Source organism: Miscanthus floridulus, chromosome 7 (assembly GCF_019320115.1).
Source record: "Miscanthus floridulus cultivar M001 chromosome 7, ASM1932011v1, whole genome shotgun sequence".
NCBI lineage: Eukaryota > Viridiplantae > Streptophyta > Magnoliopsida > Poales > Poaceae > Miscanthus > Miscanthus floridulus.
Window position 1 is genome coordinate 13,607,330 of NC_089586.1, and position 143,360 is coordinate 13,750,689.

Consider the following 143,360-nt stretch of genomic DNA (forward strand, 5'->3'; position numbering starts at 1 on the left):
TGTCTTGAACAGACTTAGGGATCATCAACTGTATGCTAAGTTTAGCAAATGCGAATTCTGGTTGAAGTTCCTTTCCTTGGTCACATTCTGTCAGAGAATGGAGTTTCAGTCGATCCAAGTAAGGTGCAAGAAGTTATGAATTGGAAAGCACCGACCACAGTTCCTGAGATTAGAAGTTTCTTAGGACTAGCGGGTTATTACCGTCGCTTTATACCAGATTTCTCAAAAATTGCCAAACCGATGACGAGTCTCCTATAGAAGGATCACAAGTTTGTGTGGACAGAGGAGTGTGAAGCAGCTTTCCACACTTTGCGGAAACTGTTGACCACTGCCCCTGTTCTAGCACAACCAGATATCGAGAAACCATTTGATGTGTTTTGCGACGCATTGAAGACTAGATTGGGCTGTGTTCTTATGCAAGAAAGGAGAGTCATTGCTTATGCATCACGTCAATTGAGAAAGCACGAGGTCAACTATCCAACACATGATCTTGAACTTGCTGCAGTTGTGCATGCCCTAAAAATTTGGAGACATTATCTACTTGGTAATGTGTGCAACATCTTCACAGATCACAAGAGTCTTAAGTATATCTTTACCCAACCAGAGTTAAACATGAGACAGCGTAGATGGTTGGAATTGATCAAGGATTACAACTTGAATGTGCAATATCATCCTGGAAAAGCCAATGTAGTGACAGATGCTTTGAGCAGAAAGTCACATTACTTGAATGTGCAACCATTACTTGAAGATGGGTTCGATCTAATGTATCCTGCTGTGTTACATAGTATTCAGATTAGTTGCTCTTTGGAGAGTAAGATAATAGAAGGCCAGAAAACCAACAAGGGGATATTCCACATCAAAGAGAAAATAAAAGAAAAGCCGCCTCAACACTTTAAAGTGGATGAACAGGGCGTGTTGTGGTTTGACGACCGTCTTGTGGTTCCCAAGGATCGAGAGCTTAGGAATAAACTCATGGATGAAGCTCACCTTTCTAAGCTATCTATCCATCCCGAAAGTAGTAAGATGTATCAAGAACTAAGATTTCGCTATTGGTGGACCAAAATGAAGAAAGAAATTACAGCATATGTTGTCAGATGTGACACATGTTGTCAAGTGAAAGCAATTCACATGAAACCTGCCGGTATGTTGCAACCATTATCAGTCCCTAGTTGGAAGTGGGACGATATCAGCATGGATTTTATCACGGGTTTGCCCACTACTCAAAAAGGACATGATTCAATTTGGGTAATTGTGGACCGTCTTACCAAGACCGCTCATTTCCTGCCTGTCAAGACAACTTATCGACCACCTCAATATGCCGAGAAGTATACCGCGGAAATTGTGAGGTTGCATGGTATACCAAAGACCATAGTATCTGATAGAGGCTCACAGTTCATGGCTCACTTTTGGGAACATTTACACAAGGGCTTAGGAACTAGTTTGATTCGCAGTACCGCTTATCATCCTCAGACAGATGGTCAGACTGAACGAGTGAATGCTGTTTTGGAGGATATGTTAAGAGCATGTGTATTGTCTTCTAAGGGATCATGGGAGTCATGGTTACCGTTAGCTGAGTTTTCTTATAATAATAGTTATCAAGAAAGCATCAAGATGGCCCCATTCGAAGCTTTATATGGCAGAAAATATAGAACACCATTAAATTGGATCGAACCTGGAGATAGAAGGTATTATAGCATTGACTTTGTAGAAGAAGCCGAGAAGAAAGTTCATATTATTCAGCAGAATATGAAAGCTGCCCAATCACGTCAGAAAAGCTATGCAGACAAAAGAAGGAGACCCCTTGCATTTGAAGTTGGTGACTATGTTTATCTGAAAGTCACGCCAATGAAGAAGAAAAGGTTTGGAATCCGAAGAAAGCTTGCCGCGAGATTCGTAGGACCATACAAGATCTTGGAACAAAGAGGTCCGGTAGCCTACAAGTTAGAGTTACCTAAGACAATGAGTACCGTTTTCCTAGTTTTCCATGTATCACATCTCAAGAAATGTTTGCGTGTTCCAGAGGAAAGAATAGAACCTCGAGGTATTCAACTCAAATCAGATTTGGTGTATCGTGAACAGCCAGTCCGGGTGTTAGACATGAAGGAACGTGCTACTCGGAATAGTGTGGTGAAAACATACAGGATATAGTGGGATCATCATGATGAGGGAGATGCAACTTGAGAAACAGGAGAGTATCTACAAAAAGCTTATGAAGAATTTTATAACAAATGGTTCGTAACCCAAATCTCGGGACGAGATTTTTATAAGGGGGGAGGGCTGTAACACCCCGGTGTTATGCCTACATTTAGGCACTACAAATCACGCATATCATGCATCATCAAGCATCCAAATCATACATGCTTAATCATGTGAATAACAATTGAAACATTGCTTTGAAACATCTGAAACATGCGTGAAACCTGAATGTTGCATACACCTGTTTAAGAATTGTTTTGCCCTGAATTTTTCTTGCTAGGTTAGTAAAACATGTTTGGCTACTATTGTAAATCATCTAGCAATGTTTAGTTCAATTTTTGGAGCAATGTTTGTATTCAAATTAATTCAAAATTTGGCTTCAAAAATAAATTCCCAAAATTAGGGTTTTGCGCTAAACGTGGACTTTGATCTTACAATTCAAAATCTAGAAAGAATTTGGCTGTGGTCCTAAAAGCAAAGTTGTAGAGAATTAAATTCTAAGTAACTTTCATTTTTGGTATATTTTCAAAAGAGGTCATTTTCTTGCTCAAAATAATATTTGAAAGATGGCATTTAAAAATTCCTTGAAAATATATTTGGAAAAAGGAATTTTCTCCTTCGCGGGCCGCCGCCTCGCTTCTGGCCCGCCTGCCGAAGCCGGCCCAGCGCGCCAGCGAAGCCCCCGCGCCGCTCCAGCCCACCTCACCTCAGCCCAGCCCAGCGCGCTGGCTCCTTCTCCCGCGCGCCGCGCCCGTCGCCGCGCCACGCCCCGACCACGTCAGGACGCTCTCGCCGCGTGGCGACCATGCGTCGGCGTCGCCCGCCGCGCGGCAGCCACGACCTACGCCCCGCACCCACACGCCCGCCTTCAACTATCGTAGCCAGTGTGCTCGCTCACTCCTGCCCGCGCTGCCTTTCCTCTCCTCTAGAGCCGAGAGCCCCAAGCTCTGCCCCTCGCCGCGCCCACGCACCCGCCGGCGCAATTCGCCGCGGCTCCTCCACCTCGGCCGGAAATCGCACGCCCGCAGCTCCGCCTCGCCCTCCTTCAAGTCGCACTTGCGCTTGCGCCGCCTCCCGAGCTCAGGTTGAGCCTCCCTGAGCCTCGCCACCGACGGCCATGGCGCCGCCGTGCTCGGCCGCCATGGAAGTCGACTTCCGTCTCTTCTCCAGCCCCGCCTAGCTACTCTACCGCACTCGTCGTCTTCTAGCGCATCACGTGCGCTCGCCAGCTCGCCCTGCCGTGGCCGGAGATGGCCGCCGGCCTCGTGGCCGAGCCGCGCCAGCGTAAGCACCGGCGAGGCACTCTGCCTCAGCCAGCCAGGCCGGCCAGGCCGAGCGGCAGTGGGCTGACGCCCTGCTGGGCCGTCTTCCCCTCCCTTGCGCTCGGGCCACGCAGGCTGAAAACGGCCGTGGGCCAGCTGATTTCCAGCGGGCTGGCCTAGTATCATTTAAATGAATTGTTTTTCATTTATTCTTTATTATTTGAAATTTGAAATGGTTTGAAAAATGTTTGGGTACTCAAAGTTGCTCCAAATCTGTTGAAATAAATTTGTCTAGGTTCCTTATCATCAGATCTACTAGGGAAAATTATTGTGTGTCATTTTTGAAATACTTTTCTGTAGAACTTTATTTAATCATGAATATTGCTGATAACTTAAAAAAATATGTAGAAAAATCTATAGGCTTTAGAAAAATATGATTCCAAGTTTGTTAATCTTCTTATGTCATGTACTTCCTAGGAAAAATATGTTACATGCATGTGCTGTGGGAAAATTTTTAGGTGTAGTACAAGCACCTTTAATAGCTAATTTTTGTTATTTTTGCTAGAGAGCAAACTTTGTATAAAACATGCATGTGATAATTTTTGTACAGTCATTGTATGCTATGAAGAACATAGAAAAAATACTAACTCTGTTGTTTGACACTTTTCACAGTACAAAGTATTTTCATGTACAAAATCATGCCATAGCTTGTTATTTTTGTGTAGGCTAATCCACTCACTCAAATATCATGAAAATCTGTTAGTAAACTACTTAGGGTAGTACTATGCTGTAGTAATTTTCTAAGAATTTTTCTAAACAATAAAAATAGAGGTTGCTATTCAAACCTGTTATTAATTAGGGTTTAATTCAGCACTGCTTTATGTGTTTAAGAAATTAGCAAAGCTTTGGTGTATCTTTGAAGCAGTTAATAAAATATGTTGACTTAACATATTAGTAGTAGAAGAGAATGCAGTAGATGACATGTGCTTGTAGTATATTTTCTTGGATGATGTTGACTACCTTGCATTTAAACATATCCATTGCATTCATCTCATTCGATGCACCGTTTGTATAAGCACTTACGTACATTGCATCATACAGGATCGCAAACCGAGAACCCAGTCATCATACCCGAGGAGCCCGAGGAGCAGCTCGAGGTGCAGCCGCAGGAAGTGTCCGAAGCCGACGAGGAGGACGTTGAGGAACTTCCGGAGTGCCCCGATCACCGTCCGAGCTCCTTCGAGAGAGGCAAGCCCCGGAGCATTTTCTCCCGGTTTGCAATTATGAATTAAATGTTTTCCTTTAATTGATGCATTACGTTCAGGAGTTGTTTGCAACCGTTGCTGCATTATACCTTGTTTACCTTTGTTATACTATATCCTTGTTACCCTGGTATCCGCAGTCGAGTCAATGCTTAGCTGGCTTAGACCGATAGAAGTCGGGTGATTTTCTGTCACCTGCGAGCTATAGGTGGTTACCTGGATCTGCTTGGATGACTATGAAGTCATGGTATAACTAAGTGTTAAATGAAGTTGAGACCGGACGGAGACTTGCAGAGTTTTGGACTGTAGTGCTTTCCGTCTGTGTCGATTAAGGACCGACCGTTGTTGGGCCTCGAGTCATGTTGAACGCATGCCTTACATTTAGCTGGCCGGATAAAGTACCTTCCGACCGCGAAGCTGGGAGATTATTCGGGCCGAGTAGATTGCCCGCAACGCACTGTGCCGGAGCAGGTGTGGTAGGACACGGGGGCGGGATGATAAGACCAAAGTGCAGTCGGTCGGCCCCCGGGTACATGTGGTTCCTGGCAAACTTGAGATTCCTGGAAAGTTGACTCGGTGATCAATATCTCACTTTAGCGGGTGAGTGAGGTTTGTGTAAGGAATAAATCACCAGCTGGTTAGGAATCGATTCGAATCGCCATCGCTCCTGGATAGTGAGCACTTGACTTGAGTGACTTCATCGTAGTAAATGTTTATGGAACACTTGGACAGTTATAATGAATATGACAGTATGGAAGTTGTTTAATGATCATTGGTTATCATTATCTGCTTAATCACATGTTTACTCTAGTATAGGTGCAAATCTAGTCGACAGGTTCATAATAATTAACTTGGCAATAATGCTTTTAAAAAGGGTCTTGAAATGCTAAAAATGTTTCTTTTCGCAAATGAGTCAGCTAACCTAGTATAAAGCCCTTCATAATCCTTGGTGTCATTTATTTTTGGTTATGTCGGGTAAGTCTAGCTGAGTACCTTCTCGTACTCAGGGTTTTATTCCCACTTGTTGCAGATGGGCAGATATATTACGGCTACTGTATCAACTGCCTGTATCCTGCGATGGGTGATGCTTAGGACCATGGGCATGGTCATTCCTTACGTCTCGTCTGATGCTTTTGTTGGAGATGATCATTCGCTGGCACTATATTTGAACTCCGCGTGTGTGTCTGTGGTTTGAACAAATGACTTCCGCTACTTTTATTCGAACTGGTTTTTGTAATAACTATGTTGAAACTCTGATGTATCCGTGATGCAAACTTTTATGTAATATGTGATGGTGACCGCTAAACTTATTACGATCTTGGCTGGAATGGAAGTTGGTTTGAAATCCTTCGCGATTTCACGGACTACCAGGTTATACGGGCTTAAGTTTGCTAAATCGTCTGCTCTGGCGGATGATTTTCTTACTTAATTTCGTATAATTGGTCGGTTCTGTTACAGCAGGGACGTGAGGACGGAGAGGGAGGGGTTGAGTCGATGACACGTGGGCCCCACCTGTCACTAAGATGGAGGTTGCGTGTCAAAACCGCTCCACGTTGGACAAAACAGTCTCACCCACGCTCAGATGCTAAAAGTGAACGGTTTTAACAGTTAGGGTACTAGACGGTTTTGTAGTTGAGGGTTAAAATTAGACCAACACAATAGTTGAGGGGCAAAAAAAAGTGGACTTAATTCTTTAGAAAATAGCTTGCGTGCACTGAAGTTGTTTAGATTCACTTCTTGAATTATTCCAAGATCAGGATAGGATATTCTTCTGCTAACCCTAGCAGATTCTTGTATCCAGTACTTGAGTCGTTCCAGGATTAGGACATTCTTATGCTATCCCTAGCACTCTTGTACCAAATAAGCTCTTAGGTGCATGATCATTGCTGGTGTGATTGTTGTATCAAATAAACGAACTTTTAATTGCTCCAAATGTTCATCGACCTCATGAAGCCGGCAGCCACCCATATGTGCGACCTCTTCACAGGCGGATCCGGGGCATCAATGCCACGGCGCCACACTTCAACACCAGTGATCTGGCTGTGGGGTGGTCACCACCTATGCGCCCGCCCGGTCACAGGTGCGAAAACTTCCTGTGGATCTAGCTCGTGTGATTTACAGTTCTGGGGTACCATCTTGGCCAGTTCACTCTGCACATCAGTTGTATGTTAAATTGTTAATCATGCTTTGTTATAGTTATGAGTTTTCCCAATTCGATGCCTCAAATTGTACTCTTGTCGCATGAGAATGGCTTTGGTAGGTACCCTAATATTTTTTGGATGCCTCAAACTGTACTCTTGTCTGTAATGCTACTAGGCCAGACGTCCCCTGAAGGCACTGGATTTGTTGAAATGTTACGGTGCTGTTAGTTTTTTCTTTTGACAAGTTCTGCTGTTAGTTGTGTTTTGTATGTGATGTAAGCTTGGCCATCTTTTTCATTAGTTTTTGTTTGTTTCTATATATAAAATGACTGAATAGGAATAAACCCGTGAACGCTTTTGGTTTGTGGCTGATATAGTTTCTGACATTCTTGTGCATTCTGGAATATATGGCGAGATGTACAGTTTCTGTGTTGCACTTATGTTGCTACTTCATCCACTCATTCGGGAAACCTGCAGCTGATGAATGAGGACCTGCTCAAAAAGTCTAATGAGAAAGCTGTTTCCATTGCTGCTCGTTCACTAATCACTTTGTTCAGAGAGGTCAGGTCTTTCCTTGCAAGTTTTCTAATGTTTTTCAACATGTTGGAATTCCTTATCGCTAAACCTCTGTTAATTGAAGTTCAGATCTGCGCTTCATTGTTAGTGAAAGATCATGGCCGTCCTGTTGATCCAGGGCAAAAGCTCGGCCCAAAGCATTTGGAGAATTCACTGTTGCTAGCAATGTGCAAGGCGCTGAGTTGCTAGATGAAATATTTCATCGGAAGGGGAAGACTTGGACGATGGCTCTGATGCTTTTGGTTCCGATGATGAGACATTTGCCATCTGCCCCTCTTGGAACAGAGGAAAATATGGAGAGTTTATCTGATGCAAACAAACATGATGCTAATAATGAAGATGTCAAAGAGGAAGATGAAGCATCTGAAGAAGATGGTACAGGTCAAAACTGATGATGAACTAGACAATGACTCAGACGGTGATACTGATATATCTGGTAAAGATGAAGAACTGAAAGAAAGCATAAATGGTTCATAGGATGGAGGTTCAGACCAGGATGAAGACAGCAATGAGAAAGATAAGTCAAAAGGAAGCAGCTCTAAGGTGAATATGAGAAATTTAAGTGATTATATTGGAGAGCTAAATGCAGCTGATGCAACCTTGGAGCTCTGAAGCGGTTAGCAGGTGCCAAGAAGGCTGAAGTTCCGTCTTATGAAGCTTTTTTTTGGGCGGATTAAGAGATATATATTAATATTTTAAGCAACATTTATATCTCTAAATAAATTTATTAAAAAACTAGATTCAAACATCTTTTAAATTCTTCCTCGACCAGCGCCTCGCCACCCCCAACTAGGCATGCACCTCGACATTCACATTATACCATCCTGGCGCGATGTGCTCCACATCACACAAATGGTGGACTGTGGGGTTCTTGTTCCGAAGAATGAAGTGTGCCAGCCTGCTGGGCACCGTACCTGCTCTGCTTTTTACGTACTACATTTTCCTGCCGGACGACCGGTGGCGGAGCTAGAAAAAAAAATTATGGTGTACGCTTGTCTTGGGGTTATGTAGACTTTTATTTGGAGGGTGCGAATATAGTGAAAATTTAGCTATAATCACTATTTTTCTATTTTTTGCGTGGGTGCGGCTGCACCCACTAATGACAATATAGATCTGCCCATGCGGACGACTGTGCCTGACAATTAACTTACGAAATTAGGACCTGATTGGTTGGTTTTCAATTCTAGCCCCGCCAAAACTATGGTATGCTAAATTTTGTAGTCATCAATTGGTTTATTGCTAAAAAAAATTGACACACCAATGTTTATGACTAAAGTTTTGACAAGTCTCTAGAAAGTTCTTAAACTATGTGAAAGAAAATTTTGGCAAGCCTTGATTTTGGCTATCAACCAAATGCACACCTATGTCTTTTGCCCTAACTTTGGCATCATTGATTTTGGCAAGGCTAAGTTTTAGCTTGCCATAGTTTTGGTTGGGCAAAAATTGGTATCCAACCAATCGCTGTTAGTCGTGTACTCCCTCCATCCTAAATTATGAATCATTATAACTTTCTTGAAAAGTCAAATCATTTCAAATATGATCAAATTTATATAATATAATAAATAATAGCTATGATACCAAATAAGTATAATTAAATTCTTCATTAATTAGAGAATTTTCATGTACCTATTTGATATCATAAACTTTTGTAATTTATATTTTCATAGTATACCTATTTGATATCATAATTTTTTATTACTCTCTCTAATTTTAGTCAAACTCGAGATACTTTGGACTCTCGAACGACTTATAATTTGAGATGGTTCGTCAAGGGGACCCAACAAATTTCGTGTCACAATCTAAACGAAACACCATGCTCGGATATACAGTTTTGGATAACTGCAAGAGCATGCCGCGACGCAATCCAAACGTGTTGGTACGCACGATCTATAACTAGTATTTTCTCAGTCCAAAAAGAATATAAATAACGTTTTCCAAGAAGTCAAATATTTTTTTAATGTAAAAAATATGTATAAATAATATTAATGTTTATGACAGGTAATAAGTATTATTAAATTAATCATTAAATATATTTTTTAATAAATCTAATTGGAGATAATATCTTATTAGATTCTTTTGATTCGCTGCGTCCCATTTGCACTGTCCATGGATGGGATGTGAATTTCGTGTGATTGGTTGCAGGGGCGAAGCCCAATTATTGACCGTGGGTGTAGATGCACCACCCTGATTTTTCTTTTCAAGTTATATACTCAAATTTTTGACCCTTTATGTACCCCTCAAAGTCCAATAGACTGCACCCCCCACGGCCCAGCGGCCCAACCTGCAATTTCGATTAAGGAAGGCTTGGAACTGCAAGATCGATTGTTTCTCGTAACCTCCGGCTGTTATTGTGATACGTCGTTCCATCTTCCGTCGTTCTGTTTCAGCAAGTCCGCGTCGTTCCGTCCACTCGGCTTCTAGCTTCTGCAGGCCCACGGCGCCCTTGCCTCGCTCTTGTGCATCCAGCGAAGATTGCCGTCACGGCGTCACCCGGAGGCCGGCTACTCTGCAGGCTGCAGCTATCCAGCTACGAGCCTAGGACTAGCTACAGAGGCCAACACCCAACAAGCATCAAGGATTTAAGCCGGTATGAAACTAAATTAGATGCTCCCATGCAGCCATGCCTTTTTTGTCTTTCTTAATTAATCTGATTTTATGTACAAATTAGGTCCCTTTGGAATACGAGATTTTTTTCCCGTTCCTACATTTTTCCTGTGAAAAATAAATTGTTTCTGAAAGTATTATACACTTTCTACGAAATTCCTGCGTTTCAATACGGGCATAAAGCTATAAGTGGTTATTGTTTTACTTTTACAACGGTCTATAGTGTTAGGCTAGTTATTTGTGTTTGAGTACAAATTTATATGTTCTTTTATTAGGCTGATGGAACGGTTTTCCATCCAAAAAACACTAGAGTCTAATAGTGCCAATAATGTCGAGAATTACAAGCAAGCATTCTCAGAGAATGGTGGAGACTAAAAATGTTATAGATAGCTGAGAGGATTTTTTTTTTGAGGCATAATGATTATGAAAACAACTTTACGCAATCGCATTGGTGATAAATTTATGAATAATTGTCTTATTTGCCACGTGGAGAAAGAAGAGATGTCGAAAGTCAAAAATAACACCGGTTCGTCGATTCGACAATGCAAGGATGTAGATTTGTTAATAACTAGTAAAGGGCGCGCGCCCTCGCGCGCGAGGATAAAGGACTATGGTCAGAATAATTAGTGTATCATGCACATGTCGTAGGCACGGTCATTTGCGTAGTAATACAATGGTGCAGGCATATGGCAGTGGCACTGGTAGTTTACAGTGTACCCTAGGAGCCGATCCAGCTGGCTGTAACTAACAAATTGTAGATGGAAGCCTGATAGCCTGGATATTATACGGTAACCAGGCCTGAAGGCGAGCAGATAAGCTTACGACAGCATTGGACAGTTCTAACTAACAATAGATAAGAGTGCAATGCCCTGGCTATTATACAATCAAGGGGCTTCGAAACGGGTTTCATGGTTATTTGTACAGCACTATAAAGTAGCTAAATATGAATACACCCTTCATTGGCAACAATTTCTCGCATGTTGTAATAGCATTTTACGAAAGCTTCAGGTAACCAAAACAGAGTTAAAAAAAACACCTTTATACTGCAAAAGAGCTCTTCTGTATGAACCAGTCAAGGATATCTCAGATGATCCGCACATTGTCCCTCAAATAACTTATAAAATGATCAGCATCAAAGATGTCTCCAAATTTCCTGCTGAGAATATATAAGTTTTCAGAACACGACAGTCTGGCAGGAAGGAAATTACGTATTTAAGTAGGCCCTATCATGCGAAAGTGGAGCATAGAATCATTTCTTAACTGAAAAGTTGCTTGGAAGAGATTGTAAATTAAACCTAGAAACAGCTCTAAGAGACCCTAATTGACAACCGCCTTTTACACGAAGCCAAACACAGCTCTAAGAGTTACCTGAACGAAAGATGGGCAACGATTGCATTCTCACAGTAGCCATAACAACTACAACCTAGAGAAAGGTAGGTTCATGGATGAAAACGGTACAGAAATATTCCGAACCGACCGCTTTCGTTTTCTATACTATGATACCATTTTCTATATTATGATACCGTTTCCGAATTTCGTCAAACATAAAAATTTGTCATTTTCAATTGGTTTCACAACCATTTTCAACCATTTTTTGTACGCTTTAATTGCTAAAACGTAGAAATATCCCGAACCGACCGCTTCCGTTTTCTATATTGTAATACTATTTCCGACTGTTTTCATCCTTAGCTAGGATAGCCCAAATGTGATTCTATAATTACATTTCAGATGGGCAGAACATAGCAGCTACTACAAGCATAAAATTTGAGCAGTGTAGGCAGAGGCAAGGCTAAAGGAAAAATTAAGATGTCCACCTCATGAGCAGCTGCTGCGTTAGAGCAGGCAATATGGCAGCAATGGAGGTATTCAGAACATCGACAATATCATTATTCAGGTGCATGGAATAATATCCACCATTAGTTTGATGAGGGGAAAAAATCCATGCATCATAGAAGCATAGGTATGGTACAGCACGAATAAGAAACAGTGATGGTCGATATAAACGGTCTTGTTGCAACATAAAATTTCATCCAATAGAAAAGCTCAAGTGGTGTCAAGGATTGAATCTGATCATTGTGAAAAGAAGCTCGCAGGTAGACGACAGGAGATACCAAAAAAAATTTGGCAAATGGAATTGTGCACTGTGTATACATGATGCATTAAGCCACATGCTGAGAATGGCCTCACCTGAGAATGCCCTCAGCTCATTATGCTGAAATTGATCTTGCATGGTTGCTGGGGTCCTGCAAGGAAGCATACATACATGGTTTCAGTCTAGACATGACAAGAAGGGAAAAGGAAAAGTGGCCTGTTATGATTATGGAGTGCACAGATAAGAGAGGCCACAATAACAGTTGAAAGGCAGGAAAGTCCAATCTTAAAAATGAACACCAACCTGAGCTGTGTAAAAAAGGCTGCAACGATGCAAAACTTGTCCTGTCTGAGAATCCAAAAGGACCCTGCTAGAGGGAAGGAAAAAAAAGATTAACAGATTAGGAAACCTAAATTAGAACGAGCATATACGTTAGATTTAAGAAAGTAAAATGCATGTATTGGTAGATGCAAAGAACAGTAGGCACTTCCTTTTTTCAGTCCCCTAAAAAAACTAACTCCTATTGGATCCCAGTCCTTAGCCGATGACAGTGTAACTCACTTTTTCTGAAACGAAAGAGTGAACCAGTTGAGAGGCTTTGATGTGCAGGGAAATAAACCAAATGAACTATGTCAATCAAGTTACCACTATTTGGACAGGTAAATAAAATCATTCCCCCATATGTAGGCATATGGTTTGGACGAACTATACACAATTTCAGCAGTTGGTGAGGCCATTGTTCTTGTTAAATAAATTTAATGCATTAACAGTCATGAGCGAAGCATATTATTCATGGCAATAGTACGAAAACCGAAACAAAATAGAATATCATAATTGACTACATTAAGCCAACCTGTACAAACAGCGGAACCTTTATCTGTTGCTGTAGCAGCATGTTCCATACTCCTGACCAAGATAGAAAAATTCCACTATTAACAAATATGAACAATATATAAGAGTTAGGATCTTAGTAACAGTAAGACCATGCTATGAATAGGATACCCATATAAGCATGAATTGCTCTGTTTACCTAAAACACATGGAGATCGTGCAATATGCAGAAAAGAAATTTTAGGCATGTCATGAATGAAGATAGAAACTGAAGATTGTACCCGGAGATCAGTGACTTTCATCTGTGCCCATAGCACCTAAAATTAATCTCACGCATACTAAAGGAAGATATGGCAATAGGATGCTCGAAATTACATATCCAACAAATATACAGCCTACTGGTCTGAAGAAAACATTGCAATTATTAGTGCAACTGCAACATTGGTTGGAAAAAGGTGCATGGGCTTTCTTCTTACGAAGCAGCAGGCAAGCGTCGTCGATGTTCCCAAAAAATATCAACGGAAACATTAACTGGACCAAGATAAAAGCAAGTAGAGCACAAGAAAGCACAAAATTCATACCCAAAAAAACAGAGAAACAGGAGAACCAAAAGCGACCGCCTACAACCAAAGTGTATGTTAATGTAATCTTTGGGAATAGGGCATATGCTCAGAAACGACATTATATAATCTGACATCACAGGCAATGATCACAGGTAACAAACAGGCAAAGGAATAAATCATCACATGCAATGGCAACACAACCTCAGATCTCATACTTAAGAGCAAATTGCAGCCGCATAGTATGTGACTAAATAGGCAATCAGTGGTATCTCTCATTGGTGTGTCCAAACTAAGCAAAACAGATCAGGCAGGAATGATTGCAAGAAAACACAGGCAACCAATTGACCATTGCCTCAGCTATCATGGAACATGCTGAAAGAGACTGCAAAAACTGTACCAACAGTGGCCATGGTCATTGCCTAAGTTGTCAACATAGTAAAAAGATGTAAGAGGAAGAATGATCATAGGTCATGAGCATTGTCTCAGGCATGTAAAAAACAAGAAGATGTAATCTGTGCAAAAGAAAACCATGATCATTACATGGAACACAAATAAACATAATTTACAGTGCAATCATCATAGCAGTAGCCCATTCCCTCAATTCTAAACGTAACAACAGTCCTGACTTCGTACTCATCACTGCACATGGCTGAAATGCAAACAATGAACCCAAAACATCAGCATTGCAGCGCACATGGTGTGAAACAAATATCAGTGACATGCTCATGTGCTCAGATCTCTGTCATAACCGAACCGAACAGATCAGGACTTACAGAACAACAAAAATTCACAGTAACCATGTAGATTGGTGGGAGAAAAGGATGAGAATACCAGATCAGGAGAGAGGGAGAGAAAGAGAGGGGGAGTAAACCAGGACGGATCGAGGGAGAGCAGAGTGGAGTGGCATGGTAAAATTTAGTTGGCAAGCATGGAACAGCAGAGTGGCTTTGGAAAGGAACCCTTTTTTCTAGCAAGAATAGGTAAATATCCCACCGCAGACCAAAGAGGAAAAGAAGAATTAAACAGAAGAACTTGAATCAAAGAATCACATAAAGTGAGAAAAATAATCGAGGAATGAATGCTAAGGGAGGACAACAGCCTGGCGTCTCCTTGCTGATTGCAAGGTAACCAGGTAAGAAAAAAAGAAAGAAAAAGAACAACAGAACCGCGGAAGCATTGCCAAGGAAGAAGGAATTGGAAATTGATCCATCCACCGACAAAGGCGATCAGCAATTATTATTCTGTCAATCCTCCCCCAGCCTACATCTGGTTTGTTGGAGCAAAAAGATGCAGCCATAGGTTCAAAGTGTCAAATCAGGTTAGTACCCTCCCTCCTTCACTGAACCTAGGATATTTACACATGTAGGTACCAATATAAAGCAATGAGAGGTCTATAAAAGGATGTAGATACACCAAGCAGAAGGTATCACAAATGAGATTATTGCCATAATCAATCGTTATCACACAAATAAGATACTACGTACCTCAACAGTTAAGCTTTTTGGCATAGGTAGTTCACACCCAAAATGTTGTTGGTTTCCTGCACAGAAGAAACGAATATTTTTTTACCCTAAAAAGTGAGAACTAAAAAGAGATTGCAATCATGAAGACTAACAAGAGACTGGAATCAATTAAAACCTAAGAACTTTGGAAAAGTTCTATATAACACTATGCTGATTTTAACCAATGCAAGGTTTTAACTGTCATGTTGTATCTCTTTGACTGGAACTATCTATTGTTTGTACGTAAGGAGGTGCATCGAAACTAAAAAAAAAATTCTTGTAGCACGTTATAAATAGTAATTTAGAGGCAATACTTGTCTACATTTGTAACCTAAAACATCCGAGCCAAAAATAGCTAAAATCATTACCTGTCGAGGCCGCATCCCGATTGCAGCTCAGAATACCAGGCGACGACCTAGATCAGTGCCAAACCCAGATCAGTGCCAATCTAAAAAAGATATCAAAAAAAGGAAAATGCCCACAATGTACGCTGGCCAAACACCACGCACACACCTGAACATTACGTGTTCCCCTTGCAACAAAACGAACGAATGTATTGATATGTTCCTCAGTGCATAATAGATAGAGAGATGGGGACGGAGATTAGGAGCAAGCACCTGTCTTCTTGAACGAATGGAATCAATCCCTCAAACTCCAATAGCAGTTCACAGTGCAGCAGCAAAAAGTGAGAACTAAAAAGGGATTGCAATGATAAAGACTAACAAGAGACTGTAATCAATTAAAACCTAGGAACTTTGGAAAAGTTCTATAGAACTATATGCTGATTTTAACCAATGCAAGGTATTAACTGTCGTTTTGCGTAAGGAGGTGCATCAAAACTAAACAAAAAATTTCTTGTAGCACGCTATAAATAGTAATCTAGAGGCAATACTTTTTTACATTTGTAACCTAAAACATCGGAGTCAAAAATAGCTAAAATCATTACCTGTCGAGGTCGCATCTCAGAACACCCGATTGCAGCTCGGAATAACTGGCGAAGACCTAGATCAGTGGCAAACCCAGATCAGCGGCAATCTAAAAAAAAGATATCAAAAAAAGGGGGAAATGGCCACAATGTCCGCTGGCCAAACACCACGCACACACCTGAATAGTACGTGTTCCCCTTGCAACAAAAGGAACGAATATATTAATATGTTCATCAGTGCATAATAGATAGAGAGATGGGGACGGAGATTAGGAGCAAGCACCTGTGTTCTTGAACGAATGGAATCAATCCCTCAAACTCCAAGAGCAGTTCGCAGTGCAGTTAGGGTTTCGTGGAACAGACGCGGACCGGCGACAGCAGCCAGTGCCGTGGGGCAGGCACGCTGGCGGCCACCGGCGGTGTTTGGTAGCACCGCGCCGTTGCGGGGGACCGCCGCCGCCGGGGTTCACGCGCGCCGCCGCGCACCAAACCGGCAGGGCCGTCGCCCAGGCAGCGCACCGCGCGGGGCGGCGCCCGGCCCTGGCAGGCACGCCGCGACGCCGGGAGAGAGGGAGAGGGAGAAGGAGGGAGAGGGAGAAGGAGGTAGGAAGGGGCGGAGGCGGCGGCAGGGGTGGAGGCGCTACGGGGCGGGAGAGCGTCGGGGTCGGGAAGAACAAAGAACTATCGGGAAGGAGAATCTGAAAGAAGAAATAGAAGTTGGAGTATTTATTTGGTTTTCTGATTTCGAACGAGAAGCCGATAAGCAGGGTAGGAGCCAAAAGAAGCCAACAAAGAAGGCGCTTCAAGCGGAATCGGCTTCAAACAATCTGGACCGTCCATCACAAGATCTAACGTGTGCGAAGATTTGGGGCGACGTGGAGGGTGGCTCCGGTCGAGGAGCTGGCCATCTTTTTGGCTTTTAAATTTTCTTCGCTTCGCCACTGATTGGTTGGCCGGGAACGATGTGTCAGACGTGCAGTGCAGTGCACAGTCTACGCCGAGCTACTTTTTCTTCGCCGAGCTGCGGAGTCTCCGTGTCCCTATGTCATATATGGCGACATGGCGTCATTGCGGACCAACGCCCACCTTCGGGTATTTCCGCCGTGCTATATATAAGCCGGTGGCCGGGCTCGAAGCTTTGACAGCACCGCTCGAAGCTACTGCTTCCAGCCTTTCCACTCTGTTACAAGCTACTGGGTACTGCATCGCCGATTCCATGATGATGATGATGATGCGGATCGTCCTCTTCCTCTCCCTCGCCTGCTTGTCTCTTGTCTCTTGATGCGTCGTGTTCACCTCCTGCTGCTTCGTGTGCAGGTAATTAACATAACATGCATCATCTATCATCTTTGCATATCAATCCGATCCGTTTGCTTTCTTATCACGCGTGTACTGCTGCTGAACAATCTTTGTATGTGCTTTAATTAGTTTGTTGTAGGAACAACGACGCCCTTCTGTGGGTCTTGCTGCTGCAGTGCCGAAGACGACCTGAAGCTGCGGGAGGCATTCCTCGCCGAGGTGAAAGCCCACGGTTACGAGGACGCTGCCTGCAGATCCCAGCTGAAGGCCTACATCTGTGCGGTAAGTCCGTCATTGTTCCACCTCTCCTTTCTGGCGGGTACCCGTACACGGGTGTGTTCCTTCTGTCTTGCTGCTGCGCTTCGCCGCTGGGGACTGCCGGGTACCGTTGCCCGGGTGTGGGTAAAAAAAAAAATTATCCAACTAGGATCAAGTTCGTTACAACGGGAAAAAAAAAATCTTGATAATTCAAGTAGGACCATTTGTTTGGCGTTGCAATGGGAAAAAAAATTCCACGATAACTCAAGTTTAAACGTGTTGTAAATTACCAAATACACAAAATTTTAAGCATCAAATGTCAGCAAATATTTTCACCGAACCTGAAAGGCACACATGGCAAACAAATCAATCTTGGTCTATTCCTTCCAAATATTTTCAATTTCTCACAGATCAACAAACACTACTAAAAAACGATTTGTGGCAACGCCTCCCTTTCTTTGTAAGGACGGCTCTATATTGAGCCGCCCCTACAAATGGTTGCCAAATGAGCCGCCCTTACAAATGGATTTGTAGGGGCGGCCGGTGTTATCAGCCGCCCCTACAAATAGACCCATTTGTAGGGGCGGCTCTATATCCAACCGCCCCGGCTCAATATTAAACCGCCCCTACAAATAGACGCCGAGTATTAAAAATTAAGCACTAAAATTTAAATTTTGTAAACGACCTTGGATAGAGAAACAACCAAAATGAAAGTTGTAGATCTCGAAAAGTTATGAAACTTTGTAGTTGACAACTTTTTAATTTGAAATCATCTTGTCAAGGAAAACTACGTTTGAATTTCTAAAAATTTGAAATTTGAATTTTTTAAACGACCTCGGATGGACAAACAGTAAAAATGAAAATTGTAGATCTTGAAAAGTTATGAAACTTTATAGTTGATAACTTTCTCATTTGAAATCATCTTATCATGGAAAACTACGTTCGAATTTCTCAAATTTGAAATTCAAATATTATAAGTGACCTCAGATGGAAAAACTACCAAAATTAAAGTTGTAGATCTCGCAAAGTTATAAAACTTTGTAGTTGACAACTTTTTCATTTGAATTAGTTTAGGGCCTCAAACAATAAATTTATGCTCAATTTTATATAATATGTGGGGAACCGAAATGGACTGTAGACTCAAGTGAACGTAAGGTGCAGTGGTAGAGGAGTTTGCGTGCGAGAGAGAGGTTGCGGGTTTGAATTCCGCCCGACTCAAAGTGTGGAAAAATCGTGAAAAAATGCTACAACGATAGAGCGGGTGGGTGTGGCTACCGGTGGGACCTCCTCGGATTTAAAAAAATTGCTATTTTTTGCCTCTTTTTTCATGATTTCTAGAAATTGATTTGTAGGAACGTTTCAATATCCAGTAGAGACCCTTGGATAAAAACGGCTGAGCAAACCGCCTCTACAGAGCCTCTGGAGCCGTCCCTACAAATCATATTCTACGTAGTGAAAAACAAAGCCTGAGAAGATACACATGCCTCGTTGCCACAACTCAAGAGACACTATCTGCGAGATACCCAGCCACCTTAGCGTGTGCCGGAGTGGTGGCCACAATCTAGGGTGTTATTTTGGGTTCGGATCAATCTAGAAATTGATTTATTTACAGACAAAGGTAGTAGTAGAGGCAGACCCATGCCATTTACATTTTTACAACTAATAACGAATGGGCCCCATCTACCTCAGGGAATGAAAAAAAAATCTTCGAATTAACTGGACCAAACACATAGGTGTTGGCACAGTAAAAAGCTACAGCCACAGCACCTCCTCTAGTGCTACCGAACACCCCCTCCTTGTGAGTGCACAAAGTGCACCCAACTGCAGATAATGACAGGGTGCTGAAATGAAACATTTTTTGTGTGAAAAACATGCCTTTAACAATGTACTATAAAAAGGATACTCTTCCAAAAAAAAAAACTCCTACTCCTACACAAGCAGAATTTTACATGGAACTGATCTTTGAGCTGATCTGAAATCAAATGGTCCATATACCTACTCCTACACAAGCTGAGTTCAGTAGCATTTTTTATTTTGATTTCAAACAAAATTTACACAACCATAGATTAAAGTATCTATGTTCTATATATGAAGGGAACAAACTTGTAATCAGACTAAAAAATTCACTTCAAGCTCACGACTAAAAAATAGATCCTGGCCACTCTAATGTTCGTATGCGCAGATGTGCGTGGCCGCCACTGCTCCGGCCGACGACGACACGTCCTCCACGCTTCCTCTCCGTTGCGCCGGCGCTGCGGCCCCGCCGTCCATCTCCACTACCCGTCACGACGACGACCTAGGCAGCACTGACGGCGGCGGCAGCAGCAGCACGCTGTGCGTGCACAAGGCTTCGACGCAGGCGTACGATGGTGTGGTGCCGCTTCATGACGGATCTGGCCGACTTCTCTGCTGGCGAAGAAACGGGCAGATATGGTTGGCTACGGTGGACGTGGTGGACCCCACCGGCGGCTCCGTCCTCCGCGTGGGCGACAAGCCGGTGGTCGACCTCGGCACCTTCCTCGTCAGCCAGGACGCCGCCGCGCGGGGCCGGGGCCTCGCTGGGGTCGCTGTCCATCCCAGCGGTCGATTGTTCGTCTCCTACTACACGACCGTTGCCACAGACGACGGCGGCGCCTTCCTCGTCGTCGACCAACTGCCGACAGCATCCTGGAGCGGGCACGAGGTCAACATCGTCTGTTTTCACTTTTTCAGCAGCTCGTACGTGTACATCCTCTGATTTCTACCCTTCGTTATTATAGGCCAACAGGAACCCGGCCCAGGCTAGGACTACGAGGGTGTTCTCGATGGCCTTGCCCTCGGAGCCCCGCTCCTCATCAGTAGGCTTTCTCCTCGACTACTACGGTGGCCAGATCCTATTTCGGCCCACCAACGCTGACTCTTTCCTTTACCTCGTCACTGGCCCGGCCCAGAGCGATGGACAGCTGCAAGCAAAAATCTTGCGCTTTCGCGTTGGAGGCATGCCGTCGGGTATGTATGTACGATTTTACTTGTTTGTTTTTTCATTTCTCATCATCTCATCGCAAAAAACCAATCACCTTCAAATCTTAACATAATTTGCATCAGGAATCGGTTCCATGGAGGTGCAAGTATACGCATCGCTCTTAGGCGTCCCGAGGCGATGCGCGTTCGATGCCCACAAGCCTCACGACCTCTACTGCGCAATCGTTAAGGTTATTCTGGCTTTTTCTTCGCTGCTGCTGCAAGTGATGTTTTCCTGTGTTGTGGGCCTTGTAGTGAGTCCAATGCATTTACCAACGAAACTCATAACGTGCAGGAAGAGCAAGAGGTTGTATACCTCACCTCAGACGACCCATCCCCGTCTGCCATGCCGCCAAGTGCCTCGCTCATCGTGGCCCACCAACGACCCACGCCAGGAACGCCGCCATCCCTAGTAGGCGGCCTGCTTTACCAAGGTTACGCGGACAACACCCTCGCCGGAAGGTATTGTCCCTGACGGCTTATCAACTAGAATCTACAGTATTTTTCTCTCACAACAAAATAGCTTCAGCCGGCTTATGTATCAGCCGAACAGAGCACCGGTTCATTCATCATGCATCCTCGGTCTTTTCTTACCTGTGTGCGGTATCGGCATGTTTGTACTCTCTCTATATACAGCTATATCTACATGGAAGGCTCAGAATTCTGGTGGACGGTGGCGTCGCCGGTGAGCAACTACACCACCACTCGGAACCTCCGGGTCACGTGCGCCGCACCTGCTACCGCTACATCTCGCTGCCACGGCGGCGACTTTGCTGGCGGCAGCGTTACCTCCTTTGCGGAAGATGCAGACAAGAATGCCCTCCTGCTCGCAACAGACGGTGTCTACATGGTTGTGCGGCCCAGCCTCTGCGACGCCGACGGCACCCACAGCGGAGCCCCCACATCCACATCTACTAAGAGCCTTCTCAAGTGGATCTTTGGTGTGATAGGAAGCCTGATAGCGATTCTTGGTGGTGGTTACGGGGCGTACAGGACATGCAGCTGCTTCAACAGACCGGCTGACATCACGGTCAACGCCACCAACGTGAACATCCACAACGGCGAAAATAAAATCGAACTCACCGTTATTAGTACAGAAGGATAGATCCCCAAAGAAGGTTTCTTTTTTTGGTTTTTCTTTATTATTAGACGTTATCTTCTTTTCAGTTGTTGTGGTTGTGTTGGTGATACGTGTTGTTTGCTGTTGGCAGAGTTATTCAAAGAGTAAAATGCATCCTGGGTCCTTAAACTTTTAGGGCATTCCTATCTGGGTCCTCAAACTAAAAAAGCGACTATCTAGGTCCCTCATCTATTGCCGCCGTGCACCAGAGGTCCAAAACCAGCCACGCAAGCACCAACATCCGACGTGGCATGTTCTCTGGCATGCCACGTCGCCCAGTTGTGGCACGGGCCCAGTGTTCAGCTACCACCGTGGCTGGCTGAGAACGTGCCACGTCGGATGTTGGTGCTTGCGTGGCTGGTTTTGGACCTCTGGTGCACGGCGGCAATAGATGAGGGACCTAGATAGTCCCTTTTTTAGTTTGAGGACCCAGATGGGAATGCCCTAAAAGTTTAAGAACCCAGGGTGCATTTTACTCTTGTTCAAACTATTGTAGTCAGTGTTGTTTTATTTTGTAACCTCCTTTGTGGATCGTTGTTTGTCCGATTTGAGTCTCTTTCTTTATTAATAAAATACAATATAATCGGCAACTCTTCTGTCCAGTCCGTTTAAAAAAATAGACCCAAAAGACAAACATCGTCTTATAATTTGGAATGCAGGAAGTACTGCTTACTGCTGCTATTGGTACTAGTTTTTGTTATGGTGGCGTACCATGTATGTACCTCTTTTTGTTTCATAAATATATATATATATATATATATATAATATATATATATATACACACACACCTGTCTATGGTGTGCTTTTGATGATATATATAATGTACTAGGCTACCAGATATTTGAGAACGAAACATATATTGTTTTGTGGTCCGCATGCATGATAACTCAGCGTAAACTAAAAATGTGCATATAACCTGCGCTTTCTACATTATATTCCAATTCCTGGTGCATTTGGAAGCAACGATTGTTCGGCACTGGCAGCTAGAGATTAGCAACGGGACTTGATCCCCACAGAAAAATTAGTTATGGGTGCGTTTAATTTGGACGCTGCCCTGCCAAAGCTTGGCCCACGTCAAAAATCGTGGGTGCCTGTGAGTTGTTCCAGGCCCCAGCTATGCCCTACCAAAGCTTTTAGCGGGCCAAATCTTGGTGCTCGATTCGACGGCCCAGGAATCAGCCATATCCTTTTTTTTTGGTACACCAAAAACATAAAAGATGCAAGGGAATGATGGTTCAGATCAACTCTAATAGCAGCCAACTTTCATTATATCATGATATATGTAATGAACAAAAGAGATTTCTCAGAGGAATTTACAATTGCAAAGACGAAGCACCTCGTTTTGCTGTGACATCTTACTCATCATCTCACAATCCAAGAAAAAGCACAGGGCTAACGCGCTAAAGGCGCGCTCTTTTTTCTAGTGGTCAATCGATTTCCACAAATCAATCTCACGCACGCGGCACGGGGCTACTGAACGACCCGACGACGGCGTGATGCGAGCGGCCGACGGCCGAGGCACAGTCACACAGAGGCTATCAGGTTGTAATTGTCGCGGCGCTGCTGAATCATCTATTTTTTTCTAAAAAAAGCTTGGTTGCATAATTACTTATCAATAATTATCTATGTATCAGAGACATTATTCAGATGATATTTAGGTTAGATATTGTTTTTCATGGTTCACCAAAACAAGTCGTATGAGTATTACTGTAAGTCTCTTTTATATCTATATTTTAAACTACCAGTATTGGATTTAAACTATTTATAGTGTAATTTGGTAAGTTCAAGACATATTATATTATCTAGCGCCTGCATAGTGAATTAAATTGTAGCTTTTACAATCAGTTACCAAATTCATAAATAAATGTTTTTTTATAGGATTCCATATGAATAATTTTATACGGTAGCCGTATAATAAAATCCTAGGCCAAATTGGCTCTCCGGGCCTGACACGTGGCTTGTGCCAGGTGAGACCAGAACAAGTTTGCCCAAAACCATGCATGCCCTAACTCACTACCATCACCTGCAACTACCTCGTGGAATGACCACACACACAAAAATGCAACACACAAAACAAAACAAAACAAAAAAACGACCACCAATAGCTCCCCTGTTAAATACTATAAGAGCCTTAGTTGACCACAGCAAGTGACCTCAAGAGCAACTCTTGGAACACTAAAGCACCAGTAGAATACCCAAGGCACAATGAAGTTATCGACGGCGGTGTACTTGGCTACCTAGGTGGCGGCGTGGAGGATTTGGATGCCCTTCCAGTTGACACAGTGGGTGGTGTCTGTGCCGGGCCGTCTGTTGTTGAACTCCATATACTTGACGTTGTCCACGGTCTCCTTGACAACGTGCTCCCTGTTCCACGCCACCTAGCTGACGGCGCTGACCGCGGAGCTCGTTGCGGATGGTCAAGTTTTGGGCGAGAAAGTGCTGCGTGGGTGGGTGGGTGGGGGGACATACAGGCAGCATGATTGGCTGGAAGGCGGTCTAGCATCCATCGCAATTCTGATGTTAGTCTGCTTCCTATGGTGCTGTGGGTGACCATAAATGTGAGCATCTCCCGACGCCCTGAGCTAAGCAAGCCCTTCTGCGGCAACTGTGTGGCTACATTTGGTCGTGGGGCACCCATCGCTGCTTGGGCAACACCGGATCAAAGTGCGTCATAGATCGTCATCTAGAACTGCATGCACCATATCTTCTGTCATCGAACTATAGCCCTCGCTGTTAGGATTTGTGATTTGCTTGTATTGTTGTATTGTTTCAGTTTTTTTTTGAAGAAAAAAAAGCCATTCACACATACTTTTTTATTCCATAGTAATATAGTACTCCCTCCAATCATAAAAGAATGCAACTATGGTATCAAGTAGTTTAAGTTTGATCAAGTTTACAGTAAATAGTATTCATATTTATGTCTCCAAATCTTTTTATTGTGAAAGTATATTTCATAATTAATCTATAATATTTATTTTGTTTCACAAATGTTAGTATTTTTCATATAAATTTGATAGAAACATTTGGTTTCTCAAAATACGAGAATTGTATTTTTTCTAGATGGAGGGAGTAGATAACTTTAGAATGACACACTACACACCTTCTTCTTCCTTCCCTCGTTCGGTGAAAACAATAAAATGCATTTGCTGCTAGTCTTGTCTATCGTCAGTCTAGCGAAGATGCAAATTGCATCTTCTCTGCACTATTGTTAATTAGGGATGAACACCACATCATACACCTTATGAGTGCCGCTTCTTTTGCTTGTCAACGGCTATATCGGTAGATAGGAGGATGGGGGGCATCGCCTGTACTGAAGAGGTATGTGGCGACGGCAGCCGTCCCAGACTCGCCGCCGCCGTCAAAGTGAATAGCTTGGCCCTCATCTCAATTCCTGGGACGGTTCACTTGTGGTGTCATTTAGAGGGTCGATCGGTAAGATGCGCATATAATGGTCAAGTAGGGCAATTGTCGCACGATTTGTTTATGCACTGTGTTATGTACTGTTTAAACACTTTTCACTGTAGCATGTTTTTTCACATATCCTAGTCTGTTAGTGGCAGCGTCAGTGCACCCAACCGTTGTGTGTGTGTTGTGCCACTGTTCGTTGTAGATTCCGCGACCGCTACAAAGAAGACGGATTACAAAAGTACGTTTTATTAGTATATAAAAGTCACCGGTCATAAACAATTGAGTCGTCGCCGCTAACCTCACTCCTGAGCAGCAAGCTGGCAGCCGGACGCTCTCTCCTCATATGCCCTCATGTGCATCCAATTTAGGTGCATATGGGGGCATATGTCCCCGAGGACATTTTTTTTTTGTTCGTGATAAAAACATAGCTTTGGTAATTTGAAATCTTTCTTGTATAACTCTTTTGATTCCTTATTGATAATTCCTTCACAAATGTAGGCCACAAAGCGTGGAACTGAGAGGCAATGTTTGTTAATCCGTGTAGTCTAGTTTAGGGGTCATTTGGCGTAGCTTCGAGCCGCTCTTGATCCGCTACTGTTACAGTGGAGACAGAGGTGGTAGAGTGTCTACGACGGCTTCTCTTCTTCCTTAGGTTATTTTTCACCCAGGCACCAAAAATAGCTTCTTGTTGGAGTAACAAATTGACATATACTCTAGTATTTATATTTGCACCAAGCTCCGTGATTCTATGAATGATCACACTGTCAGTAATAAATATTTATGTTTACTGTATGGCGAATGAATGATCATACAGTAACAATTTCTTTCAACCAAAGGACCGGAGACGCAGAATATGTTCTGATTTGTTACAGTGTCAGCAGTTACTCTGTGTATGTATGATTATATATACGGTTAATTGATCAATGTACTACTCCAAAACTTTAGTTTTACAAGTGCACATCTCCAATTTTCATTTTACATTTTCCATTCATCTCCAGTTACAACTATTCACGACGTGCTCTGTGTCAGTCGTCCGCGGCACCGGCGAGGCAGAGGCGGCGATGGCGTCGAGCCACTCCACCACCTGCTGCGCCGTGGGCCGCGATTTGGGGTTGTCGCTGACGCAGGCGCACGCCACGTCCAGCACCCTCGCCGCCTCCTCCCGGTGCCTCCTCTCGCCGACGCCGACGCTGGCGTCGATCACCTCGTCGCCCCTGGCCTCGCGCCGCATCCTTACCGCCCACGACGTCACGTCCCGGCCTCCGCCCACGGGCCGCGCCATGTCCACCGGCCGCCGCCCCGTGACAAGCTCCAGCAGCACCACGCCGAGGCTGTACACGTCCCCGCGGTAGGTGGCCACCGACGAGCTCCCGTACTCCGGCGGGATGTACCCCAGCGTGCCCACCAGGTCCGTCGTCACGTGCGTATCCGTCGGGAGCACCAGCCTGGCCAGCCCGAAGTCCGCCAGCCGGGGCTCCAGCCGCGCGTCCAGGAGGATGTTGCTCGACTTGATGTCCCGGTGCAGGACGCGCGGCTCCGACGAGGCGTGCAGGTGCGCCAGCCCGCGCGCCGCGCCGCGTGCGATGCCCAGCCGCGCCGGCCACGCCAGCGCGCCGCCCCGCTCGTGGAGCCAGTGGTCCAGGCTGCCGTTCTCCATGTACGGGTAGATGAGCAGCCGGTCCTTGCCGGCGCGGCAGTAGCCCTGCAGCGGCACCAGGTTCCGGTGCCGGACGCGCGACAGCGTCTCCACCTCCGCGCGGAACTCGCGCTCCATCTGCCAGAAGTCGCCCGACAGCCGCTTCACCGCCACCTCGCTCCCGTCGGCCAGCGTCGCGCGGTACACCATCCCGAAGCCGCCGCACCCGACGATGCGGGACGCGTCGAAGTTGCGCGTCGCCTTCATCACGTCCTCCAGCGTCATCGTGCGCTCGCCGCTGTCCCCGTCCCCGCTGCCGCTGCCTTCCTCTTCGCCGGCGGGGAAGAGCAGCACCAGCGTGGACTTGGCCGCCGACTCGAGGCTGCCGCTGTCGTCGTCGTCCGCCGCCACCCTGGCGTTGTCCTCCTGCCGCTTCGACCACACGCGCCACGTGACGGCCGCGGCCACGGCGACGAGCAGGGCCGTGGCGACGCTGATCGCCGCCACGACACCGGCGCTGGCGCTCCGCTCCTGCTTGCCGCCCCCGCCGCCGTCCGCCGCGCGCGGCGGCTCGTCGTTCCGCGCGCACCGCGCGACGTGGATGCCGCACAGCAGTGGGTTCCCCTGAAAGTCCCCGCGCGAGAACGTGGAGAACTGCCCTCCCACGGGGACCTCGCCAGAGAGGTTGTTGTACGAGACGTCGAAGTGGGAGAGGAAGCTGAGCTGCGTTAGCGACGCCGGGATCGCGCCGGAGAGCACGTTGTTGGACAGGTCCAGCGACTCGAGGCCCGTCATCCCCGACAGGTCCGGCGGGATGGGCCCCGACAGCCTGTTCCAGCTCAGGTCAACGATATGCACCTTGGTCAACGCCCCCAGCGCGCCCGGCACGCCGCCGGTGAGGTTATTGTGTCCAAGAACCAGCGAAGGCGGGAAGCTGTCCACCTGGTTGTACTGCCGCCCCTGCACTGACGTGTTCCGGCGTATGAAGAACGGGAAGTCATGCACCTGCGCCTCGTCGTCGTCGCCGCTGCCATGAGCGCCGCCGGCGATCAGCCCCGGCATCCGCGTCAAGCTACCCGGTATCTCTCCCTGCAGGGAGTTGTTCGAGATGTCGAGGTAGAAGAGGCGGTCGAACTGCCCAAGCCACGGCGGGATCGGGCCGGCGAGTCGGTTCCACGACAGGTCCAGCACTCTCAACTTCCGGAGGCCGGCGATCCACGACGGTATTGCCCCGTGCAGCTCGCAGTTAGCGATGACCAGCACCTGGATGCTGGGGAAACCCGCGATGCCGGCGTCGTCCGACGGCATCTCCTCGACGCCGTGGAAGTTCCTGGTGAGCACCAGGCTGGTCAGGTTGGGGAGGCTCTGCAGCGTCCGCAGCGCCGACGAGACGTTGGAGAAGCTGTTGCCGGTGAGCGAGAGGAAGGACAGCGAGGAGAAGTTGGCGAACGACAGCGGAATCTCGCCGGTGAGCTTGTTCCGGCCGAGGTTGAGCGCGGCCATGTCCCTGCACTCGGGAAGGCTCGCCGGGATGGGCCCCGTGAAGCCGTTGGCGCCGAGGTCAAGGTACACCAGGTTGTTGAGCGCGCGGAAGTCGAGGCCGATGTTCCCGACGAACGAGTTGTTCCGGAGGTTGAGCACTCGGAGCCGGCGGCACCGCGAGAGCGTGGCGGGGAGCTCGCCGGAGAGCCGGTTGCTGGGCACCGAGAGCTCCTGGAGGCCGGTGAGCGCGTCGAACACGTCGGGTAGCGGCCCGGACAAGGCGTTGAAGGAGAAGTCGAGCCGGACGAGGTCGCTGAGGTTGCGCACGCGAGGCGACAGGCCGCCGGAAATAGAGTTGGTGTGGAGGCTAAGGAACTGCAGCGACGTGACGCCGAAGAGATCGTCAGGGAGAACGCCGTCGATGCCGTTCCCGTCGAGGGAGAGCTCGACGAGCGACCGGCATTGCCCGAACCCAGCGGGGAACGCGCCGGATAGCCTGTTCATGGAGAGCCGCAGGACGCGCACCACCGGAGACGCGGCGCACAGCGCGGCGGCGTCGACGGGGCCCACGAAGCCGTTGCCCGACACGTCGTACGCCGTCAGGTTGCGCGCGCCGAGGAGCACGGGGTGGGTGCCATTGAACGCGTTGTACGAGATGTTGAACACGCGTGCCGCCGGGAGGTCGATCGGACCGGCCGCCGCCAGGGCGCCGGCGAGCGCGTTGGCGCTGACGTCGAGCACCTCGAGGCTCCAGAGCCGGAGCAGCCCTGCGGGCAGAGCGCCGCGGAGCGCATTGCCGGAGAGGTTGAGCACCCGGAGCTCGGTGAGGCCGGTGAGCGACGCGGACACCTGCCCACGCAGCGTCCGGTTGGGCAGCGCCAACCCGACGACGGCCACGACCGCCGTGCCGTCCACCGCTGACTCGCCGCACGTCACTCCGGGCCAGTCGCAGCACGCGGTGTCGGACGCGTTGGCGGCGGTCGGCCAGACGTCGACCCCGGCGTCGAGGCCCGCCGAGAACCCGCGCAGCGCGGCAAGGTCGGCCGCGGCGCACGGCTGCGTCTGCGCGGCGGCGCCGCTCAGCACGGCCGCGCACAGCGCCACTAGCAGCATCGCCGCTGCTCTGCTCCCCATGTCGATCGCCGGAAAAGAGAGAGAAGGCACTCTGGGTTTGACGTTGCAGCTCAAGTTTAATACTGCTGCTTAGCTTACATCCCTGACCTGACCTGTCCTAATTCTTCAGGTGAGTGATTTATAAAGTAGGTAGTAGCTGTCATGATTTGAGACCCATCTCTATAGTTTCTTAGTATTTCTTGTTAGTGTGCCGTATATATATTTGTTGTTGAATGCAGAGTGCTTGCTTTGGTTTGGCTCAATCTGTTGGATGCGTCTGGACGCCGCAGCTACAAAAAAATGCCACCTTCAGATTGATCTTTCAGAGTGTGCGTGTGCCATCATCGTCATCTTCTCCAGCTGACTGACTGAGCTGATCGTTCCATGTAACTGTATCTCTTGGTTCTGGGCATTGACTACCTTAACCCTGCCAGTGATTAATGGAGGTCAACGGCTGTTCGAGCAGGACACGTGGCGGTGTGACCTGCAGCAGGCGCGTGCATCCCGGCTGGCGCCTAACGAGATTGTTGTTACTAGCCATGGTTACTTCTGTCCACTAGTAGTTGTAGTAGGTTTCCATTTTTTTTTTGTCTTCCTCTGACTTAAACCAGGGACAATGCTGCAGTAGTCAGAGCTACGACACTCTCACTTAGAATTATACGACCAGCTTGGCTTGCCAAAGCTAACCCAGCTTGCTATAGCCTACAGGATAAATGGACCTTTGGAATTGGAGGCTACAAAATAGCATTTGGTTGGTAGTCACACTTGGTTACACTTCACGTTAGGCAGTGTTTGGTTGACAGCTAAACTTAAACAATATTCTTTTAGGTTACACATGTCATAGAGTAAAAAACTATGGCAAGATTCTTTTAGCCATGGTAAGGTGTTGACTCCAAATTTTCTAGCCATATTTTTTTTTTTGGCTTGCCACACTTGCCTAATATTATTTGTGGCAAATTGTGGCCGGAACCAAACAGCCCCTACAATTTCTCTCTCATTAAATTAATTGGAGAAAAAAATGAAAAAATGATTGGTAAAATCTTGGATCGTACTAATTAATTCTCTATACTCATATATAGTTCAGTCATAATTATTGGCCAATGAGATGGATGCTAGATGTTTGCATGTTGTAGTAGTGCGTCTAGCAATGCAAACCAGTTTCACCTCTGATCTAGTCTGTAGATTAGTAGATGTGTACACGCCAGCTGTCTCAGCTAGTCACCAGCCCAGACATCCTTTGACAGTGGAGTTTGTTGTAGCCACGAGCGAGAAAATAATGATGGAGCACAGGACACATGCAACGAAAAGTAATAACAGGAAAGAAACTGACGGCTGTGCTAGGAGACTGTCGGCAAATTTCATCAATGTTCGAAAGGTTGAGATTTGAGACGACCAGACCAACCAATTACAGGATGCTTTGCGTTTTTGTCTTAGCATTTTTGTCTGATTGCCAAAGTCAACTTGGATTTTTTTTTCAATTCACTCTTTTTTGTGTGTGCAATTTTGGAGAGCTTGCCGGCGCAACTGGCAAAACCTTTTGCAGAGAACAAGTGGCAGAGATGAGTAGACGACACTGACATGCATGCATCCTCACATTGCACAAGGTTAGTTAGCAGCCTTTGTCTTTTTTTTTTTACCATCGGGCCATTCACCCGTTTTTCATTAAGAGGAAGTAGAGTTTAAGGTTATACAGGATTCGCCAGTAATCCTAGGATTACCAGCAAAATCCATCAGATATAACAAGAAAAAACGAGGGGGACCCTCCACCTCAACACCTGACTGTCTGAGCCTAAAACATGAAGATAACAACACATTGGTAGTCTTCCGTGTAGTGAAACCGCAATGGTGATGAAACGAGATCGGCGGCAAAGCATCCGCCCGAGACAACCTGAAGCGGCAAAGCATCCGCCAGAAAGGGAGTCATCATGCACCCAGCAGCAAAGCTTCTGCCTAAGTGAGGAGACCCAAGCGACAACAGCGGCAAAGTATCCACCAAAGCAGCAACGACGGCAAAGCATCTATCAAAGAAAGCGCAAGTGGCCAAGCATCCGCTGCGAACCACCAAACGACCGCGGCAACGCCAAACATGGGGTTGAACAGACCAATGTGGAGAGCAAGATGAAGCATACGTAGGCACATTACAAGACACTCCGGCGAGAGGAGCGGGGCGGCAGCAGATGTGCTCCAACAAGGCCTTCAAGAAGGGAATGATATCCACAGACGTCATCAATGTTGGAAGAAGCGCATGAGGACTTTCGCCCTATAACCTGCCCCAAAGGCTCGCGATGAGTAGAAACTTCGACGACGCCTCCATGAAGTAACATGGCACAGACCGCACCATCAAAGATGGTGATCGGCCCGTTAGGTGGCCTGTCGCTGGTCCCAGGTGGCCGGCGCAGCCGCGCTGTGTCACCGGCAGCCGTGCCGCCATGCACTGGGTCACCGGGGGTGTGCGTAGGGGAATTCTAGGAAAGCCAGGGGGTTTAAGTGAGAAGGTTTGAGAGAGGGGGAAATAGTGTTAGCACTTAGTTGTAATTCGAGAGAAGTGCGAGGTCTATTTTGCAAAAAGGCCAGCGCGCGGGGGATTTCCCCCGCCGTGGGCCATCACGCGCTGTAGGCCGGCCTCGCGTGGGCCGCATCGCAGCTGCTGCGTGTGTGGGCCACGCAAGCGAATTCGTTTTTCTTTTTCATAAGGAATTAGAAATAGTTTTCTAATTTAATTTTTAAGCTGATCTTTGGTAAATCATATAAAATCATGTAGGTGTCCAAAAATTATGAAATAAATTTTGTTAGGTTCCTAAAAGTGTGCTCTATCTGTTAGTGTATTTAGTTCATATATATACATGTTGATACTAGAAGCTATTAAATCATTTAAGAGTGCTCAATATTATTAGGTTAAATATTGTAGGAAAATTTTGTGGTAAATTGGTGATAGCTCTAGTCCTAACATTTTTATGGTAGCTTCATTATATTATTATGTGCTCACTGTAATTTTTGTAGCCTTAGATTAGACTAAACATTAGGGTAGTTAAATGCTCTTTGTTTCAAATATACATTAAATCATTAGTAGAAATAAAGATATATCCTTCATTTGTAAAGCTAGGTGTTTGTTAGTTGAACCCAACACTTTGCTTGGTAAAGATGATAGTTAGCTTAGTACCTTAGTCATTAGAGCTAGCTTAGTAGCTTAGTATGCATATTCTTATTTTAAGAGTTATTGTTGCATAAATGCTAAGTGTTGCATCATCATCGCATGCATGTAGAGAATGAGTTGACGGAGATCATGACCACCGGTGATCGTGAGTTCGAGGAGATCGTCGAGGAGTACGAGGAGGAGATTCTCGTGTAGAAGGAGGTCCCGAAGCCACCACTGACTGACTCAGTTGACACCGCGCCTGCCCAAGGCAAGCCCCGATGCATAACCCTTATTTTTTATAATCACTTAATATATATATGTGATGTGCATTTATATTACAGGATTTTATGAAAACCACATGCATAGATATAACTGTCCTATGAGTCCTGCTAGTACAGGTTCGAATAGCTGCTATGCTTAGGTTTTTGGTTGCGTGAGTAACCTACCGTTACTCACAATAGGTGATTATTATTACTCCCATAATGAAATGATGAAAGGAAAAATGGAGACCGGGAAGGGCTATGGTATGGATATTGGTGGATGTAATAGGTTGTGTCCCGTGGCCAATGGGGCTTAGCTTGGTTACACTGTTTTCCCTGTTCATGTCGATTAAGGACCGCCCATTGCTGTGGATGGTAGTCAGATCACAGACTTATTATCCTGAGCACATACATGCTTATGAGAGCGGGAATGCTCGTTACGCTCTTGTCATGGGTTCCAGCTCTTTTCGTACCGACTAATTAGAGGCGGGTAAAGGTGGAGGTCTAAGGACCATACTAAGACCAGATCTCAAGTGTGGGGGTTTAGAGTCTAAGTTTAGATGGGGACCTAGACCCTATGACAGGAGTAGAATGGGTTGGTCTTGTTTATGCCTAGGGTTTGGTCTTGTTTATGCCTAGGGTACAAACGGGGCGTGTGTTTCGGGGTACCCAGCTAGGATACATTGGTTCACGAATCGTTGTTTCCATGAGACGGTATGACTTAGCTATGGTCTAGCACCGTAGTAAGAACTAGAAGATGAAAGATGGTAAAATGGTTCTGATTGCTCAACCCTTGATTGAAAGTAGAACAGGTGCTTACTTAGAATGGTTAGCTAATGAAGTAATCATGACTGCTAATAAAATTTTATCATAAGGACATACTCCTAGTAATGCTTTTCACAAACAAAAAGAAAACGGCAAACCCATATTGTGTGTAGGATTCTTCTGGTGGACACAGACAGATGCTTGTATCGTTTCTGCTAGATGTTTATTTTCATTCTGCTGTTTAATTATCGCACTCTGAACTCTGGTATTGTAATAAATAATTTCTAAGAACTCTTGTTGTATGAAATGGACTAAGTATTGTAAGCTTGTACTCATTATTGGATTCTAGATGTAAAACTTGGATTGTTTTGAGTTCTCCCTTGGGGTGGGCTCGATGAAGCTGTCAGATGTAGCTAACTTTCGAGGTGCTTAGTGTCTAGTGGAAGATGAGTGCCTCCAAAACCATGTTATTTTGGATGGTTCTGTCATAGGTGGTATCAGAGCCAATAATGAGTCTATGAGTTTAAAAAACTCTTTTTAAAACCTAAAATTTGACCAACAAAAGCTTTGTGAAAAGTAGGATACGATAAATTACGTAAATAAGTATAACCCCTAGTAGTAGGGTCTATCTAGGATAGTGACATTGGTTTTATCTAATCAATCTTCTATAGGTACACTAACTTACGCTACGTAAGAATCGTTTAGCGTACGGGAAGTGAGTGTGCATTGTGCCAAAAATTATATGCGAATACCGCTATATTCTGGCTTGACTGAACGAATAGGTCGATCCATGTATCATGAAAAGAGAATCTTGCCTAAACTAAACTCCCCCACACGTATAATTTTGGGTAGTAAATTGATAGGATAATAAATAAAGAGAAATGCTTTAACTCTTAAGGAAAAGTCTCGCTAGTAACCATTTATTGGGCCTTATCATCTCTTTAGCCTTTTGTTTCTAAATATGGAGGCCTTGTCCCTAATGGTGGGTTCCTATATATTTACAGATGAACCTGAGGTTTGGTCGTGAAAGCACCAATGCTAGGATGGGCCATGGTCTTGGTGAAGACCAGGGCGATAATGGTCGTGGCGATGATCATGGCAATGCCAACGGGGAGAGCCACGAGGCCCCATTCCTTGGTCCTCCTCCTCCGCCGCCACCACCACGTCCGATGACCCATGTCGAGATGATGGCTGAGATGTTGGCTGCTCATCGCGAGTCGGCCCGTGCCTTGGAGATGCTGGCATAGGCTATTGGTGGCTTTGCCCGTGGAGGCCCTGGTGGTAATGGCGGGAACGGGGGTGGTGCCCACAGTCCTGAGAGGCCCATTTCCTATCAGGGCTTCTTAGGGACACACTCACCCACGTTCACACTGACTGCTGAGCCTCTGGACGTGGAGCATTGGCTTCATATTCTAGAGCAGAAGTTTTAGCTGCTCAATGTGACTGATGAGCAAAAGGTACGCTTTGCCACACAACAGCTTCTAGGATCTACCAGTGCTTGGTGGGACACTTTTAATGCCATACAGCCTATAGACCACCATGTGACTTGGTAGGAGTACCACTGCCTTCTGTCAGTACTATATTCCTACTGGTTTGCTGAACAGGAAGCTATCTGAGTTTCTGGAGCTGAAGTAAGGAAACATGACTATGATAGAGTATGTGAACAAGTTCAACCATCTTGCACAGTATGTTGGGACTCATGTGGATACTGATGGGAAGAAGATGGACTATTTCAATCGTGGTCTCTCTTGCATCTTGCAAGAGAAGCTATATATAGGGGGCTATCAGACCTTTGGTGCTTTGATGAATGTTGCTATTGCTATGGAGGGACTTCAGCGTGACTCTTAGGTTAAGTGGAAGCACAAGAGGGTGATCACTGGGTCTTCTAGTCACCCATAGTATCAGAAGGTATAGGTTGTGAGGAGGGTGTCCTATCACTTTTCGAGTGGACAGTCGCCTCACCAGACTCAGCAGACTCACCAGGCACCTCCCACTTAGTACCGTGCACCTACTCAGCAGGTGTAGTAGCCTTAGAGACAGCAAGTTCTACCTCATCAGGGTTAGGAGAACAAGTCGAGTGCTTGTTTCAAGTGTGGCAAGGAAGGCCACTATGCTCGTGAGTGCCCCTAGAACTAGCTTACTTAGTCTTCTTAGCCTTCAACCAACTCTCGTATGGTCAAGAGGACTATCATCAGGAAGAAGGTGCCCATGAGCCGCTCAAGATAGGTTAACTTCACTAAGGCTGAGGAGATTCCACAGGGAGAGCCCGTGATGGATGGTATGTTCACCATTGATTCCCACCTAGCATATGTATTATTTAATTCTGGTGCATCACATTCATTCATGAGCATGGGGTTTGCACAAAGGCATAATATATCTACTATGGCTATCTCTATTGCCTATAGAATCAGAACTCTGGGTGCATAGTTCTGCGTTAACACTCGAACGGACATAGTGAGACTAGTACTAGCAACTCACTCTTATCGTCTCTAGTTCATGTTATTGCCTAGGTAAGGCATAGATGCAATTCTGGGAATGAACTGGTTGAAAAATTATGGGGTAGTCCTAAACCTTAGACAGAGAATTGTTGAGTTGAATCTTCCTTCTTATAAGGATAGAATATCTCTCCTTATGCCTTCAGTCCCCACCTTTCCGGTTGTTGCTCATACTGAAGCCTCTCCTGACCTTGCCTCTATTCCTATGGTCTGTGAGTTTCCAGATGTCTTTCCCGAAGACCTACCTAGGTTACCACCGGTCCAGGATGTGGAGTTTGCCATTGAGTTAGAACCTAGTACTGCTCCTATTTCACGGCATCCCTACCGCATGGCTCCAAAGGAACTGACAGAAATGAAGAAGTAGCTAGAGGAATTGTTGGAGAAGGGATTCATCCGTCCTAGTTCTTCACCATGAGGTTGTCTAGCTATTTTTGTGAAGAAGAAGGATGTAACTCTTTGGATGTGTGTGGATTATCGCCCTCTCAATGTGGTAACCATTAAGAACAAGTATCCTTTACCTCATATTGATACTTTGTTTGATCAGTTGGCTGGTGCAAAAGTGTTTTCAAAGATTGATCTTCGCTCTGGGTATCACTAAATTAAGATCCGGCCACAAGATATACCAAAGGCAGCTTTCTCTACTACGTATGAGCTTTATAAATACCTAGTCATGTCTTTTGGCCTCACCAATGCTCCTCTATTCTTCATGTACCTCATGAACTTAGTCTTTATGCCAGAGTTGGATAAGTTTGTAGTGGTGTTCATCGATGATATTTTGATATACTCCAAGGACAATGAAGAGCATGCGTAGCATCTTCGGATAGTATTGACTCTGTTAACGAAACATAAGTTGTATGCCAAATTCAGCAAGTGTGAGTTTTGGTTGGATCGACTGTAGTTCTTAGGATATGTCCAAACACCTGAAGGCATCTCTGTGGATCCTAGCAAGGTGCAGGATGTGTTAAATTAGAAATCTTCAAAGTCAGTGCATTAGATTCATCAGTTCCTTAGTCTTGATGGGTATTATCGGTGCTTCATCCCTGATTTTTCTAAAATAACTCAACTAATGACCAAGTTGCTCTAGAAGGATGTCAAATTTGTATGGAGTCTAGCTTGTGAAGAAGCTTTCCAAGCCCTGAAGAAGTTTCTTACCTCTGCTCCTGTTCTTGCCCAACCAGATATTGATAGACTGTTTGATGTGTATTGTGATGCCTCTAGGACTAGACTAGGATGTGTGCTCATGCAAGATGGACGTGTGATCACTTATGCTTCACGTTATTTGAAAAAGCATGAGTTGAATTATCCCACCCATGATTTAGAGCTGGCTGTAGTTGTTCATGCTCTAAAAATTTGGAGGCATTACCTGTTGGGAAATAAAGTGCATATCTACATGGATCATAGGAGCCTTAAATATATTTTCACTCAATCTGAGTTGAATATGAGGCAACGGAGGTGGCTTGAATTAATCAAGGATTACAATTTAGAAGTTCATTATCATCCTAGAAAAGCTAATGTGGTAGCTGATGCCTTAAGTTGGAAGTCACATCAAGTTGAAGAAGAATCTTTGTCTCTCAACCATTCTGAGGTGTTAGCCCATATTGCTCTAGTCTTGGATCTACTTGAGCAAATTATTATAGGGCAAAGGCAAGATGTTTCAGAAATTCCACATATCAAGAAGTTAATTGCCGAAGGTGTGGTCCTTATTTTAGTGTTGATGATCAAAGTGTGGTGAAGTTTAAGAACCGATTGGTGGTTCCCTCAAGTGATGAGCTTAGGAGAAAAATTTTGGATGAAGCTCACAACTCCAAATTATCCATTCATCCGAGAAGTAACAAGATGTATCATGATTTGCGTCACTTGTATTGGTGGCCATATGAAACAGGATATTACCAAATACATCTCATAATGTGATATTTGTGGAAGGGTTAAGGCGGACCATATGCGTACGCCTAGATTTCTACAGCCCTTGCCTATCCCTATTTGAAAATGGGAGGATATTTTCATGGACTTTGTTATGGGTTTGCCTTGCACAGCAAAGGGGTATGATTCTATTTGAGTCATTGTGGATCACCTCACCAAGTCTGCTCATTTCCTCCCGGTGGATACAAGGTATTCAGCCAAAAAGTATGCTAAGCTGTATTTTGATCGGATTGTAACCTTGCATGGGGTTTCTCTTACCATTGTTTCAGATAGAGGATCAATTTTTGTCTCTCGTTTCTAGGAGCAACTCTAGAAATGTCTTGGTACTCGTCTCCTCAGAAGTTTAGCTTATCATCCACAAACTAACGGTCAGACAGAAAGAGTCAATCAGGTACTTGAAGACATGTTGAGAGCTTGTGCCATTTCTTATCCAGAAAATGGGATGAATGCTTGACTTTAGCTGAGTTTCCTATAACATTAGCTATCAAGAGAGCATTCGAATGGCACCGTTCGAGGCCCTATATGGTAAGAAATGTAGGACACCTCTTAACTGGGTTGAAATGGGTGACCGTGGTTACTTTGGACCTGATTTTATCAAAGAAGTAAGAGAATAGGTCAATGTTATTCAGAGTCATTTGAAAGTGGCTCAAAACCATCAGAAAGCTTATGCGGACAAGAGGAGAAGGTCCTTGCCATTTAAAGTTGGTGACAATGTGTACCTAAAGGTATCCCCGATGAGAGGTGTGCATCGGTTTGGAGTCCGTGGAAAGTTAGCTCCTTGTTATGTCGGACCTTATAAAGTTTTGGAATGATGTGGTTTGGTTGCTTATTGTCTCTAACTTCTGGGTATTCTGTCAGTAGTACATAATGTCTTTCATTGTAACACCTCGGGTGTTTTAAATACTAAAACATGTCATGTCATCATATGCATTGCACATCATTTTGGTGTTAGTAAAAACTTTGATATGCATCCACTAAAACAAGTTTACCTTTATGTTATATGTGTTGACTTGTATGGATTGAATCAATTTCAAAACATTTGTGTTGAATTGGTTTTCCGAAAACCCTAATTTCCAGCGTTTAATTCTACACTGGAAAACCTAATTCAAAATCTAAGCACATTTTGGGGTTGAGCCTAAAATAAAAAGTGTAGAGTTTGTCAAGGAGTACAAAGTTGGTATTTGGAGTTTTCAAAGTTGTTATATAAAATTTGAAATAATTTAAAAAAACGATAAGTTCTTAAAGTGTCCCCTTTTGATTTTAAACTTGCATTTCAAAATGTAGACATAATTTGGATATAGTTGTTAAAGCAAAGTTGTAGTACTTTGAATTTGGAACAACTTTTATTTTTGGAGATTTTTGAGTTGCCATACAAATTTGGGAGTAATTTGTGATTTAAATCAAGTGGCAATTCGGTAATTACGTGGAACAGTACCCGCGGCGACACCTCACCGCGGTGAGCTTCCGACGGCTTCTAGTCGCGCCCGTGGCCATCTTCGGCTTTGCGCTAGCATGGAGAAGCTGCTACGCGTTGTCTCCGTGTCCTTGGCCACGCTATAAAGCTGATACGACATCATCGTTCTCCTTTGTTCTTTTCCTCTGTTTTTCCCGTCGTCACCGCCAGCTCCGATGAGCTCGCGCCGTCGCCGTAGCGTCCACCCAGTCGCAGCAAAGCCAGTCATAGCTCCGCCTGCTCCTTGCGAACCTAGCCAACTAGTCCTTGAAGCCTGACTCCACCGAGAAACGCCGCGTGTTGCCTTTCTTCCTCGTGGCTGGCAGCATCGCCGTCGAGTGCGCGTCACCATGGCCAGCATTCTACGGTGCGTCTTTGCTCTTGCTCAGCATAGTTCTAGTTTCGCCATGTTGCTGTGATGCTTTGTGCCTTGTTGATTGATCCTTTCGTCTATCGCAGTCACCGGAACACCGCCGTCGACACCAGTTGAGCCGCCGTGACTGCCTCGATCGTCGACCAGCTCCTCTGTTGCTCCTCCGGCTCCTCTTTCAGCTTGGGCGTGTTTGGGGTGAGCTACTGAGTCCTCCCAAGGGCTTTATTTAACCGCTACTGGCCTCACTTCATCGGCGTAGCGTAGCCGCACCGCCGTGTCCGCCATGGCTGGTGTCAAGCTCGGCTTGTGCAGTAATTGGTGCAATTAATGTCACCAATAGGTGCGCCTTGATGTGGTGATCACGTTGATATCCTGGCCATCGTCGAAGACCTCGCCATCGGCGAGAAATCACCGGTCAGCAAGCCTCGCCGCCGTAGTCAACGCGAGAACACTGTGCCGACCTGTGGGGTCACTCTGTCAGTGACACTTAGTTTGAAAATGAATTTTCTATTTTTAGAATTGTTTAAAATGTGCTGTGTTTTGTTTATTTTGTGTAGAATTAAATAGAGCTCCAAAAATTATGAAAATTTTTGTGTGACCTCTCTGAGATGTAAAATATTTAGGAAAAACATTAAATCTTATTTTTCAGTACATTTTGAATGTGATAAAAATTGCTCAAATTAATTAATAAATGGGTTTCCATGATTTTTTAGGCTTGAATAATTATCCAAAAATTATGAAAATTGTTTTGCCACTTATTTATCATATGATGAGTCTTCACAAAAATTTTGAGCTCACTTGGAAGAAGTTGATTTATTTCATAATTTTGAATTAAATAATTAATTCATAAAAGCAAATAGTGAACCTTAATGACTTAGGTTTTGTTTGAATTTTGGATTGAGTGATGACCTTGGGTCATTAGTATAAAATAATTCTTGGTACGTAAAGTAAGTGTTTGAGTTTATGAAAATGTTTAGTTAGTTGTTGGTTTGCAACTGTACCGCGAAGGAAAGTTGTATTTAAGTTATGAATTTTTGCATCCATTGTCAAGCATCATGTCTTATATCTCATATCATATTAAACATAGCATTGTTACCTCGTGTAGTGAACGAAAGCGAGAACATGGTAGTCAATCAGGTTGTTGAGGAAGTTAATCCGTCTATTGAGGTCAGGTTTGATATCTGTGGAACATCCGCGGAACCTGACTTTTTCGGCAATCAAGGCAAGCCTCGGATGCATTTAAACCTACCTTGTGTTTTACAAGTTTTTATCGCTTTTGCTTTCAAATACTGCATTAAGTGATTAGGAGTTGAGTGGAAACCTAATTGGTGCATTACCAACCTTGTTCTTTTCATATTAACCTTGTTACCCGTTTCAATCCGAGAATGTCTAATTATGCTTAGCCATGCTTAGACTGATAAAAGTCGGATGATTACCTATCACCTGTGAGGTATAAATGAATTTTTAGATACGACTGGTTATTTATGTTATCATGAGATATGAGTATGTGGAGTAATAAATCTAGACCAGACGGACTCGGTGTATGTGAGCCACAAGACATGGAGGTCTTGTGAGCGGGTTCTTTCTGCCTGTGTCGATTAAGAACCGTCCGTTGTTGAATTGCATGAGGTGAGACTTTGTAGTACTAGCCACATACTTCGGTAAGCCTTATCTTGGCTATTCTATTACGAGAACGGCTACTCACGCACTAGGAGTGGAGAGATGGCGAGAGTAGCGTGTACCCATGTGACAATGGGCTGGATTGGTGGAGTACTGTATTCTCGGGTGGCGCGGACCCGTTCTTGTTTTAGAGGATCTGAGGGTGGGTTGGTATATGTAGGTCAGGGACCTGCATATGTCGTATGGTTAGGAATCCCCAGCTGGGTTTTAATCGGTTTGAATCATCGTTGCTCCTCGGTTATGGAGACTCAACTCACCGTTCATCATCGTAGTTAATAAATGAAACTTGAGGAGGTTGTGAGAAAACGTTTGATATGAAGTTCATGATCTCATTACGGATCATGGCAGATTCATATATGGTCTTTATGAAAGGCTTCAATGTTGAAAGAATCTTTTTAAAGAGCTTTTACGCAAAAGAACTTTGTTTATTGCTAAAGCCTTACCTTGAATCCTTGAGCCTGCATTCCTAAGTCTTATCAGTTTTTATTCCGGTTAAGTCTTGTTGAGTACTTTTATACTCAGGGTTCGTTAACCCTTGTTGCAGGTGAGCCTCATGAGCAGGTCTGTCTTGGATCGTGCTGCATGACTGTTGTTCAAATCGATGATGATAAGTAAATGTGTGACCCTTGGGCAGGGTACTTTCTTTGTGTGTTATGTTTATGTTACTAATGTCACTCCACTACTATGGTTTGTAATAATAATCGTACTTAGTTTGTGAAACAACTGTTTTGTAACTAAGCTATTGTAAGACTTCTGCTATTTCACTCTGATGTATATTAATGAATAAACTGTTGTAATACTATAATGACTCTGTAATGGGATCCTGCTCAGAAAATCGTGGATGATTCAGAGTTCCTCAAGGACACCCGATAGTCTTCTTAAGTTATCGGGAACATATGCATAGTCGTCAGAGGTCATTAGACAGTGATAGATGCATATGGGCCCTATAATTTAGGAGGTTCTGCCACAGTTTCCCAATTAAAGAAGTGTTTACGAGTTCCTGAGGAAGTGGTGGAAATTGAAGGACTCCCTCTCGAACCCGATCTTTCTTATATTGAGCATCCTGTCAAAATTTTAGATGAAAAAGAGAGTTACTAGAAGAAAAGTGGTGAAATTTTATAAAGTCCAGCGGCAAAACCATTCGAAAGACGAAACAACTTGGGAGCAGGAGAGTTATATTCTAAAGCATTATCCCCATCTTCTCCCTGGTGTGCTGAGGTAATAGTCTATGTTGAAACCTCACTCTAACCCTTTTTCCTACACTAGGCACTCACATGAAATCTCGGGATGAGATTTTGTTTAAGGGGGGAGAGTTGTAACACCCTCGGTGTTACGTCCTAAATCATTTACTAAAACATGTCATGAGCATCATGTTTATGTGTTAATGCATATGATAGAATATGTAGATAAATTTCTTGTAACTTAAAATGATCAATAAAAATGCTAAATGAAAGTTAATTCAATAGCTCATGTATATCAAGTAGGGTTGAAAACCAATTTTTATTAAGCAAAAAATACTATAGAACATGTGTGTGTTACTTAAATAAAGTTTGAAGTATAAACTTTGTAGATAACAGTGAAATACTTGCTGTTGAAAAATGATATTACTAGCTAATATTTCTACTAGCCTAGAAATTGCAAATTAAAATCAAGTTCAACACAAAAACTTAGAAAATTTCCAAGTTTGTCAACAGCTAGACATTGCTATGTTTAGCAAATTATTTTGAGAGATTGGGTTAAGGGGTGGCGTAGAGTTATAGCTCAATTTGGTAGTCTCATACGCCATCTTGAGCATGGTGAAGATGGTTTAGCTCCTGAAGCAACCGTTTACTTGTTTTGGGCGCCTTAAAATTTGTGCACGACTCGGTCTTGGGCTGGTTGGCCGCGTGGGCGCAGTCAACACGCTTGGGAGCTTAGCGTAGTCACACTGGCTGTCCCACGTGCTGCCCCGTGTGGCCGGCCATGGCTGCTCTGGCCTAGCTGTGGCCTGGTCACCGCTGGTTCCTGGCACGTGGAGCCACTACTGCTGCTTGCGCAGCCAGGCTATGCTGCCGCCCGCCCCGCCGCGTTGCCGCATTGCCGATCGCCCCATGATGCAGCCGCTGTCGGTGCCGTCACCTCGCCATCATGTTAGTGCCTCCCTCTACATCTCTACACCGCTGTCGGCCTAGTGCGATGCCGCCTCTGTAGCACGCATGTGGTCGGGCTTGCCGTCGCCTTGTCATTGATGGCACTGCGACGTGCAGGCCACGCCGGCCACAAATGCGTGGCCTGTCTGCTAGCGCCTACGCGTGGGCCTCCACGGTCACGCCGACCGTATCCCGCCAAGGCGAGGACGAGCCGAGCCCACCTACCGTGCTCTGCCTCTCTTTCTCTCTTTCTCCCTCTGCTACAGCCACGAGCCACGCCATCAAATTACTCAGCGAACGATCACCTCCATTCAATTTAGTGCATCCACGGTTTCAACATCACATCCTCATGCTGCCCGACCCTACCCAATCTTTAACCGTGCAAGGCCAAGCTCCAATTTGGAGTTTCTCCCGCCGCCGTGCTGATAAGGCCGTGTCCGGCCATGGATGTGGGCAGCCCTCCTACCGTCCCTCTTGAGCTAATTCACTTGCACCACCAGCTTCGCCTTGCCTCCCTCTCCACCTTGCGCACGTTAGCGGAACCACTACCGCCTCCCCATCATCGCTAACATGACCGTACCGCTGTGGTGCGCCGCGCGCATAGCTCGACCGCACGTGGTCAGCCTTCCTCTGTCATCCTCTGCCCCAACAATCACCTTGGCCTAGTCCATGGTAGCCTCCTGATGCTCACGCGCTAACCAATTAGGCCTATAGCTACCCTAGCTCATCGAAACAGTGGCATCGCCTGTCGTGGATGGCCGCACATCGCTACAGCCTTCCTCAACCAATCGTGTCACCCCGCACCGCTGCTTAGCATAGCCGCTCGGATCAAAGATGATGATCAGCCTATTAAGTGGTCTATCACAGGCCCCAGGTGGCCGACGCAGCCGTGCTGTGTCACTGGCAGCCACACCGCCATGCACTGGGTCGCTGGGGGTGTGCATGGGGGAATTCCAGGAAAGCTAGGGAGTAAGTGAGAAGGTTTGAGAGAGGAGGAAATAGTGTTAGCACTTAGTTGTAATTCAAGAGAAGTGTGAGGTCTATTTTGCAAAAATGCCAGCGCGCGTGGGATTTCCCCCGTCGCGGGCCATCTCGCGCTGCAGGCCGGCCTCACGTGGGCCGCATCATGGGCTACCGTGCGCCGCGTCGCGTGGGCCACGCGTGTGGACCGCGTGGGCGAATTCATTTTTCTTTTTCATAAGGAATTAGAAATAGTTTTCTAATTTAATTTTTGAGCTGATCTTTGGTAAATCATATAAAATCATGTAGGTGTCCAAAATTTGTGAAGTTAGATTCCTAAAAGTGTGCTCTATCTGTTAGTGTATTTAGTTCATATATATACATGTTGATACCAGGAGCTATTAAATCATTTTAGAGTGCTCAATATTATTAGGTTAAATTTTGTAGGAAAATTTTATGGTAAATTGGTGATAGCTCTAGTCCTGACATTTTTATGGTAGCTTCATTGTATTATTATATGCTCACTGTAATTTTGTAGCCTTAAAACATTAGGGTAGTTAAATGCTCTTTGTTTCAAATATACATTAAATCTTTTATAGAAATAAAATATATCCTTAATTTGTAAAGGTAGGTGTTTGTTAGTTGAATCCAACACCTTACTTGATAAAAATGATAGTTAGCTTAGTATATTAGTCATTAGAGCTAGCTTAGTGGCTTAGTATGCGTATTCTTATTTTAAGAGTCGTTGTTGCATAAATACTAAGTGTTGCATCATCATCGCATGCATGTAGAGAACGAGTTGGTGGAGATAGTGACCACCGGCAATCATAAGTTCGAGGAGATCGTCGAGGAGTATGAGGAGAAGATTCTCATGCAGGAGGAGATCCCAAAGCCGCCACTGACTGACTCAACTGACACCGCGCCTACCCAAGTCAAGCCCTGGTGCATAACCTCTCATTTTTTATAATCACTGTTTATATATGTTATGTGCATTTACGTTACAGGCATTTAATGGAAACCACATGCATAAATATATCTATCCTAAGAATCCTTCTAGTGCAGGTTCGGGTAGCTGCTCTGCTTAGGTTTTTGGTAGCGCGAGTAATCTATCATTACTCACAATAAGTGATTATTATATTTACTCTCATGATGAAATGATGAAAGGAAAAATAGAGACCGAGCAGGGATATGGTATGGGTATTGGTGGGTGTAATAGGTTATGTCCCGCGGCCAACGGGGCTTAGCTTGGTTACACTATTTTCCCTGTTCGTGTCTATTAAGGATCGTCCATTGTTGTGGATGATAGTCAGGTCACAGACTTATTATCCTGAGCACATACTTGCTTATGGCAGTGGAAAGGTTCGTTACGCTCTTGTCGTGGGTTCCGGCTCTTTCCGCACAGACTAATTGGAGGCAGGAAAAGGTGGAGGTCTAAGCACCATACTAAGATCAGGTCTCAAGTATGGGGCTTGGAGTCTAAGTTTGGACGAAGACCTGTACCCCGTGACAGGAGTAGAATAGGGTGGTCTTGTTTGTGCCTGGGGTACAAATGGGGTGTGTGTTTCGGGGTACCCAGCTGGAATACATTGGTTCGCGAATCACCATTTCCGTGAGACGGTACGACTTGGCTATAGTCTAGCATCGTAGTAAGAACTAGAAGATGAAAGATGGTAAAATAGTTCTAATTGCTCAACCCTTGCTTAAAAGTAGAATAGGTGCTTACTTAGAATGGTTTGCTAATGAAGTAATCATGACTGCTAATAAAATTTGATCTTAAGGACGTACTCCTAGTAATGCTTTTCGCAAACAAAAAGAAAACAACAAACCCATATTGCCTATCATACTTCTTGGAGTTGGGAAACTATTCCCACTAGTCGGGTAAGTCTTGCGAGTGCATTGTGTACTCAGGGTTTATTTTACCCCTGTTGCAGGTGCAGCTTGAGGAGTAGCTCTTGTGTAGAGGATTCTTCTGGTGGGCATAGATAGATCCTTGTATCGTTTCCGCTAGTTGTTTATTTTCATTCTGTTGTTTAATTATCACACTCTGAACTCTGGTATTGTAATAAATAATTTCTAAGAACTCTTGTTGTATGAAATGGACTAAGTATTGTAAGCTCGTACTCATTATTGGATTCTGGATGTAAAACGTGGATTATTTCGAGTTCTCCCTTGGGGTGGGCTCGACGAAACTGTCTAATGTAGCTAACGTTCGGGGTGCCTCTGAAAGCGTGTTATTTTGGGCGGTTCTGCCACAGGGCCCAAGCCGCCAGCGCCATGGAGGCCATGTCGCCACCAACCTGTAGAGGCACGGATCTGGTAGGTCAGCCACCACAGCAGCAGGGGCGTAGGCCAGCCCCTCCGGTCACCGTTAGGCCAGCTACGGCGTGTCCGTGGATTTGGCCAACCTCCGTCGGGCATGGCCAACGAACGCCAGATCCGACCCCAAGGGGCCCGGATTCGGCCAACCCGCCACCATAGCGACCTCCGACCACCCAGGTGAAGCTGCCGTTGGTCACCCTCGAGAGAAGACAAACCCTAGCTGCGCCGGCCACCATCAAATCCACGACGTTAGGGGCCTTAGACGACAGATCCGCCCTTGGGATGCTAAGATCAGCCCCACCGGAGTCCCTGCTCACCGGAGAAGACGGGTAGGAGGTGGGGTGGTTCAGGGGAGATGGGGAGGGAGAGGGGGATGCGACGGCTCCCTTTTTTCGGGGCCGCCACCGCACGCCGGAGGGCGGCGACGGCGGTCGGAGTGGAGGCAAGGAGGGGGGGGCTCTAGGCAGCGCCGGTGGGTCCCCCCCCCCCCCCCCCCCCCCCCCGCCCGAGTCGCCCGTGGAGGAGCGCTTGGGGGAGACGGAGCCTGGTTCACAGCCTTTGTCTCTGCTGCGTGCATATGATTTTCCTCACATATCTGCAAGAAAAGTCAGATGGCATGATCTTGGTGCAAGTTTATCTGCAATCTTTCCCCCAAAAAAAGTTTATCTACAATCTAGCGCGTTTCCATGTCGTCCAAATTGTTTGTGATTCAAGCAAAGAGTTTCTGGTCCAGGCGAAACCTAAGAATAGTTTAGGGTATGGTTGACCTCTGAATAAGCAGGGAGCATGCATGCAGGCGTAGTAGGTGCAATGAACTGTACGGAGTTGGTAATAAATTTTTAGTTTATATTTTTGCATTGGGCGATTCATAAGTAATCATGTTCCAATCTTTTTAAGAAAAGCAGCAATGTCAACTACAACAACTACTTTCATTTTATCTGTTTCCAAAATTTCATATTTTCTAGTTCACAGATAGAGTAGAAACCTCTTCGGCATGACATGACATTATTAACAATAATCTGGAATGGTTAATGGTCAGAATTCGAAAGTCCAAACCACATGCTTTGGAAAAAACAAGGCCAAGGTTGCTTGCTGAAGCAAGCAAGAGGGTTTGCTTGCAGTTCAAACTTCAAACACTATCGCAATGGACTTTTTTGTTGCTACTAGAAGTTGCTCCAGTACGATTCAAATGATAAACAAAACATGGTTAAAACTTCAAAGTCATGAGTCGGGAATCCGTACACGTTACTTGCGCTGCATGATTCATGATTGACCAGCATTAGTTTACTTTTTAATGGGAGGAATGAAATGTCCCATTCCAGCAATGTGAAATCGCAGTGCAAACTCTTATCCATGAATGCTTCCCATGTTTTATGTTTATACCAAAAAAAGGTCAGGTAAAAACGTCACGATGGGATGGACTGTCAACTCAAAAACATATGAATAAAGAATACGACAATATGCAAATCTAGTAGTTTAAGGCCAAATTTTATTGGTAGACTAACAAAATCCATGAGCTGAGCAGCATTTCAACTACACTTCAATAGTTACTATTTTACCAGCAACAAAATGTTAAATGTATGAGCAACCACCTACTTTGTTCCATTGCTGCATACAAGTCAGTTTCAGGACAGCTGTTTCAGTGTTCTTGGATCACAAGACCAAAAGGCATGCTTCACGGCTACTCTGATTTTCCTTTTGTTTTTAAAAAGGCAAGCTTTGCAGCTGACAAACTCACAGCAGCGAAATGGCGGTTACTTATCACCATTTAGCCCCAAGATGGCTGCACTAATTGTTAACCTTAAGGCACATCTGCGCCTTTATTTTCCACTGGACAAATGATTTCCAGCCACCTTTCTAATAATTTTATGAATGACCATCCATGAATCTGCAAAAGTTGTCATCACCATACCAGACGGTAGTGCAAGGCACCAAAAAGTTGTTTTTTTGCTAGGATATGGTTAAAAAACAGCATGATTTTCAGGGTCAGCCACATCACTGTTGCCATGTAGGGATGAGGTACATATGGAGTTCTTTTGTGTGTTTAAAAATATCGAGTCCATCTCTGTGGTGGTGTTTTCTTTTTGGGCTCATTAGGAGGTGACATTGGTGTGGTGTCTTTTGCTTTGCACCCAGGGATTAGCTTTCTTTAATCTCATGATGAGCACTGGATCAGAAGCAACGGCTCACAGCATGTCAACCATTTTGTGCAGGCATAAAATATGTTGGCAGTGGAGGTGGTGGAAACCACTTGTTGTTAGGGCTTGAGAAGCAGGAGATATCAGAGGATGTTGCAGATCTTCTTGGTCACTTCACAATCTCCTGTCCAAGCCTAGTTTTTTTATTATCTCATTTGCCGAAAGGTAAAATCCCTGGATTTTGTCCAAATATTCTCAGTTGCTTCTCTGAAATATATGCATCTAAGCTAGAATTATTCTCATGTATGTTTTTTAATAAAAAAACTTGTCTATTTTTTTCGACAACATATCAGGTGCAAACCAGGGAACCTGTGCAAACTTGGAAACTACGAATCAGATCCACAGGATGCCAATCCAATGGATGGGGTAAGAGGTGTGACTATTTGGCGCTTAAACCCTCCCACCTGCCAGCCAGTTTTCCAAAAAACCTCCTGGCCCCTCCTGTGCAAACCTGCCCCCAGGGATTCCGCTGCACCGATCGTCCATTCCCATCGCGACCGGTTCGTTTTCGCATGACGGCTTTCCGCGAACGAGCAGGGACTGCGCCGCCAGGAATTCATCGCCCGGTGCCAGGGAATTCATCGGCCAAGGAATTCACAAGCTAGTGAGTTCGTATCCGTCCGGCGCCAACGAGTCGCCCCAGCCCCCAGGCCGTCGCCACGCATGTGCGCCCCTGGTTCTCCCGGCGCCAGCGATCCCTGCCGCTGAACTCGAGGAGACGAGGAGGCCCTGCCGCTGAACTCTAGGAGACGAGGAGGCCCTGCCGGTCTGCGTGCATCACGATCACCATCGCGAGCGAGTCGCGAGCTGAGTGCCGCCGCCCGTGCGCCCGGCCTGGTGTGCTTGGCGAGTTCATTTTTGCGTGTGCCCAGCCATCTGCGAGGTCCTGCATGGCTCCGGCGTGTGTGAGTTCCTTATTGTGACCTTTCTTTTCGTTTTCGTTTTCATGGCCCGGTTTCCTTTTCGTTTGATTGCAAGTTATGTCAATATGATTGCCAGAGAACGTACCCGGACAGCGCGATGATGTGGAACGATGGCGACAGCCAACAGTAGCAAGAGCTACAGCAGCCATGGATAGGGAACGACGCCCTCTCTGAAGCCGTCGCCATTGATCCCACCGTCGTGGGACTTACAGGAACAAGTTTTGAGGCCACCGCCTTGGATCATTTGAAGCCTGTGGTTGGAATGATGTTTGATACACTTACAGATGTGGAGAAATTTTACAAATCGTATGCACATGAAGTTGGTTTCTCTGTTCGTGTTGGTCAGCACAAGAAGCAAAATGATGAAATATTATTCAAGCGGTATTATTGTTCAAGGAAAGGGTACAGAAAGGAGAACGTAAACAATGTTATTGACGAATCTAGAAAAAGGAGAAAGACACATAATGTGATGGAAACCAAATGTGGTTGTGAGGCACATATTGTTGTGAAGCTTGGCAGTGACAATAAGTATAGGATAGCTTCAATGGTTGAGGAGCACAGTCATGGTTTTGTGTCACCAGATAAGAGGCAATTGCTAAGATCCAACCATAATGTTAGTGAGAGGGCAAAGAGTACTTTGTTCAGTTGTCATAAGTCTAGCATTGGCACCTCATAGGCATATAGACTTCTCCATGTCAGTGAGGGTGGGTTTCAGATTGTTGGGTGCACGCTGAGGGATTTGCAAAACTATTACTGTGACCTCAGGAGCAAAATCAAGGATGCACATGCACAAATGTTTGTGGCACAACTTGAGCGAAAGAAGGAAGTAAATCCTGCCTTCTTTTATGACTTTATGGTGGATGAACATGGATGACTTGTTCGTGTGTTTTGGGCAGATGCCTTATACAGGAAAAACTATAGTGTTTTTGGTGATGTGGTTTCTGTAGATTCAACATACACCACTAACCAGTATAACATGATTTTTGTGCCATTTACTGGAGTCAATCATCACTTGCAAAGTGTTTTCCAAGGGGAAGCATTCTTGGCAAATGAAAAGATCGAGTCATATGAATGGTTGTTTAACACCTTTCTGAAGGCTATGCATGGAGTAGCACCTCATCTAATCATAACAGATGAAGATGCGAGCATGAAGGCTGCTATTACTCAGATTCTACCGGATACAACTCATAGACTTTGCATGTGGCATATTATGGAAAAGGTACCTAAGAAGGTCGGGCCCTCTATAAGAGAGAATGAACAGTTCTAGGATAGAGTACACACGTGTGTTTGGGGCTCCGAGACTTCAGATGATTTTGAGTCACAGTGGAATTCTATCATAACAGATTTTGCACTCATGGGAAATGATTGGTTTTCCACAAAGTTTGCCATGTGTCAATCATGGATTCCGGCATACTTTATGGCATACCTCTAGCAGGAATCCTTAGGACTACGTCACGATCGGAGAGTGCAAATTCTTTTTTTAATCGTTTCATTCATCGAAAATTGACCTTTGTTGAGTTTTGGCTGAGATCTGACACAGCTTTGGACTGCCAGCGCTAAGAGGAGTTAAAGGCCGACAATGCAAGTCTTCACACCACTCCTAAATTGATGACACTATGGGCCATGGAGAAGCAATGTAGTGTGATCTATACACATGAAGTTTTTAGAAAATTTCAGGAACAAATCATAGCTGCAAGAGATCATTGCATTATTCAAGGCATTACAGAGTGTGAAGATATAAAAATTGTCACCATCAGCAGTCCATCTGGAAAAGAGCGAGTGGTTCAGTTGAACAAGTCAGAAATGTTTGGTAGGTGCTCCTGTAAATTATATGAGTCCTATGGCATCCCGTGCCATCATATCATACACATGCTTAGAGCCGAGAAGCAAAATGAGGTACCATCGATTTATATTATGAAGAGATGGGAGAAAAGATGTAAAAGGTTTGTATTGTATGATTTTTTTTCTATGGCTGTTTTGTATAATAGTCTTGATCAGATATTCAATTTTACAGGGAACTATTCTTTGATGAAGAAGGTAACCTGCTAGATGAAAAGCCTGAAGATCCTATGGAGGTGGCAATGCGGAAAAAGATTTTAGATTCACGGAACCAGTTTGAAGATCTTATCCAGATGGCCAAGAACTCTGAACAAGGGATGGACTTTTTATTTTCTAGTTTATCCAACCTAGTAGAACCTCTCCAAAAGATCACGCCTGCTACGAGAGTTAATAAACAGGATGAGTATGAATCTTTCCTTGGTAGTAAAATTCCAAATCAAGTCGATATACATCCACCAAATGATATCAAGTCGAAAGGGAGATGCAAAAGAATTAAGAAGAGCAAGGAGATGAATTGAAGGATGCAAGCAAGGGTAAAAGTAGACAGACGTGTGGAAAATGTAAGCAAGTAGGGGATCACGATGCACGCACTTGCCCAAACAATGTTGTTGGCTGATATTTCAAGTTCGTGTAACCTTTTAATACCTTTTGGAATGCTGCTTGTAAACACTTATTGATCAGTGCATTTGTATAAGAACCTTTTCCAGTAGATGCGTTAGTTGTAGAAAAGATTGGATGCTAAAAATCTTTTCCAAATGCTTTCAGTGGAGTTAAAACAAATAATGAACTGAACCAACAGCAACATCTTCCCATGTGTGGAGAACAAAACATCAGAGATAAGATAGTTTGTGGCAAAGGCTTGTTCAATTGAACTTATTCCATCACAGATGGCTTATGCAACACCAGGCACAAGCAGTGTGTGAAGTACAGGTACATGACCAAAAGAATACTAATTTATACACATCTATTTTGTGATCTTCTTTATGCCTTTTGAAATAAAAAATAACACAAGACAACAAATTGCTCTTGTTACATGTTGACAAACTGTCATCGGTTCATCACTTCTTTAGCACTTGTCAGCCTCCTTGAACACTTTCAGGCATTTCTCAACCACATTGCTACTGAACTTCTGCATGGACAAGTGGATGTATGATCTTCGCCTTGTCAGCCTCCTTGAACACTTTCAGGCATTTCTCAACCACATTGCTACTGAACTTCTGCATGGACAAGTGACTACACACCTAACATTGAAAAAAGGGTAGACGGTGAATTCACAAGAATTCCAGTGCTTGCAAACTGCTCGAAAGCGAGGGACGTCGATTGGGCGGAGTCCATGGCATATCATGGAGAGCAGTTCTGGTAACAATTCTGACCAGGGACGCTGTTATTCTTCCCTTCATCATGGCTCGCCATATCCTTGTTGCCTGCTTCTTTCACAACGAGTTTAGCAAGCCTGCATGGTGGAACATAGAGTAAGTTATGACTCATTATAGGACATTAATCCTCAACTGATGCCACAGGCTAATTAAATTTCAGAATTGTAAGCAGAGGTTCTACATTATTAACACTACTCCGAGTAACAACGGAAGTAGAGAACAGAGGCTTTGTGAACTAAAACTACTCCATCAACAAGTTTTTGTACTAGATCGATATTATAAAAAAACAAGTTACGTAGGAGCAGCATCAATATTGTAACCGGCCAGCATCAATCAGTAAAGGAAAGAAAAAACTGGCCACAATCTTCATCTAAGTGACTACACACTGAGCATATTCACCTCTTTTCTTGGCAAATTTCATCTGACCAGGAGGCCGCCGAGGGTGGAGGCGGGTAGGAGGCGGGCGATGGCAGGGGCGACGGTGGGCGGCCAGAAAGTGGGCGGGGGCGACGGGAACCAGGCCGGTGAGGGCAGGGACGACGGGGACCTGGCGCCGGAATCGCTTGGCGGCGCTTGCTCGCGGAACGGCCTAGTCGCGGAAACAAACCGCCTGGCGGCGCTCGCTCGCGGAAAAGCGCCTGGCGCATGGGGCTGAGAGGGGCCAGGGTTTTTTTTGGAAAACTGGCTGGCAGGTGGGAGGGTTTAAGTGCAAAATAGTCCCACCTCTCACCCCATCCATTGGATTGGCATCCTGTGGATCTGATTCGTAGTTTCCAAGTTTGCACAGTTCCCTGGTTTGCACCTGATATGTTGCCATTTTTTTCTGTATCCATTTGGTCTTTTCCCCACGAAAGGCTTCTACTGTACGGTACAACAAGAACTTCAGAAGCTTAGTACAGTCAAGGAAAAATGTTTGAGGAAAAAACCACTAGTCTAGAAGATTAGACAATTATCTCTTCATTAGTCCTGAATTAGGCCCCTTTTTTAATTAATTCAGATAAAAAAGCAGTAACTTTTTTTTGATGAGTTGATGAGCCGCAATTAGGTGACGGGTAGTGGATCATGCATCTAGCTTAGTGATGAGTAATAATACCCAGCAATTGGCAGATTACCCGGCACATTTCCAGGTGTTTGCAACCCCTCGTTGCACTCTTGTAGTTGGATGATAAAAAGGAGGGGAATCCATCCATCCATGGAACATTGCTTTGTGTGTGTGGGGGGGGAGGGGTATAAAGCAGAGGCATGCAGAAGAAGGGAATCTGCAGGCAGCACTTGGACCGATTGCAATTTTCTTCAGGGTGAGTGGAGCTGGAGCAGCATGCTGCATCCATCTGTCTGTCTCTGTGTGTGTTGACAGGCATCAAGATCAAGTGGAGCTGCAAAAACATATATGGAATTTTGGACCGAAAGTCCAAAGCCAGGAAGTTGCCCTCCTTTTTATAGCCGAATAATCATAGCTCTACGCAGTGTTGGCCCCACTGCTGCTGCTGAACTGAGGATGGCATAGGATATGTAAGCTAAAGGTCTTTTTCTCGAACACGCGGGAGAACTGCGTATCTTGTAAGCTGAAGGTCTAAGAAGCACTTGTAGTGCAAACTAAAACCATAAATCACTCAAATTTGTTAAACTTTTTTATAAGGAAATTTGGTTAATGTTCACCAATGTTTTGTGCTTGTGCTCTTTGTGGGCCCGGAAAAAAATAATGGAATCTAGAGGAAAATTCAATGGAAATGTCTGATCAGTGTGAGAAATGTCAGCTCCTGCTTCCTCCCTGCTAGTCTCGGTCTCATCTAGTCGCAAGGCATTTGTTCTCTCTTGTAAAGGTTAAAAAAGGAGGGAGAGTAGAATAAAGGCATCAGGTGGTTTGCATGTCACGGTCACACCTGATTTGGCCCACTGCAAAACAACTGAAGATAGTGGGCTCCGGAAAACAGCCCAACCAAGTTGGTGAAGGGAATCCGATCCGTCAGGTAGGAGTAAGCCCACCACCAAATATATACTTCATCCACTACGGCCCATCACTGTCAAGTCCAGTGTTGACTCCACCTCCACGCCCACGCGCTCGCCGTTTGGTCGGGCACACGGAGGGGCCAGTCTTTGTGCATCCTCTATGCCTCTCATATCTGCGGTCCACCCTACCATCTTCACTCAAAATCCACGTTTCTCCCACACGAAGAGCATGGAGTCTTGCCTATGATATAAACTTCCTTATTCTCAATATTCACGATGTCTTATATCGTGTCTTATGTATTCTCTCCGTTTTAAATTATAAGACGTGTTAGCTTTTTTAAATACATTACTTTTACTATATATCCAAACACAGCGTATATGTAAGTGTATAGTAGAAACTATGTATATAGAAAAGCCAAAATATCTTATAATTTAGAACAAAATAAGTACAACATAAGACATAAAAGAGGTACATTTGCTAATACCCATATCAGTCTTTACCTTTCTTTCACATAATTTTGCGATGGGATAAGACACCAGATACCTGTTCAATACCGATAGGTCATCGCTGAAACAAACATGTCCTCAATACACGAATCACATTAAGGGGCTGTTTGGATTGGCTAGGACTAGTTACTATGTGGGCTACAATTAGCTCAAATTAACTAAGGTTAGCTAGTTAGTTGGCTAACAACTGGTTAATAGCTTGACTCAAAAGTACTCCATTTATTAGCCCTTCTATCTGGATATACCAAAGCTAATTTAGTTTATTTTAATTACCTAGCAATTAACTCTCGTATCCGAACAGACCTTAAATTACACACGGTGACGGCATATAATACACGAAGCACACAAAACGACGAGCAGGACCACATGGCGGCGAAACACAGACCATCCATCCATCTTGTTCTTCACATGGCCATCATATCCCTTTTCCCCCTCCATTCCAAACTCTTGCCAAGCCACCACCAACCAGCCCTCCACCAACTTCACCGCATCAAGGCCCCTCGCGTCTCCCGAAATTCCAAACGGGCCCCTCTCCCGCGCCTCCGCGAGGACCTTGTTAACAACTGGGGTCGCATCCAGGGTGCATTCTGCAAAAGCGCTCTCCCGGTCCCGGCTCGTTCTCGACCTCTCGTCTCGCTCTCGCCCGCCCGCCTGACCCCGCGGAACCCTAGCCTAGCCTAGCCTCGCCCCGACCGCGGAATCCCCCGGCCGCCGCGACCGCGACCGCGACGATGGACTGCGCCGTAGGCGGAGACCCCGTGGAGGACTTCCTCCTCGGCGGCGCCGGCGACGACGGGGATCTCGCCATATTCTGCGACGGAGGGTAAGGCGATGCCAACCGGAACAGCCCTTTCTCGTAGTGTATATGTAGATCGCGTTTCGGTTTATGGCGCGGTGCATGGATTTTATACTCCCGAGGTCGTTGTCGCTGCTGATTGCTATATTTTTTTTGGTTAAAAAATTGTGGGAGGTGGTAGACAAATTACTTGATTTGGCTGATGTATAACTTCTAAAAACTATGTGCTATTTGAAACAGCATGCGCATATTATCTTTTGTTTTTTTTTTTTCGAAAGGAAAGGAGGAAGGCTTATGCATCTGGCAGTTTTCAGTTTGCAATTCTGTTACCTAATCTACGTTCTCGGTTTATGGAGTTAGGGAAATTTCACTTTTCCCTGTTCCCGAGTAGATTGGATTTGATATGTGCATCTGAGGTTCAGAGCTTTGTAGCGCTAGTTGGTTCATAGGTGGCAACTGATACCTGTGAATGGTGGTATGCAACATTACTGGTTAACAAACACTTGTTATATACGACTACTGCTGCTGTTATCATGTACAAGTATCTCCAAGCAATTGAAGTTTGTGTGCTAGCTGGAATAGCCTTTTTTGCAGCTCATCATGCGTTATATAAGATATTGTAGTGATTTGCATTATCATGATCCTAGACGTTACCCTTGCTTCTTATGTTTGACTGAAATAAAAGCAGCGCGATGGTTTATCAGATACTTGAGCAGCTACTCTGCACGTGCATTTCCTCTCTGTGTATTTCCTGTTGACGTATTTGGTACTTACTTCGCAACTGTAGCAGACGTGGGATTGAGGATGTCGATGGAGACGCTTGTGGATTTGAGCAATCTAATTTGGGGAAAAGGTATTGCTTATTGTCTTTACTCTTTATTCTGATTGTGAAGTATGTGCATGTAGATGAACTCTGTTAGTCTGTCAAGTTCCTATCCATTATGTGTGTCTATTTGGGCATCTTGTCCTTCCTTTTCATGGGTTTCAAGCACCAAACAGGAAACCTTAGGCTTTAAAGGTTCTGAGATGCCAACAAGATTGTAATACATTTAGTGTGCAAATGCAATCCAATAATAGTGACTGTGTAGCATATTGCTGTGAATTATCTTCCATCAAATTTTAATTCCCATGTGATCTTTTGTGTTTCATTTTCTTATGCTTGCCAATGGAATCACTAACACTGAACATAGCATTCAACTTGTACTGTTGTACATGATATTTCCTTATGTTTTGCTCTATAATATAAATACTTCGGTCTCTGCAGGGGTAGAGATGAGCCATCTTCATCTGGTCCAAAATCCAAAGCTTGTCGTGAGAAAATGAGGAGGGATAAGCTGAATGACAGGTACTGCAAATATACTATACCTCTCAAACCATTGCTCAATATGGTGAATGCACTTGCACATATCTTAGTTCTCATATGTTATTTTGAATTGTAGGTTCCTGGAATTAAGTTCAGTTATGAATCCTGGTAAACAAGCAAAGTTGGATAAAGCAAACATCTTGAGTGATGCAGCCCGTATGGTGGCACAACTTAGAGGTGAGGCAGAAAAGCTTAAAGAATCAAATGAGAAGCTGCAGGAGAATATCAAGGACCTGAAGGTATCTTCCTCATACAGCCTATCCTTCTTAGAAATCTTTCTACTGGATTTCAGAATCTTTGATGCCCTCCACATGCTTCTCAATGTCTTCTAAGGTTTTGTTGTTTCTTGAAAATGCATGGTATTTTTGGTCTTCTGCTTCTGCACCAGGGTCCAAGCAGGGAAACCTAGTTGTACTGAACTCAGAATCATGCCCAATGTGTCTGCAGCCATTGCTTGGTCCAATTTAGTTTCTAGACTAGATTTGCCATTTTTAAATATGCAAGTTTAGAGATGGCCAGTGTGACCTCCCACCGTCCCACGCATCTGTAAGAAGCCTACTGTCTGACCAAATCTGTATGTTTTATTTAAGGAAATGCTCTATTATTGTTTCAGGAGGAGAAGAATGAGCTCCGTGAAGAGAAAGTGAGACTGAAGGTAGAAAAGGATAGGCTGGAGCAGCAAGTCAAAGCTATGAGTGTAGCTCCTACAGGATATGTTCCCCATCTCCCGCATCCAGCTTCATACCATCCTGCTGCTTTTACTCCATTTGTGCCGCCACAGCAAGCTCTAGCAAACAAAAGTGCTCCAATCCCTGCACCGTTCCCTGGGATGGCAATGTGGCAGTGGTTGCCTCCAACCATCGTCGACACAACTCAAGATCCAAAGCTCTGGCCGCCAAATGCTTAGGGGCAGCTATCTTGGAATGCTGGCGCATCGTGCCATTTCATGCATTGGGCGGAAAATCAGTGTGTCAGTTAGGTCCCTGGAGAGGAATCAAGTTCGCAACTCGCGTCATGTTTATGCTGTAACAGTTGTTTCCAGCAGTCGTTATCAACTTACTTTGTTCTATTGAAGGGTGATGCCTGTAATTAATATATGGATCTTAACCCTCTAGTTGGCAAATATCCTTTTGCTGCCTTGTGCCCTTGTCCCATTTGTGAGCGTGACCTGTGGAGGCCGATCCTGTTCTTGGTGTCCAATATTTCGCCTTAGCTTGTGAGCACATGCATAGCAGGAAATGAATTTGATGACTAAATCTTTTAAATCATCTCTATACCGCCAGCTTATGCACTTGCGGTGTTCCATGAATTTTGTCAGCAGTACTTAAGTCCGTCAACCAATGAAAATATGTTTGCACTTGGAGTGGGCACACCAGAAAAAAGCTTCGTAGAAGGAAAAAAGACCCAGGGTAGGTATCTCAAAATTCTGTCTCAAGTATATCATTGATATGTAATAATCAAATAGTAGGGGAGATTTGTTTCTACAACTCTTTTACAACATCAATTTGCACACACACACACACACACACACACACACACCAAAAAAAAAAAACGAGCAAAGATTGGTAGCTGTTAAATTCTTTTTCTTCCTTCCTCTGTGTTTCCCCCCGCAAATTCAGGATCAAAATGATATAACATAGGTGCTCTAACCAAAGGCTGGAACAAACCACCTCTAAACCGTTTACTAAAAAGTGGTATGTTTTGGATCTGTGCGATATCCTATTCTGCCTCCTGTTGTCCATAACGACACTGAACTGTTTCTCCGGCGATGAGCTTCTCCAGGGCATCTGGCCGAAGGCCAATCATCTCGAGCGTCTTCTCCCAGATCAGCTGTGAGGTTTCAAGATTGTGCGCTTCTTCAGATGCATTCATCGGATTACAGTCATAGTTAATGCAAGCACAAACTGGCCAGTCTTCCGACTTCAGCATCTCACAGTATTCTGGAACTTGGGGATCAGATGCTGCAAACAATGCACTCCTACAACCTGAATGGGATCCAAAACAGAATGTTTGTGTATATCAGAAGATGTGCAAGCTGTTGATTGACAGGAGGCGACAGCAGAAGTTCAGTAACTTCACCTTCTTGAGCATCAAATATGAAGTAGGGAACCAAATGATATGCAGCTACAACAATCTTAGGAAGGTCTCTTGCCTGCGTCATGTAATAAGTGTTGAGCTAACATTTATATATAGTGAATAAAGACAGAAAGAAGAATAGGTTGCTAAATTGTGGTCATCAGGATGAGTGATAAATATTACTTTGTTAGGGAGTGGTAGAACTTACGATACATGTGAATCAATCATCTAACAATATATGCACCTTTTAATTTGAGCTTTCTTTTCTATCATTGCATTCAACTAATCATAAGTGATGACTATCCAAACCTCTATGTTTCTCAAAATGTGAATGTTAGGTAGGCATACATGTTATGTTATATATAATAATCCACCTCTTGAAACAGCACAAATGATCGTGCCACAAATGAAATGGAAATGGAACTCACAACATTCGTGTCGACAATTCCAGGAGAAGCGCAAACTACACTGATCCCAGCTTCTGCAGGAATTTTCTTATGAAGCATGCTACTGAATTTTACCTGAGAGTGAAACAAGAAGAATTCAGATCTACTAGATTAAAGGTACACACTTCTATTCTGATGGACAGAAAAATAAGCAGTTCATTCAAAGGTACAAAAAGGGAACTAGCATTTTAAAGGGAGCAACTTTTGTCAGCAGTCTTTAACAAAAAGTTACCTGTGCCAACTTGCTATTTGAATATCCCAACCAACTTTTATATTTATGTTTTATCAAGTTCATATCTTCAGCATCAACAAAACCTATAGTGTGCATCTGCAATTGGAAACACACACAGGTCAGATAATGGTAATGTAGCCACAAAAGAATTGTAGAGTTGCAACTTCATTGATTCTAAATTTAAATTAGAATTCAAAGTATTTGCATTCATGGTACAAAACTGTGCCTCCAATACCACTAATGGTGGGACAAGAAAACTCACAATCGAATTAATGTTAACAATTCTGCTGGGAGAACCTCGGAGAAGGGAAGGTATAAGCAGCATCGCCAGTAACGCAGGTGCAAGATGGTTCACTTGCATGTGTTCTTCATGTCCATCCTTTGAAAAACGCTGGGGTTCTACATAGAATGGAAAAGGTTGATATCTCTGCTACAATTTAAAATACATGCTTAATTGAAACCTGAGATTTAGTATGTCAAAACCCAAATGATTGTGTCAATAAATAATCTTGCAGACCTCCTATAGCGAAGATGCCAGCATTATTGATCAACACGTGTAGGGGTGCCATACGAGCATTCCAAGCATCAGCAAATTTTACAACTGAGTCGAGGGAGAGCAGGTCAAGTTCCATCACCTTAAAGAGCAAGGTGTAAATAATGTAAAATAGCAGACAACTAAACCAAATTTATGATTCTGAAGTTATGACTTGTAAGTTGTAACTGGGCCTTTCATCTCTACCAATCATGATATGTGTCTCTGGTGACTGATTATAGGTGGCAAGTGTGGTGAACATACACATAGGTAATATATGTAGTAAGTTAAGTACATAAATATTGCTTAATATTCATAAGAAAGTCATTCTAAACAAATAGCAGAAGCTCATACTTATGTTTAATTGCATCAGATCGGAAAAGAACAGTAATATGTCTGCAGACAACAACCAGGTCACGCCATACAAAATTTCATCAAGTCAAACAGCCTCATTCATCATCCAGGACCTCACAGCAAGTATCTTCAGAATTACCTCGGCCTTTAGTGGTCTTCCTGTTTCTGAATTTTCATTCTGCCACTTGTGAATCAACTCTTGCGCCACCTTGGGTCTCCTAACAGCCATCACAACATGTGCCCCAGCAAGAGCGAGTTGCCTGTTTTGTACATTAAGGTAAAAGGATCCAGTTAGTACCACCAATTCCAATTTGAGAACAAGATGCAAGCTTCTTATTTGGAGCCTGCTTGCTGATTTGTAATTTTGTACCATGTTTCGTGCAAGCATGAATTCCAATAAAAATATCCCCAGAGGTTGAAGTAAAATGGAAGACAACAAGAAGGCCTTTTACTTTTATTTTACATACACTGATGATGACACGAAGACTTAGGTGCTCCGATATAAAATGGAGCAATTAGGCATGTTTATTTTGTAGAGCAGTTTGGCATGTTTTTTTTTTTAATAGTGATGGGGTACACAAAATCAAGCTTTCAGATCAGCAGCGCAGGGCATGTTAAGGTGCTACTCGGGGGGATGAAGATTTGAGTGTCCAGCAGTCAGTTGGTGAAGCATTCGCTTTATCATAAAAGATTAACAACACCAAATACTTAAACCATACTAGTTCACAAAACAACCAAATACATGATTGGTTAAGTAGTAGTTCCATATACATGAATGAACAAGATAACAACCTTTTGCACTCTCTTTCTCTACAAACTACAAGGGAGAAAACTGAAAACTCTGGTTAACCAAACAGCACACAAAAGTCAGCAACACTAATCACAGTGCCCAGACACTAAACCGATCTGCTCGGGATTAAATTATCATCAACCGTTCGAATCAAATACAGGAAAAAGCTGCAACTAACTACTAACTATCGTGGAGCAGGCGAATCGCAACGGCCGGCTAAAAGATCCATCCATGACATGTTGTGGTGTGGGCAGAAGAAAACAAGGGGAGGAAGGAGGGGGGGAAAGCAGGCACCTTGCGATCTCGAGCCCGATGCCGCTGGTGGCGCCGGTGACGACGATGGAGACGCCGTCGAGCGGGGGCAGCTCGAGCGGGTTGGCGAGGTGGCTGGCGGCGATGCGCTGGAAGAGGAACTCCCCCACGACTGCCATCCAGCCGCGGCCCCACTCCAGCCACCCCAGCGCGTCCCGTTTCTCCCTCCGCGGCTCCGCCCCCTCGCCCCCGGCGCCGCCGGACGAAGAAGTGCCGGCCTTGCCGTTGCCATCGGCGGAATCGAATCTTTGAGAGGAGGCGACGACGCCCTCGTCCCCGTCATCCGACGGCACGCGGCGGTGGCGCAGTTCGCCGGCCATGTGAGACAGTGGGAGGGAGGAGGGAATCGAATCTTTGAGAGGCGTGGCGGGTTGTGGACTGGACGGCAGGAGGACTGGTGGTTACTGCTCAGTGCAGCGGCCAGCGGGGCGGCGGGGTTTGGGTCGAGATGAGAGAGATGGCGATCTGCGCTGCGTGGGGATGCGACAGGTCTCTCCAGCTGTGCCTTTGTGTCGGACCTTCGTCGTGTCGTCCATGGAGGATCCATAAATAAAATTCTTTTATATGATCTGGCATTTGTTTCTCCCCTCCGTGATTTTACCGATAACCACGAATGAAATCATATATTGTATATTACCAAAAAAAAAAGCCATGACATTTGGTTCAACGGTTAGCAAGGACGGCGTCAGTGCTCCTGCCGCCTGATAGTACATGATATGTTCCGAGCCTCCAACTAACCATTTAATGCATAGTGATACTCCCTTCGTTCCTCCTGAGAAACTAAATATATAAAAGGAATAATAATATTTATGGTATAAAATTAATATCATTAGCTAGATCGCTGAATTTATATTTTATAATAAATTTATTTGAAAATACAAGTGTTGCATGTATTTTTTATAAATCTATTGAAACTTACATCGCGAACAAAATGACAGTTATTTAACAACGACGGGAGCAGGAGGTCCCATAATTCCAAGGTTCCAACAATCCAACTAAAGCATATAATTTTTTCTGTGAGACTGTGACCGTAATAGGGATGTCAACGGGTTAGGTTCCCATCCCAGTCCTCCCTCGCGGATGGGTTTTCCTCGTGCTCCTCTTCGCGAATGTAATTGGAGATCATTTTTCCCATCCCCGTGGAGAAGGTGATTCCTACAGGAATTTCCCGTCTTTGCAAATCAACAAGACCATCAACTCATCATTATCAGAAGACATCAGATTACCAATAAATCTACATATATATTGTACACTACTTATACTGAAACATGTCATTTATAAAATATAATATACCAACCATACTGCGTAGAGCGCTTCGTGGGATATAGATACGGGAAGAACAAAGTCGGAGGACATACAGCCTCTTCGTTTTGTTGTGGCTTATCGTAAACGATCGTAAATTTTCAGCCGGAATAGTATTTTTCTCTCATATAAACCAGTCAGTAGTATCTTTTTACGAACCAGCAACGATATGAACCAGCCAACTGAACAGGCTGATAGTTCACCATACTCAACCTTCTTTCCATTTCAATTCCCATATGAATTAAACCGGCTCCGTTCATGTTCTGAAATTCCCCACGTTGCCATCTCTAGACTGTATGCTGAAGTGAAATCCATCGACGAGGGCAACTAAAATTTGAGCTGAACCGTATGCTGAAAATCCAGTTGCTGCCTTGCTGGAACTCCAGCAGAATAACGAAGCAAGAACATGTGGATTTGTGAAAGGAAAAGGCGAGACAAAAAAAATTACTTAGAAGAATTAGAACCCGACGTTAGTCTTTGATACTGCAATCGCAGGGGAAACTTCGTTTCAAAAAAAAATCGCAGGGGAAACAAAAGGCGAAAAAAGAAAAAAATATATAATTTGGCTACGACATGCAAAATTATTGATACAAAGAACCCCTGCCAAACTTAGATACCCTCGTTGCTACGACATGCAAAATTAAGATCGCCATGCAAGTTAGTTTTAAAAGGTCGCCATATGCAAAAGACTCCTAGATGACATTTGCGATGGTGCCGCAGCATGGTTTTTCAAAAAAAAAAAAAAAAAAGGTGCCGCAGCATGAATGAATGCATGCTCTCTCTCCTCTTTCTCTCTTTGATTGAGGGTCTTGTCTTCTCCTGTGCGGTGCACGCACTAGCGTATGAGGACAGCACGTGTCGTATATTACTACAGTTCACAAGGTGGGCACGGGCAGAGCAAGTCTCCCAGCGCACAAACTCGGTCAGGCCCCGTTTAGATCCAAAAATTTTTGGATTTTGGCTCACTGTAGCATTTCGTTTGTATTTGGTAATTAGTGTCTAATTATGGACTAATTATATTCAAAAGTTTCGTCTCGCGATTTCTCGACCAATTGTGTAATTAGTTTTTTTTTCGTCTACATTTAGTACTCCATGCATGTGCCGCAAGATTCGATGTGACGGGTACTGCGTAAAATTTTTTGGATTCTAAACATGCCCTCAGTTCCCATGGACGCCTGATGCAAATCGTCTACTTTTTGACAATACTAGTTGATCCTTCAGTTGTTTGTGAAAAAAATCTAGATGCTTATTTGACTTATTAGTACTGGTCTTTGTTGCTGCAGAATTTTACTATTTTTCACCTTTCTTGCGGTCTGAAATTGATTTAGTCCTTCTAATCTATTCTCCAAAAGAGCTTGTAAAACCAAATATATGTGAATGATGATATCAGAAGTTCAGAACTTAGTAAATGGCTATTTTCATATTAGTTGACTATCGTAAATTTGATTTTAGTCATACATGAAAAGGCATGGTTATTCTTGTAAAGTATAGTAATTTACTATAATGCATATACATATTATAGTGAAAGTTCATGCTGCAATTTACTATAATGAATATACAGATTATAGTAAAAGCATGGTCTCAAGCTATTTGAATATTGTAACTGTATATCATGGTAAATTGGCCATGTCTTTATAGTGATCGATTGACGCCACATTATGGTAATTCCCCTTCTCACTTACCGTGTTCAAGGCCAGCTTAATTTATCCATGAGTATTAAACCATATTCTTCATCTGCTAATTCCCAATTTTTGTTGGTAAGTAATTATTTTCTCAGCTTGATTTTTTCTATTACTTACCCTTCACGACACTATCATTCTCTTGGATGATGGAGCTATGGCGAGCGAGGTACTGATGGTGTTGGACAAAACTTTTTGCTTGTGCTGCGAGCACCTGAAAAAGACTGGTTGTGTTGCAGTGCCAAATGGAATGTGCAAGTGAAGCAAATATCATTTTTCAATATTGTGTTCGTGCCATATTATTGGTTGAATCACTTGCATGGATGGCATATATGTAGGATTTAGTATTGCCATGATATATTGCAGCTACCAAAATGATACTGTCAATTGTAACCGAGCCAATTTGGCAAAGTGAAATTGTCTCAAATATGATACCTTCTCAGCCTGATTACATTTTGAGACAATTTAAATATATATCATAACTATCTTATGATAATTCCGCCTCGAGTTGTAGTAACTAGTTATTCGAAATTGATTGACATCAAATTGTGGTAACTTCCTATTTAATTATGGTCATACGATATTTGAAATGTCGTAACTTAGTATGACATTATAGCAACTTACTCAAAAGTACAAGTCATCTTGAACCAATTGAAATATTATAACTATTTTATGATAAATCTAGTAATATATTATGTAAAAGTCTAGTACAGATTACTGCAAAAATCTAGTAATCATTACTGTAACTAGTAAGGGTAGAAAAACATAGATTCTAGTAAACAATTTGCAAGTATAGTAAATAGATTATCGTAACTAATAAAACGAGGCAGCATAGATTCTAGTAAACAATGTACCTCCTGGACGAATCCACTTTCCACGTGCTTTAATAAAAAGTAATTTGGAGGAAGAATTACCATAAACGAGGAAGCTTGCCATATCCGTGCAAACGGTGCATCCTCGAAACATGCATGCGTTGACTTGTGAATTCAGTAAGGAGCGACCGTGAAAACATGCATGGCAGGCTTTGAAACCGTCCATTGTTGTGCATAGGCTTTGAATGGCCAACTGCACACCAATCACTATTGTCATACTTATAGATATTGCCAAAATTTGGTCAAGCATGGTGTTCGGAATTCGGATTGCTTCTCCAGCTTTGACAGACCCAAGCAGGAAATGACTGGTCCAATCCAACACTTTCAATCGATGCCAGAAACAAGGTCCTATGTCGACGAACAATATTACGACTCACAGATCATAACAGGGTGTGCAGTGCTAGGCAGCCTGGTGTTTTGGAGCGGTCGGGTTGCGTTTTCTTTTCGGGGGCGACCGGATCGCTTTACGAAGCCAGAGTATTGCTAGACTGTCTGTCTGCTGATGCTTACTTAGCCGAGCAGCATTCTATGCATGCTAATTTCCAGAAACAGAACAATGGTGCTTACTGCAGTGTACACAGGCAGCAAAAAAAGAATTCAAGCCGCTTGCACTATACGGAAGCACGGTGCCAAATAATAGAGATGAGACGGAATATGTACTCCCTCCGTCCCAAATACTAATATTCATTCACACTTCCTGAGAAATCTTATAGTGCCAAGTCAAAATGAAGCCGTGATAAAAAAAAAATGTGGCATAAAAATTGATATTTGTTTTTTGAAGGAGCCAAATATGGCTAGTGCCAAAATATGGAGTAGCAAAAAACGTTGCCTGCTACCAGTAGAGCATCACCAATAGTGCCCCATATTTTCCTCCTAAAAACTCCATGCTCGTCAACTCCTAAAAGGGTATTGCGAGAAAAAAAAGAAAGCTATCTCCAAAAGTACCCCATATTTAACTTCAAAAAATCAAATTTTAGTCCCACAATAAATTTTTTTTGGCGGCTTCTTTTTTTTTTGGGTGACCTCTTCCGCCGCACCGGAAAACCCTTTGCACCGCCCCCGATTTGCACGTATAGTGCCAGCCTTTGGCTTGATATTGGCTGTAGATGTGTTTATGTCTTGACGATCAATTGTGAACTACGGTGTGCGAACTACGGTAGCTAGCTAGCTAGCTCGGGGCCAAGCCGGCAACTATGGTGGCGGCGGCCATCGAGAACGAGAGCGGCATGATCCTGGCAAAGCAACAAGCCAAACAAATCCGGTGCGTACATACACAGCGCTGCTGGCCGAAAGGGCGCGCGCGCGATCGAGTGCATGCATGCCATGAATCCGGCGGCGCGCCGAACAAGATGTTGACGCCGCCGCCGTCGTGGCAGCAGGCCCAGCGTGAGGGACACGCCGCCACCGAAGCCCCCGCCGGCGTGGTGCCCGCCGCCACCGTACGCGTCGAAGTCGAGGTGGTCCATGATGCCAAAGTTCTTGAGCGGCGCGCGCGGCGGCGCCAGCACGCGATCTGCCGCTGGCGCCGATGTTGATGACCGAGGCGAGTGAGCCCGCGTCGTGCAGGAGCTGCGCCCGCGTCTACGGAACCTGGGCTATGGCGCGAAGGAGACGACGCGCGGGAAGGAGTCGTGGTTGAGCGCGGGAAGAAGGAGGCGGCACGGGGAAGGGCCGATACGCACAATTTCTCTCCACGTATTTTTGCGCACGGAGGAGACCGGTTTGCTAAGTGCGGAAAGATGGGAAAGGGATACGGAGAACTCTTGGAGATGAGTTTTTCTCCTCCCCCCCCCCCCCCCCCACCCCACCCAAAAAAAACATGGATAGCGAAGGGACATGGAGCACTCTTGAAGATGCTCCCAAAATGCTTGCGTGCAAGGAGTTTGAAACTTTTAGATAATGCTTCAAATGCTTTTATTTATTTAAGAGGTATATGCATCGTAGGCCCTTGAACTTGTCTCGTGGTGCCACTTAGGTCCACAAACTCTCTAATCATACTTCTGGCACCCTAATATTGTTTAAGTATGCCACTTAGGTCCATAACTCATCGGATCAAGGTTTTTGCCGATGTGGCAGGGACAGAGCGCACGTGAGCCGCGCGTGAGTGGTCATGGTGCCTGCTGCATGCGGCGGCGGACGTGGACATGGACGTGGACGTGGTCGCTCTGCTATGTCACCTCTACTAGGCTGCCTCCTCGTCTTCTCGCTGTTCTGCCTCTGCGCCGTCATCTACCGCGCTCAGGAGCCAGGGCACGGGCAGCTGCAGCCGCTGCCGGCGCTGGAGGTGGAGACCTACAACTACACGTCGTTCCAGGAGGGCAACTCGCGGGAGCAAAAGAGCTGGCGTTCAGCAGGGAGGCCCGCATCTACCAGGGCGCGATCCAGGTCTCCCCGGACACCAGCAACGTTGACATCTACCAGGACATCATGGTCAACAAGTCCGGCTCCGTGCTCCTCCATCGCGGCTTCACCATGTGGCGCCGCGTCGACAATGGCAGTGGCAGTGCCACGGCCCCACGCGTCCAGGTCGTGTCGTTCAACAACACCTTCTCCATCAACATGTTCCACCTCTCGGACTCGTCGCCGCGGCCCGGCGAGGGGCTCACCTTCATCGTCGCGCCGTCCCGCGACGAGCCTCCCCCCGGCAGCTACGGCGGCTACCTCGGCCTCACCAACGCCACGCTCGAGGCCAACCCAACCCTGGTGAGGAACCGCTTGTGGCCGTCGAGTTCGACACCATGAAGTAGGACTACGATCCCAGTGACAACCACGTCGGCCTCAACGTCGGCTCTGTCGTGTCTGTCAAGACGGCGAACCTGACGACGTTCCGCATCGCCACGAATAGCAGCAACCCCACCAACTACACGACATGGGTCGAGTATGACGGCGCGACACGTGTCCGTGTACATGGGCGTCCGGGGCGAGCCGAAGCCGGCGTCCCCGGTGCTGGACTCGCCGCTGGACCTCAGCGAGCACGTCCCGGAGAAGGCGTACATCGGCTTCACCGCGTCCACCGGCACCGACTTCGAGCTCAACTGCATCCTCGACTGGACGCTGTCGATCAAGGTCATCCCGGAGAAGAAGAGCACGACGTGGGTCGTCATCGTCACCGTCGTCGTGCCGGTGATTGTCGTCGTGGTCGGCGTCGCCGCCTTCTTCCTCGCCAGGAAGCTGCGCGCGAGGTGGTCCATGGAGAGGAGGCAGGAGCGGCTAGAGGAGCAGTCCAGCAACCTCCTCGGGATGCCCAGGGGGTTCGCGTACGATAGAGTAGGTTATAGTTGTTAGAGTGAACGTGCAGTGATGTCCACTGGACGATGAGATGCGTCTTGTTCTTTTTCCAATCTGATCTGGTGAGCACTGCATCGCTTGCATTTCTGTCAGGTTGGTGCTACAAGAAAGGGCAACTGCTGCTAGTGTATGAGTACATGCCCAACGGCAACCTGGACCAGCACTTGTTCGCGCGCGGCGTCCACGAGCAGCGGTGGCCCGTGCTGAGCTGGGTGAGGCGGTACGCCATCGTGGGCGACGTCGCGGCGGGGCTTCACTACGTGCACCACGAGTACACCCGCATGGTGCTGCACCGCGACGTCAAGGCCAACAACGTGCTGCTGGACGCGTCCTTCCGCGCGCAGCTGGGCGACTTCAGCCTGGCGCAAGTGCTCGACGACGACCGCGAGGCCTTCACCGACCTGCACGTCGCCGGCACGTGCGGCTTCATCGCGCCCGAGTACTCCGTCGGCCACAAGGCGTCGCGGGAGACGGACGTGTTCGCATTCGGTGCGCTCGTGCTGGAGGTGGTCACAGGGCAGCTTACGCTCCGCGCCGGCGACCCTCGGTGCCCGCTGCTATCGGACGTGTTCACATTCGGTGCTGCTCGGCGCCGTGGACCAGAGCCTCGGTGCCGATGAGTTTGACCACGATGAGGCCAGACGTCTGCTGCTGCTCGTGCTGGCGTGTAGCAGTCCCAACCCGGGTGACCGGCCCACCATGCCGCAGGTGCTGCAGGTCCTAACCAAGGCCACGTCGCCGTCCGAGGTGCCACTGTTCAAGCCCCGGTTCGTGTGACCACCCAAACCAGGCTCACGCGCGGCTCACGTGCGCTCTGTCCTCGCCACGTTGGCAAAAACCTTGATCCGATGAGTTATGGACCTAAGTGGCATACTTAAACAACATTAGGGTGCCAGAAGTACGATTAGAGAGTTTGTGGACCTAAGTGGCACCATGAGACAAGTTCAAAGGCCTACGATGCATATACTTCTTTATTTAACCATATATCCGATTTGTAATATGTTTTTACTATAATATTTTTTTTATGATTTTATCTAAAAACAAGATCCCACATGACTGTATTTCTTTTGAAGAAAAAAACAATGGCATATGGACCCTACATGTCATGCTTACAATATTACCAAAATTTAGTCGAGCAATAAGCATGGTGTTTAGGTTGTTTCTCCACGCTTTTTAGGAATATTTTTTTTGATAGAAGCTTTTTAGGAATACCTTGTAGCTGGCTACAAAATAATTTATTCTGTAGTCACTTTGAGTTACGATAATTACTATGTTAATTTACGAGATTATAGTAACTCCTTGCTAAGTGGTTTACTATAACGTTATGGTAAATATCCCCATGTGTTATAGTAACCCAACTATCATAAATATGTATTAACATTATCGTAGTATATAAAATTATCGTAAATAGAGGTGGCTACAGAATAACTTATTTTATAGCTGACCACTGAATATAAAAGTTGATCCCAATTTGGATTTTGTAGGCGATCTGAGATTTTCTGCATGTGGGCGTAGGGGCGGCGGGGGCGAGTAGAGTGATTAAGGCTTTGTTTAGTTCCTCTCCTAAAGTTTACTCACTATTACATCGAATATTTGATACATGCATAGAGTATTAAATATAGACTAAAAAATAACTAATTGCACAGTTTACGACTAATTTGCGAGACGAATCTTTTAAGCCTAATTTGTCCATGATTTGACAATATGGTGCTACAGTGCACATATGCTAATGACGGATTAATTAGGCTTAATAAATTCGTCTCGCGGATTACTGACGGATTCTGTAATTTGTTTTTTATTAGTATCCGAACACACCATACGACACCCCCATGTGACACCCCCAAACTTTACACCTTGAATTTAAACAAACCCTAATCGCTACAGTACATGGCATATAAACGACGGCCGGAAAGATCATAAGTACCTGGCAAACAAACGGTTATCTGTTTTTCTGTTTTTCTTGTCGGATTGAGAAAGATTGTTTGTTCAAGTAGAATAACAACAGTTGTCCATACTACTGGTATGAGGAACCCTATCTGGAATACTTGCGTTGCAATCACCCTAAGCTGCTAAATCCGGGTCCTACAAAAGAAGAGAAATCAGTTGCAGAAACCATTGCAGAAGAGGTCAATGGCGACCTGAAACTCCAGATGTGTCAGTTGAAGCTCCAGGTGTCTGAGATGAAGGGCCAACTTGGTGAAGTGATGTTGAAGCTCATGGAAGCCAAGGAAGAAATCAAAGAAGACATTGCTAAGGGAAAATCTCGAGCAGTGTTTACTTGTCACATTAGTTAGGTGTAGGTTAGTTGTCAGTTTAGTTGGCAGTGTGTTAAACTGAATGTATTTCGGTTGACCTTGAATGTAGTTGGCTATTATCTGAACCGAAGCACTTGTGTTTGCCATGCTTTTGTTTAGTTTGTTTATGAATCTGCCTCAAATCCATCAATTTCAATACCCAGATAGTTTGAAATCTTTTCACTTTGCTAAGGGCTTCAAAGCATCTGAAGTTTGTGAGCTCTAGTATGGATCGAGCATATGAATAAAATTTTGACCACCTGAGAAGTGACTCGGTGAGGGAAATGAGCTGCAAGTTCTGAGTTATGAAAACCACTACAGGCTGCAACAGATGATGGCCTTGTACCTCCTATGTGCACGGCGACCACAAATTCAGTGCTCGTGCATGCAGAACAGAAAGCAAAACATGCAGTCCTATCTAATTACAAGCGCAATACTAACTAACAGAAACATGGCAACATGTCAAGCAGAGATAAAATATTAGTTCCTAGAACATGCATTTATCTGACCTGAATATTTTCATCTTCACATCCATTACAGATGCAACATTCCAGAAGTAAACATGGCAACATTCGACCATTACAGATGCATAGTTCTGAAACATCCTACTTAACATCCATACAGAGGACACCATTCCAGGTGCATAGTTCCCAAACTCATCTATGAGCAGCCAATCCTACTTAAGAGTAACAAAAGCACACATCAGGTGTCTTAGACCAGCAAAAACACATAAAACACATCTTCTACTCCACGCTGAGCCAACTCTTGAGGCTTCTCACCACTCTTGCTTCAGGAGCACTTGTAGCCTTCTTTAGCTTCTTCTTTACAGGAGTCTTCTTCTTCTTTGATTCCTGCTTGTTTGCACTTGTCTTCTGCTTCTTCTTTTTTGGTGTCTTGCTCGACCCTTCATCTTCTTCTCTCACCCTGTAACAGATGCCTATCAGTTAAACATTCCTTGCCTATGTATATTCACAAGCAAATCAGGACTAAGAGATGTACCTTTTAAGTGTTGCCTCTGTAGATGCCTCATCAACACCATCATCATCTTCTATTGGTTTAGCAAATTTGTAGGTCTTCTCAAAGTGCCCAAAGCCTTTACACCTTCTGCATTTCACTTTCTTTCTATTTGCCCTTTGTTCCATACTCTGATCCTGACCACTCTAGGTCTGCTTGCTGCTCTCCTCTGTCGAGGTGGGTACAGTATGTATCCTAGTTCCACCTTAGGCCAGTCAGCCCTATCAGGCATGGGTGGAACGCTGTCTGCATATGCTACTCTGAACCTGTCAATAGAGTAGTATTCTTGCACAAAATCCTTTATTTGCAAGCCTTTGTTGGACAAGATCCAAGCCAGTGCATGCCTACAAGGTTTTCCTATGATCTGCCATACCCTGCAGCTGCACTTATGGTTGACAAGGTCCACAATGTGCCTTTTGGTGTTGTTCCATTCATCAATCAGGGTTACCTCAGCAAAATCATCATCACTTACTGCAACTTTGACTATCTTCAAGTGCTTGCTAATTAGGTTCAGCTCCTTTATAACACTTGGCAAAATGCCTTCAGTCATTTCCCTACCAACCTTTCTCCTAAGAAACCTCTTCTCCATCACCATCTCCCTGAGCCCATCAACTAACTCATGTATGAGCAGCCCTTTCATGTCCTTCACCTGACTGTTGAAGCTCTCTGATACATTGTTTGTTAGGTAGTCACATTTACTGTCCTCTGAGCAGCAGCATATTCATTGGCATCATTAGTAGGCACAGATGAATCAGCAGTAGCATTCATAGATGGCTGTGCAGGTGCAATTGAAATGTACATATGCTCGTCATTGACACCAACATGCTCTTCTTCATTATCAATGATGTCAGGCACTTCATCAACAACACCTTTGGATTGTTTAGGCTCTGTAGTAGTGGGCTGCATTGATGAATTAGGCTGCATTGATGGATCAGCCTATGGTTCTGGATGATTACGTTGTTGTGGTTCCGGCTGCATTGGTGGATCAAGCTGCGGTTCTGGACCAGTGGGATGTGGTAGGTGTGGATCTAAGTCAGGTAGAACAACACACAAGGGTTCTAAATCATCAAACTCATGTTGTTCCAACACAATTTTTTTCACCAAAACTAAGATGACTTGGCAATGCATATCTGACTTATACATTTCAAACAAGTTTTGGAACTGCACTTCATTCACAATCATTACATCCTCACCCACGGTCTTGTCAAAAAACCAAACTGTGGCCTTCTGATTAAAGCTCCAACTGACCTCATTAGATAGGCTAGAAAGCAGCAAATCAAATGTAATCGTGCCTACCTCCACAGCCCATTTAACAACCTTTCTCTTACAGTACGATTTTTTCCCATCACTGTCTTTCGTCATAAAGGCTTCAACTTTGATCTCTAACAAAAACATAGAAATCCTAGCACAACAAAATGAGAACGATAACAGTAAAAGCTGAATTGGAACAATGAACAGCGAAAAAGACTACTTTCAAACCTACTTATAGCGCATAATCGTCCCGAGTTAGCCCACACCACAGTCAACCACGAGTTAGCGTTCCACATCGCGAGAACATACCTGGATCCGGGGTCAGCGTCTTCCGGCGTCGCCGTCGACAGCGCAGGCGGCATGTCACCGCTCTTCATGGCCGCTGCAACCCTACTAGACCGGGGGCGCAACGATGTTGACCTTCATGGATCGAGGATGCCCACTTCGCCGAGATCCAGTGCACCGCCGCCAAGCGCCTAGCCGCCGGTGAAGAAGATTGCCGCCGCTCAGTTCTAGGGTTAGGGATTGGGGAAGGGAGTGGGGAACGGGGATGGAGAACGAACAGACAAGGCGGGCGTCGGTACCCTTATCCTTTCACGGGAGGGCAAAATGATCCATACGAAAATATAGCTCCCTCCTGTACGCCTAACAGTGGGTCCAAGACGGCGTCGGGTGTATGTAGCGGCGTGTCTCAAACAACCGTGGAATTATAATGGCACTGGCGTAGTTAGAAGAATAGTAATGGCGTGCTTCAAAAACGTGAGAATTATAATGGCACAGATCCAATTAACTCTAATATCTATGTACTTATCTTCTTTTAAATGGAATACCTTGCTGCACGAGTTGGTAGAGGTTGGTGGGGATGATTTGGAGTCGATCAAGGATGAAGAAGTCAAGTGAACGCTAATTATGAGAAGAAAGAGGACGACGTGGCATATGAAATTATTTTCATAAACACATGCTTGTCACACGTGCACTTGTACTAGTGTTACAAACAAATCACGTTTGATTTTTTTTTACAAAACAAACATGTTAGAGGAAAGAAACTTTAGATGTTATCCACATGTCAAATAGGTAAGTCGTTTGATCACACGTGTATATTAGATCCAATAAATGATTTTTTCCCGTGTCTTCTATTAATATGTGCTAATCGATATCACAGTTGTCTGGAAGTACCGTAGCAAATCCCTATTACCACCATCACAACATATGGTTAGCAATGAACACCTAATTACACGAACACCTACTTAGACAGGATCTTAATTAACCCAATTACATGAACACCTAATCACTGATTAGCAATTAATCGTCAACATCAGAATGGCGCCTACCGCGCAACCAGCTGCTGTCTAGGTCGTTGGTGGAGATGGAGGGGGTCACCGACACCGCCCAGAGGAGGAAGCGATGAGGAGCTGTCGTTCATGGCCGCCGCTGTCGTCGATGTCGCCCATCTATATGCATGGAGCGCGTTGAGCTCTGGCAGACCGGTGGCGGCGCCAGCCCGCAGCTACACCATATATCGCTCCGGCATCTGGTTCTTGTGCCTGGTAGCAGCCAGCAGAGGGCCGGCCTGATCCATAACAATGACCACAAAAATAAAAATAAAAAAACAATCCAGAATTAATTCCAGATGGAGTAAGAAGGGGCAGCTGCAGATCCAGCCTGGAGTATCGCTGCTGTTCCCGATAATTATATAGCCTGTAAAAAAAGATTTTCTTCAGCAATTATTATCCCAACAATTATTTATGTTACTCCTAGCACTTTGTTATCAGCTGGGAATGAAAAAAAGGAGAGCACAAATACTCAGCTCGCACTTTCTTTACGGCCACTAGCCAATTGCATATCACCCACCTATCTAGCTAGCTAGCGCTCCTTTTGCATGCATTCTCTCCTCCTCCGCTTTCTTCGATCGTCCGGTCCGTCCGTCCGGCCGGCCGTGGCGCGTGTCATCGTCCAAGGCACCGGCCAGCTAGCAGGGGAATCGACCCATCGATCGATCCGTTGCATTGCCCGCCACCGCGCCACCATTGTCGACGTCGTCGTAGCAGTGGCTAGCAGGAGCTAGCGCTACGATTATACTACGAACACGACCGATCCATAACAATGGAGGGGTCGGAGGCGGCGGCGCGTGAGGCGCTGTCGACGGAGAAGGCGTTCGAGGGGGAGCGTCTGCCGGCGTGGTCGGAGCAGATCACGGTGCGGTCCGTGGTGGTGACTGGTGAGCTCGGCGCTGGGCCTGTTCCTGAGCTTCATCGTGATGAAACTCAACCTCACCTCCGGGAGTGCCGTTGCTCGACATGTCGGCGGGGCTCCTCGCCTTCTTCCACATGAAGACGTGGACGTCCGCGCTGGAGCGGTGCGGCGTGTTCCCGAAGCCCTTCACGCGGCAGGAGAACACGGTGGTGCAGACCTGCGTCATCTCCTGCTCCAGCATCGCCTTCTCCGGCGGCTTCGGCACCTACATCCTGGGCATGAGCAAGAAGATCGCGGAGGGGTTAGACGAGGCCAAGACGAGCATCAACGTCGAGGAACCGTCGCTGGGGCGGATCATCGCCTTCCTCTTCGTCGTCAGCTTCGTGTGGGGCTCTTCTCCATCGTGCCGCTCCGCAAGATCATGATCATCAGCTACAAGCTGACGTACCCGAGTGGGTCGGCGACCGCGCACCTCATCAACAGCTTCCACACGCCGCAGGGCGCCATCCAGGCGAAGCAGCAGGTGTCCATCCTCTTCAAGTCCTTCGCGGGGAGCTTCCTCTGGTCGCTCTTCCAGTGGTTCTACTCGGCAGGGCCCGGGTGCGGGTTCAGCTCCTTCCCGGCCTTCGGCATGGAGGCCTACCGCCGCCGCTTCTTCTTCGACTTCTCGGCGACCTACGTCGGCGTCGGGATGATCTGCCCCTACATCATCAACTTCTCGCTGCTGCTCAGATCCGTCGTGAGCTGGGGGCTCATGTGGCCCTACATTGAGAGCAAGCGCGGGCTCTGGTACGACGCCGAGCTGCCACGGATCCATCGCCATGATCATCGGCGATGGGCTGTTCAACTTCCTGTCCATCCTCGTCCGCACCTCCTACGACATGTACCTCAAGCGCACTCGCCCAGCAGAGGCCGCCGCCAAGCCATTCGCCGGCGTCGACGTCACCGAGCGCCAGGCGCTCAGCTTCGACGACCGCCGCCGCACGCAGGTCGGTCGGCATTGGCAATTGGCAATGCATGCACGCTGGCTGTTCGATGATATGATGATATGCCTGACTGACTGGTGACCTGCTATATAATGAATGGAATAATAGGTGTTCCTCAAGGACCAGATCCCGACGTCGATCGCCGCGGGGGCGTACGTGCTCCTGGCGGCGATCTCGGTGGTGGCGATCCCACACATCTTCCGGCAGCTGCAGCTGCAGCCGAAGCACGTGGTGTGGGCGTACGTGGTGGCGCCGGTCTTCGCCTTCTGCAACGCCTACGGGACGGGGCTCACGGACTGGTCCCTCTCCAGCAGCTACGGCAAGCTGGCCATCTTCATCTTCGGCGCCAGCGTGGGCTTGGAAGACGGCGGCGTGGTGGCGGGGCTCGCGGCGTGCGGGCTCATGATGGGCATCGTGTCCACCGCCTCCGACCTCATCCAGGACTTCAAGACGGGGTACCTGACGCTGACCTCGCCGCGGTCCATGTTCGTGAGCCAGGTCATGGGGACCGGGCTCGGCTGCATCATCAGCCCCGTCGTGTTCTGGATCTTCTACAAGGCGTACGACGTCGGGCTGGAGGAAGGGTACCCGGCGCCGTACGCCAAGATCTACCGGGGCATCGCGCTGCTGGGGGTGAACGGGTGGAACCAGCTGCCCAAGTACTGCCTCCGCTTCTGCCTCGCCTTCTTCCTCCTCACCGTCGCCATCTGCGCGCTCAAGGAGGTGGCCAAGGCGCGGCGGTGGTGGGTGCAGGACTACATCCCCAGCGCGCTGGGCATGGCGGTGCCTTTCTTCCTGGGCTCCTTCTTCACCATCGACATGTGCGTGGGGAGCATCGTGCTGTACCTGTGGAGCAAGTCGGACCGGGTGTGTTCGCGCCGGCCGTCGCGTCGGGGCTCATCTGCGGCGACGGCATCTGGTCGCTGCCGTCGTCCATCCTGTCGCTGCTCAACGTGAACCCGCCCCCATGTGCCTCAGGGTCTTCTCCGCCGACACAAACTACCAGGTCGAGGAGTTCCTCTGGACGCTAAGAAACCCAGCCGCTACCTAGCCTTCCTCCTGCTGCTTCCTCACTTCTTCTTCCTTGCTTGCTTGCTTTCACTGTTGCTCATTTCTGATAGATTTTTTTGTTCATTATTTAGCCTTTAATTTTGATGATGTATTTCTTGTACCTGTACGTAGGGTTGTTTTCTTACAGACAGCATGTAATGTACGTACGTTCTGCTTCATTTTTCTCTTGTTCCTCGACTTAATTGTAGAAGGTCCTTGTGTAAAACTAAAACAGCATCCGTAAGTTCCTGTATAAAAATCTCGAGAAATTAACATGTCGGGACTGGATATCATGCTTGCAAAATCAATTCTAGGGAGGCCGAATGGTTTACTTTGCATGTTCGTTATTTTGTGTTTCGACAGTACCTTTTCAAATTCACTATTTTTTTAAAAAAAAGAAATATATATTTGGAGAAGATACATGGGCAACTTTTACACTTGAAAATTCTTCGAATAATATGGTACAGGCATATATATACAGACGCCGGTCAACGTTTACAATGTGCTGGTCAATTTGGATGATGCACAATGATGTTATCTTCAAAGGCATCCCTCATTCGGTTCAACACTGTAAATCGGTCTTCAAGAGAGAATTTGCTCTAGTTATGCCACGGACAAAGACAGCTTATCCTCCTAGGATTGACTTATGGCTAGAAACATTTGCGTAATTTTCCTTATTTTTTTATGACCTTTTTTGTTTCGTGAGTTCAACTTTGTACCCCCTTTTGTTCTAAAATTCAATAAAATTTCGAGTAGGGGTTCAACCCCTCCTGTTCCATAAAAAAATATATATACAGACGCTTACTTACCATATGAATAGCTAGCCCTGTGAACGTCTAAAACTAGGCCAACAACATATTTTGATATTAACCAGTACAGAAACAGTTTTTGAGACATATTATTTTATTTACAGAAGCGGTCTAACTTTTCTTTATCTAAAAATACATACTGAAATTTATTATTAAGAGATGGTTGATCCATCTACAGAGACTACAGTCCAATATATACAATATCTCATATCTGTAAATTAATTTACAGAGACAGTCTCTTGTAAAAAACCGCCTACCCTATTTATTAGCCACAGCCTCCCTAATCCTAACTTTTATATCTCTACTAGTCAGCCTAGGCATTCAGTTCTTTGGTTCAGTTTGGGTTCGGTTCCTTGGTTACCTAAGAAATTCGGTTCCTGAGAAACTGGAACCAATCGGTTCTCAAAAAAACTGGAACATGCCAATTCGGTTCTCGGTTCTTTCGGTTCGGTTTCGGTTCCGAACCGAATAACCGATTTTTGCAGCAGTGTAAGATAGTTCCCAACATCATCCCCAACCGGCGGCACGGTGATCCTCACCCAGACACCCACCATGACAACGGTTGCGGCGGCCCTCCCCCACTACGACGGTGCCCGCGGCGGCCCTCCCCCACCACGACGACCACCCTCGACGACAGCAATTGAGGACCTTCGGTGGTGGATCCATGGAGGGCGAAGGGAGATCCAGTCCCTTCCCTTGACCGGTGGTGGGCCTCCGGTCGTTCCCCCAACCAGCGAGCGCCCCCGTCGGCAGCTCAAAGGTGGAGCCGGTGGCTGGTAGGCGGAGCAGCCGAGTAGGACTGCCGGAGGTTGGCCTGGGCGCCTGGCTGCCGCCTACTATCGGGCGCTCGGGGTGGGCGGCGGCCACTATTACACAAATGATTTTGCGAGGCGATGGGTTTTGATTAACCGAGGCGGGCGGGCTGGGCGGCCGCCTCCGCTAATCGGTGGCAGGGCCGTCGGCCGAGCGACCACCTCGGTTAATACTTAACGGAGGTGGGCAGCATTAGGCGCCCCCTCCGTTAATCCATTAACCGAGGTGGGCAACTTAAGACATCCGCCTCCGTTAATCGGTTATTTTCGGAGGCGGTCGTTCTAAGCGTCCGCCTCCGTAAATCAATTTACGGAGGCGGTCGTCTTAAGTTGTCCGTCTCGGCTAATTATTCCAACAAAAAATAATTCATAACTTTTTATATGAACTCAGATGAAGACAAACTTTATATCAAAATTATAGCTCTTGACAAGATCTACAGCTTTATAGTTGAAAAGTTTTTGAATTGAAACCGTTTAGGGTCCCAAAATATTGTTGTAAGTGCACATATTTTGAAATTTGAAATTTGAAATTATCAAACGATCTCGGATATTGACATGGTCTATACAAAAGTTATAGTTCTCAATAGAATCTACAACTTTGTAGTTAAAAAGTTTTAAATTTGAAGATGTTTAGAGCCCCAAATATGTATTCGAAGGTTATAGATTTTGAAATTTAAAATTTAGAATTCCTAAACGATCTCAAATGTTCACATAGTTAATACTAAAGTTCTAGTGGCCAACCTGATCTACATGTTTGATATTGACAAGTTTTTGATTTAAAGTCATCTAGAGTCTCAAATATGTGTTTGAAATTCGCAAAGTTTTGGAGTAGCCAGAGCCTGCCGCGAAGCCGTCTCTCCGGGCGAGAGTGGTGCTACAGAAGGGCGCTGTCCTCTCCTCGCCGGAGAAGCCTGAGCCTGATGAGGATGGCTATCTGGTAGTGGAAGGTCGGCGAGCTCGCCGTCGGCGGATCCTGGCTACACGCCGCCCCCGTCGACCGGTCCCTGAGGATCTCCGGGGTCGGTGTTTCAATTGCCTGTCTCCCTCGCATCGGGCTGCAGTCAGTCGCCGGCGGACTCGCTGCTTCCGGTGTCGTGCACCGGGCCATCGCTCCTTGGAGTGTTCCGGCCAAGCTGGCTTCTGCCCCGCCGAAGAGAATGTCGGTGTGGCGGCGGATCTCTCCCCCAGACGCGACGGATGTTGTCCCGTCCATGGCGGCCCCTGCGGTCATGGCCGGCGAAGGGGCTCAAGTCGAGAGTTGCAACATGCCACGTCGCCGTATTCGCCGTAGGAGGCGCCGTGCCAGGGGCAGTGGAGCGGTGCCGTCTCCTCCAGGGACCTGAGGCACACCATGATGGCCACGACACAGGTTGTGAATCGGAAGTGGTCTTTCAATTGGAGGTTGCCCAGTCGACGCAACCAGCGGTGACCGACGTCCTTGGCCGGAACGCACCTGAGGTGGCCTCTCCGACACGAACTGCAGTCTCCTCGAGCAAATGCACCGGGTGAGGCCTCCTCAGTTCAGTGGCGACGGCCTCCCCGGTACCAGGCGAGGTTCCCCCTGCGGTCCTGGCTGGGGTGTCTCCCGCTCGACCTGCCACGCCCAGGTCCGGGAGGCGGACACCAGCAAGACAAGGCGTGAGTTCGGTGCTGGTCTACTCGCGGCGGCGAGCTCAAGCTGCGGCTGAAAGCTCTCCGCCCAGAACCGAGGAACGACGAAGTTTCATTTCAAACATCACCAAGAAGACGGTGGCTGTGGCAACAGCCCCCCACCAATCCACAAGCGGAAGCGTAGGAGGAAAGATAGTGCCTGCTGGTTTCACCCCCCACCGTAGCAAAAGAATCGCTAGTGTGGGCGTGGAGACGCCCCCGCAACCCCTCAACCCGCAGAAGAAGACAGTGATGAGATCCCTTGGGCTTGTCAATGATAAGGTGCAAATCAACCAGCAGGCTCTTGATGATTATGCACAAGTCTTCAGCCAGCCCCTTGATGATAGCCTTGTTTGGTTGGGCACCGGCGGATGTTTTGGATGCTTTCTCTGTTTCGGTACAGTTTGCTTCGGTTGATGGAACACCATGGTGGATGACATGCGTGTATGGACCACAACGCACAGCTGACAAACAAGCTGCTCTTTTTTCTCCAAGAACTATGAGATATCAGAGCCCAATGCATGGGTCCGTGGATGGTTGCTGGAGACTTTAATCTCATATATCGGCGAACAAGATAAGAACAACTCCAACATCAATAGGGCCATGATGGGCAGGTTCAGAAGATGTTTAGATGACACAGCGCTCAAAGATATCCCCCTAATTGGCCCAAGGTTCACTTAGTCCAATGAGCAAGAGTCCCCCACCTTGGTAAAACTTGATAAGAGTGTTTTGCTCTTCGGATTGGGAGGAAAAATTCCCTCGATGCTTGCTGCAAAGTGCTGCGACTGAAGACTCGGATCATTGTCCTCTGTCACTGGGTGGTAAGAGGAGATTTCATTTTGAAGCGTTCTGGCCATCCATTGAGGGATTTCCGGAGGAAGTGGCTACAGCTTGGGGATCGGTACAAGCAACGCCCTGCCCGATAGAGACTCGTGCTCTCAAATTCAGGGCTCTCACTCGCGCCCTTCAAAGCTGGAGTCAAAGGAGAGTTGGACACATTAAGTCACAGCTTCTTTTAGCCAAAGAAATTGTCCACCAACTTGAGATTGCACAAGATTCTCGACAGCTATCTAGCGACGAAGCCAACCTACGTTGCATGTTAAAAAAGCATGACCTTGCCTTATCATCGCTGCTGCGTACTATCGCAAGATTACCATCTCGTATTGACTGGCTAAGAGATGGGGATGCCAACACGGCCCTCTTCCACCTCCACGCCCGGCACCGGAAGAGAGAGAATTTCATTCCTAAGCTTGTGGCAAATGGTAATATCCTCACAAGACAGGAAGACAAGGAGCAGGCAGCTTTTGATTTCTACAACAGTTTGCTAGGAACCGCTGAACAGCGTGACATCTCAATTGACCTTGAACAGCTGGAGCTGCCGCCACAGGACCTTCAGGAGTTAGATGCCTTCTTTACCGAAGAAGAGGTGTGGGAAACGATCAAAGGTATGCCTTCTGACAAAGCCCCTGGCCCGGACGGTTTTACCGGCCGTTTCTATAAGAGTTGTTGGCCCATCATCAAATCAGATATTATGGCGGCTCTAATTGCAGTTCAGTGTGGCAATATTCAGAACTTGTGGATGCTCAACTCAGCATTTCTCACCCTCATTCCAAAAAAGGAGGCAGCAGATCAGGTCAAGGACTTTTGGCCCATCAGCTTGATTCACAGCTTTGCTAAGTTGGTAACCAAGATTTTGGCCAATCGGCTGGCCCTTAAACTTCATGATTTAGTGGCCAACAATCAGAGCGCCTTTGTCAAAGGAAGATGTATACAAGACAACTTTATGTTGGTACAGCAGACTGCCCGGTTCTTTCACCAACAAAAACTCCCTCGCATTCTTCTCAAGCTGGATATAACGAAGGCTTTCGACTCTGTGCCATGGCCTTTTCTGTTGGAGGTGTTAAGGCATCGAGGTTTCGGAGATACATGGTGCAGTATCATCAGCGGCATCCTTTTCTCCTCTTCCACGAAGATTCTACTTAATGGCTCACCAGGACAGGAAATTCAACACCAACGGGGACTGCGACAAGGCGACCCGCTGTCTCCTATGTTGTTCATATTGGTCATGGATATTCTTAATGCGATTGTACAGAAGGCCAATGACATGGGGCTGCTTCAACCTTTAGCACGACACCCTCTCCAACATCGGGTTTCCCTATATGCGGATGACATGGTCATGTTCCTCCGTCCGGTTGCTACGGATATTGACCTTGTCATGGATATCTTACGGGTGTTTGGCGCAGCTACAGGGCTGAAAACAAATATTCAAAAGAGCAGCGTCACCCCAATTCGCTGCACCACCGAGCAATTGGATTTGGTACAACAGCGGATCCCGTGCGAGATTCTAGAGTTCCCTTGCAAATATCTTGGTTTACCTTTATCAGTCAAGAAGCTGACGAAAGCCCAAGTCCAGCCTATCATTGATCGCCTCGCAAACCAGTTACCGGGATGGAAAGCAGACCTTATGAATAGAGCCGGTCGAACTGTACAGGTTAGATTTGTTATGACCTCCATGGTTATCTTGCGATGGCGGTGGACCTGCCACCTTGGGCATTGAAGGCCATGGATAAGATTCATAGAGGGTTCCTTTGGCGAGGAAGGAAAGATGCAAAAGGGGGTCACTGCTTGCTGGCTTGGCCGAAAGTAACTCAACCACTCGAACTTGGTGGTCTGGGGATTCATGATCTAAAATCTTTGTGCTGGGCACTTCGGATGAGATGGTTATGGTTAGAAAAAAACTCAGCCGGACAAACCATGGGCTACCTTCCCTATTCAAGTGCAGGAGCCAATCAAAGCTCTCTTTGCTGCAGCCACGAACACAATTGTGGGAGATGGAAATACTACTCTGTTCTGGACCGACAATTGGCTCCACGGCTTGTCCCTTGCTGTCCTAGTTCCTCACATTTTTGCCCTGGTCCCGAAACGGCGACGGAATCGACGTAAAGTTAGTGAAGCGTTGCATGAGCTTCAATGGACTCACGACATCCAGGGTGCTCTCAGTGTCGCTGCTCTTGCCGAGTTCATAGGAATCGTGGACCTGCTGGAGGAAGTGCAGCTATTGTCGGGCGTCCCAGACAAGCACCAATGGAGATTCTCAGCTTCTGGAAAATATTCGTCAAAATCGGCTTATGACACCTTCATTGGAGCAGTACATTTTGAACCATGGGAACTCATCTGGAAGAGCTGGGCGCCTAAGAAATGCCAATTCTTTATCTGTTGGCAGTTCACAAACGTTCCTGGACGGCAGGCAGACTAGCGAGAAGAGGACTACCCCACCCAACCTGTTGTGCGCTGTGCGATCAAGTCGAGGAGGACATCCAGCACATCATCATTGGCTGTGTTTTCGCTAAACAAGTGTGGTTTCAAATGCTCAGTAAAGTGGGACTCTCAGTTCTAGCCCCTCAAGCTGCGGACACTTCATTTGAGGATTGGTGCATCAAGATAGACAAGCTGGCGCCTACAGTCTTCAGAAAGGGAATCAATTCCCTGATTATTTTGGGAGCATGGATGATTTGGAAGCAGCGAAACGATTGTGTATTCAACGGGGCGTCGCCAAACGTGCAGAGAATCCTAACACACATCGAAGAGGAAGCGCATCTGTGGTGTTTAGCTGGAGCAAGGGAGCTTGCACGGCTCCCTATAGCAAACGGTTAATCCCATCACCGTTGTTAGTAGTTGGTCGTGTTTTATTTTGACAGGCGCGAATGTAACTGAAAGTTAAGGGGTGTGTGGGTGGTGTGCGTGTTGTATTTTACAACTCTTCTTCTTAATGAAATGATATGCAGCTCTGCTGCGTATTCGAGAAAAAATCTGTCCATCAGGGAATCCAATTTGTCAGTGATTGATGTTAGTAACTGCAATGTGGAAGTACATGACAACTTGATAAAAGAAAATAGCATACCATTTTTTCACGGTTTTTCACAGGATTGAGTGGTGGATCTGTCAGTAGGATTTTACACTCAGATGGATCAACCTAAATGAAGAGCCGAGAAAGGTGTTGCTTTACTTGAAGAAATATATTTAAGGGTGTTGCTAATATGTTTTCTTTTTCTTGGGGAAAGGGTCTGGCACCACAAGCAGAGCAAAGCATATTGAGACAGATATACCTTGAGCTCACTATAGAAGGCATAATCCCAAATATGGCCCATATCATCCCAATTTTGAACAAACCCATTGGTGACTGGATATGATACATCAAGTTGATGCCTCAGGTCAGCACATGCTGCTCCAACAACAATATCCTGCATTGTACACGAGCACTTATCATAAGATGTAAGAAAGAAAATGAGGACCGAAAAGGATTTTATGAGGCACTGAGTTCAGACCGTCAATTCTTGTTCCTGGAGTGACTCCTCATAGCGAAGCAATGGCCTTCCAACGACACATGGGAATACAGATGTAGGGAAGTTCTCGCCAGCAAAGCCACAATTTACATACTGCAACCAAAGGTTTCAAATTAGAAAAATGAAATGTCCGCTTTTAATCTGAGGTTTTATTGTTTAACCATACTAGAGACTGGAGATATCCATTTAATTTGGCTCATTGTTGTTTAATCATATTGGAGACAGGAAAAAAACACTTTGTAATCTGGGGTACTTTTATCTAACCATATTACAGATTAAGAAAAAGCTACATATGTTGACAACCAAATATTTGGCATTAGCAAGAACCAAGAGTCAAGAGAAGCTACACCGCCTCATGCATATGTCTAAGACAAATGTGGCTCACCATAATGATGTAGGACAAGTTCTGTAATAAAACATTTTCAGAGATCCCTTGGTTTCAGGAAATTTTGGCTGCACTAGACTAATAAAAGCCATGGGCAATCATATGGTCTTACATGTCTGCTATGCATAATATTAGTTTTTGTTCTCTATTAGAAAAAAGGAAAAGACCAAAAACAAAACCTGCACATTGGCAGCAAAGAAAAGAACTACAGAATTGACCAAACATCCTAAAATTAGCAAGCCTTTGGGTTTCATCAAAACCACCAATAGCTCAGGTGAAACCTACGGTGTGTATTCCAAGCATTTCACCACAATCTAGCACACTGTATTCATCACTTCACAATTAGATGTGGCAGCAGATGTCATCTCAACCTAAATACCAATTGTGTCAGTGGAGGCAAGAAAATCGCCAGGGTACTTCCGAATGCAACACAGCAAAATTAGCACAAAATATCCTATAGGCAATGGCGCCGCAGTCTCCAACGCTATTAAACTACCCCAGTGATTCCAGTCGCTCCGTCGCCCCCAGCCAGGCAGCCGCCTTCCAGGGGCACACGGCACGACTACTGATCCCCGATCACCCATGGCCCCGCCATGCCTTCATGGACCGACTCGGAGACCGGGCCCCGAACAGGCAGAGGTGGATTTCGCGGGGGACGACTCCAGAAACTCGGCCAAGATTTGGAACATGAGCACGCCGGTAAGCGGATCTAGGAGCGAATGGGAGAGGGGGGCAGGGAGAAGCAGATTAGGGAGGGGACGGGCCCTTACCCCGGTGCCGTTGTCGCACACCACCACGTTCCTGCTATCCATTCACGCCTCCCTCCCTTCTTCGGCCTCTTCCTCCTCCCTCTCTGCCTTTCTCGTTTCTCCTTCCCTGGCCTTCGAAGCTGCAGAGGAGGAGAGGGGAGACAGAGGAAGAAGACGGGCCAACTGACTGCAGCAACCGCGACCGAACCACCGCCGTCGGATCAAGGCGCGGACGGCCCTGATCAACTCTTCACTTGAACAAAAGCAATAAAATTTCACTTCTTACTACTACTTCCGTTTTTTAATGTATGTATAGCGCAGATTCATATTATTCAAAACTTTTGTAGAATTATCGTTATAGGTATTTTAAGTATAACTTATAATTGTTTGTGTTTGCACAATTTTTTTAATAAGATAAACGGTCAATCTTTTGCGCAAAAGTCAACGGCAACATATATTTAAAAACGGATGGAGTACTAAATATTCTCCGTTCGAATTCCTCTTTTCCTTGACTATTGTACTTCCTTCAAATTTGGCTCTATAATTGTTTTACTTCATATTTTAGAGAAAGCTTAACTACTTAATGTGTAAATATTTCAAAATAGTTTAAAAAAGGTGTACATCTTTTCGCCTCTAAGCTTGATCTCTTGGATAACCTTTTTCCTTTCTTCTTTTCCCGTTGCAGATGTAGTGAATCAAAATCATAACTCGTAAGTATGACGGACTGGCCAAAATACCTAGTCGAGTTTTATTCCACACATTTGCAAATAAACGCATTCCATTTTTTTCTCTAATAAAAGCAGTGTTCGCCTAAACGGCCGTGCACAGGCCGTGTAAACGCTATTCAGTGGCCTACCGTGTAGTTTAGGGGGTAAACGGTACATTACACGGTTCGGCCGTGTACACGTAAAGACGGAGATTACACGGTCTAAACCGTGTACACAATTCGATATTAAACCGGTTACACACCGTTTACAACAGTATTTTTGACCGTTTAGGAAACAACAACGTTCAAGTGGGTGATAGAAATTTTGGGCGCTGTTACATGACCACTGCCAACTGTTTGCTAGCTGCTACTTTGATAGTTCGATTTTTCTTAGGTATGTGCATAATTCAAAATTTCAATGTAAGAGAACAAAACATTCAAATTCAGTTCATAAAAGGTGTGTTCAACCCTCTCATAGTCATTCTCACTTGAAAATATATTGTCCAGCTCACCATTATATTTATTTCTAGGCATATGTATATGTCGTAATAGTTATTTATATGTATATAGTACAAAAACGTGTAATCCGTTTAATGCCATGTGCACGCCGTGTACACCGTCTAAACATTACTCGAGCCCTTGCCGACTGTTTACCGTTTACCGTTTAGGCTAACACTGAATAAAAAGCATGCATTTGTGCACCATTTCCTTTACCAAAAGAAAGTGAGGATGTGGAAGGGACACTTTCATTCAGTTGGACGTGATGATGGATTGAGCAATAGCTTTAATTTGCTCCCCTACCGCTAGACTGGTAGAAACAACCACTGAGGCACTGAACGGTAGATAGCTTTGCTCCCTAGCTACTAGATTGGTGAGAGGACAACACCTTTGTAAATGAAAGAAACAGCCATGATAAATTACACGATGATGACAGTTACAGAGTAGCAATAATAATCAACATTCATGGAAATCATGAATCTATGAACTCCACGAAACCCAGAAACTTCAGATTCACTTAATGCAAGAAACTAGCGATTTGTATTAAACCTTGGAACCTCGAGGTAAGTGCTGTTCTCCACTCTTCTCATGCATTGTTTTGCACTTATTTTCAATTCGGCAAATCAAAAGAGCAAAAGCCTTTTGGTAAAAAAAAAAGAGCGAATGACTTTTCTGGCATGATTTTGCACACATGCCCTTGGCTGAAATCTAGTAACAGAGATCACTTGCAGTTACAGAGCTTCGCCTCTATCATATGACTCCCTGACGGCCTGGAGCTTCATGGACACTTCCCTCATGTTCATCCTCTCGTTGGGCAGTTGGCGAGTGCAGCACAGCCCAATGCTCAGCACAGAATGCACACATTCCATGACCATAACCGTGCTCTCGTTGTAAACTCCGAAGTCGTCGATTTCTTCCTGCAGTCGGGCATCCATAATCTCCAGTATATGGTCAGGGAAGCTTGCCTCTACAAAGCTCACAATGCTCAGCCCATCCTTGAACATGTCATCAGTAGGCCTCCTCCCAGTGCACATCTCCAGCAGGATTATGCCAAAGCTGTACACATCACCAGGAGCCGTCACTTGTCCTCCACTAGCATACTCTGAAATCGAAGAAGAGGTTGTGTATTTTTTTTAACAAAATGGCATCAAGTTCACCCAATCCTAGAGATCTTCAAACTTAAATTTCAATAATAATTTTTTTTTCATTGAGCATTACCTGGAGCAATGTAACCAATAGTTCCCTTCACCACAACCGTGCTTGATGTGCTTGCATTATCCAAGAATCTTGCGAGGCCAAAATCACTGATGCGGGCCGTCATATCGTTGCTGAGAAGGATGTTGCTAGGCTTCAGATCAGAGTGAACAATGTGCCTCTGGCTACTGTGGTGCAGATATTCCAATGCATTTGCAATGTCAAGAGCAATGTTCAACCTTTGCATCAGAGTCAGATGACAGAGAACATTGGAACCATCTTCCTTTGGGTGTAGCAGTGAGTCGAGGCTACCATTAGGCATGTACTCATAAACCAATGCCTTGAAATCGTTTCCTCCAGAATCAATGCTCGAACAGGTAGTGAGGATGGGAACGATATTGCGGTGTCTTAAACTTCTCAGAGCTTCACACTCCGCTATGAAACTTCTGTTTGCACCTCTAGTTTCCATGTCAAAAACCTTCACTGCTACCAAGTTAGTCTCTCCATGCAACATTGCTCTGTAGACAGAGCCATATCTTCCCCTGCCGATCAAATTGGATAGTGAGAACCTATCTGTTGCTTCAGTTAGATCCTTGTAAGTGATTGCGGGAAACTTTCCACCAAATGAAGGTAGGAGCGTAGATGCCTGTTTCGATTTGTTCTTTCTATAAAATATCATAAGAATGATTATTATCACAAGTAGAGATATGACTGTAATAGCTACAGCGGCTACTACTTTCATTCTGATAGACCGCTTTCGCTTCAATGAATGTGAAGATGGAACAGAGCATGGAGGAATATGGAGCTTAGAAATCCCACCGCACAGCCCTGAGTTCCCATCAAGCATGAGTGCGGATGCATTCAGGAACACACCTTTTGTAGGGACCTCACCTACAAGATGATTATTCGAAAGATCTATTTGAGCGAGCGACTTCAAACTTCCCAGAGATTTGGGGATGGTTCCTGACAAGTTGTTGCGAGAAAGATTCAACACTTTCAAGCTCTCCAAGTTCCCCAAGGATACTGGAATGTTTCCAACAAGGGAGTTCTGTGCCAAATCTATGATATCTAACCCATGGCAATCACCCAGAGTGTCTGGGATTTCTCCAGACAACTTGTTTGATGACAACTGCAGCTCCATTAGTTGTTTAGCCTTGCCAACTTCTGGAGGCAAACTGCCATCAAGCTTGTTAAAAGATAGCTGGCAGCTTATGAGTGATGGAAGACGGAAAATCTCAGCTGGAACACTCCCCTGGAGTCTGTTGTTAGTAATGTTCAATCTTAGGAGGCTCTTAATTTTACCAAGGGTTGGCGGAAGAGCCCCTTCGATCATATTGTCTTGAAGATAGAGATATGTCAACTGTGAAAGATTACCAATGGAAAGTGGGATAGGCCCCGTGAAGCTGTTTCCTTCCAAGTATAATGCCTGCAAATTCCCAAGCTTTCCAACCCACTGGGGAATTGCACCAATATACTGGTTGTTTTCAAGTGACAAGGCAATCAAGGATTGGAGGTTCGTGATGCCTGGTGGAAACATCCCAGATAGACGGTTTGTGCCAAGGTACAATATCTGAAGTTCAGAGGTGAGATTACCTATTGAACTTGGCACATCCCCTCCTAAGTTGTTCATAGCAAGTGCAATTACTTGAAGTTTGCTGCAATTGGCCAATGAGTCAATGAACTCCCAGCTCTTCCTGTCAGATGCTTCAAGACTGTTGGATTCAAGATTCAGGAAGGTAAGATCATGTAAACAGCCTAGAGCGCTTGGTGCTGTACCACTGAAATAGTTGCGGGACAGCCCAAGATCAAGGATCTTTGAAGCATTGGCTAGAGAAGCAGGGATAGGCCCTTCAAAATTGTTAGAATCTAACCCGAGGTGCTGCAGATTCGGAAGATGGCTTCCAAAATCAGAAGGTAACACCGCCTTGTCGAGATGGTTCATCTCCAGGCCAAGGTAAACTAGAGAAGACTGATTGAACAGCATCTGCGGCACCCTTCCCGAGAACAAGTTGTCACCAAGACCCAAAAATGACACCTCAAACAGCAGCACAAGTTCTTGAGGGATGCTTCCCTGAAGGTAGTTCTCTGAAAGAGAAAGTATATTGATACTTGTCATGTTACCAATTGATCGTGGAATGGGTCCAGTAAGGTTATTTCCTGACAGAGTCAGAAAAACAAGCTTCGAGAGGGAGCCAATGTTGTCAGGAATCCTTCCTTCTAAATGATTGGAGTACAAGGATAAGGTCTGGAGGTTAGAACAATTACAGAGCTCGGCAGGAATCCATCCCTGCAGTGAGTTATTGCTCAAGGAAATCATCTCTAGCCGATGTAGATGGCCAAAGGAAGCAGGGATTTCACCAGTGAAGCTGTTATTTGACAGGTGCAAAGCTCTGAGATATGTAAGGTTTCCGAGGGATGGAGTGATGTACCCAGACAACCCTTGGCCAGTGAGATCTAGCTGAGTGACACGCTGCGGATGCTTCCGGCTGCATGAGACGCCTTTCCAGAGGCAGAAGTGGCTGCTCATGTTCCAGGAGGCAAAGGATCCATGAGGATCACTACAAGATAGCTTGAAATCAAGTAGTGCTGCGCGATCAGTCTCGTTCCCATGCATTGGTGAGCAGGTCGCATGAGTCGGCAGTAGCAGTAAGAGCGGTAGCACAAGGAACAAGAACGCAGAAACAGGGAACTCCATAGGTTCTGCTTTTCAACAGTTACCTGCAAAGAATTGGCAATAACCATAATGACCTTGCATGCTTAGTATTGAGACATTTCGTGTAATGAAAAAAGCCAGAACTTTTGTGTGACAATTAAATTCCATTTAGAAACCATCATGGCTCCACTAAACAAACCAGTGGACTTTCACTTGTACATCCGACGAAAAAGACTGCCAATATTTGAGCAAAAAGAATGCCCAATGAGCAAAGTGCAACAGAAGAACAGCTGTCAACCAATAAGCTATTGAGCCCAACACTCAACTTTGTTGCTGTTTTCCATCACTTACAAAAGTAAACAGTCACGCCTTGCTAAATAAATTTACAGTTTGCATTATCTAAATCATGAAGCATATCTTGTCAGGAAGTTAGAAAAGAAAAAGAACGGAGCTGGTCAAGTGAAATTATAGCAGAGTGTAAATAATTCAACATGGATGGTTGGTTGCAGGTATGTAATGGTGCATAAATACTGCCTAGTGTTCCTTTTTAATACCTTAGAGATCAAACCTAATTCACATAGTTCAAAATTTGCCTCTGTACTGTTGCAAGCTAACACAAAAAACGTAAAGCACTGACTATCATACTCATTTAAAATGACATCAACAGAAAAAGGCCCAAAATGATGCTTAACAAATATGAAATGAGTCTCCAGCACATTCTCATACTAGTAAGATGTAGGAAACAAAGGGAGAAATCTACAATACAGAAGTTGAGAAGGAAAAAAGAAAACAACTTTTCAGTTCAAACACAATAAGGCAACTGATAGGAAGGAAGCTAAATACCTCTGAACTCACCTGGCGCGTATACTGCATTGCCTGTGGGATGGGGCTCTGTTAGCGGCACAGAAATATGGTCAGCTTCCGAATCCTCTTATAGGCGTTCTGCAGGTCACTGTTGGTCAACGCAAATGTCTTCCACGTCTCCTAGTACCCGATCTTCCGCGTCATGACATCCTGAAGCTCTTTTCCTACTGCGTAGGTAATAGACGGCACAAGGATTTCCAAAAAAGCCATGAATTCTCTGGCAGAGGCTCAAGCTTCACCCGAGTCAAAGTCAGTCTGGAATATTGGCAAAAGCAAGGAGAAGCACTCACCCTAGGTGTCACGGGAGCAAAAGCAGCCAGCGACATGACGAAACCCCAGTCAAAAACCCTGGGAAACGCCAACCCAGCCCACTCCATATCTGCAATTTTTTGTAACCATTTCAACTCTTGGATGATGACTTAGTACATGGAGTTTTCAATTCGTGCCAAAGCTGTATGGCACTAGCTGCAACAGTGGAATGAGACGTGCACTGCTTGTACTCTCTGTTCCTACTTCATAGGCACTCCATGTTTGACTCCCAGTCAAAACATTTCATTCCCTGAGATACGGTTTCTTAGAAAGTAGATATGTTGTATAACAGCTATGCATATGGAAAAAGGTACAATACTTCTGTCTCTGTAGCATGGCCACAATATAAATTAGCAGGAAATCAGATCTTTTAAGCAACAGGGGTACACAAAAAGCATTATGTTAAACAGGCTAGTTTGAACTAGGCATTATAATGCCGTATTGAATAGCAAAAATTATTTAGCACGGTATCTAAATTAAAGATTCAAAGGAACTGAATCTTACACATCTTGAGGTCTCAAATCTGCTCTACCTTGATGATTATTGGCGAGTTAGTCTCAACGACTTGCACAGTATGAGTTTCTTTTCTTGTTTCTATTTTTTCTTTAGGGCTATGCCCATACCAGCCTAGATAGTTTAAGTACAAATCTGATAAAGCACATGTCTTAAAATATAAGTAAATGAAAGTGGTGTGCACAGGCAACCGAGATCAAGGATAATTTAAGCTGTAAAATACCTGGAGCAAGACATATAAAAAGACCAAAAGCACAACAGAATCTACAGAAGAGCATTAAGCAGATGCCGACATCAGAGGACAGAACAACGATACAACAACAACAACAAAGCCTTTTAGTCCCAAGCAAGTTGAGGTAGGCTAGAGTTGAAACTCAACATGAGCCCCTAGTCACGATTCAGGCACGTCAATAGCAGCTTTCCAAGCAATTCTATCCAAGCAGAGATCTCTAGGTATATCCCATCCTTTCAGATATCTTTTTATTGTCTCCTTCCATGTCAACTTCAGTCTTCCTCTACCTCTCCTCACGTTGGTATCTCGACTTAGGACTCCACAATGCACTGGTGTCTCTGAAGGTCTCCTTTTGACATGGCCAAACCACCTCAACCGATGTTGGACAAGCTTTTCTTCGATTGGTGCTACCCCTAGGCGATCACGTATATCATCATTCCGAACTCGGTCCATCCTTGTGTGACCGCAAATCCAGCGCAACATACGCATTTCCGTGACACTCAGTTGTTGGACATGTCGTCTTTTTGTAGGCCAACGTTCTGCTCCATACAACATAGCGGGTCTTATCGCCATTCTATGAAACCTGTCTTTAAGCTTTGTGGTACCCTCTTGTCACAGAGAAAGCCAGATGCTTAGCGCCACTTCATCCACCCTGCTTTGATCCCATGGCAAACGTCTGCATCAATATATCCATCCTTCTGTAGCATCGATCCTAGATAACAGAATGTATCCTTCTTAGGCACCACTTCGTTCCAACCGCACCTCTCCCTCCTCATGTGCAACGTTGCTAAAGTCGCATCTCATGTATTCTGTTTTAGTTCGACTTACTCTAAAACCTTTGGACTCTAGGGTCTGCCGCCATAGCTCTAGTTTTCTATTTACTCCTGCCTGGCTTTCATCAACTAGCACTACATCGTCTGCAAAAAGCATACACCAAGGGATATCCCCTTGAATGTCCCTCATCACTTCATCCATTACCAAGGCAAAGAGATACGGGCTCAAGGCGGACCCTTGATGACGTCCTATTTTAATCGGGAAGTAATCTGTGTTACCATCATTTGTTCGGACACTAGTCACGGCATTGTTGTACATGTCCTTAATGAGGGTAACATACTTTGTTGGGACTTTATTTTTGTCCAACGCCCACCACATAACATTTCTTGGTATCTTGTCATAGGCTTTCTCCAAGTCAATGAAAACCATGTGTAGGTCCTTCTTCTGCTCCCTGAACCGCTCCATAACTTGTCTTATTAGGAAAATTGCTTCTATGGTTGACCTTCCGGGCATGAAACCGAATTGGTTCGTAGGTACCCGCGTCGTTCCTCACAGTCGATGCTCTATAACTCCCTCCCACAGCTTCATCATGTGGCTCATCAACTTAATTCCCCTATAATTAGTGCAGCTTTGGATGTCTCCCTTGTTCTTGTAGATTGGTACCAATATACTTCTTTTTCACTCCTTCGGCATCTTGTTCGATCAATAGATATTGTTGAACATCTTCGATAGCCATACTATACCTAAATCCTCGAGGCACCTCCACACCTTGATCGGAATACCATCGGGTCCCATCGCTTTACCCACTTTCATCCTTTTCAAAGCTTCTCTAACCTCCTGCTCTTGGATCCTACGCACAAAGCGCCTATTGGTGTCATCAAACGAGTCGTCCAACCAAACGGTGGAGTTGTCATTCTCCCCATTGAACAGCTTATCAAAATACTCTTGCCATCTATATCTGATCTCATCCTCCTTCACTAAGAGCTGCTCCCTCTCATCCTTAATGCACTTGACTTGGTTGAAGTCCCTCGTCTTTCTATCATGAGCTCTCGCCATCCTATAGATGTCATTCTCTCCTTCCTTCGTATTCAGGCGTTGATAAAGACCCTCGTAAGCCCACCCGTTTGCCTCTCGCACCGCTCGTTTTGTAGTCTTCTTTGCCACCTTGTACTTCTCTATGTTGTCCGCACACCGGTCCTGGTACAAGCGCTTATAGCATTCCTTCTTTTCCTTAATATCCTTTTGCACCTCTTCGTTCTACCACCAAGCGTCTTTCAAGTCGCATCCACTTCCTTTGGTCACTCCAAGTACCTCTGCCCCAACCTTCCGAATGAATGTTGCCATCTTCTCTCACATGTTGTTTGCATCGCATTCATCCTCCCAAGGGCCCTCTTTAATAACTCTTTCCTTGAAGACTTTTGATGCCTCCCCTTCTAATTTCCACCACTTTGTTCTTGCAATCTTGGCTTGTTTAACCCTACGAGCTCGTACCAGAAAGCGAAAGTCAGCCACCACTAGCTTGTGCTGAGAAACCACGCATTCACCTGGCAACACCTTACAATCCACGCAAACGCATTTATCCCCCCTTCTTGTAAGAACAAATTCGATCTGACTAGAGGAATATCCGCTCTTATAGGTCACTAAGTGAGACTCTCTCTTACTAAAGAAAGTGTTGGTTATCATCGGATCAAAAGCCGTAGCAAAGGCTAGGATCTCCTCTCCCTCCTGGTTCCTACTACCATAACTGAAACCTCCATGAGCCGCCTCAAAACCTGCACTTGTTGAACCAACATGGCCATTAAGGTCCCCTCCTATGAAGAGCTTCTCGCTACTAGGTACCGTTCTAACCAAGTCGTCCAAGTCTTCCCGAAATTGTCTCTTAGCACTCTCATCATGGCCTACTTGGGGGTATAAGCACTAATTACGTTCAAGACCATATCACTAACGATAAGTTTGACTAATATGATTCTATCCCCTTGTCTTCTCACCTCCACCACCCCATCCTTGAGGCTCTTATCAATCAAAACTTCTACTCCATTTATATTTGAAGATGTCCCTGTGTACCAGAGCTTGAAGCTAGTATTGTCCACCTCATTCGCCTTCTGTCCCTTCCATTTAGTCTCTTGGACACTCAAGATATTTACCTGTCTCCTAACCGTGTATCAACTAACTCTCTTAACTTACCTATAAGAGACCCTACGTTCTAACTACCTAAACGGATCCTAATTGGTTCGACTAGCTTTGTTACCATTCACACCCGTCGAGACTGGTGTGAAGACCCTTGCTCATTTTTCACCACACCCGCGCCACTGAGGATGCGACGACCCGATCATTGCTCACTTGACACCGTGCCCAGATCAAGACACGGCGCGTCACGGGGGTGACGACCCGGCCCTTGCTTATTTAACACCATATCCGGGTTCCGACATGACGCGTCGCTTAGAGGGTTACGCCCCCAACGAGATTTTTTTGGGTTTCATCTCCATAAGAGTAGCTAAGTTTTTACATTGGCTGGCTCGCCAAGCCTAACACAACCCTCCTCCTTTGCCAGGGCTTAGGACTTGCTATGCTGGGACCCCATAGGCACCCACCATAGGCGGAGTTGGACATAACAACGATGTTTACCGCAATGCAACCTGCCTCACCATTTTGATGTGACACGCCACACAAATGTGTGTACCCATTATTTCTTCCTTTCAGCAATCTTTGACTAAACATACACCCGTCATCAAGCCAATACAAAAAGGTTCTCTGGAAAAGTTGCAGAAGCAGTTCGAGGACGACTTGGCCACTTGGGGGCCTCAAGTTGTCACTGGCCCAGTATCCATTATCTGGAACACTATATTGTTCCTCGTTGGATGGACTTTGACTCTAGAAAAATAATATGTGCAATGATGTATGGGCAAAGAGAAAACGATATCGCCACTAGTAAGCCAGTGAAATGAAGAACAGATCAGCAGTTTTTCCGCAGAACACAATCTAAACTGTAAATGAAGAACGGGTCAGCAGTTTTTCCATGGACCACAACCTAAATTGTCTGCTTTTAAGTCTGCCATTTGTGTACGCTTTTTTACTTATTATTTTTCGTCTGGGCATGCAAAACTGTGAAAAAAAAACAACAACATAAAAAGCACACTGTGGTTTCCTATACCTCAAACAGCAGCTTACCGATTTGTTCGACGAACAGGGAATCCTGATCATATATGTCTGGAAACCCGGTAGTCTCCTTACGCTGCCAACTTACTCGGCAACTTGTTAACACAAGCCCTGAGGCAGCCGGTAGGAGCCCCAATGCATTCAAGCACGCTGCGCACAACACGCAGACTCGGAGAGCCCACGCGGCCGCCGCAGTACATACGGACGGCAGAGCAGAGCGCCACAGGAGGGCGGGCATTCCATCGAGCACCTGGAGGGCGGAGGCATGTAGGTAGCTCCAGGTCTAACCGAAGGAATCAGGCAGCGTTGAGCAGCAGCGATCTCTAGCCCGTGATGGCATGGAACCTCGATACTGTTTCTATGGTCCGCTGCCGGACGAGAGTTACCCGCCGCGCGCGCGGCCAGCTGCTGCGGCGCGGTCCCCCAGCAGCTCAAGCCTGAGTGCCGCCGCAATTTCTTGCTGTTTACCTGATGAATGTTAGCGATGTCGTACGTGTGCAGGCGAGATGGGTTAAGAGAGCTCATTTCACTTGTTCCTTCGTTGAGGCTACGTTCGTTTCTTACTCTTTCAACTGTCATTATATATTATTTTAAATTTGATCCTCAACTGCATGAAAAACTGTGTATTTAACCTCCACACGTATCAGTGACTCACTTATATATAGGCTCCGTTTGTTTCAACTTCTGACTGATTTTAAAGATTCTAACAGTCATCTAACTTTTGGATTTCTCAAAATCGAGCCTTCACAATCGGCTAGAAGGTGAAACATAGCCATAATGCAGGCATCGCGGAGCAAAAAAAGCAGCGGTGAGTCACCTCCATAAAATCAAGCAACTGTGGACTGATGTGAACTAGCGTCAAGGGAAGGAATTCTGCTGGCGGTTTCAGCCGATTTATCAGTCGTATCGTAGCTTATTCTCTCTCATAGAACACTATTGAATCAGCCAGATTCAGCCGCAAAAACCACAGCCGAACAGACCAAAAAGGAAAATCTAAACAACTCTCAAAGGTTCTTGCCTCTCGGAGCCTGTGATTTTTAGTCCATTCGATCCGTATGATGTGTCACTTGTTGCGGTCTAGCTCCACCAGATCTGACCCAGTCTTTCACGTTCTTTTTATTACATGGAGAGTTAGGTCCCACTTCTTACTATTTGGTATACTGTTTGATTTTGGGAAACGCACTGGCCATTTGCGCATCAAGCTGATTTCTTCGCTGCTCGTTTTATTTCGGATTTGGGGAAACACATCCTCTCCTCGGAGCGCAGCGACGCCGGGGGATTGCTAGAGTTAGTTGATTTCACATCTTCCCTTTCTGATTGCTCCATTGATTCATTTCTTCATTATATTCCTTTATCTAGGTTGTACATAAATAGATAATGTTGCGATTGAATTTATTATTCGATTTGTTGATTTTGGTGTTGTTTGTGGTTTAGCTTGTGGTGTTGTGGTGCGTTTCTGGGTTTACCGTTGATGTTGTTTGTCGCTTAGCTCTTGGTGTTTCTAGTTGGATTTGTATGCTCTCTAGTCATAGTTGGGTTCAGATCTACGACATGCCGTATGTAGATGGTACCGAATCATTGGTTTCTCCCACTATTAGGGTTTATGCGATTGCAATCTCCCATATATTTACAACACACTTTTGTGGCTATTGCGATTGGAATTTTGCTCAATAAAAAACTCAGTGTTTGTATAAACACTCCTAAAAATAAAGCTATATCTCTACCAAAATAAGAGAACATACAGCAAGACTTCTTGTTGAAGCCTCACCAACTCCGGTGGTGCCACCACCGATAAAGTTGTTGCCTGCAACCACCACAGTGCTAAAGAACTTTTGAAATCGTGACACCCCTGCGTACCACCGCCACCCAACCGGGCAACCTCTCTATTGTTGGTGTGGGCAGTCCCAACTAGCCACCACTAGGCCAAGGACCTCTCTGTATCCATCCTTGCCGGGAGCAAAAAAAAAAAAAAAAAAGAAGAAGAAGAAGAAGAAAGAAACACACAAAATCCCAAATGCCTAACCGAGCATGAAACTTTTGACTTCAGTTTGCTGGAGTTCACAAAGCTCGCCATATGAGGAGGAGGCGATTGCAAATGGAGATGGTGTGATGGATCATTAGGGGTCAAGGCAGAATATGATAGCGGACTAGAAAATACACACCATCGATGTTGAGATTTAATATCTGTTCAATCTTCTTTATTTTTCAATTTTGTCCTGCAATGTTTTTCGTTGAATTGGCAACTCAATTTATATGTTTGCACTCTAGCAGGTATTTACTGCACACTTATAACACTCTACTACAGGGTGTACTGGGCGTCATAAAATGCAGGACTACTGTTTTTGTTCTTGCAACTTTGTACCATGGCTTACCGAATATATAAGTGTTTTTCCCACCTGTAAATGCCCTCCCCCTCCGACCGAAATCACTACGAAGCGCGCGCTGCTGCACAATAGCAACGCACGAACATGTGGCGCAAAGCCAATGGGGGCAACCGGTCACCCTTATCCACTCGTCAACGCCGTCGGCCTCGGATCCCCTTTCACCAGCTCCTTCTCTCTTCTCTCTCGTCTCCACTCGCCGGTGTCCATCACCGGCCAGAGAAGCCGCGTCGCCAGTGTCGGGCCCCTACTTTAGGGTCCACTGTGCATCATGTATCAGTCCCTGGATCAGTAGCTGATACGCACAGATTGAACAAGATTGATACCAAAAACCATAGTTTTATTGATAACGGGGAAAACACATTTACAAAGTTTATATTTACAAAGCTTAGGCCATTGGCCTTACAAACAAACATCAGAGTTCTAACACAGCGGTCCTACAACGTCGTGGTTCTATTCTTATAGGCAACTTGGAGTGTGAACATAAATCTCATCCTCAAGCTCATTCTTGTATCTTAATCCTTTAGTTATTCTTGCTTCACCTTCCTTGTGCATAACCTTATAACTTCATCCTCGTGTATGTCCCTCCGGATCCATCCTTGTACGGGCTTCGATAGCTCCATCCTTGCGTACTCCTGCGATTCCATCCTTGTGTAGATGCTGACAGCTTCATCCTTGCGTACACTCCTGTAGCTTGATTCCTAAAAACGTAGTATAGAGTGGATTGAGTACATAAAGTACTCAGCAAGCCCTAACTTTGTGGTAAGGTGAGATGGATGGCGGAGGCTGTATGTGAAGGTGGTTTATGGTGGCGGAGGTGTATATGGTAGGAGTGGAGTTATATGTAAAAAGGGAGTTTGGGCCCTGGGAGAGTATTAACCTTTTTCGCCAGTTCCCGGGGTTTATAGTGGGTAACTTACCATATTAACTTAGTTTCATTACACATAAAAGAATCTAATCATCTGAGACCTCATCCCAGCGATTGTCCATTCCAAGGACGTGGCTATTCGAATAAATTCAATACACTCTGCAGATGTTGTACACATTTCCCCATATGATAGACACAATTTCCAACCATGCTTTGAGACGGGCTGGCAGAAACTGAACAGCAGAGTGTATGTAAAATAGAGAAACTGATGTTTACCTCTTTGACAGGGTGTAAAGATGGAACCGTTGCTTCAAATACCAAACCGCCTTTGCAAGTGGGTACTACGTGATTATTCAAATCGAATGATAAGTCCTACAAATTTATTCAAACGGACCGGTAGCTCAGGTCAAATAGTCAATTAGTTCCACAGGCTCCCTCAATCAAAGTATATAATTTGTGGACAGGTGGAAACGGTGTCTCATGCCTTCATCAAATGTCAATATGTGGCAGAAATATGGCGCGAAATGAAGAAATGGTGTGGTATAAATTGTAAACTTAAGCCATTTATCTCTCCAAAACAGTGGTTATGGGAATTTTTGGCTAATGCATCCGATGAAGAGGCTACTATTTTTACTTTAATTATCTGGCATATTTGGGATAATAGAAATGGTGTTAGAAATGGGGAAGATATTGTTCACCCATATTGAATCGTTGAAAAAAATAAAAGCATATATTCAAGTGGTAATGCTTTGCGATGATGTTCCCAATTTTTCCGACAGGTGTGAACCTAATGCATCTACCAAACAATGGCTTCTACCGCCGGAAGATTGGGTTAAGGCAAATGTTGATGGTGCTGTTTTAGTGAATCAGAAAGAATGGGAGCTGGATGTGTGATAAGGGACCACAATGGAAGTTTCTTGGCTGCAACAAACCAAGTAATTTGCAGAGTCTCTGAACCAGAAATGGCTTAAGCTTTGGCTGTCCGATGGGCTTTAAAGTTCATTTGTGATCAACACTTCAACAAGAAAGTGGTAATTGCTTCGGACTACTTAAACTTGGTACGAAAGCTCATGGAAAAAAAATCTGCATAGGTCTCATATAGGAGCAATCGTCTAAGACATCAAGATGATGATAACCAACTTTGATGATATTTCTTTTGTCTTTGTTAGTCGAAATTGTAATGAGGTAGCTCATGTATTAGCTAAGACGGCTGGTTTGATGTGGCTAAATGAAGCACCGGAGTCCATTCGGGACTTACTTTGTAACGATCTTTTAAGCTAATGATAGTGCCGTCTGTTTTAAAAAAAAATCGCAAGTAGCACCAAAGTAACATGTCACATTCAGACACTGTCCTATGAGGAGACTTGCATCCTTGTTGAGAGCACAAGTCCTCCAAGGAAATTTCCTTGTACCCACACCCATGTGAAGCTGTGGCCGCCGATAAGCCAGGTACTGTCACTGTCTTCTTCTATGCTACAGGAACTGAAATCCAAGCCCAATGCATCAGTGACACTGGGACATGCCTTAATTGTTATGTCTGGCCATATACACTCTGCATATATCGACAGCTGAGTCTAGTGCCCACTGAGAAGTCATCGGCTCAAGTCAGTCAACTTTGTGGCATTGTCTTCCTGAATGGACAGGACTCTAATCAGCCATGGCTCATGACTCTGGGTATGGTTGATCCGTTACACGGTGCTAGCTCGTCTATAGGAGACGATGGGGGTCAAGTGTGTACATACACAAGAAGATGGGCACAGGTGTGGTTCGGATCAAGCAATGACATCAATAACAGGGGCAGTGTTGCAAGTATGTAACACTGGAGTTTCAAGCCTTTAGCAACTTGGCACGTTCTGCTTTCCTTATCACTACTTGCCTGTTAGCCAAAAAAATGGAAGTAAAATGGAGAAGTGATACAGTACATTTTTGGTGCAAGTTTGGATCTTGTGATGGGCCAAGTGCGAATGAAAGAGGAGGATTATGTAAAGGGAAAGCGTTAGCTTTTTGTAGTTGCATGTTAGTTTGGTGTGAAAAGCTTTCTTTTCTTTTTTTTTATAAGCTCTAGGAAGATTGGTGGAACAATTGCAAGCACTATCTTTTTTAGTGTTAAAGAATGTGTCCTCAATATCACGACTCACACAAACAACATGCTGCCCATAGGAAACGTTGCTACTCTGCGTAACAAATTAAGAAGGCGTAGAAGCCTTAATTTACCACTTCAATAGGGACTGAAGCACATGAGACATTTAGTTTCTGGCCCAATTAACATCGAACCACTTCGTCAATTGTTTGTGCTCTCCGTAGTCCAAACCCATTGGGGGCATTGGGCTGTCATGTATGAATCTCAAGTCTACTGTTTGTGCTCTGTTTTTGGTCCAAAGAATAGCATCCACAGAACTTATTATCACTAGTTTTACTTGATTTTTTTCCGTGTCCATTTGCATTGTTGCAAGTTTGGAAATGGAGGAAGATGGCCAGGTGGGAGTGATGGATCCGAACAAGTAAAGGTGTGCTACCTTTTGGAACGTCGGAACTATTAATATTTTGTTTTGTTAAGTTGAAGATATCCTTGAATTTCTTTTCATCAGAGTTTGCAGGATTGGTAGTTCAAGATCGCAAGCGCTATTGATTTTCGGAGTGGTGAATGTATCTTCAGTGTCATGACTCATGAACAACCTAACGTATAAACAATTGGGCACTAGAACCGGCACATTAGAACCGACAAATCTTCACCCGGTTGTGTTGAGGCACCAGAACCGGTTCTTTGCTCCAAAGAGAAAAAAAAGGTTCCGCTACCGGTTGTTATCCTAAAACCCGTTCTGTTGCTAGGGCAACCACCGGTGCTAATAGTCCCACAGTAGAGCCGGTTGCCAAGCAAACGGTACCGGTAGGCCCACAGTAGAACCCGTTGCCAAGCAACTGGTACCGGTGCCCATACCTTATCTCCGGTCTCCACCGTCCTCTGCTGGCCACAGACAACCTTATCTCCTTATCCTCTACTCCTCCGCGCTTGCTCCCTTCGCACCTCCCCTCGCGCGCCTCCTCCCCTCCCCGCACCTCTCCTCTGCGGCGCCTCCTTGCGCTGCCACCTCGCGCCGGCGGGGCCACGCCGCCTCCTCGGGCCGGCGTGCCACGCCACCGCGCCTCCTCATCACGCCGGCGGGGCCGCGCCGGTGGGCTGCGCCGCATCCTCGTTCCGGCGGGCCGTGCCGCTGCGCCGCTTCCTCACGCCGGCGGGGCCACGCCACCTCCTCGCGGCGGCGCTCGCAGCTCGCCTCTCGCCGCTCACGCCGACACCGCCATGCGTGTCTGCCTTTTTTTTTGTTTTTTTAATGAGCACCACTCCCGATTCCATAACCGACCCCTATAGAACCGGATGCTTACTCACTTCTCTGGTAGTGAGAGCTCAGGTCAAATAGTCATTTAGTTTCACAGCTTCCCACAAACAAACTTTATAATTCCAACTAGGATACACCAAATTAACATTTCATCACGTTCAGCGCGCCACTGTCCTACAGTGAGACTTGGTAGCAAAAGTCCTGCAAGGAAATTTCCTTGTAGCCATGTCCTTGTGAAGCTGTGGCCATTATCTTCTCTGGTCCCACAAAAACATAAATCCAAGGCCAATGTATCACTGGCGCTGGTATTATCTGAACTGTTAGACGTCTGTCCATACACGCTGCATATATCGACCAGCTGCAGTCCTGTGTCCAATCAGAAGGCACCCTCTTAGGTCAGTCAACTCATCACTCCTGATATTGTTTTGTTGCTTCGTATCTATCCACCGGCCAGTTTGTGGCAGTGTCTTTCGCCGAGTCTTCTGGAATGGACTCTGATCTGGAGTTTGGTTTTTTTTCATCTGAAACATGGTGCTTGTGAGAGGACTACAGTACAAGTCGTTGGGCAGTCTAATAGGACACTGGAGAAACCTAATGACCGCGTAAATGTGGTTTGTGTACATATTAAAATAAATTGACCGTGCCTCTCCGTTTGCTCAGTGAAAAGAATAATGGGCCACAAAATTCAGAAAAAGACTATTCATTTAGCCATTGATTTTGGTGGATCCTGATTAAGGCGTTGCAAATTATTATATCAGGAGAGCGTTGATCAATGCACCAGAAAAGAAATAAGTAGAACATTCACTTACAGAAAAACCATCTATCATTGCAGTACCAAATTCAATTTAAAACAAATCCCTGCATGCAAAATCTTTTTCCAGTCGGCTACTGTTGGGACGGAGTTTTCGCGAATGCAAAGACATAATTTCATTCCATCCTCCCCCCCCACACACACACACACCCTTGGCGGGGAGAGGGTCGCATATTTGTACAGGACGAGGGGTTAGAGGAAAACACCGTAACGCCCTCCTAGAAGTAAGCCATACTGTAACAGCCGAAGGGCAAATTGGTCAATAGGTTCCCCTTGCTAATTCTATATTATAGAGGGCCCTGGCTAGTGGGGACCATGGCCAAGTGGATATGATCTTCGTCCTTGGTAGGGCGCTCTTGATGTCTTGGCGAGTCGACCCTCGTTGCAGCGCAGTAGTTGAATCCTTCGCCCAGTCTTGGAACTTGGTGTTCGCCTGGGACCCCAACCTCCTCCTTCGAGCAGGAGGCTTTGTCTTCGTGAAGCTCCTACCACGAAGTCTTGCCTCGTCTTTGGTCTGCTTCCCTTGCTTTACGTATGGCACAAAGGGCACAGTCTTTGGGGCTAGCCCCCAACAGCTAAATAATAATTTCCATATCAGCTAGATAACCACAGAGTTTCTTTTGACTGTAGCCGTCATTTCCCTATCGGCTATGGGGCATAGAAAAAAATTATTCCGAGGGTCCCACACCAACAGAATTTTACTTCTTTCCACGGTGATTGCAATAAATTTTTTTGTCAGTTGAATATCATGTCAAAACAGGACCAGATCCGTCGAAATTGAAATATCATGTTGGTTGAATATCGACACGAAACTATTTTCTGACGATTGCCTGACAAGCAAACATTTATTTCCTATCAAGCTAGCCCTATTGGTATTTCCTTTGCGGTCACCCACAGGAAAATAATCTCTGTTCGTTTCCTCTATTTTCCTGTCGGTTTTCCATCGAAATCATGTTCTCCAGTAGCGTGGGGAATTTTGAGGTGCATCGAGAAAAGACGGTTCTCACGAAAACAAACAGAACAAGCAATTTGTGGTGCTCATGGGTTTTGGGGCAGGGGCTGGGGTGTTGATTATATGAACTAGATGAGTTTAAAACAGTCATAGACCAAAAAAATTCCAGCAAGAACCAACGGAAATGTCCTCAATCAAAAAGATGCCGTGAACTTAAGAAAACGTGTGTATGTGGTTTTAGCTCATATGGAGGTCCAATCAACCCATGTTTGGGGCATCTCCAGACAAGTCCTAGCTCCAAAAAACACAGTCAAATTGAACCAAGAACTTTGCTCCAAATGAAGAACAAAAAGTTTGCTCCAAATAACAAAGAAACTAGGATGAGGGGAAGATGGAGCAAGGAAAACTTAAGTTAAATTATGAGGAATTCAACTATGCATCATAGGTTTAGTCACTTCCTCCCATCGTGCTACCTCTAACGACCAATACCATAGAACAGGGGATTTGTGCCGGCCCATCACTGCCGTTTCGGTTGGAGCCGGCAGGGACCGAAGCTCACTGCTGGGTCAATAGCCCAGGATCCCAACAATGATTGGGATCTTGTTGACCCGGCAGTGAAGGGGCCCTTTCATTGTCCGTTGGAGCCACCAACCGGCAATGGCCTGCCATTGCCAGGCTAAGCCTCCACCCGGCAATGACAAGAGCATATCATTGTCAGTTTGTTTCTTTAACCGGCAATGATATGCGACCACTATAAAACCCCACGAATCTCCTTCTTCTTCCTCCAGCCGGCCCGAGCTAAACCCACCTCTCTCTCCATTGTTGTGGCCATTTTTCACCAAAACACTCATGGAATGGAGGGGCTTGTTTCTTGAAGGGTGGACCTTATCCATTTGCTTTAAGTTGGTTAGATGGTTCTTGATTCTCATTCATGTTGTTTATCTATTTTAGAGACCATTTTTGTGGAATTTTTCTTTGAAGCCAAAGGAATTTCGGTGAGTTTTGTTGTTTGAGGTTAGTACCTATCAACCTATTTAATTTGTAGCTAGTTTGCTTGTGTATATTGCTTAGATTCTCTAGTAAATAGTTGGTTATTTATTTTTCTTCCACTTTAAGTTTAATTTAGCATATATAGAATTGTTAATTAGTGCTAGTAACCCGTTTAATTTGAAGATTTTGTATCCTTGGCATAGTTTTGTGACATTTTGATAAATTGGTTAAAATGTTTTATATTTGGTTTTATCTAGCTTTAATTCCACCATTTTAGGGTGCATAGAATTCCACTTTTAATGAAGGATATGTGCATATTTATTAACAAATTTTTTTCTATGACATGTCATAAATGTTTTATTCGGTCTCGGCCTTTCAAACCTCGAATATGTGATGGGCCTCGAAACCTTTATCCAGGATACCATAGCTTATGGTGGTCGAAATCAACATGATGGAGAATATTTGTATGGCCCATGTGTTGATTGCAAGAACGAGAAGCAGTTTCGCAACATCGAGCAGATAAGAAGTCACTTGATTAGAAGAGGCTTCAAGCAAAACTACGTGATATGGACCAAGCACGGGAAGAGGGTGGGAACATACTGGATGACGAATGTGGTGATTTCACGGCCGTGCATGAGGGAGACTCCCAGCAGTCAGTCTAGGAAACAAGTGAGAACTGTGACGAGCTGGTGGTTAGCAGCGAAGTATTCAGGAATACGTTAGCTGCCGACACCGTTATAGATGGCCTAGATCGGATGTTGCGTGATGTAGAGCCAGGGTTCCTTAGCCCTAGAAATCTTACAAAGCTCGAGCAGATGTGGAAGGATGCAAAAACACCTCTATATCGGATTTGTAAAGTGAGCAAATTGGAAGCTAACCTGAGATGCCTGGATATTAAAGCTGCTAGTGGTTTGTCGGACAAAGGCTTTGAGGACCTATTACATGTAGTGAAGAAACTGCTCCGTATCCCAAACAAGATAGTCGAGACCACTTACCAGGCCAAGCAAATGATCTGCCCACTCGGCCTGGAAGTTGACAAAATCCATGCTTGTCCCAAAGATTGCATATTGTACCGTGGACAATACAAAAACCTGGATAAGTGTCCAAGGTGTAAAACTCTACGGTACAAGTAAGAGAAGCTAGTGGACGGGAGTAGGACCAGAGGTGGCCCCGCTAAGGTCACGTGGTATTTCCCTATTTCCTCGCATTGAGAGGTTGTTTGGAAACGCAAAGACAGCCAAGCCGTTGAGGTGGCATGGGGAAGACTATAAGATTGATAACATGATCAGACACCCAACTGACGCCTCACAGTGGAGGACCATCAATTCTATGTTCAAGAAACATTTTGCCTCCGATGTAAGGAGTTTGAGGTTCAGTCTTAGTACAGACGGGATGAATCATTTTAACATGGTTACCAACAATCACAGCACTTGGGCCATCACTTTTTGTATATACAACCTCCTGCCATGGCTTTGTATGAAGCGAACGTACATCATGATGCCGATATTGATCCTAGGGCCAAGACAACCCATTATTGACATTGACATTTATCTAGAACCCTGGTGATGATCTTATGACAATGTGGACGAAAGATGTTGAGTTGTGGGACGAGTACAAACGATAGTGCATCCATGTAAAAGGCATGTCGTTCACTACAATCAAGGACTTCCAAGGCCGTGGTAGTTTGGCTGGGCAACCTATGAAAGGATATAGTGGGTGAGTGGAGTGCTAGGACAAGACCGACGCAAGATTTTTGCAGAACAGTAGGAAGATGGTTTACATGGGTCACCCTCGCCTGGAGCCCGCCACCCTCGCCTGGACCAACGCTGCCCGCCGCCGCCGCCAAGTACTTAAAAGTTGTTAGTATTTTTTAGAAATTGTTAGTATTTTTAGAAATTGTTAGTAATCTTGTTTAATATGAAATAGTTAGAAATTGCTAGTATATTTTGTAGAAATTGTTAGAATGTATATATTAGAAATTGTTAGAATGTATATATTAGAATGTATATGTTAGAATTTGTATTTAGAATGTATATGTTACAATGTATATGTTAGAATGCATATGTTAGAATGCATCTCTTATATGTATTTTGGAATGTATATGTTATATGTATTTTGGAATGTATATGTCTTAATGCATCTTTTATATGTATTTTGGAATGTATATGTTAGAATGCATCTCTTATATGTATTTTGGAATGTATATGTTACAATGTATCTTTTTAGATAAGGGAACAAAGTTCCAGCCTCTGCCATCCGAAAATGATACACAGCTGGGAGTCGTTGGTACAAAAGAATGCCATGAGGCATACACACCCAAGCATAAAACGAAACAGAGTTCAGCCCATCTAGTGAGCCCGGCGCCAAAACAGAAGCACTAAACACCTATACGGTTTGAGAAGGTCCAACCAAACTTCGCAAAGACGGACATAATCAGCGTCTCCCATCTTCTGCAGCCTTCCTTGAATAGTGGACGTTCCTCCTCTTTATGCAGTATGGACCATTGACGGATCCAGTACGTCGCCCTGAAAATTACCTGCATGGAAGTATTAGCTTTAGCCTTGTTGAACTCCATATCATTCCTATTCAACCAAATGGCCCAACAGAGCGCAGTAGCTCCTAACAAGATTTGGTTTCGAAGCTTTAGTTCCAAACCATGTAGCCAAGAACCAAACAAATAAGCAAAGCTAGTAGGTGGTCGAATTCCAAAAGTGATATACACAGTGTTCCAAACAAAGCTCGCAAATTGGCAATCGAAAAACAAATGTTGAATAGTTTCATTAGTGTTACAGAAACAACATTTGATACTTCCTTGCCAGTTCCTCTTTGCTAAGTTATCTTTGATAAGGGTTACTCCTTTTTTTAGATACCACAAGAAAATCTTAATTTTTAGCGGTATTTTTAGTTTCCAAAGAGGACTCTTGTCAGGGGTGATTCCGTGCCGAATGAAGCTTGTATACATGGACCGAGACGTGAACAAGCCATTCTTAGTAAGTTCCCATCCAAACACATCTTGCCCGTTTGTGAGGCTGACTTGCACTACCTTTGAGACTAAATTGAACCAAGCAATCCGGTTTGCGTTAATCAAACCTCGTCTAAAAGATACATTAAGTGGTACAATGTATCTTGTGAGAAAATAAATACAAATTACTATAAATTTTGCATTGGGAATATTGATAGGGAAGACTTGATAAACAATGGGATGCCGCTACACCTCGCTTAGGAGGCAGCTGGATGTGAACGCACAAGCGCACACCGAACAGGCCGGTGATGTGCGCGAAGAAGAATGGACTCTGCTACTGGAGTAGAGGCCGAGGGAGAACTAAAAATTAGCTCGAGCACGTTTCTGAACCTCAAACAAGGCAACAAGGTAACCCCTAGTGTCATAAAATTCTCAGGCTTTGGCAAGCCCAGTCATCTGTGACATATATTGTCCTAACATTGCCTCCCAATTTGGAGTAGGAAATCCGGAATAAGGCAGAGACAAGCGGATCGGGTAGCAGAACCATCAAGCGTGGACGCAACATGATGCCAAAGGACCGGGAGCCCATCACGGAGATCGATGACTACAGGGAGCCCATCCTGCCAATGGATTCCCTTGGCCCGTACAAGACGTCCATCGAGGTGCTCATCAAGGACAACATCCCCGTAAAGTACAGGACGTGGGTCGGGAAGGAGGAAACAGACGAATGGGTGGTCCCACGTGCACTCAAGGACACTTGCTGTGAAACGTTGTGCGTGAAGTTCATATGGCTCGAGGGTTACAATGAAGAGCCAGTTAAGAAGCGAGTGATGTCGACGTGGCAACTTCTTTCAAGAACTTCAAGGGGTCCTTGTATCGTGAGTACATCAGCAAAGACCTGTACCCACACCAGCAGCAATACTAGGATGACTTGAGGGCCTGGATGCTCTCACCCCTGGCACATCAGCTGAGTGAGAAGAATATGGTAAAGTCCAGGAAGAACCAGTTTCCCCAGAAGCTCGGCTCGCGTGGGTACGCACGGAAAGTCCCTAAATGGGAATGGAGAGCACATGAGCTGGACGAGAGAGGAGTGCAGGTTCAAACAGTAGCGTGGGACCTCTGATCAGAGCGGTTTGCGCTCGTGAGGGGTACCACCTATATATGCAAATGATGGATCTTTGTGCACCACTAGTGTAGACACGCAGACACTAAAGGAGGAGAAGGTTACGGCAGCACAAAAAGATGTCGCTGAAGGAAAGTTGAGGCCTCAACGGGAGAAAGATGTCCTCACCCATGTTCTCGGCAACAAGGAGCATCCCGGTCGTACGTGAGGGGCCGGTGTCATCCCCTGGAAGGTGGCATTCGAGGATGATGCAGACTCATACATGCCCCGCGAAAGGCGCAAGAAGGAGGAGCGAGAGGCTATAGCGAGAGAGTTCATAGAGATGGCTGCAAGAGTGACCCAAGAGGTCACCGAAAATCTTCATAGAGTGAGAGTTCAGGGCGTCTCAGGCCGGCGCAACTTAGGTGGGGACGCCAGCCACACGAACCAGCCAGTGTTGAAGGGCAGCAGCTGCGGATCCACGCCCCTGATGGGCGACGACGAGGCGAACACGTTGCACCCGGTGGACGAGATCACTGAGCCAACTCCCTGCAAGTTGTACGTGCAGCAGCAGTACTTCAATCTGAAGATCTGAAGGTGGCGTTAGGCCAAGTATACCCAATTGAAGAGGGGCTATTTTGCACAGATGACCACTACCCCGGGGATACGCCAAGGTCAGCATCAACAGCTTGGTGAAGAACAAATTCAAGATGACAGTGATTGACATGCCACGCTTGTGGCGAACAGGGGATGCTTGTGGCATGGCGCAAACGCTACATCAAGATTGGCGATGCGAGCTCATTAGAGGACGATGACGATGAGGAGGATGGAGGCTAATCATCGACACCTCCTAGGGATCCGACACCTTTCCCGTTGCTGCCACCATTAAGGGATCTGACACCTCTCCTGTCGTCACCACCAGCAAGGGATCGGACTCCATCGCCCCAGCCACCGCGGCCGCCTGCAGCGCATTCGCAAGGTCTCTCATCAAGGTCAGGCTCGAATAAAATGGTCGCCACCCTCAGTGAACAATGCTCCTCCAGCTCGTAAGAAAGCTATGGCAACAAAAAAGGCCGGTGGATGCGAGCATCACAGGTGGATGCGAGCATCACAATGAAAATGAAGAAGCGACTAGAGTTAGACCCACCGAGTAGGGTGCCCCAGGACAAACTCTATCAGACGCTGCGAACCCTTGCCTTGCCACATGTAGCACTCCAATTAGACTATGTTCGGACGGTGAAAAAGCAAGCACTACCAAAATGGTGGAGTTCTCCTAGTGTTTTTAATTAATAATAAAACACTACCACTAGTCATAGCACATGGGAATCGTCACTAGGAGGCATTTGGTGGGGAAAGTTTATACTAAATGTTGAATGCTAAAACACTTGGAGAACCCCACATCACTAAGAGAAGTTGCAGACTCTGGTTGTGAAGTCTATAAGGATGTAAGCAAACAAAAGCATAAGGAAGTAGTAGATTAGCGACAGAACGCCCTAAAGGAAATGGGCTTGACAGAGGAGGAGTTGCTAGAGGTAGAGACTTCCCAAGGGGGCCATCCTATCGCATTCGCACCGCTCGCAAGGTAGTATCACATGGGGCAAGATCTCGTGGCACCAGAAGAGATGGCAAATCTGTCCACACAGATGAGGAACATGCACGAGTGGTACAAGACTCTAAGCGGCCGCGGAAACCTCATGTTCGGGGTCAGAGTACCTCCGGAAGTATACCTCTAGAAAGAAATTACAATGTGGATCGATTGGAAAGAACTCTTCCAAAAGCGCGCCCTCGATATCTGCATCAGCCTGTGGACAATGCAAGTGCCTATTTCACATATACTACGTCTTGTATGAAAGGGTAAACTTATTAACAGCCCGTCTTTGTGCTTACATAGGTTCTAGTGGCTCCGTGTATCGAAGGTGCCTGATCAGCTAGCAGATGTAGCCTTCTTGGACCCCTATATAGGTTTAACGAAAATGCACTCACAGAAGTTGGTCCTCAGAAAAGACAGGGCCTATTGGAGGACTTGAAGAATATCTTCCTAGAGTATCAAAATAAAAGGTTCATACTTCTGGCCTACAACTGTAAGTATGTGTGCCCCTTTCCCTCGTGTCTTTCTTCCCTTCGCCAAGATATTTTGGTTTTCAATTAGGACTAATTTGGACCAAATGTTCGTCATTGCAGTTTTCATTACGTCGTCTTCGAAATTGTACTAGAATCTTGCCAGCTCTACATTTATGATTCGAAGAAGAAGGATATGAAGTTTGTCCAGCTCTTTATAGACTTTGTAAACGAGTAAGTATCCACAACTTGTATTATTTCGCATACATACGCTGCCTTTAATCTTGTTATGAATTACGTGCTTTATATTTTCATGCAGGGCCTTCCGTGAGTACCGTAAGAAGAGTAAAAGGCATAGACCTTTCAGGGGAGATTTCACAATTCATGAAGGGAGGACGCTACGACTGCTGGTCGCTAATGACCAGTGCGGGTTCTTTGCTATGTGGAAAATACACGAGAGCTCATTGGCACCGACAAAGGGCCTGGAGATAAACTGGTACGTATGCTTGCTATTCACTTTAAATTCGTGCTCAGACACTACTTTTTTGGGCTAATGATTCTTTATTTGCTACCTTTTAATTTATTTGCTACTATGACAGCGTGAACAGCTTGGCACCGACAACATAATGGAGTCGGAGATCATTGCAATACAAGATCAACTAGCAAGCTTCATAATGGATAAGTGCTTAATGGATACCGGAAGGTTCTATCTAATAGGACACTTGTCATCATCCTAATTCGATGTAACTTATTTGTAATACATTATTATTTTTTCATGTGGTGGATATTTGGACTCGATGTAATAAATATTGTAATATGTACTCTCGATGATCGTGAGATATATGTCGAGATATATTAACATTTGTAGTAATAAACGTACAACATTAAACTGTAACCCCAATTAAATAATCAATACAAAATATTACAAATAAAAAATGAAAAATGCATATCATTGTCGGGTGAGGCCTCAAATCGGCAATGACAGGCACACTATCATTGCCGGGTCGTGGGCGGACCCGGCAATGATGTTCAGCCCCTCATTGTCAGATCGTGATTATACCTGGCAATGATCATGTTCTGTCATTGCCGGTTCACTTGCCCAGTAGTGACAGGCAGGCCTATCGCTGCCTTTTACCCTGTGTCAGAACCAAAACCGACAATATTGCCGGGTTTGGACCCGGCACAGAACCCTGTTCTGGGGTAGTGGATTAAAGACTTGCTTGGCTAACAATTTTTCAATTTCTCATGCCTTATCTCCAGTATAGCTTGGGGGCAGCAATCCCTTTTATTTATAAGGGCTATATTACACCTCCCATGAATACCCCATCACAAGAAACACGTCTACCACCCATCAATGACATATTTGTTCAAAATGCATGAAAGATACATCAAATGGCCATGGACCCTTCATGATATCGTCTTGTGTGATCTCTGTGACGATGCCATGCGCCATCTGCTTTGCCACCCCACTTTTGAGGTCGACACCAGAAAACCCTCGCTCCTACGGGTTTCAGGCTGAAAGCGCCAAGCCCCACTTGGATACATGCATGAACCCTTTACGCACTCTTCAGAATGTCGACATGTGTCCTCCTAATCCTCAGCTTGGGCGATCACAGAGTTCATGCACTCCATCCCTGATTTGATCCAAGCCTCGCCTTGACTTCAATCAACACCATCTTCATCATCACCATGGCATGTATTCTTGCTCATCTATGTACCCAAGTGTGAGCCGCCTATAGTCTAACCTTGGCCTTATTGGTACCTTGGGCCCAGGCCTTCGTGTCCATCGATCTTTCACCTCCATTGGTCCATCAGCATGAACACCTTGCTTGACCTTCCCCATCACTATCGACAACCTCGATGCATGCCAGCATCTGCACATTGACAAGCATAGAGACATGTTGCATCAGCACACACAAACAACATGTCTTGGTTAGTCAACAGTCACACAAGCATAGGGGGGATTGTTTCATTCATCAGCTTGAAGCACCATATATGATGTGGCAATCTTGGAAACAACCAAAGGACACTATGTATTGGAGCCTTCTGTTTCATTCACGCCTCAAAACACTCACTCTAGACGATATGATATGACACTCTTGGAAATAAAAGGTAAAAAAATTACACTAGGATTGTCCCAAGATAATAGATTCTCAACATCATTGAATCATGTTTGGCCCGAAACAATCTCATTTGAATTTTTTAGAACTAAATCAAATAAAAAAGACAAAATCACTAGTCATATAAGACCCAAAGCGCACCATGTCTAAGGTTCCTCTGGACTCTTCTTTGAAATGAAGCGAGGATGTGGTACGAAAAGTGTGTGTGTGTCTAAGGTCCCCCTGTCCTCTTTAAAAGGATGTGGTCCGAAAAGCCAGGGGATGACATACACACACACACACACACGCTGAAAAACGAAGCAAGTGTAGCTGAAGTGGACGTACAAATTAAAAGGAATAAGCCAGAGGAGAAATAAACTCTGCTTTCCCGAAACAGAAAAGATCATCCCCTGGCAATGGCATTAACCTAGACCAAATGAACTCATCAAGTACGTACATTTGTATTTCATTATCAGGATCTGATTTATTTTTTGAGTGAGTGGTTTATGAATCAGTTCAGCACGCGCCCATCTATTTTCTTTATTAACTTAGGACCGAACAGTATCAGTTGCTTGTAATCTACAATTAAGTATAGTTTTTATGTAGTACTCAATACCTTTATGTGATGCTTTCGTCAGTGTCAATGAACTCCGATGAGAATTCTGTGTGACACAGCCAGTACGCACAGGCTCTGACGTATATGTTTCATCCTTTGCTTGGCCGAAAGAAGGAAGCTGTGAGGGAGAGCAAAGAACATACCAAACCCTTCCCGAATGAAACACCATGAATCATCCATGTATTCCATTCCCATGCATGGTGGCCACTACTTCATTGATCTTAGCTTCTATATAAGAGTACGCGCCTATATGGATTATTAATAAATAACTTGTTATGAACCTCCTAGTACTTATTATCACCATATCGGTTAAGGCGCTAGCAAGCAAGCGCCCCGCCAGTCGGGATATTGGTAATAATGTCCTTGAGCGATGATAAGGCGCCGGCTGCAGGTCTCGATCGTCCCCGTTGCATTCAGTTCTTCTATGTTTCCTGAACATCATTTCCAATAATGGTATTGATAACCTTCAAAAAAAGAATAATGGTATTGATCACTATACTTCTTCTATATATATGTTTCCTGATGCATGGTTGCAGGGCCCAAAAAGGCAGTGCACTGCAACGACAAGGCGCCACTGGAGGCGAACTGGCAGCAGGTGCTGGTGGAGGTCGTGGACACGTCCTCCGCTAGTGAGCTCTCGGGGCTGGACCTCGTGGCTGTCCTGGACGTCAGCGGAAGCATGGAAGGCGACAAGCTCAACAAGCTGAAGAGGGCCATGAATTTCGTGATCGGTAAGCTCGGCCCCATGGACCGCCTCTCCTGCGTGCGGAACCCTTCGTGGTGGCGCGGGAGAGCTCCCTGCCGCTGCGGTACAACGTCGTTTCGGCGAGGCGGACGCTGAGGGGATGCAGGCTATGGATGCGGCGCCCAAGGCTGGCGTGGTGCCGTGCCATTCGACCTGTTGGGCAAGGCGCGCACTCGGTGGAAGGTGGGCGTCTTCGTCAGGCTCCGGTATTGGACGCGCATCTCGTGCCGCCTGCGCTTCTTCTTCCCTGGAAACGGCACCGTCGTGCCCACCGATCGTGACAGATGCCGCTCCAGATAGCCGCCGGATTCAGTGCTGCTCCTCTGCTCATCCTGCATGTATCAAACAAAACAAAATATGCACATAACCTGTCAATACATAGAGATGCTAGATTATGGGCGCCTGAAACTGTTAACTCGCGATCGGAGCCTTGACGATTTCTTCTTCCTAGAGCCGTTCGTCATCCTCATAACTAGTTCATGAACCCTACCTCATGGACCGAGTGGGGGTCGTGAAGGACCAGGTATAGGTATAGCCCTTCAGCAAGAGATCGACCACAACACCCAGCTGGCCCAGGTGAACTATGGAGTCACACTCTCCGTGCAAGGGAGTTTGACCGATTATTTCGATAGCATCAGGTTCTTCCCCCACTAGGCTCTCAGCCAACCTCGCGGGTGGGTGGGTGGGTGGGGGGGGGGGGGGGGGGGGGGGGGGGGGGGGGGGGGGGCAGGGTTTCATTTATCGTGCCATGACCATCCTAATAAGAGTATTAAATAATAAAATAACGTTCTAAAAAACTCTTTTTGAGATCAAATAAAATTTCCCAAGCATGTGTAGAGCTTTAGTGTTTTTCTCCTCTATCTTACAAATAATGAATAGTTGCTCTGTTTATGTTTTGCAAATGCTTGTTATACAACTCAGTACTCTCTTAGAGTTTGGGTACAATAGCACATTTTGGATCTCCACAATTAAGGTCTTAACTTTGTGGGTGCAAAAATAATGTTAAAGTTCCCCTATGGTTTATTTCCTAGCAAAGCCAAATACTTTACATTTCAAAACCTCCACAAATAGCCACTTTCGGCTGCTCTGAGCCTTGCCAATTTTTGGGTCCATTAGACGGAATTCTGAGCACTCCTACACCCTTCTCCTTCGCATGGCCTTTGATTGCTAACCTTCCCTTTAGTCTGATCATGCTGTGAACTTACCCTGAATCCAGCATCCACTCATCTCAGATCCATTTAACTGCCACTTCCACATACAACCCAGTGCCACCATATACACACCACGTATATGCCCAGAAATAAATGCTCATTTCTAAAGTCCTCGCAACTAGAAAATCAAGAAAATGTATTAGTCCTCCCTTCCTCTTAGTCCAAAAAAGAGAGAGAGAGAGAGAGGAAGAAAGAGGAGGACAAATACTTGTGCAAGTAAGGTCAAGACAGAGCAAACTAAATAAGGGCTAGTGCAAATAAAACCAACAGCGAGTTCCATCTTGTCCCTCTTCCACCAAACACATCTTTCCAATGGTCAGGGTGTGCTCAGATGTTCCCTCTTTTGAACCAATCTTTGATGACAAAATTAAGCAACCTAAGTCTGCCATACTCTACCCTACTTAAAGCTCCACATATCAGCCATAGAAGGTAGGAAGGTTGGCTATGCCATGGCTTGGTAAAACTTTGAGCTATTTGAGAGTACCATATGGGGACTTCGAGTTTTTCTTTTCAATTACTCTGTAAAACCTCCGAGACACCAATCTGAACAGTAGAGGGGAAAGTTCGAGCAACACCATACCAATACTCTGAGATAAGGAAAAAGCAATAAAGCCCCATAGCTATAAGCTATATACCCCAAAGCAGAATCTGAATTCTTGCTACTCTGCTTCAAATTTCTTCAAGAACATTGGTTTGTACATCAGGTATTTGGAAGACATGCTCATTGTAGCAACTCCTGATCCACCAATCCTAAGTCTTAACTTTGCTCGGGACAAGCAAAGATCTAAGCTTGGGGGGTGTTGGTGGCCATTATTTCCACATTTCGACCGCCAAATTCTCTGGAATAAAGAGGAGAAACAATAAGATTCCATGCAAATATTAGATTTCTAATGAAGTTCCACAAGTTTTGGTAAGTATTTGACTGCAGGAACAAAGTGGAGGAAATTGGGTCAAATTGGGGGCAAAACCCAGGCCGGCCGCCTAGCCTAGGCCGGCCGGCCTAGCCACCTCAGCCCCGTGCCACATCACTGATCCGAGGGAGAAAGCACACCCTCAAGGGATGCTAACCTTTGGATTAAGGTCGGTAACCCCCGGATGGTGAGAATGGTCTTACTTTGGATTCGATGACCCAATGTCAGAACAAGACCACACAAATGTCACCAACTTTCCATGTGGGTGTGCCATCCTGACCATCAAGGAGCTGAAGGAGGTGGATCGGAGGGCCAGGGATGAAGTCCCCAGGGTGGCTGGCCCCACCTAGGCTGGCCGGCCCCTTCGGCCGTTATACGGGCAAGATTCCTGGACCGGTACTTGGACAACCGCCTTTGGGGAGTGATCCTGAGCGTTGAAGGCCAAGTCAGTGGGATCCTATGGCCGGCCGGCCTCCCCCTAGGCCAACCGGCCCCACCTCGTCGCCAACCATTGCAACCATCACGCCTTGATAGTTACTCCACCTGTAGCTATAAATAGGTAGGGAACTCCACAGTAAACACACAGACTTGAGGAGCAAAGCATTCCGTCTTCCTTTAGTGAGTAGTTTAGATAGGCTTGGGAGTTCAAGTCGATCCGAGCTTTGCCTCGGGGTTCTAGAGTAGTCTTCGGGATGCCGATAAAGTTCTTGTATCTTTACATTCCTGTTGTATTTGTGCTTTAATATAAGTATCATCTTGGAACATCTCAAACCCATGTATGCCACTGGGCCCACATGTCATAGACATAGTCGGACCCACATGTCATACACACAGGATGGCATACAAGGGTTTGACATGTTTTTCAGTGGCACCAAGGGAATTGCCCCTAGAAAATTGGAAACAGGGGTATGTCAATCTACATACGATTGTACAGTCAACAACACCATTGCCATATGGATCTAAATAATGAATGTACAACTTCTTATGAAAGGATGCATAGATCTCCATATGTACCCAATGGTACTTATGAGGTCAGCCCCAACTAAATACAAACTACCTGCATATAAACATATAGACTGTGCCGTAAATCTCTATGGTAAAAGAAAAATAGAAAATTGCAAACAGAGATAGAAAAAGGGGGTGCAATGGCCACCACCATGTGCATAGATATCTACTAGTTTATACATAGATATTTTCAACCACATTGCATAGATCTCAAGTATTAGGTACACAAAGCATCTAAGAATGCATTGTTAGCTTTCAGTAAGAACTTATGCATAAAAACCACATTTACCATATGTATGTACTGCATGGCGAATAACTACTTACAAAAGAGTGCATAAATTTCCAATTCTACATAAAATTGACTACCAACACTGTAGGCACAAGGGAGAAACTATGTCATGCAAACGTTGGAACCACTGGATCCCAAAAGAAGATTCATTGCGTAGAAAACTACTGCTACAGAGGGTTGTCCACACAAAAAGAAGGGCAAACAACATATGCAACACTAAACTCCATTGCACAATCCAGAAAAAATAGTTTTTTTTCACAATCCAACGACGAAGGAAGAGTTTTTTTCACAATCCGAACAAACAATCAAACGATTCTAGAAAAGAACACTCAACTCTCAACTCCATTGTAGGATCTACAAAAGAACAGTTTTTTTTTCCCAATCCGAACAAACAAAGACGAAGGAAGAGGATTCTGGGTGTCCAACTTACGTGCGTGTGGACCTCAGCTCCAGCGGCAGTGTCCATGTTGTGGGAGCCAGCTACTGGGACCTCGGGCGGCCACAGGCATCCTTGCACAGCCCGACCAGGAAGACCATCCACGCCATATAAACTACTAAAACATTTTTTTCTAAAGCAAGTTGTTGGCATTTCTTAAGCCTTTAGAATAAATTCTACAAGCGCACAGAGTACCATTGTAGCATTTCACCTGGAAGTATTCCAGAGTATCGTAATTTTCTACGGGGAAGCAGTTAGGCTAAGGATAGGAGTAAATAGGTAGTACTTCAACTTTAGTTCATCAACTTAGCTATAGCAGGAGTAAGTGATAAATAATAGGAGTGATAGCACTTGACACGCCTGAGGGCTTATTGTATTGAGAGTTAACTGGCTGGGAGGACAACGAGACAAGATAAAGTTCCCAAGCAACTATCTAAGTCCAATGTCTACGATTACCTATAGATCTAGTTAGCGAAAGATAGAGAGGACTGCTCAACTTCGGAGTTCTTACGCTTCCTAGCCCACAGAAACGGATGAGCTGGGAGGCCAACCAAACTCCGTAAATCTTCAGACTATAACAGGATGGACTACAAAGGATGAATAGGGCTATCACCACCTACCGCCCACTACAACTATACTGTTGAATGAATTCACTTTTCCTGATAATACTAAAATCCATGCACCTTGCCTACACTAAAGTGTTAATGCACCTCTTGAGGCTTTCAATAGATACTCCATGTGCTAGCAGATAACGAACTACTACTAGACACAACAGGAAACCCGCGGAGCATACAACTCCTTTATGCACTAACTTAGCTCCAATTTGCAAGATATATTCTAGAGCAAAGTACTACTAGTATACAAAGAGATACAAACTAGAGTAAAATACTGCTAGAACATAAAAGGTATAAGACTCAATTTTCTACGCACTTGATCAATGAGCTGAACACTACATTCTGTAGCCTTCAACGGATATGCAGCTTATGTTCTAATTTTTCTATGCGCAGTTGAGTATTATATTTGCACTGTATTTAGTTTTATTTCTAACTTATTAGTATATGATACTTTGCATGTAGTTATGCGCCGTTGCACAAGTATGTATACACGCATTTGTAGGACCGGAAGCGGCGACCAAAGTGGGGTGGGGTGGGGGGGGGGGGTTGAATGGTAGCCTCAAATTTCTTTCAAAATCTTCGACCACTGTCCCAATATCAATCCCCAAAAAGCATACACGATAGACTTGATGATCACGACCCTAGAGAAGGGTGGATGCTCCCTCAGAACACAGCGGTTCACCACAAAGCAACCGGAACACAGATCGGAGCCCAAACGAGCAAACTCCCAAAAGAAAACAGCACTGCCCCTACAAATATCAGACACGTCCGGTATTATGTCGGACACGTCCGGTATTTTCGAACACGTCCGGTATTTTCAGCAGCAAGCTGACCAAGGGAGAAAAATCCAAAACCCCGTCAAACGGTGTCCAAAAAACATGAAATTTTTAACCATAGCTCTTAGACACCAAGGGAAGGTCTCCACCAAATTTCAGCTCAAAACTCCAAAGTTAGAAATATCGGACACGTCCTAGATCATATCGGACGCGTCCGGTATGAGCGAGCAGTTTCTCGGGAAAAATCAAATCAAGCCATAACTTGATCAAATCAACTCCAAATGACTTGAAACTTTGCACAAGGGTTCACAATGGAGTAGAAAGGCAACCTCTAAAGGATCATGGCCTGAGACAAACTCTAACTCCGTGAATCGAAGGAATTGAAGAATCCCCAAAAAATAGGTCAAGAACTAAAATTGCCCGGATCTGTGATCTCGTGAGGAATTAGTGGATTTCCTTCGGTGGAAAGCTTCCACTCATGTAATTGATCGATCCAAGGCAACAAGAACGAACCAAAACAATCCCAAAACGAAGAATCGAGAGGGGAAACAAGAGGGGACAAAAGGAGCTCGTGAAGAACACTAAAATCACATCAAGAACACAACTAAATCATGAATCCCGGAGGGCATACGGTGGTTACGGCCACCGATTCCTTCAAAACCAAGTCACAATTTGAGTTGTGGACCTCTCTCATACATGGAAGCAAACTAGAGGAAGAAACCCTAAAGGAGAAAATGAAAACTAGAGGAGGTGAGGGAGATGGGGGCTCCCTCATCCTATTTAACAGGGCTATTACACATTCTCAGTTTTGCCCCTGGATACAAATGAGTTGAACCGCTAAGCCCAAGGGCGTTGTTGTCCAACCCGGTGTAATCTTGATCCGACGACCACCGCGCCTTCTCACCGGTAGCTTCGCTTCGACGCGAACTCCCCGATGCCGCCACGTGCCGTCCGTCCCTCCTTGGAACCTCCGCCCGGGTTTTGAGGCCCAAACCCGTAAACCGTCCATCCGATGGTTTTGAGACCCAAACCATCAAACCGTCCGCGGGTAGCCTACTCCATACGCGTCCCCCGCCATCCGACGCGTGTCACCGCCGTCCTCGACCGGCCGGCCCGCCAAGTCCTCCTGAGCCTCACTCGACTCGCGCGTCCGCCGTCTTGACCCGGTCAACACCGTCACTCCATGTCTTCTTGCACTTGTTGATGTCCCAAGTGTCAGCCACCGCAGCTAGTCACCCAGCCTCTGGGTCCCTCGGTCCAAGCCTCACGTCCGTCCTTCACCGCTCCCGGTCTGTTGGCACGGCACATCCTCCTTGACCTTCACCTCACCATCGACCACCGCATCCGAGCTCCACACCTGCACAACACAAGCTAAAAGACATGTCGCACACATAGCTTTCGCCATGGTAGGGTTAGTCATCACTCAACCCACTTCATAGATCACATTGACAATCACTCATCACAAAACGAACACACAAGAGTACTTGTCAACCTTGTGTTCGTAATCTCCCCCTTGATGAGTGCATTGTCAACACCAATACACGAACAGCTTGAGCAAAAGAAAAAGAAGAAGAAGAGAAAAGAAAGAACTCACCCAAACGACCAAAAGCCAAGAACCGGGTTATTTAAAAATGAGCAAAACTTGGTCCCCAAAGACATGGGCAACGGCTCGACGCAACCAAGTAAAACAAAGCTAGCCCTCAAGAAGAGGCAACGGGCTCAACACCACTAGCAAAGCTCGAAAAGCCAAAAACCTGCTAGACCCTCCAGAAGAGGCAAAGGCTCAACACAGAAGAGGCAAAGGCTCAACACATCTAGCAAAACACCTTAAATGCAACTCCCCCTGAACAAGTGCAATCTCTCTCAAATGAATGCATATCTCTCAACTTTAGGTGAAATTGGACGTTTTCTCCCCTTGTGTCCCCTTGTGACATTGTGAGTGTGGAAACTTCTCCCCCTTGTTGACACATGCACTTATCAAGCTAGAGCCCAAGAATTGCAACTCCCCCTCAAAACAAGCTATGAATGCAGAAATGCACGAATGCAGAAGCTTCAAGATTATAGCAAGTAGATTGAAAGAATGCTCTAGTGGATGCTGTCATGTATATATAGCAACACATACAAGTGCTAGCAAATGCTCAAGGTGACCAAATGAGACGAAATATGGCATTTAAGCAAGTTTGATCAAGTTTGAGCAATTTTAAAAGAGGGTTCACCACCAAAGGAGCACATAGCAAAAATAGACAGGAGATCGACCTTGTGCTACACATGTATGCAAAGTGAACTACCCCAAACAAAGTTCACACATCATGTCAAGAGACAAACTGGTGGTTTGATCAAATTTTAGACACCAATTGAAATTTATCGGAGTTATGCAGCTTATTACCAAAGTTTGTCAGACAAGTGTGTGCGGGAGGTTGTCTGTGCCATCAAAACCTGACTTAGCGACCATGTCAAGCCTATGCCAAAGGCAATCAGAAGCTTAAGACAATGATCTCGGTATCCATTACAGAGCTCAAGTTCACCAATAAGTGCAATTTGGAGCTGTCTCGATACTCTGACATAGGATAGTACAGACCCATCCTGATCTTTTCAAATCACTGAGTTTGATTTTCAAGTTTTAGCACAAATTCAAGTTTCTTAAGCAAGTGTGTAACTCAAAGTATGGGCCGTAGCAACTAAGCATATACATGAAGCAAGAAAAAGATCTCGACACATTCTACACATGCTAGTGCCACAAGTAGTGGTGAACACATTTCATGTTTCAACAAGTTTTAATCAAGTTCATAGTTTGGAAAACAAGCTTAGCTCATAACATGCATCAATTGATCAAAAGGAGCCTAAGCCAAAAGCACATCATGTATATCCATAACATCCCCAACAAGAGCATAGTGTCAATCTAGCTACTATAAGGATGAAGCTCAGGATGCAATATGATACATGATGATATGATATGCAAGTATGATATAAAAACAAAGGCTAAACTTCAAAGAAAAGCAAAACTAGAATACAACAACCAAAGTTTCCCTCCTCTAAAAAGGGAAACAAACTCCAAGCTCCCCTTGCAAGCGAGCAAACTGGGCTTGGTCAAGTGGTTTGGTGAAGATATCTGCGAGCTGGTTTTGGGTATCAATGTGGTGCAGATCGATATCACCTTTCTCATAGTGGCCATGCAAGAAGTGAAAGCGAACTTCTATGTGCTTTGTCTTTGAGTGAAGGACTGGGTTTTTGGCTACACTTATGGCACTGGTGCTGTCATAAAACAAAGGCACTCGCCTAAACTCTAACCCAAAGTCTCTCAGAGTAGCTATCATCCAAAGCAACTAGGAACAACAAGCAGCAGCAACAACATACTTAGCTTCTGTGGTGGATTGGGCGACGCTAGACTGCTTGCAAGAAGACCAAGACACAAGAGAAGATCCAAGAAACTGATAAGTCCCCGAAGTGGACTTCCTCTCAACACGATAACCAGCATAATCCGCATAAGAATACCCACAAAGAGAAAGAGAGGAGGAGGCTGAAAACCAAAGACCAAACTCGGGTGTGAAACGAAGGTACCTGAGGATCCGCTTGATGGCTTGACGATGAGACGTGCACGGCGAAGACTGAAAGCACGCGCACAAGCAGACTGCAAACTGGATGTCCGGTCTCGTCGCCGTTAGATACAGCAGGGACCCGATCATGCTTCAGTATTCCTTCTGGTCCACGCCTTCTCCCTCCTTGTCCTCATCCAGGGCTGTCATGGTTGACATAGGCGTCGAAAGAGGCTTGGCCTCACCCATATCAAATTTCTTGAGCACGTCCTTGGTGTACTTGCCTTGGTGCACGAACGTCCCCTCACGAGTTTGCTTGATTTGCAGCCCGAGGAAGAAAGTCAATTCGCCCATCATGCTCATCTCAAATTCCCTGCTCATAGTATCTAAAAACTTGGCAACAAGAGCATGAGAAGAGCCACCAAAGATTATATCATCCACGTATATCTGAACCAAAAGGATGTCTGTGCCTTGCTTGAGGAGGAACAAAGTCTTATCTATGGAACCCATCCTAAAACCCTTATCAAGCAAGAAAGCTTTCAAACGCTCATACCAGGCTCTCGGGGCTTGTTTCAAACCATACAAGGCTTTGTGGAGTTTAAAAACATGGTTGGGGTACTTTGGATTTTCAAAGCCAAGGGGTTGCCTCTCATAAACCTCTTCCTCTATGTACCCATTCAAGAAGGCACTCTTCACATCCATCTGATACAGCTTGAACCCTTTCAAAGCTGCAAATGCTAAAAGAATCCTAATGGCTTCTAGACGGGCAACATGAGCAAAGGTTTCTTCATAGTCTATTCCCTCTTTTTGGCAAAAACCCTGAGCCACTAATCTCGCCTTGTTTCTCACCACCACCCCATCCTCACTCTGCTTGTTCTTGTAAACCCACTTTGTACCTATGGGGTGGCACTCTGGTGGAGGTGGAACTAAAACCCACACTTGGTTCCGCTCAAAGTTCTCTAACTCCTCGTGCATAGCATTGACCCAATCGGCATTAGATAGTGCGTGTCCAATATCTCGAGGCTCAAAAGAAGCTACGAAAGCAGAATGAGCGAAATGGGAAATATGATAAGACTTGGAACGCGTTACCCTTTCGTCGATGTTGTCGATCATGGTCTAAGGAGGATGGCGTCGCTGGATATATCGAGGTGCACCCAAAGACGAAGTCGCCTCCCCCTCATCCACAGCTAGGGCCTCCTCAGTCGATTGAGGAAGCGGCTCGCATGGACCCCATGAAGTAGAGGTGGAGGGCTTGGGGCCATGAGCCGAAGTGGTCGAAGCTGGCTCTATCGGGGCAGCCGGTTGAGATGGCTTGGGATCATCCCAATCGACGTCATCGTCATCCTCAACGAAAATGCTGTCACCCATCTCTTCATCACCTGCACGTTCAAAGACAGAAATAGAAGAGGGCATGGTTTCATCGAAGGTGACTTCACAAGTCTCCACGACACGGTTAGTCTCAAGATTAAGCACACAGTACGCATGTGAATGAGAAGCATAACCGAGAAATATACCGTCCGAAGATTTAGATTCAAACTTGTCAAGATTACCTTGCTTAAGAATGAAGCACCTGCAACCGAAGACTCGAAAATGACTCACCTTGGGTGGACGCCCAAACCGCAACTCGTAGGATGTCTTCTTTAAGAAAGCACGAAGAAAAATGCGATTTGAAACATGGCAGGCGGTGTTGATGGCTTCGGCCCAGTAACGCCTAGGAGTCCTATGCTCATCGAGCATCGTCCTGCCCATTTCAACCAAAGTCCGATTTTTGCGCTCAACAACACCATTCTGCTGAGGGACATAGGGCGAAGAAAATTGATGTTCAAGACCCAAGGAAGCACAAAAGGTGTCAAACTGAGAGTTTTTGAACTCAGTGCCATTATCACTGCAGATAGCTCGTATGGCATTCTTTGGTAACTCAGTTTGCAACCTCAAGATCAAGTCACGAGCATGAGAAAACGCTTCGTCCTTTCCCTCCATGAAAAACACCCAAGAATAGCGAGAAAATCATCTACGATCACAAGAACGTACCACTTCCCTCCCTCTGACCGAACCTGAGCCGAACCAACAGTGTCCATATGGAGTAGCTCACCGGGTCTCATGGTCATGACCTGAGTCACTGGAGGATGGGAAGCAGTCACCATCTTCCCGTGGCGACAGGGATGGCATACCAGATCCTTCTCAAACTTAAGTTTGGGCAATCCTCGGATCATGTCAAGAGAACTCAACCTCACTAGGAGATCGAAGCTCAAGTGACCAAGTCTCCTATGCCACTTCCACAAATTAGAAGAAGATCCGGCAACCAAACAGCGAGATGAACCGAAAGACTGAGAGAAATCAGCTCTGAAAACTCAGTCGAAAGGAACAATCTGACAAACTAGATGTCCCTGAGAATCGAGCACATGAGAAAGTCCAGTCTTAAAGCGCACCTCAAACCCATCTTGAAGGAGTTGCGAAACAGAGAGCAAATTGAAATGAAGGCTTGAAACCAAAGCAACGTCCTTCAAGATAAAAGACTCATTGACCCGAATGGTCCCACGAGACAGCACCTTACCTTTGCTATTGTCCCCAAATATGATGTACTCCTTGTATTGCATGGGGTCGAGGCTGGAGAACCATTTGGAACTTCTGGTCATGTGGCGCGAACAGCCGGAATCAACAAGCCACGTGTTCTCCAGGCCTCTGCTCTGCATCAATAGAAAGACAGGGGGTGAGCAAATGGCACAACACTGGGGTTAGTGAAATGAGGAGAATACCAGTGTTGAGTCATTTGCCCTGGAAAAGTGTTAGGAAAAACACCATACATGCCATGTCCCATTGGAGAGAAGCGATCACCACGTGGGGGAAAACGTGGTCCGCTCAGAGTGTGGGACTGAAAGCCACCGTCGCGAGGTCCAAAGTCATATAGATCATGACTTGGGCCACGCCGGGCACGACCACCACGTGGTCTCGCCACCTGAGGCCTAGCACTTTGAGGCATTGCACCTCTAGGCCTAACACTACACCTCTGAATAGGCGGTATATGTACGCCACGGGGTGGGCGGTACATGTTCCGGTTGTTCAACTCACACTCCCGCCGCTCATCTCTCTTCCTCCTAAAGCAAAACTCAACAAGGTGACCATCCCTATGGCAATAGTCATAGTGATACCTCACCTCTCTCTTGGGTGGGTGTTGGCTCACTTTCTTGTGGGTATGTGTCACTCTTGGTAGCTTTTTGACTTTAGGAAGGGGATCCTCAGAGATGTTCGATAGAGTGTCAAGTGGGTTCCTGAGATAGTTCGGTTTTGGAACCCAAACTTGTTTCTAGGGTGGAGCTCTTGGAGGTTCTTCTAACACTCCATCTTTTACAGTGGGTTCGGTAGGCTTAGGTGGATTGATCTTGATCAATTTAGGAGTGTTGGTGGGTTTCTCACTTGGGTTCAAACCACTATGTTCACCAACCTTGTCATAGACATGCTCACCCTTCCCACCTATAGCAAAGCCTACTCCCGATGAGTCAGTTCCTTGCCTGAACTGGCTCACCATCATGCCCAACTGGGGCTCACTGCACGACACCCAGCTCAAGATGGACCGAAGTTGTGTGTTTTCTTCCTTGGTTCCCATCTTTTCGTGCCTACAGGACTCAAGCTCCAACACCAAAGCTTCACATCGAACACATGTAGTGGTGGTGCTATCTGAGTTGGCCTTCTCAAACTCAGCAAGTTTGGCAACCTTCTCTGCCAACTCAGATTGCAAGCCTGAGCAGGACTTGCATGCACCGAGCAACCCAGAACGAGCCTTCAGCTCATCACATTCATCAAGCAAAACAGCATACTTGGATTGCAAGTCAGAGAGGTTAGACATGTGTATAGCGCACTCATCGCACTCCTCCTCTGACACCACTACACCACTCTTGGCAAGCTCCAACTCCTTCAAAGCAACCTCTAGCTGGTCCTTAAACTCTTTTCTCTCGTGGGCAGCACGCTTAAGCAACTTATCTTGACTCATCAATGTATCATTCATAGTATCAAGCTCAAGCATAAGTGAGTCAAGTGTGGGCGGTACCTCATTTTCATCGTCGTTGATGTCGATGTCCTTTTTGAGCTTTGCTCCACCGTCAACCGCCATAGTGCAAAACCCACCACGGTTTGCACCGGCGACAAAGCAGAGACCGTTGAGCTTGTCCTCGTGCTTCTTCTCAGACTCATCGTCGGTCGAGGGAGAAAAAGAGTGATCATCGTCGGAGTCATTGTCGAGGTCGCTGAGGGAGGCGAGGAAGGCGCGTTCTTGAGCTTTGGCCTTCCTGCGGTACGCCTTCTTGATCGCCTCCTTGTCGAAGCCACCCTTGGCCTTGTGCTTGCCGGAGGTGTAGTCACGCTTATCCTTGCGCTTGCCGGAGTCGTACTTGTTGGTGAAGGGCTTCTTCTTGGGGCAGTGCGTGACAAAGTGGTCCGGATCTCCACATCCATAGCATCCCTCCTTCGGGCCACCACTGCGTCGGCGGTTCAAACGGTTGTTGTGAAACCAAGAGAACCGACTGATGACGAGTGCTAACTCATCATCCCCAAGAGACTCCAGCTGCTCCTCTATGACTGACATCAAGCACAACAAAGAGAAGGAAGCTTGTGAAGGGTTAGTCAATGAACTTGAACCACTACCTGAGACCAAAGCCATGGTTGGTGCAGAAGGATTCTTGAGCTTGGCTTGGGTTTGGTAGTCGATCTCTGTGGACTTGAGCTTGCTGAAAAGCTCATCGACGGTGAGGGTGTCGTAGTTGGCCGACTCGATGATCGCCGACACCTTCACATCCCATACCTTTCGATCAAGGGCATAGAGAAGCTTGAGCGCCCTCTCATGATCACTATAAGGTAGGTTGGCCTTGTTCGCTTTCATTTTGTTGACGATAGTCTGAAAGCGGGAAAACATGGCATCGATTGACTCGCCATCAAACTGAGAGAAGTTCTCGTACTCGCGCTTGTATGTCTCGTAGAGTCTGGTCTTGACCTGTGCGGTCCCCTCGTGATAGCTCTAAAGCCTCACCCAGATCTCTTGAGCTGTAGTACAATCGGAGACACGCTCGAACTCAGAAAGCGAAAGACTCGAGAAAAGCACACTGTGAGCTTTGCTATTTGCGTTGTGCCGATCCTTGTGATCCTGGGTGGTACGGGCCGCAACAGGGAGCACAACGTAAGTAGCATCCTCGTAAATTTCCCAGACGAGCCAATCAATCCCCTGGAGATGCGCAGACATGCGGATCTTCCAATAAGGATAGTTGGACCCATCAAAGTGCGATGGTTTGCCGGAACCACGCTCCATGTCGCCTTCATGGATCATGGACCGATTAAGGTGGAATGATCCTTAACTGGCTCTGATACCAATTAAAGGACCGGAAATGGCGACCAGAGGGGGGTGAATGGGAGCCTCAAATTTCTTTCGAAATCTTCGACCATTGTCCCAATATCAATCCTCAAAAAGCATACACGATAGACTTGATGACCACGACCCTAGAGAAGGGTGGATGCTCCCTCAGAACACAGCGGGTCACCACAAAGCAAACGGAACACAGATCAGAGCCCAAACAAGCAAACTTCCAAAAGAAAACAGCACTGCCCCTGCAAATATCGGACACGTCCGGTATTATGTCGGACATGTCCGGTATTTTCAGCAGCAAGCTGACCAAGGGAGAAAAATCCAAAACCCCATCAAACGGTGTCCAAAAAACATGAAATTTTTAACCATAGCTCTTAGACACCAAGGGAAGGTCTCCACCAAATTTTAGCTAAAAACTCCAAAGTTAGAAATATCGGACACGTCCTAGATCATATCGGACGCGTCCGGTATGAGCGAGCAGTTTCTCGGGAAAAATCAAATCAAGCCATAACTTGATCAAATCAACTCCAAATGACTTGAAACTTTGCACAAGGGTTCACAATGGAGTAGAAAGGCAACCTCTAAAGGATCATGGCCTGAGACAAACTCTAACTCCGTGAATCGAAGGAATTGAAGAATCCCCCAAAAAATAGGTCAAGAACTAAAATTGCCCAGATCTGTGATCTCATGAGGAATTAGTGGATTTCCTTCGGTGGAAAGCTTCCACTCATGTAATTGATCGATCCAAGGCAACAAGAACGAACCAAAACAATCCCAAAATGAAGAATCAAGAGGGGAAACAAGAGGGGACAAAAGGAGCTCGTGAAGAACACCAAAATCACATCAAGAACACAACTAAATCATGAATCCCGGAGGGCATACGGTGGTTACGGCCACCGATTCCTTCAAAACCAAGTCACAATTTGAGTTGTGGACCTCTCTCATACATGGAAGCAAACTAGAGGAAGAAACCCTAAAGGAGAAAATGAAAACTAGAGGAGGTGAGGGAGATGGGGGCTCCCTCATCCTATTTAACAGGGCTATTACACATTCCCAGTTTTGCCCCTGGATACAAATGAGTTGAACCGCTAAGCCCAAGGGCGTCATTTGTCCAACCCCTGGATACAAATGATCTGATGTTGGGTACTTCTAGAGGGGCCAACGGTGATCTAGGACGGCGAACCATGAATACTTCTTGGGCATGAAGTGTCCTGTTATTGATGTCAGTTTCCACATTATCAGAGTCGTTGAGAACTTCAGTAGGGGCTTCAGCGTCGTAGATCAAGTCTCCTTCTTGGTAGGGTAGAATCGTTGTCGTCGTTGTGCCAACTAGTTGGGTACTGTCATCTTCAGGAATAGAGCCTGGCTAGTGGACGATGCAGTCTTGAGATGTTATAGTCAGTATGAGGCCTTCCTGAGCTCCTTTTAGTGGCATTCTTCGCACCAGACTGGTAGATCCTTCGAGCTATGCCTGATAAGATGTTGCCATGTTATGGAGCCCAAACGGAAAAGGACTCGACTTCTTGAAAGAACTTTGAATGTACTCCGAGTTGAATTCTTGATAGACCGAGGTCGCGTTGCGGAGTCCTAGCGAAAAAGAACTCAGATTGTCATCAAAAGAACTCGGGTAAGACTCCATCTCAGATGCGGAGCCTGAGTTTGAGTCAGATGCGGTTGGCCGTGAAGTCTGAGTTGAATCCGACATCACGAGTCGTGCGAGTCCTCCGACGAGTTGATCTATCATAGTCGTCAAAATAGCAAGGTCTTCATGGCGATTTGAATCTTCAAGGAGACGGCCTCGGAACTTGCCATTGTTATCCTCCTCGCAGATCCATGATCCAAAGATGAAGGTTGATCCCATCGAGAATATCATGTTGTCGAGGTCCGTTGAGCTCTTGGATGCAAATCCGCTGAAAGCCCCTACCTAGCGCGCGAGCTGTCGATGTTCTGCCACATATAGCCTACCACGGGGGTACCCAGGGTAGTTGTTCGGGCTTCGATGTATGCTAGAGTCGATAGTCAATGCAAGAGACAATCGATTTATACTGGTTCGGGCCCTCGACCGTGATCGAGTAATAGCCCTCTCGACCGTGATCGAGTAATAGCCCTACGTCTAGTCGGCGTAAGCCTTTGCGTTGGATTGATCAATGTGTGGAGTTACACGTTCTGATCTTGTTCTCTAGGATCCTTGCCCTCTCTGTTCAGACCTCGTCTGAGACCTTTCACTTACCGATCTAGGGAGCCCTGCCCTCCTTTATATAGTCTAGGAGGCAAGAGTCCTAGTTGGTTTACAATGTAGAGTCATAGTAGGATTACAGGGTAGTACTACTACTAGGATTACATGGGAGGAATCCTAGTTAAACTAGATCTTCTCTCTTCCTTGCGGGGTATCCCGTGGGTCCCGCATCAACAGATACATTCATTCGCGAATCACCGCGTGATGCGGTACGACTTGGCTATAGTCTAGCACCATAGTAAGAACTGGAACTTAGAAGAGAATAAAATGGTTTTGATTGCTTACCACATGTTTGAAAATAGCATAGGTGCTTACCTAGAATGGTTAGATAAATGAACTAATCATGACTGCTAATAAAATGAATATAAGGATGCACTTTTAGTAATGCTTTCTGTAGATGTAATAAACCCACAAGCCAGATAGTCATGCATATCCTTAGAGTCTTTTATTTCCTCCTATCGGGTAAGTCTTACTGAGTACAATTGAGTACTCAGGGTTTTATTTTCATCCTATTGCAGGCGACATGCAGATGCTAGAGCTGACTCTTGTGTGTGGATACCTCCTAGTGGGCTCAGAGAGGATTCCTTTACGCTGCGATCATAGTTTTTATTATAACTCTCACTAAATGTTTTTATAAATAGAAGTTTTATAATCTGTTGTCATAGCTTATATATCAATGCTTTATCATGTCATGAATAGATATTTATTATCGCTGTAACTTTGATCACATGTTTATATTCCGATGTTAAATCAAATTGTTCATAACTCTGATGTTGTATTAAAAGTGATGTAAGAAATGGTTAAGAATGATGTACTCTTTATCCACTCGTTTATGATCCTAACGGAAAATATGGATTTTTGAGTTCTCCCGTTGGGTGTGCTCGATGGAACTGTGTGATTTATTGTGCTCACTTGGATACTTAGTGTCTAATGGAAGACGAGTACCCTTGAGAGCGCATTAAACCAGGTGGTTCTGCCACATGTGGTATCAGAGCATAAATGAGGGAATAAAGCTTCAAAAACCTATTGTAAATTAAAATTTGACAACAAATTTATTTCAAAAAGTTAGGACATTTGCATGCGAAGTTATATAAGTAGCCCTATTACTATGGTTATGTATCTAGAATAGATGGCACTCTGCTGACTTAGATAGGTTTAATCAAGTTTTCTGCAGGTATACTAAGCCCAAGCATAGTTCGATAGTATCGACTAGCTACAGGGAGTGAATGATGTGCAAAAAAATTTGAGGATGGTTGCCCTATATGTTGGCAACGGTGTGAGGACGTATAGGACATGCATTCATGTATATCCTATTTGTGCATTGTTGTGTTAGTTGGTGTGTGTGTTGATTTTCCCTTGGAACCGGTTAGACTTAGCTAGGCCTTTTGTCTGTACTTTTCGTAAATTTTCAAGACAGCACCAAGCGGTTTACAAGTGGAGCAACAATTCAGGCACAAGGCAGATTAACAATGGTTAGAAAAGATGCAATATTATTATTAGCAAGTTATGGTTGTCCCAGCAGAACATTTGAAATTCCTCTCAATTTATTTCCATTTCAAATTGATTTCTTCTGATCCTTTATCCTTGGAAGGAAATCCTTGTTCAGTTCTTACTACCTCTGCTATTCTTGTTTCATTGGCTATATGATCTGTAATGGTTTCAGGGTCAATGACTTATGGTGCCGCGGCGAAACCGAGGGCCCCTGTTGAACAGCTGCCACATGGTCATGCTGCTCGGCACGCGCTGGTATCGAGGTTATCATCACGAACCATTATCAGATTGCACTATGCACTCTCTCTCTCTTGCAACAAAATACCCTCTAGAAATATCCTGGTGTTCTAATGGAAAATCCACAGCGAGCTGATGAAGTAACACTCTTTTCAAAAGGAACAGAGAAGATTATGGCACTAAGAAGAGTTTATAAATCTTAAGGTCTCAATCCGTATGAAAGGCTGGTGCATGCTGTATTCAAAGGAAAAGGAGAAAGAGAAAAGCAAAAAGTAGAGGTGGTCCAAAGGAAAAGGTTGGTGTTTATTCGTTGGAGAAGAGTGGGCTAGGATTCCTATGGCACCCGTCCCGTCGCACTATTCCTGATTACTGTGTTGCAATTACTTTGTTGGGTCACGTCCACCCTCGTCGCGTTCTCGCACGCTCTCTTTCTCCCTCTTTTCTCACGTGCTCTTGTTGGTCCTTTGCCCTACACTCATACTGGACTCCTTGTGGCCTTAGTTGTCCGCACGCTGCATGAATCTTGCTACCCTCCTTCCTTGTTTTCCCCGCTCAAGCTTGCCGGTGTACTGTGCCAGGACCGGTGACCATTCTACTCCTAGAAAGACCGATCCCCCGCTACTTGGCACCACCACTCGATGCATTCCGACTCATCTCACCATCAGCTTTCTCCTTTTGAGCAAGTCTCTAGCCCCATTAATCCATCTTTGCCAACCCCCACTCATGAATAAATGGTAGGAGCCTGGGTCAGCAGCTACTGCCTGAACACCAAGGGTTTTCCCAAGATTCTATATGCCGCCATGCAGAAACTCAGAATTAGAGATCGCCCCGAGTATGAAGGCTGTGAATATGAAGAGCATGGCACTGAGCGATGTGAAGTCACCGCCTATATTGGAAAGAGTGAAGACTTCCCCAACATAATTGAAGACTGGAGCACGACCACAACCGGATTTCGCTTCACCGACACCTACCAGGCTGTAGCCCGCAAAGCCTTGCGTCATTTGTGCCAAATCTATGAAGAGCCCATTTCCCGTACCCCCATGCGGTTCTTTCCACCTTTGGAGAAGAGTCGACGGGTTTGGAGGGCCCGCATGGAGGCCTTGCAAGGACGCAGCCTGCAAGAAGACAACCCGACCGTGGTGCACATGACCACGTACCTGCTTGCTTTGGATGAGCAACATGACAAGCAGGCTTTCGAACTGCGTAAGTGCATCCGACGAGCTGAAGAAGCTGAGATCTTCACTAGGATGCTCCAAGCGCAACTCGCAGAATCGCATGCCCATGCAGCAGCCGCAGAGCGCCGTGAGACTACCATTGCAGAAGCCCTAAGGGAAGCCAAAGACCGCCATGCCCAGGAGCTGAAGGCCGCCTACCTCATCACCAGAGCCAAGCATCGGACGCGTGCCTTGGATAGGTAGGAGCCCATGATCTTGGAGGGGACTCCTGTCTACCCGTCGGAAAGAAGGATCGAGGTTGCAACCCCACCAGCACCTCCACCCATGGAAGCCTCAGAGATAGAGCCTTTTCTTCCCCTCACCCAGCCACCGCCAAAGGAAGAAGTAGATCCACAATCCAGTGAAGTAGAAGCATCACAGGAGCCCAGGGATGAAGCCGTTCGGTCCGACGATGTACTCGTAGCCTAGTAGTGCCTTTCCTTGTTCTTCCCCAATGTTTTTACTCTTCTGTGGTATTTCTAAGCAGTGTGTGGTTTTGCAGTCTTATGATGTTCTTATGCTATTCACAGGTGTAATATGCTGCTCTTCTAGGTAAATAGGGATATGCATAAGAGATATATCCTGCGCTAAGAGGCTAGTTAGGATGGTTTGAATCTGTGGAAGTTGTAACGGAACTGCCCAAATTATACGAGCACAAGTACAAAAGCAATCACCGAAGTGATCAAACCGTCATACTTGAGCCCATATAACTCCGGTAGTCCACGAAATCACGAAGGATTTCAAATCAACCAACATACAAGCCAAGATTATAGTGATTCAACATAACAAGTCATATGTTACAACACTTTCACAAGTACATCGGAGTTCACAATTATTACAACATGAGTTCACAATTAGTGGAAGCAAAGTATTTTAAAATCATCACCCACACTTAGTTCAAATACAAGCCAGTACTATAGTCACATCCAGCAAAAGCATTTAGATAAGATAACCAAGACGATCATGCCTGTGATCTAGTCTTCATTCCCCGTAGGGTGGAGACAATACTTGCAGTAGCCGTTATACAACATGTTATCTGCAACAAGAGGGAATAAACCCTAAGTACGAGAATGTACTTAGCTAGACTTACTCGTCGTAAACCAAAAATAATGGACACCAAGGAGTATGCAAGGCTAATGTATAAGTGGAGTTCGCTTGACAACATTTTGCATAAAAGCTTAAGTAACATAAGTAATCCTTTATTGCTTAAGCATCAAGTTAATAATCATTAACCTATCATCTAGATTAGCACATGTACTAGAACAATCACTTGATTAAGATTAAGCAATCAATAATAACCATATCATATTTGGCTTTTCATCATTATAACAATCATCAAGTTCCATAGTCACATTACTACAGTGCAGGCGACCAGTCCAGTTTCTCACTATCCAGGAGAGATGGTGATTTGAATCGGTTCCTAACCAGCTGGTGAAATTTCCTCACACAAACCACACTTCCCCCGTCGGGGTCGCGTTAGGTCACCATTGGTACTATTCGAGTTCACTCGCGGGTCTGATCTAAACCGCATACTCAGGGACCAATTGGTTGCCAGGATGCATCAGGCCTTGCCTGCCCTTGGTCAGACCATGTCCCCGCACACCTTCCTTCCTCCAGTATGCACGGCATCATAACAGATTTCTGGTTCAAACAGAGCTACTAGGCTTCGCGGTCGGAACGAATTATCCTTCCAGCTAAGTGTGAGGCATGCGTTCAATCTCGACTGATGTCCAACAAAGCGCACAGTCCTTAAACGACATAGACGGGAATATCAACACCACATCCCGTCTGGTCTCCATTTATTCATCAACACATGGTTATTTTCCATGATAGCAAATATAGCCAACTGTGATCAGGTATCCACCTAAAGCTCGTAGGTGATAGGGAATTACCCGACTTCTACCAGTCTAAGCATGGCTAAGCATTAGTTTTGATCCTAGACCTAACAGGGATTATAACATATCATGGTGGAGAAGGAAAGTATATATATGCAGCAACAGTTTTATTCAATTCCTATAACGTAATGCATCAACCATAAAGGATTCAATTCAAAGTTTTGCAAAGATATAGGAGACTTAAAATGCTCCGGGGCTTGCCTGGGATCCAACACTTAGGTTAGTATTTGTCAGATGACACTCGCTTGGTGAGCATCTCCCATCCTGGCACCTGCTCAGCCCTTCCATCTTCGGGTTCGGCTCCAACATCTCGTCCTTCACGTGGTTCATTTAGCGTACCTAGATGATATGCAAGATGCAAGTGTATGAATACATGGAAGTGCAATATACAAAGCATTGCATACAGTAAGCAAGACAAGCACAAGGTTACACTGAACACACTTAAGCATTTCGCGTTGCTTAACTTAAACATCACACATTCTATCATGCTAAGATAGCAAAGAAGGCAACACCAAGCATGACACAGTTCACAAGATCTCAGGTACATTAACTTAACCATCATCAAAGGCATGAGCCACACTTAGCATCATACAAAGCAAACAACTATAACTAGAATAAGTCATTCAGGCAATTTCAGCAAATCTAGGAACATAGATAGCAGCTGAGTAAATAAATCATAACTGGAGTTATACAGATCAAAATGACATTCAACGAGACATTCTCGAAATCTTATGAAATTTTATACATTTCATCTTTAAACATCTCAGCATGATTCACAAGTTAACTAGGTCAAATATACACATTTACAAAAACTGGTCTAGAATTGACAGAGAGCAGCCATTTATGAAACCCAATTGTGAACATGCATAACTTACAAGCCACAGAGCCAAATGCCACCAAATTTTAACACAAGCTAGATGGGTGAGTTATCTACAACTTTGTTATAAACAAGTTTCTCAGCAAGCATCATTATGAAGGTGTAATTCATACAGTTCCAAAAGCTATCCAGAATGGACCAAAGCAAGAAATAAAAGTTAACTTATGTTTCAAACCTACATCTGAGCAAAACCAATGTAACCATCATATTGCACATGTCAAATGAACACCAAAAAGCATAGTGTTCATTACTAAATAAATCATTTTAATGCATTTCTTAATTATTTAGATAACAAGGTGGATTAATAAACATATAACAAAAGTGTACAGTAAATAGTCTACTGTACAAATTTCATGCCATTTGAACAAGCATAGCAACCTCTATGGAAAATGCAAAATGCTAATGCAAGAAATCATGTGAGAGCAAGATAAATCTAAACCTTAACATTTTATATAAACATATGACCATATTATGTGTCAACATGGCATAATAACATCATGCCAAGGTACTGGAACATCATTTTCCATTTTTACACCCTCATAATTAATTATAACTGATTTAAAATCATTTATCAAGCATCAAGCAAGCTAAATCAATAACTTAAGCATACTGCATCCAATGACCATGATATTTTGACCATAGTACACACATAGCATCAATAGCCTACCATAAAAATTTCATAGCAAAAGGAGCAAACAACTCTAGATATGAATTTATCCCTAATTATCAAAGATAAATAAAAACAGCTAAAAACCTTCTACTAACATATAACATATTATGACTCTAATGCATAGATCTATTCTCAAGGATTCCATAAAGTCCCGATTTGCTATTTTTGGATTTTTCTATGATTTATTATGCATTTTCAAATTTTCAACCAAATTAATTCATAAACAGAAAAAGAAAAGGAAAACACTTTTGCCTCGGGACCCCTGGACTTTCCACAAAACAAACCACTACGAATAGGCCCCTGAAGACACTATTCATATGAGTCATAGCTTTGCACTTAGGCCCCTACACTTGTTCCAATTGTTGCACGAGGTCCTTCGCCTTCTTCCTAAAATAGAGGACGACGGCAAGGCAAAGGGAAGGTCGCCGGCGATGGGTGGCTTGGCCAGGGGCTTGCCCGGGCCCATGCACACACGTGGAGGGGCTCAACGCGGCTAGAGGCCTGTGGTGGTGCCTTGGCCACACATCTAGGTGGCAGCTTGAGCAGGGTGGCAGCAGCGACAGTTGTTGTGCCGGCAACGGCGTACGACGGCGCTGCTAGGGTTGGGGAGGTGATTGAGGAGCCGAAAGCAGACACGGTGGCGGTGCTAGAGAGGTGCGATGGTGGCTAGGCGATGGAGGAGCGAGCGACGCTGCAGCTCGGCTGCTCAGCCATGTCGAACTGGAGGCAGGGCGAGAGAGAACAGAGGGAGAGCGAGGCGAGGCAAGGGAGAGGCAGAGGGAGCGAATGAGGGAGTGGAGGAGCTCGGGCGACCAAGATGAGCGAGCGAGGCATCATGGCAAGCATGTGAGCGAGCGCAAGGCCACGCAGCGTCGAAAACCTGTGGCCGGTTGGCCACAGCTGTTGTTCCTGCCTATTCAAAAATCTAATACCACCTCAAATCTTCAACTAAAACTCAATTTTCTCCCCTTCCTAACTCTCAAACTGATCAATGATTTGATCAACCGATTGCACCGTTACGAAGAGCTATGGGTGTACTAGAATATTTCTTAAAGGAGTCTCATCTAATTCTCAACAGTTTACAAACTATAAGTCGCTAAAGATAGGTACACGAAAACTGAAATACGAAAATTCAGTCATCCAGACTTAGCCGATTTTCGAACCCTGAAAACAGCACTGGATTCGATCTTGTGAGTGACATTTGACTAAGCTAGGCACTAATTTAGCTCTTGAGCATTAAACAAAGTTTGTTCCTCATGAGATGGACTACAACTTTTATTTAGCTTCCACCACCATGCAAGCAATCAAAATAGTTGGTCAACACCGGTCAAAACCCTATCATGAAAAAGACATTTCTAGCTTTTCCAACACTTTAGAAGCATTTTTGTGCCATTTGCTCAACATGAACCCTTCACGACTTTTGTTGTAGAGTCCAGTTAGAGTCATTTGGGTAAGGTTGCAAGGTTTGGTTGATGACCTATGTTTCCATTCGCTTAATAAAGCCATTCTAACAAAGGCATAACTTATCATTTCATGTGACTTCTTGATTCCAAACTTCATGAAATTTTTCCAGGGGTCAATATAAATGGATATTGATGTGGGACACATGAAAGAGGCTCCAAAACACCACCCAAGCATATAACTTGAAAAGGGCCTATAGGTAAGCAAGGGTGCAATATCTAAGCTTAAGTTGGGCTTAGGTTCATGGATTTGGCTTTGACATCTTCATCACCACCTAAATTGCCATGTTTGAGCTCAAACCCATTCTTAACTGGAGACAAACACCTGGGGTGTTACAGAAGTTATCGCCGGGTCACTGTCGCCACGTGTCCTACGAACGTCGGGAGCACCCCGGACCCACTCACGCGCTCACTATCACGCTGCCGTCGTGCTATCTTGCACCCTCCCCTTTTTCCTCCTGCACCCTTGCCAGCATGCGGCCCTCATCCTTGCATCCATACCGGACCCTCCCTACCTCGGCCGTCCACGCGCCTCCACGCCACAAGAATCTTGTCACCTCCTCCTTTTCCCTGCCCTGGCTCGAGTGCGGAGCGCACCATGGGCGATGGTCGGCCCACCCCATGACCCGCCATTAGCTTCCTTCCACTCGGCCTCCACTCCTTGGTGCGCCACACTACCACTTCCGTCTTCTCTACAGAGCTATAAAGCGCAACCCGCATACCTCTTCTTCGTTGCTTCCCCAAATCCTTAAGCAAAAATCATAGAGTCGATCTCCTTCTCCAAGATGAAGTTGGGCTAGCTCAGGAAGTGACTAAGCCACGAAAGATGACGTTGGAGGTCAGTTCGGTGAGTTCAAGCCCTTGCTTGCAGATCTAAATCGTGAGTCAGAGGTCGCTGTGTATCCCATGGTAGAAGAAGACCCCATCTTCATCCCATAAGGTTGAGCGTGTGTCCAGTTAGTTAGTGGCCTTAGGATTCCACATGTTTATTCTCAATCCATTCTATTTCTAGCTCTGTTGGATCGCTGCTATGTTTTGGGTGCTCATTTTCTTGTTGTTCCTCCATTGTCCCCGTCTATCCTGACTCCTAGAGTAAGCCGTCCATTGTACTGGATTTGTTTCTAGCCGAGTTATCTCTCAATCTTTGAGTGGTTTCGTATTCGTTCGTAGCTTCGCAAAGCCGTGTAATTTCCGTATGATTTTCAGACCTATGAAAAGTAATCACATTTCCCCCTTTCTGATTCTTGCTCTGAATCTCGGGACGAGATTCTTTTAAGGGGGAAGGTTGTAACACCCCCGGTGTTACATACCTGCTTAGCATTGGATTAAGGTTAACTAACCTGATAAACATCCTTTTATGTGTTTAAGTTTTTAAATTCTTACAAGTGATGATAATGCGATGATAAGCAAGTAGAGTCATTTCTTTTAAACAAGGTGAAACTTAATCTTTGTTAGAAAAAGACCAAATGTTTGTTATAATGAAAATGTTCATGAAGTGTGTTCCTTAAGGGCTTTTCATACACATAAGTGTATCTTGATCATATATGAATGTTTCATAAAGTTTGAGATAAAAAAAGCTACAAAAAAATGATGACAAGTTTTCCTTTTGATTGAATCACTTTTGCTAATAAAATTAATATGTTTGGTGTTAACCAACCTTGATTTTGTTCTTAAACACCTCTAAATAATCTTTTGAACAAAAGTTGTGCAGGGTTTGTTTTGGAAAAACGTGGAGAAAATGCTCAAAAACGTGAAAACCCTATTAGGTTTTAATGGCTTGATTGCTTTTTGAGAGCTGAATAAATGGTTCTATTATTAATGAACTTGAAAATATGTCTATGTGAAAACCTTAGTATAAGTTATGTTCTTTGTGGTGGAGTGCTGGTTTGTGTCTAGTTTGGATGTTTGGTAGACCGATTAGTGCTTCAAAGATTGAATGAACTGCAGGTTCAGAGGTGATGGAATATTTTCTAAGTCCTAGATGGACATTGACGCTGCGACTTTGACATTCAGCGTTCTCCGAATCCTTCTAAACAACAGTGGTGTTACCTTTGCAAAAGTTGGAGTTCATGCTTAAGTAAGGAGCATTGCAAAGTTTGGAATTGTGTTGGAGTGAGTTTAGACCTTCAAAATCTTAGTCAAATAAGGGCAGATTCCACTGTTGGCACGGGTTCAAGAACTCTGTTGACAGCCTGACAAAGCC

At 45.3% G+C, this 143,360-nt stretch overlaps 6 protein-coding genes, 3 long non-coding RNA genes and 4 pseudogenes across 19 annotated transcripts; 6 read left to right on the plus strand and 7 right to left on the minus strand.

The window, feature by feature from the left end:
- The first annotated feature begins 6,512 nt into the window (after positions 1–6,512).
- LOC136462612 (uncharacterized) lies at positions 6,513–8,175 on the plus strand. Its single transcript, XR_010760777.1, has 3 exons — positions 6,513–6,800; positions 7,285–7,422; positions 7,507–8,175. It is a non-coding gene; the product is annotated as an uncharacterized lncRNA (long non-coding RNA).
- A 2,646-nt stretch (positions 8,176–10,821) lies between these two features.
- LOC136466540 (uncharacterized) lies at positions 10,822–16,637 on the minus strand. Of its 9 annotated transcripts, none has more exons than XR_010761372.1 (10): positions 16,238–16,637; positions 16,134–16,152; positions 15,976–16,031; positions 15,543–15,721; positions 15,398–15,444; positions 15,012–15,067; positions 12,987–13,039; positions 12,437–12,699; positions 12,229–12,284; positions 10,839–11,197 (listed from the first exon to the last, which is right to left on the minus strand). It is a non-coding gene; the product is annotated as an uncharacterized lncRNA (long non-coding RNA). The 9 variants fall into 9 exon arrangements; XR_010761374.1 differs by having other exon boundaries at positions 10,844–11,197; positions 15,543–15,650; XR_010761371.1 differs by having other exon boundaries at positions 10,844–11,197; positions 15,543–15,681.
- Positions 16,638–19,693: 3,056 nt separating this feature from the next.
- Positions 19,694–21,616, plus strand: LOC136465095 (HIPL2 protein-like). Its single transcript, XM_066463970.1, has 5 exons — positions 19,694–20,203; positions 20,292–20,499; positions 20,620–20,702; positions 20,807–20,973; positions 21,148–21,616. The coding sequence occupies exons 1-5, from the start codon at positions 19,694–19,696 to the stop codon at positions 21,614–21,616; spliced, it is 1,437 nt and encodes a 478-aa protein (XP_066320067.1).
- Positions 21,617–25,926: 4,310 nt separating this feature from the next.
- Positions 25,927–29,394, minus strand: LOC136466542 (phytosulfokine receptor 1-like). Its single transcript, XM_066464985.1, has one exon. The coding sequence runs from the start codon at positions 29,289–29,291 to the stop codon at positions 26,028–26,030; it is 3,264 nt and encodes a 1,087-aa protein (XP_066321082.1). The 5' UTR covers positions 29,292–29,394; the 3' UTR covers positions 25,927–26,027.
- Positions 29,395–51,489: 22,095 nt separating this feature from the next.
- Positions 51,490–52,238, plus strand: LOC136464931 (protein FAR1-RELATED SEQUENCE 9-like). Its single transcript, XM_066463874.1, has 2 exons — positions 51,490–51,824; positions 51,896–52,238. Exons 1-2 carry the CDS (start codon positions 51,490–51,492, stop codon positions 52,236–52,238), a joined length of 678 nt encoding a protein of 225 aa, XP_066319971.1.
- Positions 52,239–55,999: 3,761 nt separating this feature from the next.
- LOC136466558 (transcription factor ILR3-like) lies at positions 56,000–58,857 on the plus strand. Of its 2 annotated transcripts, none has more exons than XM_066465000.1 (5): positions 56,000–56,376; positions 57,137–57,202; positions 57,614–57,694; positions 57,789–57,951; positions 58,326–58,857. In XM_066465000.1, the coding sequence occupies exons 1-5, from the start codon at positions 56,285–56,287 to the stop codon at positions 58,617–58,619; spliced, it is 696 nt and encodes a 231-aa protein (XP_066321097.1). In that variant the 5' UTR covers positions 56,000–56,284; the 3' UTR covers positions 58,620–58,857. The 2 variants fall into 2 exon arrangements, with proteins under 2 accessions (XP_066321097.1, XP_066321098.1); XM_066465001.1 differs by having other exon boundaries at positions 56,001–56,376; positions 57,140–57,202.
- A 280-nt stretch (positions 58,858–59,137) lies between these two features.
- Positions 59,138–62,966, minus strand: LOC136466559 (dehydrogenase/reductase SDR family member FEY-like). Its single transcript, XM_066465002.1, has 8 exons — positions 62,437–62,966; positions 61,492–61,612; positions 60,984–61,101; positions 60,729–60,865; positions 60,467–60,562; positions 60,217–60,309; positions 59,792–59,864; positions 59,138–59,697 (listed from the first exon to the last, which is right to left on the minus strand). Exons 1-8 carry the CDS (start codon positions 62,772–62,774, stop codon positions 59,432–59,434), a joined length of 1,242 nt encoding a protein of 413 aa, XP_066321099.1. The 5' UTR covers positions 62,775–62,966; the 3' UTR covers positions 59,138–59,431.
- A 5,451-nt stretch (positions 62,967–68,417) lies between these two features.
- On the plus strand, positions 68,418–70,447 carry LOC136465096 (probable L-type lectin-domain containing receptor kinase S.5; annotated as a pseudogene).
- Positions 70,448–75,337: 4,890 nt separating this feature from the next.
- On the plus strand, positions 75,338–79,679 carry LOC136462613 (probable metal-nicotianamine transporter YSL8; annotated as a pseudogene).
- Positions 79,680–85,545: 5,866 nt separating this feature from the next.
- On the minus strand, positions 85,546–87,274 carry LOC136462614 (uncharacterized). Its single transcript, XR_010760778.1, has 3 exons — positions 87,153–87,274; positions 85,980–86,090; positions 85,546–85,895 (listed from the first exon to the last, which is right to left on the minus strand). It is a non-coding gene; the product is annotated as an uncharacterized lncRNA (long non-coding RNA).
- Positions 87,275–88,858: 1,584 nt separating this feature from the next.
- On the minus strand, positions 88,859–93,153 carry LOC136462615 (putative receptor-like protein kinase At3g47110). 2 transcript variants are annotated; one of them, XM_066461688.1, is made up of 3 exons: positions 93,038–93,153; positions 89,554–92,247; positions 88,859–89,437 (listed from the first exon to the last, which is right to left on the minus strand). In XM_066461688.1, the coding sequence occupies exons 2-3, from the start codon at positions 92,222–92,224 to the stop codon at positions 89,067–89,069; spliced, it is 3,042 nt and encodes a 1,013-aa protein (XP_066317785.1). In that variant the 5' UTR covers positions 92,225–92,247; positions 93,038–93,153; the 3' UTR covers positions 88,859–89,066. The 2 variants fall into 2 exon arrangements, with proteins under 2 accessions (XP_066317785.1, XP_066317786.1); XM_066461689.1 differs by having other exon boundaries at positions 93,026–93,105.
- A 911-nt stretch (positions 93,154–94,064) lies between these two features.
- LOC136465097 (uncharacterized) lies at positions 94,065–97,287 on the minus strand (annotated as a pseudogene).
- A 19,772-nt stretch (positions 97,288–117,059) lies between these two features.
- LOC136465098 (uncharacterized) lies at positions 117,060–131,023 on the minus strand (annotated as a pseudogene).
- Between the last annotated feature and the right edge of the window lie 12,337 nt (positions 131,024–143,360).

Bases quoted from the DNA above. Each gene is read 5' to 3' on its own strand.
- LOC136465095 (XM_066463970.1), top strand. From the start codon at position 19,694: ATGTGCGTGGCCGCCACTGCTCCGGCCGACGACGACACGTCCTCCACG. The intron at 20,500-20,619 runs GTATGTATGTAC...TGGAGGTGCAAG, and splicing joins CGTTGGAGGCATGCCGTCGG to TATACGCATCGCTCTTAGGC. The intron at 20,703-20,806 runs GTTATTCTGGCT...CATAACGTGCAG, and splicing joins TCTACTGCGCAATCGTTAAG to GAAGAGCAAGAGGTTGTATA.
- LOC136466542 (XM_066464985.1), bottom strand. From the start codon at position 29,291: ATGGGGAGCAGAGCAGCGGCGATGCTGCTAGTGGCGCTGTGCGCGGCC.
- LOC136464931 (XM_066463874.1), top strand. From the start codon at position 51,490: ATGACACTATGGGCCATGGAGAAGCAATGTAGTGTGATCTATACACAT. The intron at 51,825-51,895 runs GTTTGTATTGTA...TCAATTTTACAG, and splicing joins TGGGAGAAAAGATGTAAAAG to GGAACTATTCTTTGATGAAG.
- LOC136466558 (XM_066465000.1), top strand. From the start codon at position 56,285: ATGGACTGCGCCGTAGGCGGAGACCCCGTGGAGGACTTCCTCCTCGGC. The intron at 57,203-57,613 runs GTATTGCTTATT...CGGTCTCTGCAG, and splicing joins CAATCTAATTTGGGGAAAAG to GGGTAGAGATGAGCCATCTT. The intron at 57,952-58,325 runs GTATCTTCCTCA...TTATTGTTTCAG, and splicing joins AGAATATCAAGGACCTGAAG to GAGGAGAAGAATGAGCTCCG.
- LOC136466559 (XM_066465002.1), bottom strand. From the start codon at position 62,774: ATGGCCGGCGAACTGCGCCACCGCCGCGTGCCGTCGGATGACGGGGAC. The intron at 59,865-60,216 runs GTGAGTTCCATT...TACATGACGCAG, and splicing joins GAATTGTCGACACGAATGTT to GCAAGAGACCTTCCTAAGAT. The intron at 59,698-59,791 runs GTGAAGTTACTG...GATCCCATTCAG, and splicing joins CATATTTGATGCTCAAGAAG to GTTGTAGGAGTGCATTGTTT.
- LOC136462615 (XM_066461688.1), bottom strand. From the start codon at position 92,224: ATGGAGTTCCCTGTTTCTGCGTTCTTGTTCCTTGTGCTACCGCTCTTA. The intron at 89,438-89,553 runs GTAATGCTCAAT...CTTCGATTTCAG, and splicing joins TATTGGTTACATTGCTCCAG to AGTATGCTAGTGGAGGACAA.